Source organism: Primulina eburnea, chromosome 2 (assembly GCF_022965805.1).
Source record: "Primulina eburnea isolate SZY01 chromosome 2, ASM2296580v1, whole genome shotgun sequence".
Classification (NCBI taxonomy): Eukaryota; Viridiplantae; Streptophyta; class Magnoliopsida; order Lamiales; family Gesneriaceae; genus Primulina; species Primulina eburnea.
In genome coordinates, this window is record NC_133102.1 from 41042406 (window position 1) to 41186584 (window position 144179).

Genomic DNA, 144179 nt, shown 5'->3' on the forward strand with positions numbered 1-144179 from the left:
TGTATATGTCAAATGAAATGTATTTTGATGAAATAAGTAATGTTGTTGACATTCGAATGCACATGCAATAATTGTATGGTGTTCAAACTCGTACAGCGAGGTACACTAATTTCAAGGAGCTCATGACTACACGCATACAAGACACGACATCGGTCCATGAGCATGGTGTACATATGATTGAGCTTATTAAAAATGAGTGAGCATGGAATTGATGATTCTCAATGAGTTCCATGATGACATCATCTTTTTATCATTCATTTCTTGTTTGACAGTTTTTTGGTAAATTTCAATGTGACTAAGCTCAAGGCCAACCTTTAAGAGTTGGCCAATATGCTTACGACTTGTGAGACCACTATAAATAAAGTAAAGTCTATTTTTCTAGTGAGATTTTCATTTGGAACGAAAAATGCACCAAAAATTAATAGAAAAAAATCATTCTGGGCCAAAAGTGTTTTGACAATGATAAGTGAGTGTCCAAATGACTTCAAAAAGAACGAGATAGTCTTAAACAAGTACGATTATAGCACGCTAGGATATGTAATATTTCCCAAACAAGGATGCACAAATTAGTGAGAGATGACATATTTGATTCATCTGTGATACCTCATGGATGTGCCCATTACCCCTGGCTCATCCCTAACCCAAATGGAAGACAGGTCCGTTAAGAGCCCAGATATTCTCCTATAAATACCAGGTTTGAGTATTCAGTTGATTCATTCACTATATTATTTTTAGCAGCACCCTTAGCTGCTCCTCCCATATATCATCAGTCTCTGACTTGAGCGTCAGAGGGGCTACGCTAGGACACCCTCCTAACCCCCTTCTAAAGGTCTTATTGTGATTTTCAGGCCCAGGGTAATTTTGAAACCCGCATCTGCACTAGTGACACATGCTGGGATCAGACCCTAAATTTTCCGTGAGTATCAATCAGCATAAACTCTTTTTAGATTTGTGAGTCTTGACTGAAAGAAAAAATGATCGAAGCTCCTTTCTTAGGGAAAATGGAGCGTGTGCACGATCTATTGGATTTGATCCATACAGATGTGTGTCGACCACTAAGTGTTAGTATTGAACATGAGAAATTTTACTTCATTACTTTTACTGATAACTTATCTATGTATGAATATGTGTATTTGATGAAATACAAGTCTGAATCATTTGAAAAATTCAAAGAATTCAGAACTTAAGCAGAGAAAGAATTAGGAAAGAGTGTTAAAATACTTCAATCTGATCAAGATGAAGAATATTTAAGTACTGAATTTCAAACTATCTCAAAGAGAATGAGATTATCTTATGGTGGACCCCATCAACCACACCACAGTGGAATGATGTGTCAGAGCATCGTAATCGAATATTGATGGACATGTTTTTATCTATGATGAGTTTCACTGAACTGCCGCCATCTTTTTGAGAATTTGCACTAGAGAATACGATAATGTTGTTGAACGACGTCTATACAAAAGTAGTGGATAAAATACCATATGAGATATGGATGAGAAATCATCCCAAATATTATTCATAAGAATATATGGATGTCCTGTTTATGTAAAGTAGTTAGTGAGAGACAAATTGAATAGTATATCCAATTTGTGCTACTTTGCGGGATATCCAAAGAACTATATGAGATATTACTTCTATGATCCCAAAGATACAAAAGTATTTTTTTCAAGCAATGTCACATTCTTGGAGAAAAAGTTTCTATTAGATAGAAAATGTGAAATGATAGCTCGAGGAGATTTGAGAAAACACTCACTTTTAAAATAGTAGAACACATACCCCAACAGCCGGTTGAAGAGATACAAGCTCATATGAGATCTGAAAGTGTCTCAAGGCCACCTAAGAGGATGAGCCTACTTCTTGAAGTGGGCCAAGATGAGCTCATTCCTATATGTGATCCAATAAATTTCAAAGAAGTTTTATCAGATGTCGATTCACCCAAATGTCTTGAAGTCATACATTCTGAGATGAACTCCATGTATTCAAACCAAATATGATCGTTAGTAGATCTACCTAAGTGAATTGTTATCATAGGAAGCAAATTGATTTATAAAAAAAAGCTTGAGGCCGATTAGAATGTAATGATCTTCAAAGCTAGATTGGTAGCCAAAATATATATTCAAAGTCAAAGAATTGACTATGAAGAAACTCCTTCTCCAAAAACATTGTCTGAGTCTATTAGGACTATGAATATGACAGATAGATGTGAAGACATTGTCAGCCTAAATGATTCACATCAGTAAAAAGTTAGTATAAATTATGCAAACTTCAGATATCCATCTATGGGCTCAAATAGGCATCAATGATTTGGAACCTCGGATTTGACAATACTATAAAAAGTTTGATTTTTTTAAGAATCTTGAGGAACCTTGTGTATACAAGAATATTATTGGGAGTGCAATGACATTTTTAATATTTTATGTTAATGATACAATGCTAATTGAGATTGATGTATGTATGCTACAATAAATTAAAGTATGGTTAGTTAGTAAATTATCTACGAATGATATGAGTGAAACATCATATATATTAAGAATATAGATCTATATGTATAAATAAAAAAAGGATGCTAGGGCTCACTAAAGCCAATTATAGTGAAACCATACTGGTAAGCTTTTCTATGGAAGAGTTCAATAATTGATATCTAGAAATGTGTCACGATGTAACTGTATCTAAGTCATTGTGTCCTAAGACTAATGATGAGATATAAACCATGACTCATATTTCATATGCGTCTGTCATTGGTAGTATTATGTATGATTTGATATTTACTCAACCTGATATAACCTTTGTACTGAGTGTTGCAAGCAGATATTCTTGGTCTATTGCATTGGAAAACTGTAAAATATATTCTTAAACATTTGAGAAGGACTGTCAAATTAATTTATGGTCTTAAATATTTGAGAAGGACTTTATTTATGGTCTATGAGAGTGGATAATTAAAATTGGAATGTTACACTGATTCTAGATTCCAATCAGATGTGTATGATTCGAAATCAACATCTGGATTTGTATTCAAGCTCAATGATGATTATGTCTCTTGGAAGAGTTTCAAGCAAGACACCACAACAGATTCAACCATTGAAGCCGAATACATGGCTGCATCAGCTGTAACAACAAAGGATGTTTGGATGAGGAATTGTATCCAATAGCTGGGCATTATTCCTCAAGGAATTGATCCAGTCTCGATGTACTGCGACAACACCGGTGCCTTTGAACAAGCAAAGGAGCCGAGGTTTCATCAACATTCCAAACATATACTGAGGAAGTTCCACTTCATTCAGCAGATTGTGGAAAGATGAGACATATCAGTAGATAGAGTCGTCTCTGCAGATAACATCTTTGATCCACTAACGAAGCCCATGTCAGGACCATTGTTTGAGAAGTACCGTGAAGTAATGAGTTTAGAATCTATGGGTAGTGGCTATAAGATAAGTGAGAGATTGTTAGAGCAGATGACCAACAAGTCAACTTGTGGCTTGAGCTTTATCGACTCTTATGTAAAAACGATATTTATTTTAATGATAATTTAAGGTTTTATTTCAATGTGATGTTCATAGTCAATTCAGTCGCTTAAAATAAAAATATAGGTTGCTCGAGCTCGAGACTAGCATCTGTGATATAAACACTATGTTTCATTGATAAGGCCATGCTCATTTGATAAAGACTGAACTAACTCTCCCTCAGACTTTCCAAATTATTATCACTTAACGAGTGAATTATTCTGTGATTATGATTATACACTATTAGTTCTTTAAGCCTATACATATACTTGTTCAAAGCTTTTGTTTTTGCAAATTCAAATTAATTTCTTTTCACTAATTTTCTTCTACTATTATGTCACATATCATCATCGTTTTTTTTTGTAAACTTTCAAATGACAATTTCATTTTGCAGACTTTTTTAAAAAATTCATAAACAAATTTTTTCCCGAAAAACAAGTGAAGATAAATTTTTGGTTTGAAAATGATCATGTAGACATAGGATATTCAAAATCTGCGGTACTTTGTTTAATCTTCACCACTTGCAAAAAAATTTAAATGCTGACGAATTTAAAAAAATATATCAAATTTTTATTTAATTAAAAATATTGATATATATTATAAATTTATATGAGTAAATAAAAGAAAGCACTTAAAGCTTAGAATAATGATTAATATAAGTTCAAATGTGGATCTTTTTACAAAGCACAAAATGATTTAGTAAAAATATATCAAAGAAATTAAACAACAAATGATTTAACGAGGTCCAACTCAGAAAATAAACTCATAAAAAATCACCTACAAACGCCTAAAATGCCATTTCTCCATTATAAAGAGGTACAGATGATTCTGTAGTCTAAGATTCTTAATTTATAAACCATTTTATGTTCTATTTTAAGAACAATTCATTTATTTAACAAATCTAAATTTTCTGGTAATCATATTCTTCATTTAAACTGTTTTGAACAGTTTCTTTCGTTCCAAATATATTCATTGAGATGAAAAAGTGCTAAATCATAAACCAAAACTAATAATATGACTCTGATACTATTTGAGACTTGGAATATATATGAGTAAATAAAAGGAGACATAACATAATTGTAATTCTAATTGTATAAGCAGTAACATTACTCGTAATAAAAAAATAAAATATTTAATTTGAAAATAATAAATAAAATGCAAAAAAACTGCAAATAACATGTAATATTGTAATTATTAATTATTATTTTTTCTAAAACGCAACAAAATTGTCGAAAAAGAAACCGGGAAGACTCGTGTCATAAAATCTCGCAGCTCGTCAAATCAATTCCCTCCATTTTCAGTACAGCGGAAGCCATTGAATTCAACAAAGCTCAAAATCAGCGCCTTAAACTGGTGAGTGGGAAGTGATTACAAGTTTTCAGACTCGTAAATTTTCTCTACTGATTCCTTCCTGTTCCAGATTCCGTATAACCCAAAATTACTAGGGTTTTGTTGGCTCTATTTATCTTCACTGGAGTTAATCTGCACTTTTATCATCTCCCGACTGTTCAAGCTCTGTGGGTTGCTTGTCTAACCTCTATTTTGATTTATTTACTCACTTCTTTATGTAGCTTTTTTTTTTGAATTTATGATGCATCTTTTTTTGGCTATGTTTCTTCAGAGCATAATTGTTCATTTTCATTTGTGGATGAAGTGGTGTATGGATTTGAATTTTAATTAATTTAGTTTTTTTTAAATTTTTTATTTCGTTTCTTATATCGCAGACGTGTTGCAAACGTTTTGGATTCTCAAAATCACCATGTACATAAAGCAGGTAACTAAGCACCCCTCCATCCCAATCGATTACTTTTACTATCGTGTTATGCATTCTTGCTCACTTACGTGCATGCCATACTTACGTTCTAGGTTGTAATAGAAGGGTTTAAGAGTTACCGGGAGCAAGTTGCCACTGAAACATTCAGTCCCAAAGTCAACTGTGTTGGTATATCAGTTTAATTTCCACCAATTTTTGAATTTTCGGTTTATTTTCTTACCAATACACTTATCTGGATTGAGAACGTTGAGTACTAGAGAAGTAGTTGTTCACTGAATTGAATATTATGTTCTGCAGTTGGTGCTAACGGATCTGGCAAATCTAACTTTTTCCATGGTACTTTCATTTTGAAATATTATCTCCTGATATTTTCTTTTTAGTACTGAATCTAAGCCAAATGAACTTATATTTTCAGCAATACGCTTTGTGATAAGCGATTTATTTCATAACCTACGCAGCGAAGAAAGGCAAGCGTTGCTTCATGTAAGTTGTTCTCTGCAGTTTCCCTTATTATTCTACCTAGTTTCTGAGGCAATAAATGCTCCTACTTTTCTGGCTGTGCAGGAAGGTGCAGGCCACCAATTATTATCTGCGTTTGTGGAGATCGTGTTCGATAACTCTGACAACCGTATTCCAGTAATGATCATATGATTCATAGACATCTTACTAGAATTGCTCGCATGATGAAATTTGTTATGAGAATTGCATCTGTTTTAGTTAAACCCTCATGGGTAAATCTTCAGAAGTGTTTCTTTTTAGTTACGTAACCAAATAGACCTAAACCAACAAATTTACCGCAAAGAAAAATTGTCACTCGCGATCAAATGTGTGTAGTGCTGGTACTGAGAAGGTATATATCATCACTGCATTCCTTCAAATTTAGTTACACACGTCAATAATATTATTTTGGGGTCCCCTGGATTTTGGATATGTACTTGTGCTGCCCGTATATTCTATGAACTACTTGCGGAACTAATGGAGCTCTCTTGTTAGGGCTGAGGGCCAGATTTTTCAAATTTTATTTTAGGCTTTGATCGTACCCTGGAGTTTATTTATTTGTGGTTTGATGGTATTTGCATGCAAAACTACGAAGGCTGACTGTTTTTTAGGTGTACAGAGAAGCACTGTATGTTTTGTCAAGCACATGTGGCTTTTCAATATTTTCATCTGGTTTGGTTTGTCGGGCTGTTCTCAGATTCATAAAACAACTTGTTTAAGGTCATTTTTTTTTCCTTTTTCTTTTTTTTTTTTAAATTTTCTTTTACAGGTTGACAAGGAGGAAGTACGTCTGAGGAGAACTATTGGTGTTAAAAAAGATGAATATTTCTTGGATGGAAAACATATAACGTGTGTATCAATTTGATTCCCCACGTGGATATGTTTATATTGTGCCTGATCATTGTTCCCTTACTTCCAAATTCTTCCTCTATGATGATCGGATGTGTGATTGTTTGTGGCTTTCAGGAAGACAGAAGTCATGAATCTGCTGGAAAGTGCTGGATTCTCTCGTTCTAATCCGTATTATGTTGTGCAGCAGGGAAAGGTCTGGAAATTTTTTCTTCTTGTTTTCCTTTCTTTTGCTTGTTGCAGGTTTCACGAACTGTTATGCTTTTTTTGCAGATAGCGTCTCTAACATTGATGAAGGATTCAGAGAGACTGGATCTGCTGAAAGAAATTGGTGGAACTCGAGTTTACGAGGAGAGAAGACGTGAAAGTCTGAAAATCATGCAGGAGACAGGCAGGTGTTTCTTTATTTATTCTTGAATTATCTTTTTATTTCTGTCTAACAGTTTTTTGCTACAGGTAATAAGAAAAAGCAAATTATTCAGGTTGTCCAATACTTGGATGACAGACTCCGGGAACTTGATGAAGAAAAAGAGGAATTAAAAAAATACCAGCAACTTGATAAGCAGCGAAAATCTCTAGAATACACTATTTATGACAAGGAACTTCATGATGCCAAGCAGAAATTGGTGGAGGTTTGTTATTTTACATTCTTGCAGTCTTCTTTCCTTTTAAAGGGAATTGAGATTTATTTTTCCCAATAAGAAATCATTGCATTGTGATTGTGGTATGTTAAAGGGTATTTTTTATGTCCCACAACAGATATTCAGTGTCCAGAATTATTCTTCTTAGTTCTTACCACGCAAAATTAGTAACCTTGAGCTTCTCAATTACTTATTTGCCAGTCATTATCTGAAAAAATCTTGTAAATTCTATATATTTCTCCCTCCTTCCAAAAAGAAGACTTTTGATTTTCTGAACCATGGAAATTTGTTTGAGTAGAACCTGGCTATGGGACAACAGAATAAACTATTACTTTATAGCACACTCTACTTATGAATCCTTTTATTGTAAATTTACTATTTTACTTCATGAGTATTCCTACTTTCTTAAATGCACATTTTATCTTTTGTTTGTTTTTGGTCAAAGAAATTGGTTCTTATTGGAAGTGTAGAAGACTGGTGCATAAACAGAGTCTAGCCCTGACTTAAGCTTCAGTTTCTGAGTGATACAATTTATTAGCAAACAAGATTTTAAGTAAATAAGTACTATATCCTTTTGTGGTTGTACACCCGACTTAACTGACTGATACAATTTATTTACTCACTGATTTCATAAGGTGTAAAAGTGTGTTTGGTTCCAAATGTGTAAAAATTCTAATCACATCACCAATTGTCATGACCACATGACAAGACATCATTTACTACATGCTTGTCCTCTCTGTAAATCATTTAATCCGAGTAAAGTTTATTGTCGAAAGATGTATGTGAATTTTTTTTATAAGAAACGAATAAAGATGTATGTGAATTGCTATACTGTCAGCTCCCTTTGCCTTGTCTTGCCAGTTTATGTCATTTTGTCCCTTACTCGACTTTCAGATAGAAGAGGCTCGAAACATTGTTTCTGAAACATCTGCCAAGATGTTTAATAGTGTTTCAAATGCCCATGAAAGGTCAAAAGTGTTGGACAAGTCTCTGAAGGATCTGACTAAAGAAGCTCAGATTCTAAGCAGAGAAAAAGAAGCAATAGAGAAACAAAGGACAGAAGCTATTAAAAAGCGAGCAAAACTTGAGCTTGATGACAGAGACCTGCAAGAGAAGATCCAGGGGAATATTAAAGCCAAGGTGCTGTTGAAACTGGAGTCTCATTAATTTCTGATTTCTCGGAGGATGTATTTAGAATGAAGTTATAATTTAGTGAAATCTTTTAATATTTGTATTACAGGAGGATGCTGTGAAACAGCTTGTACTTTTGGATAAAGAAATTCAAGGATCTTACACCGAGCTCAAAACAATCAACGAGCTGTATGAGAACCAAGTTGGGCAGGAGGAGAAGTTGACTCGAGGGTTTGTTATTACTTTTCCATGTATTCATAAATGTTTAACTTGTTCCATCATCTATTTGATGTCTCTATAATCTGGATTTACAAAAGCAGCAAGCAAATTTTGATTTTTCATCCAAATGATATTATAGTGTCTGCCTGTCTGATTAGTTGAATTTTTAATTTTTGGTTGCTCCTGGAAGGAAAGGAAGTTTTTACATCAAAGTTTAAGGTTATCTATGTGGGCGTCCTTTGTGAGTTTATTCTCAAGTACAATTGTATTCTGAAACACCTCTTGCAACTTTCTGGTTATGTGGTGTAAATGAGTGGGGCTAGAAATAGTTGTTCCCAATCTTCTCGAAGTTAGTTGAGTTTAATCTGAATTTTGATACAGTTTTTTATCCTTGTACGGATGTATTTTCAAGATTATGTTAATAAACTATGGCAACAATACAGCTAGGATATTATGTTATGTTTCTTGTATGTATCTTTCTCCTTCCTCAGGTTGGCACTGACAGGCTGGGAAGGGGACAATTTGAATCTCACCCCTTTTCCATGGCTTGGACATGTTACTTTTCTATTCATTTTACTTTATACATTAAGGACACATTCAGATTTAAAATCAAATCAACACGCAAGAAATTTGCAACTTGTCCTCGTAAATCATATTTTACTCTTCCCATGCACTTTTTCTAAAAACATTTTCCCATCTATTCCGCATATTCTGAAGCGGCATTTAGAGGAAGAGGCTGCGTGATTGTTGTTTCGCTAGCTGTTTCATTCCTAGAGGATGTACAGTGGAAGGATAACCTTCTTTGTACTTCAACACTTTCTCATGACTTATTATTTAGTTTGTCCATATTATTGTACATAAGTGTATTTCTAGGTTGTTGTATAATTTCTATTTTAATATTTTTTTCGTTTTATGTAGTATTATGGAACGTGAAAAGAAGCTTAGCATTCTGTATCAGAAACAGGGCCGTGCTACCCAGTTTGCAAGTAAAACCGCTCGTGACCAGTGGCTTCAAAAAGAAATTAAGGACTATGAACAAGTGTTATCTTCTAACCGTGTACAGGTGCTTTCCTTACTGTTACTAAATTTGTCTTGAAATTTTTTCATGGAGACTTTTGGATGATTTGGTAAATTTTGAAGTACATTTCATCATGTCTTTTTGGTGGCTAATTTGAATTGCTGAGGTTTAATTTATTTCTCAAGTTTCCTTCTGAGATATGTTGTATGTGAGTTAATCAAATCTGTGTTTGCATTACAGCCAATTGCAGTTTTGTCCTTTGTTCAACCAAATTGTTATCTATATTTCATATTGGGAATCTTATATTCTAGACATAGTCCTTTTACTCTGTAGTGGAGTTATTTTGTTTCTTAAGAATGCGTATTCCACGGTATCGAGGGAAATTAACAAGATTTGAAATTTATATCCTTCAGGAGAGAAAACTTAGGGATGAAATTGATCTGCTTGAAAAAGATATCAGAGAGCAAGACGCCTACATTAAGGGCAGAAAAAGTGAAGCTGCTGAGTTTGAATCTCTCATTTCTGGATATAGACAAGGCTACAACCATTACAAAGTGGAGAGAGACAAGTTGCATGACGAGCGAAAGTATGATTATTTCTATCGTTGTTCTTTGCCAGATGTTCTACTTTTTCCTTGTGCGGTGAGTCTAATCTTATTAACAATATGAAGGTCATTGTGGGGAAGAGAGAGTGAGCTTTCTGCTGAAATTGAACAGCTCAAGTCAGAGGTTGTGAAAGCAGAGAAAAGCCTTGATCACGCGACTCCTGGTGTGAGTGCTTGATGTCAGAAGTTTATTTGACAATAAAACATAGATGTAGCTTATTGAACTTGGTATTCCTCTTACTATTATTGTATTTTTATGAGCATGTTGTTGATTAACTTCAGTCAGGTTGACAGCAGCGATTAAAATGTTGATCTACTGATGGAAATGTAGTGGATCCTCTTAGAGTCCGGGGTAGGGTGAGTGTATATGTAACAGACTCATGAGAAGAATGGAGATAGGGAAGTTTTGGCTATGGTGATAGAGCATTACAAAATTATGGCGATCATAATGTCCAGGGATCAACATAAAAGTAATTTTGAAGGAGTTGGGGATTTCTGTTGATGGTCACGTAAGATAAAGATTGTGGTTTTTTTTATGTTTGTCTCCAATATGGTCGTCTTTGTACTAAAAGAACAATTGAGTCGAAAGATTCTGAAAGATTTGTCTCATCACCTGAATTGTTTTCTTCGTATTTGTTCTGTCTATGAATAACAATCTTCCCTTTGTGTTGTCATACAGTACTTGGTGAAGTTTGCAGAATGATATTTCCTTTTCTTGTATTTCAATGCTTGAGAGACTGATGCCTACAGGCATTTTTAGTTCGGAATTTTACTCTTTGCTGTTGCTACTGTTTTGGTTTTATGTGACTTTATTTTGGATTCCTGGAGAAATTTGATTGTAAAATCTTCGCTGACATTTCTTGCAGGGGATAAATATTGTGTTATTGATACAATCTTTTATTAGTTTTTAGTTTTATGAGAAATTGTAGAGTGATGCTTAAAGTTTGAGGGGTGGTTATCCTACCCCATAAGAGTATCCAATTTGGTTTAGCTCTCATGTTGAGTCTGAGTCCTAATATTGGTCTAACAGTTATCTCTGTTTTCAGTCCCTTCTGCTATGCTCATCCTAAGTCTATTCCTTCGTTAATATTTCGTCTATCTAAATTTTATCTCCATTTGACCCGCTCAGGATATAAGAAGAGGACTGAATTCTGTGAGAAGAATATGCCGAGAGAATGAAATTGGTGGTGTGTTTGGCCCTCTTTTTGAGTTGCTGGATTGTGATGAAAAGTTTTTTACAGCAGTTGAAGTTACTGCTGGAAACAGGTAATAACAAATTTTGTTATACCTACACAGATACTTTAATTTAGTTTTGCAGTTCATAACTATTTATTCCTCCTGTTCCTCTTAATGGTACGCCAGAGGAACATCAATAGAGAAGAAACATGCAACACATTGTTACACATGACTTCTAAGTTTTTGGAAGCATGTTTTCCATTTGGCAAGCCTACAATTATATGTTCCTCTTTGTTCAGCTTATTTCACGTGGTGGTTGAAAATGATGAAATATCAACCAAGATAATTAGGCACCTTAACGCACAGAAAGGCGGTCGGGTCACATTCATCCCATTAAACAGAGTGCAAGCTCCACATGTTACTTATCCACAGAGTTCTGATGTGGTACCGCTTTTGAAGAAGTTAAGGTTCTCCCAGGATTATAACTCTGCGTTTGCTCAGGTTGGCCTCATACCAGAACTTTTTTGACTTTTTATTATCTTAAGTGCACTGGTACAAAGGTAGGTGGCGTGAGTTGAAATTGATCTTTGAATAAAGTTTCTTCGACTATCCAGCCACTATCTTTTGGTGAAAGACAACTGTGTTCGAGTGCACCGAAGTTCGAGTAAAAACTCATTTTCATTTATGAGTCACAACAGAATTACAGAGAATAGAATGGTTTATATACAGCCTAAGCTACTCAATCCTAACCGTAAGACTTAAAGGAACAAAAAAGTATTTTGCTAAACCCGTTTCTACTACTAATATAACAAATACCAAAATAATATATATATAAAACACACCCCTCAAGATTGGTGCAGATTTCGAACACCAAGCTTGGTCAATAAGAAAATATGTCGATCTTTCCTCAAGCTCTTAGTAAAGATGTCAGCAAGTTGAAGATTTGTCGAAATATGGGCTGTCCAAATCACACCAGTTTTAATCTGCACAAGAACCAAGCGGCATTCAAGTTCAATGTGCTTGGTTTGTTCATGGTACATGGGATTCGCGGCAGTGTGTAATGCGGCTTGGTTGTCGCAATACAAAGTGGCCAGCCCCATTAAATTAACTCTCATATCTGTTAAAAGACCAACAATCCAAGTAACTTAATGTGTGGCAGTAGCCGTTGCTCGATAAGGGTCGGCGGAATATCGTGACACAGTGCTCTGCTTCTCGGTTCTCCAGGACAACAGAGAAATTTAACACAGTATCCCATGAGCGAACGACGAGACATAGGACAAGCAGCCTAGTCAGAGAGACGGCAAGCAGCTGTTAGAACACAACCGCCCCAAAGTTTGAGAGCCAGTGAGGACTGAAATCCCAAAGATCTGGCTATGTTGAGGACATGCCGATGTTTCCGCTCGACCATCCCATTTTGTTGAGGTGTGTATGGGTAGGAACTTTGGTGAATAACACCAAGGGCAGACAAGAATGATCTGCACGCAGACTTAAAAAAGTCAGTTGCATTGTTTGTTCGAATGACTTTAATCTGTTGGGAAAATCGATTTTCTGTCATGACAAAGAATTGGGTAAGGATCTTAAGGACTTCTACCTTTGAGTGCAATGAGATAAACCCAAGTTCCTTTGGAAAAGTCATCAACAATTGTTAGAAATAGTGCTTCCCATTGTATGTGGGTGTACCAACCCCAAATATCTACATGTGTAAGCTGAAATGGAGATAAAGATTTAGATAAACTAGCTTTAAGAAAGCTCACACGAGTTTGTTTTGATTGAGGACATATTGAACAATGTGACAGATAGATCCTTTGATATAAAAGGCAATGAATGCATTCAAGGTGATCACACATGTCCTAAGTGTTGACGACAAACATTATTCTTAACAGAATTACAATTAATAACGGAATGCTGGAAATGTATAGTGCTACATCGAGACAAAGTGTGAGGCCAAGAATGTACAGCAGTAGAGCAATATTCTGGGTTAAATTTGTTCTGAGATGGTATAATCCATTCTTCTCCTCGCCAATCCCCACGAGCTTCCCACTCTTGAGGTTTTGAAAGAGGCAGAAGTGTGGATAGCAATCAACAAAACAATTTTGAGACTTTGTGAATTTTGAAATCGATACAAAGGTGGAAATGAAAGTTGGGAATATGTAAGACCTGAGAAAGATTGGTTGTATTGGACAGGGCTACGGATCCAATATGACTAGTGCAAAGTATGCTACCATTCGTAAATTGTACTGAACTAGAAAGATCAGCTAAAGATTTGGCACCTTGAAGCAATGATAAGTTGCCAGTCATGTGTTCATTAGCACCCATATTGATTATCCAATCTGTAGGACCAGATTCAGAGAAGTTACCTGCCATGTTTGCGACAACATCATTGGAAGAATGCAAGTGAGTTGATCATAACTGAGAAGGAGTGAAAAGAGGGGCAGAAAACTATGAGTCTCAGTTGGCAAATTGTTATCTTGCAGCCATCAGTCATTTGCACTGCAGCAAGTCCATTCTTGCTTTGTTCTTAGCAGCACCTCTGTTACATGATTAATGAAATCTATGGCCGGGTAGATAACCTATCAACTTGTAACAAGTAGCCTTAGTATGCCTTGTCCAGTTGCGGTGATCACATCGAACCACACCCTTCTTCAAGTTATCACCCTTATCTTTTACTGAGTAAAACACAGCTGCTGGCACATTCGTAGAGGACAAAGACCCATGCGACTCTTCTTGAGAGATAATGGAAAAGGCTTGACCAATAGTGGACAGAGGATTCATCATAAGTATTTGACTCCTGATATATGTAAAGCTATCATTTAGGCCCATTAAAAACTTTAGCAACTGCTGTTGTGCTCATGCTCCATATACTTACGGGCAGTTGCCCACTCACATGAAAGAAGAGTGACTAAAGAAGCATTCTCATCCAGAGTTGCTTAAGTTTGCAGTAGTGCACTGAAACAGTATTATTTCCTTGGTTCAACTGCCCTATATCTCGATGGATTGAAAATATTCTAGATCCATTGATCTTATCAAATCGGACCAAACCACCGAAGCATCGGTTGAACACACAATACCTCAAAAAACATCCTTAAGACACGGCATTAACTAACCAAGACAACACCAAGTCATTAGATCTCTCCCGTTGGTGTAACATGATATGGCCTATATCAGGACGCAGACAAGTTCCTTCGATAAAACCAAGCTTATTCTTTGCAAACAATGCTATTAACTTAACTCGACTTCAGATTCCATAATTCTCAATCCAATCAACTGTTCATGGACTAAGTTCATACCTGGGTTGTCGGAAGGGTGGGTGTACAGTGGATCATTGAATTTGGTTGCGAATTGACTTAAACAATAATGAATTCCAGCAAAATTACGGCTGAATCGCAGCTAACCGAAGCTCTAAGCAGCAAAAATTTCCAATGTTTCACGAGTATATACCAGAAGCACTCCCCAAGGCAACGGATTCCAGAATTGCACTTGGATGGGAAATTTTTGTGTGGAAGTAAAGCCTAGAACCTTAGATCTGGTACCACGTTCGAGTGTACCGAAGTTTGTGTAAATTTATGAATCAGAGAAGAATTATAGAGAATAGAATGGCTTATATACAACCTAAGCAACTAAATTCTAACCGTATAAAATCGTAAGATTTAAAGGAACAAAAACATATTTTGCTAAACCCTTTTGGCCGTTTCTACTACTAATATAACAAATACCAAAATACTATATGTTTCCAACAAACTGCTTTTGACTTTATTGAGAGAGATTCTTGTCACCTAAGTTGGCACTACCTACTTGTACTGGGGTTGGAAGTATGATCAGTTTCTCTTTGGCATCGCTAGCATTTTCCAAATTAAGAAAATATTCGTGCATGTTGATTTTATGTCTTATTGTCAACAAGCCTCGTGGTTTTTGTCAGGTTTACTAATTATGGCGTATCTTATTTAGTTTTGTTCTTCCTCTAATTTACAGGTTTTTGCAAAGACTGTAATTTGCCGTGATTTAGATGTTGCTACGAGGGTTGCCCGTACAGATGGCCTGGACTGCATCACTTTAGAAGGTTAGTGTGAATTTCACCCTCTTTGTTGTTTGGTTATTCTTGCCAGGATCTTCACAAAATCATTTGATGCAGGTGATCAAGTAAACAAAAAAGGTGGCATGACTGGGGGATTTTATGACTACAGGCGTTCAAAACTGAAATTCATGAAGACCATTAGAGAAAATACAAAGTCGATTAACATGAAGGAAGTTGAACTGGAGAAAGTTAAATTCAAACTTCAAGATATCCTTCTTAACTTTCACCTTCTAGCATATTACCAATTCATTCTTGTTATGCATCCATTGTTTGGCTCCCTTGTGTTTCTAGTTAGTCTTGTATATAAATGATACCTTGAAATATCGATTGATGACATTTTTGACCTGTTATAGTTTGTTTATGGGTGGGGTTGTATATCTCTGTATTTGTGGTTGCTATCATAAATAAAGATTTTTATTGTCTGGACGTTGTTATTCTCATGCATGTGTGGATATGCATAGAACATGCACGTGCTACATCCTGTCACCATGTTTTTTATGTAACAAATAAGGTACTAGCATACCACCACCGATTGAAAACCATGGGTGATTGTGAATTTGTATTGTGCATTTCTGTCCAGAAATATTTAATTGTGGCATTTCTTGGGAAAGTATCTGTGCATCTTTTAGTTATTGTTCCTTCTTTAGTTATTTATCAATGTTTGGTCCTACACGTTACTGTTTGTGCAATGTATGGCCCTTTTGTTTTCACTGAATGTGTCCCACAGATTGACCAGAAAATCAATGAACTGGTGGGAGAGCAGCAGAGAAATGATGCCAAGCTGGCTCATGAGAAATCTGTACTTGAACAGATTAGGCAGGATGCGATGAATGCTGAGAGGCAAAAGCAGTCCATTTCTAAGTCTCTTGAAAAGAAAGTGCGTCAACATCTATAAATGACTAGTGATAAGACAGTATGAATATTATAATACATTATGTTGGTTGAAATTTACAGGAAAAGTTACTCACCAGTATATCAGCTCAAATAGAGCAGAATAGAGCTAATATTTCAATGAAAGAAGATGAAATGGGAACAGAACTTGTTGATCACTTGACACCTGAAGATAAAGACTTGCTCTCTCGGTTGAATCCTGAAATAACTAAGCTTAAGGAGCAGCTAATCACTTGCAGGAGTTCTCGGATGGAGGTTAGCAAATGAATGCGTACATAAACAAACAGTTTGTGCTTGATTACGTTTTCTTTGGCATATAGTTGATTCTGTAACGTGTGTCCTTTGACAGACTGAAACAAGAAAAGATGAGCTTGAGATGAATCTATCTACGAATCTAGTTAGGCGGAAAGAAGAGTTGGAGGCTGTCAAATCATCGGGAGAGATCGATATGTTACAAGAAGAAGCTGAGTTAAAAAGTCAGGACTTGGCCTATGCAAAGTCATTAGTTGATCAACTGACTCAACAGCTGAAGAGTGAGGACATATTTCCTTTTTGAAAACTTTAATTTGAATTTAATCATGCTTCGCGAACTCAACGTGTAATATGTTATGCAGGAGCGTCTGATAGCATCGATGATAGGGATCGGAAATTGAAAGAGATTAAAGTTGAGAAAGAAAATCTAAAGGTAGTATTTTATCCAGGTGTAGTTTTCTGACAATTTTTTTAGGAGGGTTTCTCCACCTCTTAATTACCTGCTTTCCTCTATGTGTATGTGCCTGGGTTTCTCTCAGTTGAGATTTTAATACAGTGCTTCTGACTGTAGAATTTGGAAGATAGGTACCAATCCACTCTGCAGGATGAAGCAAAAGAACTGGAGCAACTACTTAGTAAGAAAAATATATATTTGGCCAAACAAGAGGAGTACTCAAAGAAGATTCGGGAACTGGGTCCTCTATCTTCCGATGCGTTTGAAATGTAATCCTCATCTTTGAAGTTTTACTACTTTCCTGTAAATGTGTTGGATTCCTCGGTTTATTTCGTAATTACTGTTAATGGATCTGCTTTTGAGTTCGATGTTTGAAATGTGAAGTTTCATGTAGATTTGATCAATTTTTTGAAATTTTTTGACAAGCGTATTATTTTCCCCTTTATTCTTCTACTTTATGTAGAAAAATATTCTTTTAGATATATTTATATAGAAAAAGGGGTAAATGAATAGCTTTTTTTTCCTGTGGTGACAAAAATACATGTAGATTTAATGGGGAAAATTGTAATTTGCAATTGTGCATAATTCTGTAGCCTCGATTGAAATGGAACATTGTTAAGGGGCTATGTTCTTGCTTTGACGTTACATTTGCTGGCATTATTGTAAAACTATTAGAGAAACGACCAACACTTCTTTGATCATGTCAGAGGATAAAACTTATGTGAAAAAGTTCTGGATTTCGGATAGACACTTTACTATAGTAGATCCTGAACTATGCATTCAATCATCTAAGGGAAATATCATGTATTTATCTTATAAAGTTACGAATCATCGTTTATTTGTGACAGAAGGGAATATGTCAACAATTATAGTTCTCTTGGAAACTATTGAATTCAAGATGAAAAGCTGAATTCTGTCTATCTGATTGGACTCTATTTGGCTATTCTTTTGCGGCTCAGCAAAAGATGAGATATCAGATCTCTGTCTGACTGCTCCCAATTTCTCTAACTTTGACTTCACCTGTTCCTCTAATCTTGGTTTATCATGGTGCAATGTGACCCAAGACAATTTTTTGGTACAAGTTAAAACACTTAACTTCATATTTCCATGGTCAAGTTGGGGGGAAATTTAGAAATAGTAGAAAATATGCTTAAATCTGAAATGATATAATGATTCCCTTTATCATTTATTTCCATCATATGTTCTTTTCTTCATAAAATGGTTTACTATAAGCATAATGACAGAAGCTTGTGATTCTCGTGTTATCTTTCTCTTGTCCCTTCTTCATGCTATGTCAAAAGCTAACCATTACATGTATTATTTCTCTCATTATGGACCAGTTTCATAATTTATCTTCGTCTGATGTGAATTTTAGTTACAAACGGAAAAACATTAAAGAGCTGTATAAGCTGCTTCACAAGTGTAATGAGCAACTGCAGCAGTTCAGCCATGTAAACAAAAAAGCACTTGATCAATATGTAAATTTTACCGAGCAACGAGAAGAGCTACAAAGAAGACAAGCTGAGTTGAATGCGGGTGACGAGGTACTGTTATTTCTTGTAGTTCTGATATTGTTTAGCATATGTACCTGGAGGTACTTATATGTTAATATCAAATCCCACTCCTTTGGTAGAAAATCAAAGAACTTATATCAGTTTTGGATATGAGAAAAGATGAATCAATTGAGCGTACATTTAAAGGTGTTGCTAAGCATTTTCGTGAAGTATTCTCGGAACTCGTGCAAGGAGGTCATGGATTTTTGGTTATGATGAAGAAAAAGGTTTGTGTCATAAGCTTTGGTGCATTTTTAGTGATCTTTTATTTGTTCCTTTTCATATTCTATCACAATATGGTTTACCTGATTCTCATGAGTCTTGAAGGACTATTTGATGAAATGTGTTGATGTAGATGATATCTTTGTGCTCTTTGATATAGGTCAATAATTTTTTGTTAGTGTGTAAACTTAAAACGTAAAACTGCCTCATTTTTATGGTCTTCTGACTTCATTGTATGATTGGAGGTAATTTAACTGCCAAGGACCAAGCTTTTACTTTGGTTTGCATATGTTCTTAGAAGTTAGAACTTAACGAACCAGTAATGATAATCTGAGTTATTTCTAAAGCAAACTAACTAGCAAACGCTTAACTACTGGGAGCCAATATATCTTTGGTTTTTGCATCAATATTGGGAAACTTAATGAGGTTCTGATTGGTGATGGAATCAACTGTAAGATGCAATTGCTCTTCTTTTCATTTTAAATTTCAATATTTCACTACCTTGATGAGAAACTTTTGATGGATTTACAGGACAGTGATGACATTGATAATGACCAAGATGATGATGATCCTCGTCCTGCAGATGCAGAGGGGAGGATCGAGAAATACATTGGTGTCAAAGTGAAGGCATGTTTTTATTTTCTTTGGCTTTCTAATATTTTGTTCTAAAGAAAAAACACATTTAACTTCACTTTCATCACCAGTGACTATCTTTTATTGTACTGGTTTTTAGCTCGCGCACTTATTTTTATGCAATTTTAATGAGAAGCTGAAAGTAAACTGGAGCATCTTTAAATGCCGAATGTGGTATCTCAGAGAACTTCACACAATACATGGTGCTTGGCTGTTTGCTAGTGTAGTTCTTATGTGATTTCTGATCTGATATTTTCCCACTTGCTCTCTCTATATGTGGTAGGTTTCTTTTACCGGGCAAGGGGAAACTCAGTCCATGAAACAATTATCTGGAGGTCAGAAGACTGTGGTGGCATTGGCTTTAATTTTTGCCATTCAGCGATGTGATCCAGCTCCATTTTATCTTTTTGATGAGATAGATGCTGCACTTGATCCTCAGTACAGAACTGCTGTTGGAAGTATCCTTCACTCTGAGCTGCTTTTTGAAGTTTCTTATCAATCTTTCGACTCATGAAGTAGTAGAGGTGCTGTGTTGGAATTTTCCATGAGCTGGTATGCAAGAAAAACTTGCTAACGGGATAGAAAATCCTCTGACTTCTAGTCAGTCGTTAGACGCCCAGTGCCAAAGAACTCCAAATAACAAATAATAAATTTAATGTGAATCATAAGTTTTGCCATCCCAAATATACATTCCATTGCCATCCAACTGAATTCTCGATTCTTGTTCTTTATTGTCCATGCCTTTACATATAGTGTTGAGTGCATAATTGTTTTTTTAACTTAACAATTGGTATTGTTATTTTTTTTCTCTGTGCTTCTTTAACTTCTTTGATTAGATATGGTACGTCGAATGGCAGACATGGCTGGCACTCAGTTCATAACCACGACCTTTCGTCCAGAGCTTGTGAAAGTCGCTGACAAGATTTATGGTGTGACACACAAAAACAGAGTCAGCCGTGTTAATGTTGTCTCCAAGGAAGACGCCTTAGATTTCGTTGAGCATGATCAATCACACGAGGTTGATTGAGGTTAGCATATCATTAACACTGTTTCGAACTTTCAATCGATTAAACTTTCTGCACTGTTTGACTAATCAATCATATATTTACTTGATATTTCATGATTTTTGCGGTAGCCAACTAGCATGAAATGTTCCATGAACTGGACGAATCTTCATAAATTATAGATGTCCCGGTCTTATTATGTAACTTGTTTTACATTGTTAATATTTGTAATCGGTGTTGATATTGAATCTGTGTTTACCTTTTCTTCTCTTGAAGTAAAGTTGTTACTTGTTATATAAAAGTTGCGGAATGTATGGCTGTTGTATGTAGCTATTGTCTCAGTAAACATCGGTTTTTGTTCTTAATTGGTCAAGTTCTTCCGTTCTTTTATCATTACTTGTGATAAACATTCATATGAAATGTTATGTTTCTCCCATTCCATTCCCATGCATATTCATTGTATTCCAAAGATAACTGATTCCATTGCTATGTTAGATTGTAACTGATTCCATTCCTATGTTAATTTATTACATCATACTAATCAAGGCCTTAAATTCTGTTGATTTATATATGTTTTGGTTGCTTCTTCGCAATTTCGAAATTTTAAGAAGCGTTTCTTGGTATGGATTGTATCACAATGTGAAACATAAAATACTGTAAGGATTTTTTTCCCCCAGATATTTGTGGTTCTTTAAGTTGTATTTATAATGAATCGCATTTTATTCGTATCTTGTCTATACATGGCATACCAACATTTGTTCCTTCGTTTTTTTTTTAATACAAAGCTATTTCTTATACAAATGAGATTTGAACCCAAATCACATGGATTTTGGAGTTTCACTCGTGCCACCATGCAAATTTGGTCTTTCTAGAATGGTAACTTGTCCAGTTTCAACTTTTCTTCAAGCTTTATACATTTTTAAGAAAAATTTAATTTTTAAAAAATAATTGTTATTTTTATCTAATGTTATATCATATGTTATTATTATATCTCACAAGTCAAGCGGTGCGTACGATTACTAGGCTCTTTTCAAATATGATTTTATGATAAAGTTTTATTTGATTTTCTTTTTAAAATTTTGTACATGAATTGGAGAATGTGCTAGTTTCGCTACTGTTCTTCGGCCAATAGACATTGTTTATTAAAGGTTAGGTTTCTTGTGAGATGTTTTCACAAATTTTTATGTGTCAGACGAGTCAGTCTTATCGATATTCACATTGAAAAGTAATACTCTTAGTATAAAAAATAATATTTTTTCATGATGACTCAAATAAAAAATCCGTCTCCCAAAATACGATTCGTAAAATCATTTCACATAATTTTTTTTGTTTTTATTAAATTGCTGATAATCAAAATGAATCTTTTATATTAATGTTATACTTTCCTCAATTCCGATGTGACTCATGTTATTCGCTGTACTTTATGTTAGATTAAATTTTCTTCCGCCGTTGAAAATCAGTATTGACTCGGAAACTTAAAATCAATAAGTAAATTGTTCCACCATTCATAGTGCGTGAACAATATAATTTATATGTTTGTATATAAATTACACTTAAAAAATATTTTATCCTTTCAGTACAGTTTCGGGAGGAAAATGTTGGGTACAATAATTGTCCTTACTTGATAGAACGATCGAACCGTGGTGTTTGAGCTGTTGTGCAGTTTAAAAGATTTGAGTTACATCATTAGTACTAGCTATAGCTTTTGGTAAAGCGGCAAGCACTCGGTCTTACAATTGATATCAGAGCCAAGATTACGGGTTCGATTCTCATTGATTGCAATGAGTGCAATTATTGGGAGGGAGATTGTTGGGTGCAATAATTGTCTTTGCTTGGTAGAGCGATCGAACCGTGGTGCTTGAACTGCTGTGCGGTTTAAAAGATTTGAGTTGCTCCATAACTACTAGCTATAGCTTTTGGTAAAACGGCAAGCGTTCGATCCTACAGAAAAGTTTTTAATGTTTGTTTATGTTATCGTGTTGCATATGGTAATCTTGTTGTCATAAATCTGCAATAATGTGTTTTGTGAGAAATAAAAATCGATTATTTAATTATTCCAATACAACTGCATATCATAAAGTCGTTATTTAGTTTCTTATGAACAAATATTGAACAAATATTCATATAAGTGATGTTAAAATTTGATTGTCACTAAATCAATAAATTGAACAAATATTCATATAAGTGATGTTAAAATTTAAATATAATGTAGAGATTTGTCTCTCAATCTTTAGGATTTGAATAATAAATCAATCCTTATTTTAGAGATACTAATAGGATAAAATTTACCTAAATTAGTTTGAGTAAAAAATAATAATATTAATACAAAACGATATATTTTTATGAGTCGTGTCAGATAGAAAGTTATTTTACAAATTGACTCACAAGACGATTTTATAAGAGTTTTTATGAATTAGTTTTAATATTTTCTGATATTTAATAAAAAAATTTATAAAAGTATTCCATGTTATATCAATATTTTAAAGAAATCTGATAGGATTAATTGGGGACAAACATCGAGCTATAATAACTCGGTTCTTAAATTGAACACCGAGAAATTAAATCGAGTTTGATTTTCAAATCAAGTTGAAGACACTGAAAATAATCCATCACAAAAATCGATTAAATATTTTGCAAAGTATTTGAAATAAATGCAAGTTGAATATGCACAAATGTTTTTGGTTGAATCATTTTATCAAACACTTGAATACAATATTTTGAGTATTTGAAGAACACATAAAATGATTCATTAATGTGTTGAGGATCGAAGTTGAGTTTAAAGGAGGGTGAATAAACTCTACTCGTTTTTCTTTCTTCTTCTGATGAGGTACTAAAATCATGTTAGAGATATTAGTTTATCTTGTACGTATACCTTCACCTAGATTACAATAAACTGTGCGGAAACAATCTGATGAAGTAATTGAAAGACAATAAAAACAGTAGGCAGCAGTTGTTTATGGAAGTTCGAAGATTAAATCTTCTACGTCTTCCCTTCTTCTGTTTCCAGAAGGTATAACTAAAAGACTTTGGAAATTACAGTACAACTCTTGTACACACCCACTTCATAAGGACTTACACCTCAGCCTACTGAAACTCTTAGTTACTCAACTCACAAATAATGTGATACGCAAAGTTCTGAAAAGACTCTTTTCAGATTACAAACTCTTCCTGATAAAGTATAAATGATGTAAAGATTGTGAAGAATGTAAGAATCAGTAGCACAAGATGATCTTTAAAAGATCAGATATTAGCTATGAAGCGTGTGCTACTTTTCTTTGTGTTGAACTTTAAGTACTCAAGAAATTTCGAGATTTGTCTGATAAGTGAAAATAGCTTTGATTCTTGATGTTATGCGAAAGTAGTTGTTGTCGTATAAGGATTTGTTCCATGTATATATAAGCGACTGAGTTCCACGTTCATAATCAGAGGATGTCTCCATATAACTGATACAATCAGCTTTATTACCAAAAGAAGCTCCTGCAGAAAACTATAAAACAATCAGTCTTGTTTTATACTTAATTGGGTAAGGTGCATTAAATGACTCCATATAGTATTTAATGCTGCAATTAATACTAGTACTAGGAACCCTTAATAGTAACAATTAAGGTAGTAACGTTAGGCAACGTCTTCTACTGGTTCTGTATTTCTATCCTTTCTACTGCTTTAGTTTTACTTAGACCAGTAGCTTCTGATAAATTAGTCTGCTGTTCTGGTCTGCTGGTTTTAGTTAACATCGCCATAACAAAATTCATGTATAACAATTTCCCCCTTTGTGGTGATGCCAAAACCTAAACAGTAGAAAAGCGATAAATAAAGCAGATAATCATTAAGCAAAAAATAATGTTAATAAAGTATCAACGTAAATAATCAATCAGTTTCAATATCCCTGTAGATGACTTCTTCATTATGAGGATCTTGAAATCTTCTGTCTGAAGGTTCAGCTTCAGCTTCTGATTGCCTAGTTTCTGCTGGATCTCTTCTATCTTCCCCCTTTTTGGCATCAGCGGCAACTACATGGGCCAAGAGATCATTCATTTTGCCAGATAGGTTCTGAATGCCATTGGTCATCATCTCTAGATACGGAGCTTGAGAAGAGACGCAATCATTCAGTGTAGTGAGAGATTGATTTTGAGAATCAATCTTGGCATCCATAAGTTCCAAGGAAGTGGAAAATGATCGGAAGAGATCATCATGCTCGGTGATTCGGTTGAGTATATCAGTTTGAGCAAATATGATGTTACTGTGATTTCTCGATATAGCCTGTCTGAAAACGATGGTTTGAGCATACATTTTGTCCATGGTTTCCGCCGTGTTATATATGTATTTGCCCATGCGTTCTCTGAACGATTGAGCACCAGTGAATTCTGAAAGGCTTTCACAGGACATTCGTTTGAATAAATCAGACACGTTGTTGAGTTCCCGTTGCAGAGTCTCAATCTGAAATTCCAAGTTGAATGCATCTGATTCTGGGGAAGGGGTTCGCGCAATCATGCGTTGCTTAATCTCATCAAGATGAGAGTTTGTCTGAGTTAGAACAGGATGAGAGATAGTCAACGCAGTAGAAACGAGATTAGTATCCATCAAAACAGTAGAAGGACCAGGGTCTGCTGAGCTTTCTTCTGGAAGAGTAGAGATAGAGGGTTCAGCAGCAACCAGGGGAGGAGCAATTTCATCAACGGGAATGGCCAAGTCAGAGGACAAGTTCTCTTCCGTTGGTGCAATGACAGCAGGAGAGTCTGATGGTTCTGCAGTTGAAGGTGCAGAAGGCTGATTCAGAAGAATATTCATTTCTGCTTGATGAGCAGCAGAAAATTTCTCTAAATTCGGCAAGAGAGATGTAGCATCTGGTTCTGCCATATGTTGCACTGGGGTCGGAGAAGAAGAATGTGGCAGTGAAGTAGCCGGTGCTGCTTCCTGAGTGGTAGAGACCGTTGGAACAATCGACTCAATGAATTCTTCAACTGAAGCCAGTTCATGTACAAATAACAGAGACGATGACGGAATGGGCCTAGTTGGAGAAGCAAGAGTACTGAGAGCAGAAGCCTTTGGTGAGGCTGTAGTCCTTTCCTCAACTGTCTGAATCTGATGAAAATCTGGAACAAGGCCGACGTGATATACAATAGGCTCGCCAAAGCCCTGTTCTTGAGCAAGAAGTTGCTCACGCATCTGTTTTAACTTGTCAGAAAGAATCAAAATAACGTTTTTATCTGAACAGCAGTAGGAACAGTAGGATCAAAATTCGATTCAAGAACTTTCAGAATCGATTCTAGCTTCTGACATTTCAGCTGATCGAGGATGAAACTACTTCTGCACAAGGCCTCGATGATATTTTCAGTTTTTGCAATCTGAAAAATTTTCTTCTCTGCGTTCATCATTTTTGCACAGGTTCCTTTTGTCTTGAAGTAAGCAAAAGAGTGGAAAAGTCGGACCGTGTGCCACTCATCAAAAAATTCATGTCATCATTTGCAGAGCTATCGATTTCTGCCAAATGAAGATCAACACCGGTTGTCAAAGATGTTTTGAGTCCAAAAACTGGTGGTTCTTCGATCATTTTTCCTTTGCCTTTATCTGATGATGAAATAGGCAAAATGGGTCGGAATGCAGAAGACTCGCTTGTAGGTTCTCGAATCACTATCCCTAGTCAACGGCTTGAAAGCAGAAGCAGTAGATGGTGCTGGAATAGATGCAGTAGCTAGTACAGAAGTAGCAGCAGTGGGTCGAACAGAAGGAATCACTTCTGGAAATATCTGTCTGATAGGTACTTTCTCAATCTCAGACAGTGCTGCTGTCTTCTTGATTTTAAGAACGGTGCGAGCTTTCTTCTTGATTGATGTTGGTACGGGTGGTTGAATAGCAGCAGCAGACTCTTCTGATGCTGTTTTGTCCGAATCAGTCGAAATGATCACTCTTTTCCTTTTAATTTTCCTTTGAGGTTTTTGAACCTCAGAAGCAGTTTCTCCGATCTCCTTTTTCAAGGTGACAAACTCAGCCATGGCTGGCTTAGGCCTTAAAGCGAGTACGTTCTCAGCATCAATCATGGATACTGAAGCAACATCTTGATCACTGGTAGAGGCGAACCAGCATCCTTGAGCATTGCGCTGATTTGAACAGCGAATCCTAGAACTTTTTCTGTCAACCATCTCTTTCATGATTCTGAAGAGGAAACGACTCCAGTCCACTTTGATTCCCTTAGTGATGGCAGTCATCACCTGAACTTTCTCCTTAGTCAACTTGTCGAAAGTGCCGGCTTTGATTAAAATGGCTTTTGCCACAATATCGGCCAGAATTTGATATTCCATTTTGAGTAATTTCTTGTGACAAGAAGGAGACAGCTCTTCTCCAGAGGCTGAGAAAGAACTGAGCGCAATAGACATATCTATCTTGGAGATATCAGATAGTTCAGAGTTACCTGAGAGTGGGAGGAGAAAGGTCGCTCCCAAAAGTGTGGCATCAATGGAGATGGATGCATCTCCTTGAGAATGAACAATCTTTCCTTCATGTACTGTCGCTTTAGCGTAAAAATCCAGGAGAGAATTTTTGTAAATCACCGCTGGTGTTTCTAGGAATTTTCTAAGTCCTGATTTCTCAATGTCTTGAAACATTGTCACAAGATTCTTATCCTTGACGTTGAGAACAGAAGCAAAATTTACTTGATATGCGTTGAGAAGGTATGCTCCGGTCATTTCTGTATGAAGGTAGAATCAGATACAGTTTGCAGTAGTTAGAGATGAAGGAGAGAAAGCAGTAGCTGAATAACAATAGTTATGAAACAGTAAAGATGAAAATGTGAAATTTAAGATATATATACAGCCGTCAAATAAACATAAAGACACGTGTCAGTATGTTTTTGGTTGAGTGTTTGAAAAGATTTGCAGAAATTGTCAAAGATACGAATGATTTCAAAAATTTGAAAAAGGCGGGCTGTCCAGACGGTTACTAAAAATCAGAAGAAGATTTGTTGTTTTATGATAACGTCTGCTGGAAGTTTCAGGGTGCTGAAATATTTGAGCACTTTGACAAAACCAGCAGACTCGTAGTTTTATCGAAAAGACAAACATTATTCTGTTTTCTGAAAAAGGTGTCAAAATCTTAGTCTGACTAAGATACTGTTCCCCCTCGGTAAATGCAACTAATAAGTGGTCATTAAAGCGACAAGTGACTCTTGGCAATCTCTCAATCTGAACCGTTGAAAATGAACAGTCGCAAGAGTCTTTGTTTCTTCTATAAATACCTGCATAACTTGAACGAAGTTAAAAAAACATAATCTACAATGAAAACTCAAGTTAAAAGAGAGTTAGAGTCTGATCCAGGAGCCAAAGAAATGTTCAGAAGGAAGTTTGGGGATATCATTCTTTACGAAATGATCCTTGAAACAAACTCCTGGAGTTGTAATATCCACAGTCAAACAGATCTGTTGCTTCCATTGATATTGAAATGTAGCATCGATTTCTTCCAGAAGTATGCTAATGCGATTAGAGAGTGCTAGTTGATTGATGATGTTGATATCATCTATGATGCCCTGTAAGGCATCTAATAATACATTAGTGCTGACAAGACCCAAGCTTGCTAGATTCTTTCTAGGCCTTAAGCTTGCTGGAATCTCTATTCCTGTTGAAGTACTTTGCAAACAAGCTGCAGAGAGTTCATATTACTGAAGACAAAAGCTAAATGTAACGCTTCTGGTTAAAGAGCATTTGTAGATCTACTGCTTTTATTTCTGCATCGTGTAATGTACTGAAATGGTTTCTAATAAAATTTCAGTTTTACGTACTTTACCTTCCCTTCTGCTTTTCTGCAAATGAATTACTGTTAGTTAAATACGATAAATAACCAAGCAATCATAAAAGCTAAACCAAGATAACAGAGAATAATCAAGTTAAATCTATCAAACCAAGAGAGTTACGAAAATAAGAAAACTTATTTTCTGGTAAAGGTTTTGTGAAGATATCTGTTGTTTGTTGATCAGTAGAAACGTATTCCAGACGAATGTTCTTCTTTTGCACATGATCTCTGATGAAATGATGTCTGATGTCTATGTGCTTCGTTCTGGAATGAAGTACTGGATTTTGTGTGATTGCAATTGCACTGGTATTGTCACAGAATATAGGTGATTCGGAGGCTTGAATCCCATAGTCTCTTAACTGTTGTTGAATCCACAATATCTGAGAGCAGCAGCTTCCAGCAGCCAGATATTCTGCTTCTGCAGTAGATGCGGCTATGGAAGTCTGCTTCTTGCTAAACCAGGATATCAGCCTATCACCAAGAAATTGACAAAAACCACTTGTGCTTTTTCGGTCTAGTTGCAACCTGCATAATTAGCATCTGAATATCCAATGAGATTTAACGATGAATCATTGGGATACCATAAGCCGACATTTTGAGTTCCTTTTAAGTACTTCAAAATACGTTTAGCAGCAATATAATGAGATTATTTGGGGTTAGATTGAAATCTAGCACAAATACAAACAGCAAACATGATATCTGGTCTACTGGTAGTCAGATATAATAATGAACCAATGAGACCGCGATACTGAGTTACCTCTACTGGAATTCCACTTTCGTCTTTATCAAGTTTAATAGATGAGCTCATTGGAGTAGAAGCAGCAGAGCATGCTTCCATTCCGAACTTTTTCAGAAGCTCCTTGGTGTACTTGGCTTGATTTATAAAAATTCCAGTCTCTAGTTGCTTAATCTGTAATCCTAAGAAGAATGTTAATTCTCCCATCATACTCATTTCGAATTTATCCTGCATCAATTTTCCAAACTTTGCACATAATTTGGGGTTAGTTGACCCAAAAATGATATCATCAACAAAGATCTGCACTAACAGAATATGCTTATTTTGACTAATGTAAACAGAGTTTTGTCTACTGCTCCAATGGTAAAGTAATGATCGATAAGAAACTATGATAAAGTGTCATACCATGCTCTAGGTGCCTGTTTTAAACCATATAATGCTTTGTGTAATTTAAATACGTGATGAGGTGAGAAATGATCGATAAAACCTGGAGGTTGTTCGACGTAGACTTCTTCTTGTAAAAGACCATTCAGAAAAGTACTTTTCACATCCATTTGATATACTTTGAAATTTTTGAAAGTAGCAAAGGCTAAGAATATTTTGATTGCTTCGAGCCTTGCTACTGGTGCGTAGGTCTCATCAAAGTCTATTCCTTCTTCTTGTTTGAAACCTTGAGCTACCAATCTTGCTTTATTTCTCACCACTGTGCCTTCTTCATTGAGTTTGTTTCTAAATACCCACCGAGTTCCAATGACAGCTTGGTGAGATGGTCTAGGCACTAGAAACCAAACTTCATTTCGTTTGAATTGATTCAGCTCTTCTTGCATGGCTTCAATCCAACTAGGATCCAGAAGAGCTTCTTCAATTTTCTTTGGTTCATCCTGCGATATAAAAGCAGCAAGCATGTATTCATTAAGCATTTGCCTTCTGGTTCTCAAAGGCGCTGCTGGATTACCAATAACCAGAGATGGAGGATGATATTTTCTCCAGATAAAAGGATTTAAAAGATATCTTCCTGATTTGATATGTTGAGATTGTTCTCGACGGAACCAGGTACTAGGTTCTTGAGTGTCTTCTGCTGGTATTGGTAGATCCAAAGTCTGTACTTCTGGTTCCACTATCGGAATGTCTGGTTCTGGATTTTGAAGATCCTTGATGTTTGCTTCTACATCATCTTCAATGTCTAGTTCCAAGTGAATCCTGTCTAGCCTGTTGCTTAAATCAGATATGTTAGATATTTCAGGAGCACTGCTGTCTTCATCGAAGACAACATGAATCGACTCTTCAACATTAAGAGTTCTATTGTTGAAAATTCTAAAGGCTTTGCTTACAGCAGAGTAACCAAGAAATAAACCAGCATCTGATTTTGAGTCAAATGCAGTTAAATGATTTTTGCCATTATTTAGTACAAAACATTTGCAACCAAATACATGAAAATAAGATACGTTAGGCTTCTTCCCTTTCCATATTTCATAAGGAGTCTGATTGTGCCTTTTGTTGACCATAGATCTGTTTTGCGTGTAACAAGCAGTATTGATAGCTTCAGCCCAGAAGCGCTGAGAGATGTCTGCATCTGCTAGCATTGTTCTAGCTGCTTCTTTTAGAGTTCTATTTCTCCTCTTAGCTACTCCGTTTTGTTGACGTGTTCTGGCAGCTGAATATTCATGATGAATCCCCCAAGTGAATCTAGAAAAATCACCAATAACAACAAGAGTATATTTCATTCCCCCTAAGCTCATGATAGGGATTGGACCAAATAGATCCATATGCAGTAGTTCCAGACATCTGAAGTTGATTTGCTATCTTTGTTCTTGAAACTGGCTCTTATCTGTTTCCCAAGCTTTTGAGTTGTCTTCAAAAGTTATCTTTGGTCCAGTGCAACTCACTATCTCGGAAAGTAGGTTTTTCTGTCCAGTCATGTGTCTGGAACATCCACAATCCAGATATCATGTAGAGTTATTGACTTCTGCTTTCTTCTGTTGTTCCTGCAAACACAAATTTTAGTATCTGGTACCCAAATCTATTTGGGTCCAAGCCTTATTAGTCCTTTGGGGACCCACATTTGTACAATTTTTGGTTACCTTGTACTTCGGATATCCAAAGATGTGTGTGCAACAGAAGGTCTGTTATTTCTAACAGTATGCATATTAAAGTGTTGTTCCTCCTTTCTGTTTCTGTTTTCCAGTCTGTATCTCTTCTGAACAGGTTTAGAGTTGTAGTACTGGTAATTTTTAACCTTCATAGGATGTTGTCTTCCAGAGTTGAATTATTTTCTGAATCTAGAACTCTGGTCAACTTTTTCCTTAGGTTTAACGTAACCCAGACCATAGTGCATTCTTCTGTTCATCTGATTTACATTCCTTTCAACTGAAGCAGTAGGTACTTCTGGTTTCTGTACCACGCTGGATTTCACAAAGTGAATATATTTCCCATTGCACATATCCAGTGTTGGCTTAGTATTCGTTTCAGAAGTGTCTTCATTATTACAAAAACCGAGACCACTCCTATCTCCTGACTGTTTTTGTAATTCTTGCATCTTTTCTAGTGAAACAGATGACTTGTTCCAAGCATTTACCAGTAGCGACAACTTCTGGTTTTCAGAAAGCACCTTCTGGTAATCTGCTTTGGCTATTTCATTCTCAGTTATTAATTTACTCATCTTAACTTGTAAATCATTACAGCTGTCTACTTGCAAGCAAGTTAACTTACTGTTCTGATTCTTTGAGTTCTGATTTTCGATCTTAACTTCTTCAAATGATTGAGAAAGTCTAGAATACTCTTCTACCATGTCATGTAGTGCATCAATCAAATCAGTTCGTGTAAATTCGTTAGAGTTAAAATCAAATACCTCTCTAAATGTCGAGGTTGAATCATTGTCTGCCATGAGACATTTGACTTCTTCTGCATCACTGTCACTGGAATGACTTTCTGAATCAGATGACTCAGAACTAGAGTCTGCCCATTTGGATTTGCTTTCTTCAGCAATCATTGCTTTTCGATCTCTTCTGGACTTTTTGTCATTCCTCTTGTGATCATTTCTCTTCTGGTCATCCTTCTTAGGTTTAGGACAATCAGCAATGAAGTGACCTATCTTTCCACAGTTAAAGCATCCCATATCACCAGATGGTGAATCTTTCTTGAAGTTGCGATTGGGACCCTGATAAGTTCGATGGTTCTTCTTCATGAACCTGGAGAATTTCTTTACAAATAAGGACATAGCAACACTACTGATTTGTTCAGCAGTCTTCTTCAATGTACTGTCAATGATCACAGTAGGTAGTGCTTGAGGTACAACTGTAGCAGCAGTAGAAGAGGTAGTGGCAGTAGCAGCAAGAGCCTTGGTAGGTAGGCTTGAAGGCTCTTCTCCACTTCTTACTTCCAATTCGAACTCGTAAGCTTTCAGATCTGCAAATAAGTCGTGCAGTTCCAACTTGTTCAAGTCTTTGGACACTCTCATAGCCATTGTTTTAATATCTCATTCTCTGGGTAAGGCTCTCATCACCTTGAGGGCCATTTCTCTGTTGCTATGCTCTTTACCCAGAGCTGTTAGCTCATTTACCACGCTACTGAATCTTTCATCGAACTCGTTTAGAGTTTCACCAGCTTTCATTTTTAGATTTTCGAACTTCTGCATTGCTACAGACAGTTTGTTTTCTTTCGTCTGCTCATTTCCTTCACATATCTGAATGAGCTTTTCCCAAATATCTTTTGCAGTAGAACACATTTTGATCTTGCTAAAGGTGTTCTTGTCGAGAGTTTTATACAATATATCCTTTGCCACGTTATCAAGGTTGGCCTTCTTCTCATCTTCACTGGTCCATTCACTTCTTGATTTTTCAACCATCTGCGGTGCACCCTCAGTAACAACAACAACTGTGTTAGGCTTTAATATTTTCAATGGACCATCTGTGATGACATACCACATGTCATCATCTTGTGCTGCAAGATGAGCTTGCATTCTGATCTTCCAATCATCGAAGTCTTCCTTAGAGAACATAGGGATCTTGCTGAAGTGTGCCATCTGTTGTAGTTTTTCAAGAACAAGAATGACCCGCTCTGATACCAATTGTTGAGGATCGAAGTTGAGTTTAGAGGGGGGGTGAATAAACTCTACTCGTTTTTCTTTCTTCTTCTGATGAGGTACTAAAATCCTGCTAGAGATATTAGTTTATCTTGTACGTATACCTTCACCTAGATTACAATAAACGTGCGGAAACAATCTGATGAAGTAATTGAAAGACAATAAAAACAGTAGGCAGCAGTTGTTTATGGAAGTTCGAAGATGAAATCTTCTACGTCTTCCCTTCTTCTGTTTCCAAAAGGTATAACTAAAAGACTTTGGAAATTACAGTACAACTCTTGTACACACCCACTTCAGAAAGACTTACACCTCAGCCTACTGAAACTCTTAGTTACTCAACTCACAAATAATGTGATACGCAAAGTTCTGAAAAGACTCTTTTCAGATTACAAACTCTTCCTGATAAAGTATAAGTGATGTAAAGATTGTGAAGAATGTAAGAATCAGTAGCACAAGATGATCTTTAAAAGATCAGATATTAACTATGAAGCGTGTGCTACTTTTCTTTGTGTTGAACTTTAAGTACTCAAGGAATTTCAAGATTTGTCTGATAAGTGAAAATAGCTTTGATCCTTGATGTTATGCGAAAGTAGTAGTTGTCGTATAAGGATTTGTTCCATGTATATATAAGCGACTGAGTTCAACGTTCATAATAAGAGGATGTCTCCAGATAACTGATACAATCAGCTTTATTACCAAAGAAGTTCCTGCAGAAAAGCTATAAAACAATCAGTCTTGTTTTATTCTTAATTGGGTAAGGTGCATTAAATGACTCCGTATAGTATTTAATGCTGCAATTAATACTAGTACTAGGAACCCTTAACGGTAACAATTAAGATAGTAACGTTAGGCAACGTCTTCTACTGGTTCTGTATTTCTATCCTTTCTACTGCTTTAGTTTTACTTAGACCAGTAGCTTCTGATAAGATAGTCTGTTGTTCTGGTCTGCTGGTTTTAGTTAACATCGCCACAAAAAAATTCATGTCTAACAATGTATCTTAAAAACTGTAGCAATAATTAAATTTAATAAATATATAGATAAAAATTTGTTTATGGATGCTCGGAAATTAACAGCTCCTATATCAGTCTTTTTCCACGTAGGAAGACTTCACTAGAAGAGTTTGATTTATACAACTTGGTGTACAAATCCATTTCAACTTAGGACTTATATGTTGTCTAATTGAAACTCTTGACACACTAGATTGTAGGTCGCAACCTCACAATATGCATAATATTTAAAGTCTTTTATGCCAAGACTACAAACACAATATTTAATGTCACTGTGTGAAGCTTCACTAATTTAAACTTTGAAATTCAACTCTCATGTATATGTATGAATAATTGTGGGGACCCAAACCTAATTCAATTCTTAATCTCTTTCTAGGAATAATTAATCAATTAAAATAAACATGGTCTAATATTTTTTTTAAAATAATAGAGTACGCAGCATATGAAATAAGTTTTATCTCATTTACAAGATCACTATCCAAATCTAGGTACAAGTCTTGTACAAATGTAAATCATAATATCTATTGTTTCTTCACTACAGCTTAACAGATATACTCTTAAGTCCGGATCTCGACGCTAACTGTCTTCTCTCATCCTCTTCTTGACCCTTATCCAGCCCCACCTGTTGTCATGCACACATACAAAACAAGACAACAGCCGGATAACTCCGGTGAGAATAAATCCCAGTATAAACAATGTAAACATGCAATCATATAAAAACATATATAAAAGCATAATACAATGTAAACATGCAATCATATAAAACATATATAAAAGCATAATGAAGCTATCATTAACATGTAGTAATTCAACAAACATGAAAGGTAATTCAACAAACATGAAAGATATAACCAATGTAAATCAACATGTCGTATCAGACTCAACTCAACCGACGCGTCGTCTTAGACTCGACTCAACTGACGCGTCGTCTCAGACTCGACTCAATTCTAATCTAGGGATCCTGGTGTCTGAATAATGATAAATATACCGAATCTCAGTCGATAGGAATGAATCAATCCCTAAACGATATCGATATAATTTATATATCCAATGTCTGGGCGAATCGGCCGCAGAATTGACGAATCAGTCAAGGACTTGGCGAATCAGCCAATAACCAGACGAATCAGCCGGTGACTAAGCGAATCAGCTATTAACCAGACGAATCAGCCGGTGACTAGGCGAATCAACCACTGACTAGGCGAATCAGCTTATAACCAGACGAATCAGCCGGTAACTAGGCGAATCAGCCAATGACTAAACGAATCAGTAGTCAACACATGTAGTGGATATAAATCAATAGACTACAAACATCAATACCATCAATTACAAATATCAATACAATAAACTAAGTATGTGATTTAGGGAGACTCGAGTTGTGCAATCCCAACTCAACATTAATTTATACATTTCTTTCTGATATTCTGACTTTATCGAAGTCTCGAACCCCAAGCCTGTCAATACTCAATCTGACAATAACGATATCGAGGGTACTGTATCAATACACAACTCAATCGATACTGGATATAATCAGAATTTAATCAAATTCTGTTTTAACAACATAACGTGATAATTTCAATATATCCAGCACTATCATATCAATCAGATATCAATCCCAACACCTCATACTCGATAATATTTCAATCCTGATATCAATTCTCAATCCGACCAACTCTAAAAATCATAACAATTTCATATGGTATCTGTTCCTCAATCCAGTTTCAATTATACGATGTCTAACATGTCAAGAACATCATATATAGATCATATCAGATTCTGACAATACCATAATTTCAAATCATATCAAAACGTAGTAAAACTTACGTCCAGTTGTAGCCTACGTCGATAGGAACTCAATACCGAAGTCGGATTCAAAATCAGATAGACGGATTTCTATCACTTCACGGAGACTTTTCTCGATTCTTCTGATTCTGAGGGATTAATTCGTTTTGTATATATATATAAATACCAACGTTGCATACTAAGCCAAATGTCAATTTTTCCGTTTGCATGCCTCGCACATATGCGCGTCTCAACTTCGCGCATTTGCGCGAGACCTACTGTAGCCACAAGTGATTTCCTCGGCAGCTCGCGCATATGCACGCCCCTTCACCGCGCATATGCGCGAGGTCCACTGGAATTGACATTGGCTTCTCGCACAGCTCGCGCATATGCGCGCCCTCCTGTCGCGCATATGCGCGAGACCTTCTGCCCAACTCGCGCATGTGCACGTCTCATGTCGTGCATGTGCGCCGATGGTACTGTCCTCGCACATACATTTTCACACGTTACCTCAATTCGTGTCTCGGTTATTCCCCCGTAATCATATCAATTATAAATCAATAATTACAAATTACTAGGATTAAATTTCCGGGCATTACAATAATTGTATGTGAGAAATTTTACAATGTATGTAGATATCACATGTATCTTCACACTTGATCTTACTCTCATTATATTTAATTTTTTTCATGTAGATTGATCATACTTTGAATTATTTTCAAAAGCTTTTATTTAATATTCAAAATATTGTATTTATGGCCTCCAAAAATGATATAGACGTTAGATACGAGAATATGAATGTTTGGAAATGTTGTGTAGGGATTCTCACATTGTAATGGTGAAATTCGTGTTACTGGCATATTTTCTGAAACTGAGCTGTTATCAGATCGGATTTTATCAAACTGCGCTTATCTGACGGTTTGATTTGATCTGTTATGAGATTGAGTTGTTGGCTTGATATGAGATGTTCCAAGTGAGCTATTTTATAGCTCTTGATTCATCGATTTTTGAACAAAGTGATACACATGAAAGTTGTTGTCCTTTCCTTATCGCAAGAATCACTTAATTTCAAGTTCTTATGAGAAATATATGCTTGACATATCATACTGTTAGCAATCTGGAACTTGTTCTTCATTTTGTGCAGAACCAGAAAATTCATCATGGTTTATCAGCTTCTTCTGATCCGGTTCAAATTTTGACTTATGAAAATGATTTATAGATTGTTCTCTTATCTTTGTAATACATATTGAATAGTTTTATTTGAATAACTGAGTTGAGAGATATGGCCAAAATATCATAACTGTTCCATTCAAGCTGATTGTTGTTTTCGTTTCTATTAGCTCAATTTTGTGACTAATATTTCACCTAGATAGCATTCGAACCAACCGAGCTGTTGTGAAATATGAGTTGTATAAATTGAGTTTACTATTCATTCGTTTTGTCAGCTTGTCATTTATATCACCGAGCTGTGTGTTATCATCGAAAAATTGCAGTTCGCCAGATTTTCAGTTTGGTTGATCTCGAGTTTCGGCTTCCAACTTGAGATAACAACTTCACACTTGAATAAACATATTAAAAACACAATAACAAATTTTTTATCATCAAAATAAAGATTGATTTTGTTTCTCAACCCAACAAATCATTCGAGGACATATTAGATATTCTAGAGTTAAAAAAGAAATATGAATTGTAATTTTTTTGAATGAAATCTAAATAATTCTTTTAAATATTTGCATTAATCGTATTATTTAATTTAATTTCGATTATGATTTTAGATTTTGTATTAATTTTATATATTGGGGTCTCCATAATTTTATAGTATTAAATAAATTATAAATATTAGAAATATATTCATGAATTTTTGGTATATTAATTATTCGTATATCGATATTATTTTTAATTAGAACTTTAGTATAATTTTTTAAAAAAATTAACAAAATAAATAAATGAAATTGTTAATAATATATGATTTTTTATTATAAAAAATAATATATAATTTTTAATATGATTTTTAAAATATTTTTTTGTTTTTAATTATTAACTATTCTACTCAATCTATATATAAAATAAAATGATAAATTATTCAATTTATGGTATGATTATTATTCTTATTTGTATATGTTTGTCAGGAAAATTTGCGGGCGTGCCAGGCACGTGTTCGTGCCAAAATTGTGAAATAATCTGACTTCTTTGTCAAACGTTGTAGGTCTCGATTCGGTCGTAAGTTCTAACTCCTTCGAAATGGCTTCAAAGCGAAAAAATTAAACTGAAGAATATAATGAAATTGTAGAGAAAATCCATTAACAACATCAAATTTAATTATGTTGTTATGAACATGAACGACATTTTAACAACAAAAGGTTGGAGGAATATGCAAAAATTCAAGAAACCTGACTGCTGGGAAATTGAAAATACACAGACTGCTAATAAGGAATTTGAAGAAGCTTTGATGTAGATTTTTGTGTTGATTTTGTCGGTGCCTTTTTTCTGATTCCTCTATCTGCTTTTGTCACACTCCACAGGGAAGTTTCCACCATATTCCACGATCACTCCACGTCTTCCATCTTGGGTAATGCATGTAACTGACCGCAACGTTCTTTCACTGGGCCAACTGCAACTCCTCTGGGCTTTATCTGTTGGGCTACTGCTCATGGGCTTCAAAGTGGGCTTCTTGGATTATATTTTAGGCACAACAATTGCCCCCCTAGCCAATTTGGGCCAATGACCAATTTGGCCCATTTTGGCTATTTGGTTAAGTTGACCAATTTGGTCCAGTGGGCCATTTGACTACTTTATTTGGTCTTCTAGCTATTCAACGTACAATCATATAGTTTAAAGGAAGTTCTGTAGATTTGAAGAAAATTGACAGCTAGAACTCATGTTCTTCCTCCAACAGGTTAGACCCTAGTGTGCTTTCCCTGAACTCATTCCTTATCTCTTTCTTTCTCATTTCATTCCCCCAAATCTCTAGCGGCGCCCACTGATATTCTCGAACAAACCACCGATTACATCGCCTTTGTAATGCCACTCAAGTTTATGAAAATTGTCATCATCAATCTCTCTTACATCAAGCCACACCTTCTCAAGATAGGTATGTTGCACCATTTTTCCCAATCCTCTATCACCAAAACATTGCAGAATTTGACACATTTCATGCTGCACCCAAGATGTTTGTGAATATGTCAGAATGAGTTTTGATAATTAACAATGGATGTTGCACTTCAACAAAGCGACTACCTTGCTGTGCATATTCAGAGCTTGGCCTATGGCTAGTGCACCTTCTGTAATCTTCATATGGAGAACACGACCACATGAGTTGCTTTTCTTTTGCCCAAATCATTAGCTAGCACTGTATTAATTGGTTCTGATTGAGATGACATAGTCTGATGGATTTCAGAAAATAGAAATGAGGTATGTATAAATCACCCAACTGTCATTCACTTGGCCATCTTCCATCATGCTTAGTAGATGCTCTTCTTCCTCGCTGTTATGTTGCACTATTATTTGAGCATTCTTAGTTTATTGATCAACACTCTGTTATTCATCACTTGGTCCCATTTATTTCGCAGGAACATAGTTGGAGAAATCGAGAGTTTATCTCAAAAGCCAATACAAGAAAATACCTTAAAGGCCAATAGAGATGAAAATTTCTCGTGGTAGTACCGCTGGCCTATCAAAAAGAAAATCACCAAGCTTTGATGAATATCCCTGCAAACAGCTGAGAATATACGTGTGGAGTGTCATGGACATTGAGAGGAATTAAAACATGCAGACTAGGGACAATAGCTGTAACTTTTTGCACTTGTTTGCCATTATTTGGCAAGTTTTTTTTTTATATGTAGAGTTGAAAAAGTGGCTTGAAAGCCAAACTTTGTTCTTGGAAACATGTTGTTTACCTTATATATGCTGCTTGGGATTTGTTTTCATGTATTTGTATTTCTGGGATGTCAAGTTTACATGGGAAACTCTGCCCGGATTTCTGTAAAATAAATTAAGAACAACGGCTAAATAGTCATGTTTTCTTTAATATTATCACAACATGTTATCACCATTGCTCATTATCACTCATACTTTCCAAACACCATCAAAGTATCGAAATATGTAATAAACGTACTCGACATGTCATCAATCCGGCTATCAATACAACACATTCTTCTCTTAAAAATACATCAGCTGCAAAGGATTCCATGAGCAAATTTTCTTTTTATTTATTCACAGATGGTCCATCACTATTTGCAAACAAGTTCAGCGGGGAATGGCTTAAATGCCTATTCCTCGCATATTACAGAAACTTTCTACGAGTCAATATCTCAAAATTAGGCAAAGTGGCTATCCCGCCTACTTTGTACAATACTTCTCATATATTCCATCTTCATGAACCATTTGTCTCCGGCTGTCGATCTTTCATATGAGCCGGAGCTAAGATTAAATCCTCCGTTTGTAACTCTTTTTCCTTGCTACCTCCATATTCCTCCTCAAATATTTTCTTTTCTTTGAATGATTCCTCCACCTTAGATCTGCGGTCAACGACTTTTTCTCTCAACAAACGTCGTTTTTGGGTCCGAGAAAGCGGTTTTGGGAACTTTGGATGCTCCACCCGTTTCCATACACCATTGGGGATTGCTCTGGGAGGAATAACAAAACGAGATTTTCTTTCATATCTATTATCGGTGTCTAGAGGTGGTGGCCTTTGTATTATCTTCTGGAATGACTTTGGGTCACTCATTCCCTCGCCATTCATTGACCCATGAAATGAAACTTTTCCGAGGTGCTGGTTCTCAGGCCTTTTGGCCATGGATCCCCTACTGTACCTCATATTCCTCCCACTATAATACATATCATCTCCACTGTGACAACGGCCTTTTCCATGAAAAGTTTCTGTCTTGTTCTCCTTTACCTCAAACATCATTTTCCGAGGCAGTGTAACATACCAAATAAAATCAGTACTAGTCAATGAATAGGGAAACAAACGTAACTCGTAGTTGGAAAAATTATCCAAATTTGCTAGTTCCCCACACTGTATGGTAAACCTCGCCACATGTTCCACGTTAGATTGACAGTCTTCCCCCAAGTACAAAGTAAAGTCTGGAATGTGATATCCTCGTGGGTAAGGATTTTCACGATCAACAACATCGGGGTATGGCTTATGAAAATCTGGTCGGTTGAATGGCCTCACTCCCGGGCCATACAACTCTTGAATAACATCATGTACAGTCTCGGAGTCCAAGACTGGAGTTTTTCGCAATGGGTGCGGGGAATAATTTGCCCCCCGAGTGTTATTCCCCGAACCTGGCACTGAATATCCACGCATTCCCTCATCACCATACATCTCTGGATGTAAGTTAGGAGACGTCACAGATAACATATTATCATCCATTTGTTTACTGTTACTGCAATTTTGGAATTTTAACCCCAATTCCTCATCTTTTTTGTGCGGAGGAGTGTACCTTCCTTCCCTGGCAGATTCAGGAATCAGTGCTTCTCCCAAGCGGCGATTTTCACCTGCTTGAGGAATTCCCGATCCTTGGCCTTGATCTTTAAATAGTTTAGTGTATGCTTCTTGAAGTTTATCATTTTCTGATGTAACAACCTCTCCTTTTGCAGACTTCCTCCATTCCTTCATCTCTACCACAAATTCCATCATAACAGTAGCGAAAACTTGGGTCATTTCTCTGAGATCACTGGGTATATTCTTTTCCATAGTCACCATGAAGTTTGTTGAAGGTCCATCACCACCAAAAACGACAACTCCTTCCTTCATAGTCTCCTCTTCGAACTGGTGAAAAAGTCTTTCAACAGTTCTTTCATCAACATCGTTCTCTTCCTCCTGTGAATGATGATCTTTCCCCTGTGATGGAGGAATTCCTTCATTCTTCTCAGTACGCTTTGCAGGCATTTGGTCCCACCAGGCGTGCCAACTTGTTTGTCAGGAAAATTTGCGGGCGTGCCAGGCACGTGTTCGTGCCAAAATTGTGAAATAATCTGACTTCTTTGTCAAACGTTGTAGGTCTCGATTCGGTCGTAAGTTCTAACTCCTTCGAAATGGCTTCAAAGCGAAAAAATTAAACTGAAGAATATAATGAAATTGTAGAGAAAATCCATTAACAACATCAAATTTAATTATGTTGTTATGAACATGAACGACATTTTAACAACAAAAGGTTGGAGGAATATGCAAAAATTCAAGAAACCTGACTGCTGGGAAATTGAAAATACACAGACTGCTAATAAGAGAATTTGAAGAAGCTTTGATGTAGATTTTTGTGTTGATTTTGTCGGTGCCTTTTTTCTGATTCCTCTATCTGCTTTTGTCACACTCCACAGGGAAGTTTCCACCATATTCCACGATCACTCCACGTCTTCCATCTTGGGTAATGCATGTAACTGACCGCAACGTTCTTTCACTGGGCCAACTGCAACTCCTCTGGACTTTATCTGTTGGGCTACTGCTCATGGGCTTCAAAGTGGGCTTCTTGGATTATATTTTAGGCACAACAGTATATGATCTCAAATAGTACAAATTTTTTATATAATAATTAAATATATTCATTATACCAACAATTTTAAGTAATTATTTAAACGCATGTATTTACTAATTTTAATACTTTGTGCATCGCACGGGTGACATACTAATTTTTACTAATATTAGATTTGATTCGTTTTTACTCCTATTTGAGACTCATTTTGCCTAACCAGGAGCCAACTCACCTGCCTAAAGACCTATCCCTATTTGTGAACCAAATGATTTTGCACCCGCCAAAATTATTTAATATTTGGATTTTATTCATTACACACAAAAAAAAATTTAAAACTAATATATCATTAAAATTATTTTACAAATTTGTATTAACAATAATTAAAACAAAAAAATATCACAAGTTAAATTCTATCCAATTAATCACAAAATAAAAAAATATAATTATATAATTGCTTATTAAACATTTCATAATAAAACAAAATTATTGCAATTCTAAAATATTATAAACTAAAGTCTTAAACTATGGATATAAATATTTATTATTCAATATAACAAAAAAAAACTAGATTATTATTAATATTTATACATATATATAATATATATGTATATAATGGTGGGACGAGTAAACTAGATCTCAGGACCTCTCTCGGAATCGTTTGATTGGGTCTAACCTGCACAGAAAGTGACGAGTTTAACACGGAACCGGGTTTAAACTCGATCTATTGTCATTCATAAAATTATGATACTAAGAAATCAATATAATATACATATCTTGACACATTGATTTTGTTATCTGTTCGCATAAAATTCAGTCCGAAGAAGAAAACCTGGATCCGCCCAGGATGTATTGATTTTGAAACGACCCTTACTTTTTAAATTTGCAATTCTACTGAATTTTTTTTTTACACTTAAAATCGAAAACCAATAGCTTAAATAACTTAACATTTCCATAAATCATAATAATTTAACAATTTAAATCTCAAGTGCATAAATTCTTAAATCGTCAATAACCAAAAATCCTAGTCAACCTTTAAAAAGATCAATTATCATCAACCGAAAGCATAAAAATGTCTAATAAATTCATTAACATAAATCCTTCGAATCTTTTATCTATCAAGCTAATGCGGAAAAAAAATGTCTCTCGGGAGTGTATTGCCGCACTCGATCCAGGCAAGTGTCAGCGCCTCCCTCAATATCCTCAAATCGTGCAACATTCAAACCTAGTGAGTCTAATAACTCAGTACATGGGTAGCAAATAATATATATACAATCACAAGCATTAAAAATCATACTTTTATTTAAAATAACTTTTGATCGTAAATAAATCGTAAATCGTAAAACTTTACATCTTTTATCATTTTGCGTGAAGTTTGATCATTGAAAGTTAATAAAATTTTATCCTCTAATCAACTTATCAATCTTCAGCTCCACATGGCTCATGGAGACGGGCACTAGGCACCGCCATGAAAATACGATTGTCGGGCTCCCTCTGAGGCTTTTTTTCCGTAAACAAGCTTCCTCTGGGGCCTTCTCCCTCATGACGTTCCTATAAAATGTAAGTTCACTGTTCCTTCTTAAAACGGATCCCCCACATATCCTCATTCCTTTGTCATATGTCAATTCTCATCTCTCAAAATATTTTTCTTTTTTTTAAGCATAAAATATCACGACTTTCAAAAATAGCATTTTAATAGTAAAAATTGAACAACTGTACCATAAATAATAAAATATCATATTTTCATCAATTTCACCATTTTATATCAATTAACATGCGTTATGACCCTTCGGGACGCTGCCAACCTTTTTCGTATTACATATGTGTAAAATGACTGTTTTGCCCCTAAACGTACAATTTTTTGATTTTGACTTTTTCTTACTTTCATTGACTCTAGATCATCTCATATAATTATTTCAGTTTAAATATAATTTTTCATAATTTTATTTAGCTTAAATTCAGGGTTTCAATTTAATTTCCTAATTAATTATTCGTAAAGCGTTTTTATCCTGATTTAATTCAAACTCGAATATTTTGATTCCTAAACTTTAAACATAGACTTTTTATCATCTAACATGCCCTTGTGAGCCATGAACCGTCCCCGTGGACCCATGGTTCAAACTTTATTCATTAATTTTGAAATTTTGACCATGGCATGAACCTAACGAGCCAACTCCCAATTTCATCGAGCCATGGCCCAGCCACCTCGAGCCACACCCTATCCAACCCACCTAAGGACCCTACTGACCAGCCCCGACCCCTGGAACCAGCCCATAACTCACGCAATTCACCCTGCGCACAGACCCTTAACCACGGCCCCTCTTGTTTGCCTTGATGGAGTCCTTGTTGAACTAGGACACTTCTATTTACTTAACCCTCGATCACACATCCTCCTGGACCACACTGGACCCTCTCCAACCTAGCCTAGACCAATACCGAGCCCTTAACCACACGCTGCGAGCCACTGCACAAGAGCTCAGCAGCCGCGCAAGCGCCCTTCAACGCCCAGAAGTCCTATCTCGGCTAGGACCCTTCATGTAATACCATTGTCCACATCTTAAAAATAAAAGATTTAAAATGAGTTTATAGTGGTTTACAATGAACTTCTATAGCAATTTGAGTTAATTATTTTCATAAAACAAGGACGAATACAAGGTAGTTTCTATAGGGGCCCATTGTGCAGTCACGCATCCGCGGGCCCGAGCTCGAGACGTGACAAAATAGTATCAGAGCCGATCATCAGCATGAAACATCGTGAAATAAATGCTATGCGGGGCAAAGTGATATGTGCATGGGATCTACTTCTTGAACCTGCGGGACAAAGTGCTACATGATAGGAGCCACCTCTTGAACCTGTAGGAGCCACCTATGGATTCTCGGTGCTGGTGGATCGAGAGGTCAGGCCGCGACGAGGACGTCACATTCTGAAGGAGGGGTGATTGTGATACCCTTGTCCCACATCTTAAAAATGAAATATTTAAAATGAGTTTATAATGGCTTACAATGGACTTCTATAGCAACTTGGGTTAATCATTTTCGTAAAGCGAGGACGAATACGAAGTAGTTACTATAAGGGCCCATTGTACAGTCACATGGTCGCGGGCCCGGGCTCAGGACGTGACATTTCCCTCGAGCCACCCTCAAGCCCTGACCCTCCTGACCCTCTCTGGACCACCCTGAGCCCTCTGGTCCATGTTGTCAGCCCTGCCTGGACAAAGCCGCGCGTGATTCTCTTGTGCGTGCATGGGAGAGGAGTCCCTCTTCGTGTGAACTCTTCTCGACCCCAAGGACTCGAGCCCTAGCCCTGCTAGGACTCTTCCACATCTTGACCACGTCCCTCCCAGCCACCTAGCCCAACCCCTGCCGAGCCACGCGATGTCAGCCCCCAAGCCGAGCCACCATCACGCGTGTATGGCTTGGAAACCTTAGGCGATTTTCCTCCCTTGCCTTCCCCTCGATTTCCAGCATGTATTCAACCCTTAGCGACTCTTTTCCCCGTCCCTTAAACATCTCCTATTGGCAACGTGTCCTTAGGAATCACAACGTTAGAGAAATAAGCATAAAAACGTCAAAACTTTGAAAGATAATCGTCATGCCGCTAAACCATCGAACATAAATATTTTTCATGCAAAAACAATTAAAAAATGTATATTAGGGTTTGAATGATGCGTCAAAGAGTTTAGAAAATGTGCTTTTGCGTTTAAAACGCTCGAATATGAGATCGTCAGCGAGGGGCACGAGAAAGGATGGACGGACGACGAAGAACCCTAGCTTCTCCTCTTTGAAGATTTTGAATTTAGTGTGTAAAGTGTGTGAAAATCGGCTGGTATGAGGTGCTCCGAAGCCTAGATATCTTATTTATAGAATTTAATTTGCATGTTAACGAGCTTGGGTTTTGGGCTTTGATGTTTAGGAGCAATTCTACATACTCTATTTAGTTAAATTAAGCCCAACCACCCTTATTTAATTGTAAAATAGTAAAATAAAAGTTTATAAAAATTAATTTCCAAAAATAATATTTTTGATCTTTTTAAAAACTCGTTTGCTCAAAACCGACTTCCCGGGTAAAATCAAGCTCGTCTCGTGAAATAATTCGAACTCTACTATTTTTAGAAAAAAATTAATCATTTTTAATAAAGCATTTAGTTAAAAACAATTATTCTCGTCTTAGTCGTCTACGATTTCCTTTTCCCTGTCTATTATCGAATATTGAGATAAAATATTTCAATTTCATGATATCATGTCATATACTCTTTTAATTATGCAATCATACCTTTAATCATTTAATATATATCACGCAAGCATTTAAAATAAAATAAAACAATTCAAATAATTTATATACATATAGTTTACATAAGTTGGTTTTTCGGACGTTATATATTTTCACTTGAAGAGGCAACTCTCCTACTTACAAGGAATTCAACAACATTTGCACTGCTAACTGTATAATTGAGTTTATTTCTTGAAAGGTTGAAATGATGCCTCGAATTTAGCCACGCGATCGCAAGTACTTGAGGTAAGTTTCCACTGTATCCAAGCCACAAAGTCTCTTGACAGTAGGCATGGTCGCGGGGACATCTAGCACGAAAGTTGTATCAATCCCCTCGACTGCTCCCCAAGATTTGAGTTGTTTCCGAGCTTCTTTAATGGCTGCCCTCGTAGCACAGTGAACTGATGCTGCTAGTAGCAGCGGGGGTTCACCAGAAGCTGCAAATAAATAACAAGATTTTATGACAAATGACAGATCTAAATCTCCATATTGTTTCCTAGCTTACATTTCCTAGAAGAATTGTCCCCGTAATTTTTTAGGATCATGCTTTCCCGCAATTCACAAAATCAAACAAACAGCGATATTTTCCGATCTCTCCACGTTAAGATTCTTCACATGTCGTATCAACAATAAAATATAGTCAAGCCTTGACGGCAGAACTTCGTCACCTCATTGATCGTCTCATGTGTAATTTCTTAAGAAAAGGTTTTGCCTTATCTCCGCTAGTGACAAATCATCGTTTTGACTTTAGCAAGAAACTTACAAGCAAGAAACTTACCCTTTGACGAGAGAACACGTTTTTGGTTATGTCCGGTGTTAAGCACCTCGACATTGAACTGTTTAGGTATGGTGTCGATTGTTGGAATCTTGTATGTCCATGTGCTGTCTGCGACCACCAATCCATTTTCATTGATAAGGTATTCTTCAAGCATGAAAAATCCAAGTCCTTGGACAAATGCACCTTCAATCTGTCGAGTACAGATACAAGAGGAGGACATGCATATGTGCATGCGTTAATTACATGTAAAGATCAAAAAAATGACGACGGACTATAGAATCCTGAACATTGCAACTGTAATAATATAAATTTATTGCAAGATTTTGAAGGTATAAACCTGTCCCAAATCCACAGCTGGGTTCATGCTCTGGCCACAATCGTACACAATATCTGACCTCAATATCGTTGTTCCTCCTGTCAAGATATTTATCTCTACCTGCAATATCAAGGGATTCTTACTTGTTATTCATTGGCTGTTGGTTGAAAGAGACGATTCTATGGTGGAACAAGATGGGTCCAAACGAGGCAAATTTACCTCACTCACAGCTGCACCGTGAGTCAAGTATTTTACAGAACTCGAATCAGGGACGAAGAATGAGTTTGCTGCTAAGTGTACAGATTGGTAATGTGCCTGCACACGGAAAGAAAAACAATCTAATCAAGAATATCCAATGGCTTAGTTTTATAAGCGTTTTACTGATCAAACTTACAAACCTGAAGAATAAGAGCATCCCATTTCACAGACCCCATTTGGTCTTGTAAAGTTTTCTTAAGTGGGGCGAGTCTCTCGACCAAGAGATCACAGCATAGTCTAACTGCTGCACAGCTCGATTCCGACGTAGTGCTACCAGCCGTAAAACCTCCTTGCACCAAGCTAAGAGTGTCAGATTGTACAACTCGTATTCTCTCGACTAAGTCTTCAGTTCCCTCACATTGTATGGAACTAAGTGCATAAGCAGTTACTTGTTTCACCTTTGTCCAAAGCCCCTGGCCTAGTTCTATGCCTCCAACTTCTACAACAATTGATCCGTCCCAAAGAATACTTACTTTCCCTGGAGCTCCTCTTACAAGAACTTCATTCACAACCGGTACACGAGAAATACCTCTTTTACGCCACATATTGCTGTGATTAAACAGTTCTATGTTCTGAATCCTTTCGAGAAATCTTGATGATGTTGCCACCTTATCCCATATAGAAGGTAAAGTATACTCCACCAAGTCCCCAGCTGCGTCCCCGTAAAATAACTTAAGGCTTTCGTATGTATGAAAATTTTTATTCCTGACTAAATCTGGTTCCATTGACAACGATGATGCTACATGCTCTATGATAGCTTCGGCAATATAAGATCCCTGCACCTCCCCAGGCGCCCGCATAGCAGATTTGCTAGAGTGGTTTGTCTTGCACACTTTAAAATTAAATGATAATGCTCCCCAATCATACTTTTTAAGCGCGCCCGTTATGTTGTTTGGCATTATAGGGCTTATATCAGTTTTTATCCCTGCATTTATCAGTATGTCAAGGTGCAGAGCTGTGATCTTTCCATCTGATTTATATCCTACATCGTATGTTATCTTTATAGGATGTCTTCCTCCTGCAATAATCATATCTGTCTTTCGATCTAGATATGTTTTGACTGGACGGCGCAATGTATAAGCAGCAAGTGCGCATGCCGTAGCAACCTGGAAAGCAACCCACCATGAAAAAGTGTGTTAACTAAAAGAAGAAATATTATAATGTTCATTAATCTTACGGGCATTGATTTTAGCGCCTTTCCCCCAAAACCTCCGCCTACTCGTCTTGTAATAACACGGACATTATGCTCTGGTATACCGAGACATTCTGCAATTACCATATGTGCAAACTCGGGGCACTGAGTTGAAGAATAAACCACCATGCAGTTGTCTTCATCAGGAATTGCTAACGCGGATTGCGTTTCCATATAAAAGTAGTATTGTGAATCAAGTTTGATCTAGACATCCCAAAAGGCAAATAAAGAAATTATGAGTTAAACTATCTTGCAGCCGTTTATAAATAATAAAATATTGGAACTAGAAGACAATTACTCCATAAAGTCATTACTCTGGTTCAAAAAAAAGATTTAATTGGGATTCGTGAAAGCACATGAAACAGCACAGACTATTTAAACAGAAATTTTTTGTGGTTAAAACATCTCGAAAAGATGGGAGTTTGGCCGGACACCTATCAGTTGATCTTTCAGACAAAGATTTATAAAAGGCAGATATGGTTGAGCCTGATGTCCAATTCAGACCAGGGTCCACAAAAGGTAATGGTAATATTCTTCAACAGTACCTCAGCAGCGAGGATCCTGTGATCAGCTTCAGCCATTCCTTTCGAAAAATCACCAACCTTTGCCGGGTATAAAAAAGAAGGAACGTCAAAAAAACTTGATCTTTCAACAGCCTCTTCAACAGTTAAAATGGGAGGATCCAAACCTTCCGTATCGTATTCAACAATAGCCATTTTGGCAGCCAGATTCGCATGCTTTTGGGTGTCTCCAATCTAGAAAAGATTTTGCAAGAGAGAAATTTCTTGTATAATTTCAGCAACTTCATGGAAACAAAATAAAACCGCGATAAAAGAAAAATGGAAATTACCACAAAAGCAATCAGGTCACCGGCGCACCTTGCAACATCCCCAGCAAACAAATATTCAGTACCAAAAATGGATCGAGTCCCTATATTCTCACCTTTGCTTGGTATATCTTTGACAGAGATGACCGCAGCAACCCCAGTTGGTAGTTTGTTGGACTTGAAAGAGACACCTTTAACTCGCACTAAAGGTTTATTGCTGTAAATAAATGCTCCATACAGGCAATCTGGGGGTGGTGGAATGTCATCCACAAACACGGCCTCACCTATAGATTGATGAACAAAATGCCAGGGTGACGATAAATTTCATCATCGTTCACAAATTGCAGACTAAATGGCTTTGAAAAAGACTAAATGTTGGACGAAATCTATAACCAATAATCTGTATAATCAATGGAACAAAAATAGACGGAAAGGACACAACATACCAGAAGCTTGGATGGCAGCACCAAATTTTTTAATTGGTTCACCCACAGGATAATTATCTTTACTAGATTCTACAACCTGTTTTGCAGATGACAACAATTCTGGGTGTTGTATACGACCATTATTGTGATCATTGTTACCATTTGCAGCTCCTCCCATCAACGATTTGCTCGAATCCTCAAATGATCCACAAGATTCAGAAGAACTAATAATATTTAAGCTATTCAGAAATTCAAAAAGAAAACCGACCGCTAGGCTCGACCTATAAGCAGCATGTGCAGTGCCCTCTCCAGATACCACAGCAGCTTTTACTGACTTGGCTGCTTCATCGAGAACAAATTCAGTAAGTGTTTGTCCAGCCAGATATTCTTCAACTTTCCTCGCCCTCATTGCGTGTCTTGTTCCATAAGCACCAAAAGATAACCGCACTTTATTTAAAAAAATGCCACTTTTATTTTGAGAAAAATCAGCAAAAAATGCAGCATTCAAGTAGGGCAACGCATTTCCAAGAGGCCGTGGTGCAGCTCGATACGTTTCAAAAGACAATTTTGAAGTAGTTTGAACTGAACCATTAACTCTTGTTGGTTCAAAAAATGGAATATGAACACTTATAAGAATTCCGTTCGTGCCCAGAGGTGGCCTATACAAGAATTCTTCCATTGTAATTCTTTCGTGTTTTTGACCTGTCAGAAGACTGACACTAGAATCCACTGCGAGAAGTAAAGTAGCTATATCTGAGGGAAAATACTTCCTTTGTGCCATTACCAAATTGCCTCCTAAACTAGCGGAGTTCCTAACGAATCCTGTGCCAATCTTTTCCATAAGATTGGCTATGTTCGTAAACACAAGGTCTCCATCTGAGATGGGGTAGCCGTGATTTTCTGGCTTCAAATAACTTATAACCTTGGAAATCGACAAAGCTGCTCCAAGTTCAATCCCCGAGTTATCCTTTCTAGTTGCTGAAAGCTCTGGGATATACCTCAGATCAATGTACCTGTCATATTCCACCATTTCCTTATAATAAGCGTTACCAGTGTTACCGACAACTAGCTTAGTCCTTCCACAATCTTTAACCAAATCAGAGTGCAACAAGTCTTGAAGCTCATTAATACTTACCGGACTAAACCAAGAATATCGTTTAGAATTCAAGAGCTTCAAGGACTTGTATCCATCTTTCAAATCTGAATATAAACATGTGTGATCCTTTGGATCATAAGGCGGTAATCTACTTACTTTAACTTCCTCCGACTCTCCCCTTTTCCAAAATGAATTAATACCCAAATCCTCCAAATCTACATCAGCAGCAAAACTTTTGCAGGCATCAGCAATGGGTCGATATCCGGTACATCGACAGAGGTTTCCTGTTATAGCCTTTTCCGCCTCAGAAACTGTCAGCTTGGAAAATCCATGGGGAGCTTGAGACTCTTTCTTCTTTTCAGCATTCACAAGTGCTGAAAAAAGTGACATGCACATTCCAGGGGTGCAAAAGCCACATTGTGATGCATGGAAGCCAGAAAATCTTTGATGGATCGGATGGAAACCATCTTTACTATTTCCAATGCCTTCACTTGTAGTAACTGAACAACCATTTACGCTGCAAAGAAGTGTAAGACATGAACTCACAGTAAAACTTTCGACCTGCTGAAGCATTGAATCATATTTCGACAGAATAACAACACAGGCTCCACAACCACCTGGAAAAAGGTCCAAATCGAAAGTCAAGATACAGCAAAAAACTTCAAAAGTGTGAAACATCATGTTGATTAGATTAACAAGCAAACTCCAACTGGCTGTTCCCAGATTCATCGCCTCAAACCTGCCAACAAGTGGCCTAAATTTGCAAATGAAAGATTAGAAAACAAAAATACCAGTAACCCAAAAATAGGTCTAACTCCCATACATTTGCACTAAAAGTAAAATATTTTGCAGAATTCTGATAAAGTTAATCGTGTCTAACTACTGATCGCAAAAAGGACCATTTAAAAGAATAAACCAGTTAACTCTAGCATTTTGTGTGAAAACAAGTCTTATATCTTATTCAGTTAAATTCAGACAAATCACCCAGATTTGAGAAAACAAAGATCAAAGAAGAATAGGCATGAAAACAGAATAATCATTCCTCCAAATAAGCTTAGAACTAAAGGTTGACAACGTTCTGAGAGTTGATAGACGACGCAGAAACATGATACAGGAGAGCTCTTGTCAAGAATGACACACTTACCGTGAAATATAGTCATAACGAAAAGAATCCAATTCAATAACCTGGCATTTCTAAATCTATAAATTCAAACGACATATGACGCCCACGGAACTGTAGCTCACATCAAGAAGTAGCACAGAAAGCATGTGAATCCATGAACGTGAGCAATGCACACAAATAGCAAACTTCGATAAGAACTCGTGTAAAGAATTAGCATTTAAAGGACCCTGAATGACGAATCTAACAACATAAATACACGCACATATAAAGTAATCGAAGAGACGAATTCGGTCGATTCCAAACAGCATTCAAAAGTATTGAATGCTATTATTATATTACACATTCATGAAGATACAAATCCATATGACACTATTGAAATGAACAGAGGAAGAACCCAAGTCAAGAATGAACAACTTTGCAAATAGTGGTGTCATTCAAAAATATTCCTTTTCGAATCAATTGGGTTTTGCTAAAGACACCAAAAACTTGAACTTCCTAATAAAAAAAACTAAGCGTTGACTAAAAATTACTAGCTGCATAAGAATAAGCGGTAAAAGCACCATGAATCCAAAAAAAAAACACAGACGTACGAGAGGAAGATGCACACCTTCACCGCAGCCAAGCTTGACACTTTTAAAACGGGTTCTTGAGCGCAAAAACTCGAGCAAAGTAGTTGAAGGATCGATTTCAGGGACCTCAAATCTCTCCCCGTTGACAGTGAAAACCAGAGAACCGTCTTCGGGTGATGCCATCGCGAGTGCAGCTTGCAAAGCCTCCAATTTTGTGGTGAGAAGACACTGGAAAAGTGCAGCGTGTCGCTTTGCTCGCGATCAGAATTCTTGTAAAGCCAGGGAGAATCTTTTGACCGATGGACAGATTATTCTTTGGGACCGAAATATTTTTGCGTGGCTCCCGTCCACTAGACATTTGTTTTTTTTTTTTTTAATAATATATTCATTCATCATAATTGTTTGAATATATATATATATATAATAAAATTAAGTTTCTTGTCAAAGAAGAATGACTTGATCTTACTCATAATTATCATGAAATTAATATTTTTTATATAGAATAATATTTTTTATGAGTTGAACCAGATCAAAAATTTATCTAATTAAATTAATTCATAAAACAATATCACAAGAAATTTATACATATATATGAGTTGGTCTCTCGTGGGACGACTATTATTTGATTTGATTCGTAATTACCATGAAATTAATATTTAATATAAAATAATATTTTTTTACGAGTTTAATTGGATCAGAAATTCATCTCACAATATATAAGAAGAATATTTTTTATATGCATGGAGGCGATAGTCCCAAAGTCATTTGAAGTTATCACCATGGCATCATAATCATTTTTTGACAAATGAACGATGTCGTATTGTGAGACGGATCCGATTGGATCACCAAAAAGTATTACTTTATGTAAGGTTATTTTTGTGTGAAATTAGGCTAACAGTCTCACATTTATGTGAACGTTCACATGAAACACTCTATTTTTATATGTTTACTTGCTTATATACCACACTCAGATATTTTTTAGTCAATATATTTCACTTGTAACAAATAAAAATTATATATATAATATATATAATATAAATTATATAGAGTTTTGTTGCTCCAACTGGGCTGGGCTTTTCAATTGCTAACGAACTTATTTATTATAACAAGGTACCTAACTTCAATCCAACTTAAGCCCAACCGAACTTGCAGAACCGTGTAAGGAATCCAAAAGCATTTCTCCTCTCTCTCCCTCTCTTTTAATACCACAGGTTCTTTCTATTTTCTTTCTTTTTTTTTCCTTCCCCAAATAGGGTTATTACTAACTTAGTATTTATGTGGCTTAGAAAAGGTACATTATCGCACCACTTATCATATAATTCAGATGGGTTTGAAAATTTGTATGAGATTATTGTACATATTCGATTATCGAATCGATTATGTAAGTACCGATATTTGGTAGTTCGCAAAAGTTGAGCACAAAACCTACAAATACTTTGTATCATAGTATTTTGTTTTTTAATGTCAATTAACATATAAGTTGGCCATGTCAAGTAAATCTTGTAAGTCTCATAGATATTTGTTCGTGATACGAGTCAACCATGTCATATTTACAATAAAAAGTATTACTTTTGACATAAAAAACAATATTTTTTCATTGGTAACCAAATAGAACATTCGTCTGCGAAAATGACTTGTGAAATCGTCTAACACCAGTTTTTATGTTATTACCAGAAATATCAGATCAATTATTTTGGGAAGAAACTTTTTGAGTTGAATTATGAGGCAGAAGATAAGGCATGATGCTTGATAGACAACCCATGTACAATGCTAACCTTTTTATGTGTTTAGGTAGAGTGAAACTATCAACTTGTAAACCTACTTTGTCCATATCCAAAAAACCCATTAATGGCATTATTACAAGCAATTTGCATTCCACCATAATTGCTTCTAAAACATCATAGCTCCACCATCCACTTATTTCCCTTTTCAATTCTTTTTTTTTTTTTCTCTTCTACTTAATATGTATGTCCCATGTCTTAATTTTTAATTCCATGGGGCCCGTTGCACTATATACTTGCTAAGTGGTGATAAATGTGTGTATAGTTTGTAGGGTCAATTTCATGTTTCCTCCATAATCAAATTTCGATTTGTGAATTGTATAGGGGTTAGTTAATTTTATGATCAGGAGTTTTCGTTTTAACGTTGATTTGATTTCACGTCACCGTGTCATGACCGTGTTATATATATTCAAAAGAGCCATATGACTTTTTTGTTTTATGTGAATTAATGAGATTAATCTGATGAATTGTTATGCTGACGGTCAAGATTAGTAATGCATATCTCTACATTGGTACATGAATATTAGTTGGTGTTAATAATTACCCATTAATGCAACAATGCGAGTGTTCTAAGAGAAATTTATGTCACATCACTGTGTCATGACCGTGTTATGAGAGTGTTGATCCAATTATGATGACTATTCTCGTGACATCTTATTGTTTTTAATTTTAGATAGTTTTTTTAAGATCTAATTTTTTAAAAAAGATTTGTTTGTACTAAATTGATATTAATTTTTATAATCACTTTCTTGTTAGAGTCACGTCTACAATATGATAATAGTTATAGATTTATGCTTCAATGTTAAATACTACATTTAAATTAATATTTTTTTATGGGAAAAAAATTTCATTTTTGCCACCTCTTAAACCCATTTTTTTAACATAAAAAACCCATTGGAGAAGTGGTTTTATTATAGGCAAAAACTTGTGTGAGACGGTCTCACGAGTCATATTTTGTGAGTCAGATATCTTATTTGAGTCTTCCATGAAAAATTATTACTTTTTTATTGCGAATATTGGTAGGATTGACCGATATTACAGATAAAGATACGTGACACCGTCTCACAAAAAACCTATTTTTTATTATATTTGAGTCCCGAATTCGAGATCCCGCTCTAAATTTGAGAGTTTGAGGTCATATAAGCTATAGATACAAGTCGTCTGCTGTCAAATCCAATTTCGTGGCTCCGATTTGTTAACATGTTACAAGAAACTGAAAATATGAAGCTATTTGTCATGCAAGACGCATCGCACAACTTTCCAAAAGCGTTACCAATATCAATTCATTCCTAAATTTACTACATTCTCCCAAGAATCAAAATAGTTAATTAAAAATTACACAAATAAATATATAATAGGAAAAAGGCAGAATTACGGGATATGTATTATCTTGTCAATTTATTTACTAAATTAAAAATTCTCAAATTAAATTTCCACCATTCAAAAACAATATTTTTTTTTTTATCTTTCAATAAAATCTACATTAATGCAATTTTTTGTATAAGTCCGTTCATTTTGAAATATATTATTATATATATAAACAAACAAAAAAAGAAGATTCATCAAGAAAATCACACACACACACATATATATATATATATATATGTGTGTGTCTTTCAATCGTATGTTTTCCAACCATCTTATCAAATAGATGATTGACGACTCATTGATAGACATTGTGCATGATCGGCGTATCAAATTTTGTATATATATATTTGTGCGTGTGTAATAACATTAAAATAAAATGCTCACGCAGAGTAGAGTGTCCTGATTAAATGAATTGCTTATTACCAAATATTTTTACATTCACTCAAATTGATAAATAAGCACAGTAATTAATATTTTTAATCTTTGATTTCTTACCAAGTGCCGACATTTCCACCTCCCAATACAGAATTCCAACCACTGATGCTGTTGCTTTATTATTTTATTGAGGAAAAAATAAAAAATAGTATACATTTCAAATCTCTCCCGAGTCCCATCATTTTCCTTCTCCGGTTGCCACCCTCTTTCTTTCTCCTACTATCACTATTTGTATAAAGGGCCAATTATTATTTTTGTGCAAGAAAGGAGTTGAGTTGGGATTGAAATTCACATGAAAAGCCTGTGAGGTAGAAGCCAAAAAAGAAAATGAATTATTTGATAATTTTAAGGATCTTATATTTTTTTTTATTGCTACTTTGGTTGTGTGTTTTTGTTGTTTATTGCTTTGCGTGGTTTAGTTTATGATTTATTGTTCTTTTTGGATTAAAGTTCAAATCTTTGACGGTTTTGGGGTTTCTTTGATCCATGGTTTCCTTTTTTCTTGGAGGGTTGTTCTTCAGGTTTTGGTGTGAGTTCTCTTCTTGGTTATTTGTGGTGCTTATTTAGTTTTGGGTATATGATGAAGATTTTGGATTTAGTTCACGCGATGAAACTTCTAATCTTTGAAAAAGAACTCTTCCGTGATTGGTTTTGAGCTGTTGAATAATGAATATTCTGGTGTTTTTGGTTTCAAATGATGTTTGTCTGAACCCTCGACACTAATTGAGATGTTTTTTTAGTTCTTGAGCATAGTTTTCCCAGTTATCTTTTGGGATCTGTGGTTTCTTTGTTTCATGGAGTTCATGTGCTTTACGTGTCATGCTATTTTGAGTTTGTTTCAGCTGTGATGCGGATGTTTATTATGATGTAAAATAGAAATCTGGCCAGATTATAAACTATTTTGATTCTTTATTTTTTTCCATGGGTTTTGTATTTTGGAGTTTGCATTTTGCATTGATATACGGGACACTTGTTTTTGATCCAGGTGGGAATACCATGGCATTTAGTTGAATCCATCTTCATATATATTACTGAATCTCGCGTTTGGTTCAAAAAAGAAGAAATAGTTCGATATTTGCGATGATGATGTTCGAGGACATGGGGTTTAGCGGCGATCTTGATTTTTTCTCCTCTGCTACGATCAAGGAAGCAGATGTGTGTGATCCGGAGTCTGAGATACCCGAGCAAGTTATGGAGGAGGACTATACCGATGAGGAGATGGACGTTGATGAACTTGAGAGGAGGATGTGGAGAGACAAAATGAGACTTAAAAGGCTCAAAGAAATGAATAAGGGGAAAGAAGGTGTTGATGCTGTGAAACAACGGCAATCCCAGGAACAGGCGAGGAGGAAGAAGATGTCGAGGGCGCAGGATGGGATCTTGAAGTATATGTTGAAGATGATGGAGGTTTGCAAAGCTCAAGGTTTTGTTTATGGAATAATACCCGAGAAAGGCAAGCCGGTGAGCGGGGCCTCTGATAATCTCAGGGAGTGGTGGAAGGATAAGGTCAGATTTGATCGAAATGGACCGGCTGCTATAGCAAAATACCAAGCAGATAATTCAATCCCAGGAAAGAACGAGAACTCGAATCCGATCGGCCCAACTCCACACACGTTGCAGGAGCTCCAAGACACAACCCTTGGCTCGCTTTTGTCTGCTCTGATGCAGCACTGTGATCCTCCTCAGAGACGTTTTCCACTGGAAAGAGGCGCCCCACCTCCATGGTGGCCGAGTGGGAAGGAAGAGTGGTGGCATCAGCTCGGTTTACGGATGGATCAAGGCCCTCCACCATACAAGAAGCCTCATGATCTGAAGAAGGCATGGAAGGTGGGGGTTTTAACGTCTGTTATAAAGCACATGTCACCTGATATTTCCAAGATCCGGAAGCTGGTTAGGCAGTCAAAATGTTTGCAGGATAAGATGACAGCCAAAGAAAGTGCAACTTGGCTGGCCATAATCAATCAGGAAGAAGCCTTGGCCCGAGAGCTTTACCCTGATCGTTGCCCGCCTCAGTCCTCTTCTGGTGGAAGTGGAACGTTCACTTTGAATGATGATAGCGAGTATGATGTTGACGGAGCCACAGATGAGCCAAACTTCGAACTGCAAGAGCAAAAACCAATCCCTATTGATTTGCTCAATATCGGATTGGACAGATTCCAAGGCAGGCTACCGGTTCAGAACAACTTGGACTTTTCTAAGAAGAGAAAGCTGGGCAATGAACTGAATGTTTTGATGGATCACAAGATATACACTTGCGATTTTCTTTCGTGTCCTCACAGCGAACTTTGTCGCGGTTTTCAGGACAGAACTTCGAGGGACAATCATCAACTCTCTTGCCCTTACAGACATTCATCTGAGTTTGGTGTTTCAAACTTTAGCATAAATGAAGTCAAGCCAGTCATCTTCCCACAATCTTTTGTCCAGCCAAAATCAGCCGCTCTACCTGTAAATCCTACTCCGCCATCCTTCGATTTATCAGGACTTGGTGTTCCAGAAGACGGGCAAAGGACAATAAACGCTCTTATGTCGTTCTACGACAATAATCTTACTAAGAACATAGATACAGAAAATGCTACTGCGACAAATGAGCATTCTGTTCAGCAAACTATCGTCCAATGCCAACAAGATGGCTACCTTCACAGTCAAGGGATAGCAATTGACGGCAGAATTTTTGACAATTCCAACGTCCCAACTAATCCTTCCGTGTTTCATACAGTGGACAGGTTCGACCGCAGCAAGGTTATAAATCAACCTTTCAACTCCAATATGAATGAAAATTTCCAAATAATGTTCAGTTCTCCGTTCAATATACCATCCACGAATTACACCGGAGGTTTCTCCGGATCAGCAAGGGATAACATGCCAAAACAGGGTGCTACAATATGGTACTAAAGGATTGCAGAGCTTGTATCACCAACTATAATTCTAGTTTATTATGGTTCTTTCTTCACAATGAACTCGTAAAAGTTGAGGGACTTGGGCATATTTGCAATCAATACATGAAGTTGAATGGTCCCCTCAAAACATTTTAGACAAGACTTATAGATGTTACATAAATAAGCTTAGCTTAATTTTCATTTTCTTTCATTTTTGAGATTTTCTTGTACTACCACAAGCTAAGGGTTGATGTGTTTATTATGGAATCCAGTTGGCAACTATTTCTTTTTTTGGTTTGGGTATCCAGTTCATTTTCATGCTGGCTGTATTTTGTTGACTAAAGAGGCTATTTTGTCTATTTCTTTTGCCCATGACTCTCTTTATGACTGTGGAGCCACAACATTGCACGTTTGATCAATTTCTGTATGTTGGGATTCGGATGGAGAGTGAATACTGAACTAAATATCTTTGGGGATCCACTGTAAATTCTGTGAAATAGCAGTAATCAACTCTGCTGTCCTGTCCCGTGTTTCTTTTCAACGCTCGTTTAAAATATTTGAGTTGTACAATAATCACAATCTACGTGTTTTAGTATGTTAGCATACACTCGATCATAAAAATGCCATCGAACCAGCAAGAGAACTGGTATGCATCGTTGTAACCAAGGTTTTTGTAATCTGATATGTTGAGTATCTGGATGCTCAAGAAGATTCATGTCTAATAATTGAGGTTTGGTGGTGGCTGGTACATATTCTTTGAGTGCCATTTATGAAAGAAACAGTACTGCATGTGAATATAGTGGAAGAGTTGGAAAAAATTTATTTATACTATTAAATTATGCATACACAATTATAATCATAATTTATATAAGATTTTTTTTTAATTTTCTTAAATGCTTAACTTCATATTTAATTTAATAATAACCGATATAAATCAGCGAGCGGTTATAGTGTAATTTGAGACGGGTAATATTGAAAATAAGTTGCGACAATTTTGAGAAAAAAATGTTGGTATAAAGACAATTTTGGAAATAAAAAATGGTGTCTTCTAAGTAACATATACTTTAGATAATAGTATATATTTTGATTATTTATTTTATTTAATTAAAGACGATTATAATATACTACCCTCGCTCTCTTTTAGGGTGGGTCGACTTTGTTGAGTCAATGAATGATTTTTTTTTTATTTGAAAATTTAAAAAATTCATGAATCAACGAGAACTCACATGATTAGTACAATAGCACAAATAAAAATGTCTAAATTCAAAGTTCGTATATGGTTAGATGGGCTAAATTGCATATTATAATAAGTACTTCATGTGAATCATGTTCTTAGAATTATACCTATTTCATGTTATCCAATAATAGAGTTGACCAACGTATAATCAAAATTTCAAATTTGTGATAAAGATATTCAGTTCGAGATTCAGTTATAACATATCTCCAAACAAAAAAAACAGAGTCGACGTCACTTCACTCGTGATGTACTAGTAGCATATAAATTTTTTCTAATATGAGATAAATATTATGAGTCACAACCAATGAAAAAATTATATAATGGAGTTGACATCTTTGGTACAATGCCACTTACTTTAAAAGTTGTCCTCCAATCAATCAAAGACAAATTATAAATGATGACACATTAACAAATTATTTGACTTTAGAGAGATTCCCACCATTTTGGATCTTGTAAATGTAAGGTAATAATATGATTAAATAGTGACAATTAATAATACTTATTGTTATAGTATAACTCCAATGCACAAAAACATGCCCTTATTTTATCTTTTATTCTTTTAACAATAACAAAGTGCGATGATGCACGTCAACATAATTTGACAAGGTAAAATGTCATTTTTAGTCTTATCTATGTTAAGAATGATATTTTAGTCGTATATTTTTGTTGAATCAATTACATCTATGAAACTATATTTTGACGATCAATTTCAGGGCAAAAATTTGTGTGAGACGATCTCACAGGGTCGTATTTGTGAGACGGATATTTTATTTGGGTCACCCATAAAAAAGTATTACTTTTTATGCTAAGAATATTATTTTTTATTGTGAATATGGGTCGGATTGACCCGTCTCACGGATTATGACCCGTGAGACGGTCTCACATGAGACTCACTCCAATTTCAGTCATTCTCATTATCACTCTCGTCAAAATCATGTAGTTAATTAACTAATGTCATTGTTATTTTTAATACTTACTTTGCTAAACATAACTGCATGTTAGGAGATTATTTTTAACCACGTAATCATAAAAATTTAACATGATATTAGTTAATTAATCACACGATTTAGATGAGGACTGAATTGATTTTGAAATATAGTTTCAATATAAAATACACTTCTAAAAATATCAAAACATCAATATATACATGACTAAAATTGACATTTTGTTTTTAATTAAATCATAATATAATTTATTATATTGAATGTTTGTCAAACCAATAAATTTCATTAGTGTATTACGGGAGTTATATCTAAAAATCAATATTTTAATATGGTTATAAATTATTATTATTATTATAAATAAAATAGACGAGATTTGACAACTCTTTAAGTTTCGATTTATAAAATTATTATTATTAGTTATTTTGTGAGACCCTTATCCAATTCCTAAATTTCTTGCATGATTTATTAATCAAAATAATTTTAATTTACCATAAACAAAAATCCACAATAAATCCATGAATACAATCACAATCATTTCTATATTAGTATAATTTATAAATTATAGTATTTTGAAAATCTTATAAATATTTATTAGATATTATCGAACTCATCATTTTTCTTTGATAATAGTTTTCATATACCTCTAATCCAATATTTTTTTAATATAAAATTTACAATTTCAATTATCAAATAGTTTTATTTTTTAACCCAATCCAAAATTTGTGGCCATTAAACAGCAACATGAGCTTGAATACGTCCAGAAGTATTAAGAACACGAATCGTGGGAACCATTTGATACGTGACATAAAAATTCAAACATAATAAAATCTACTCAAGCATTTAAAAATTCTAAAATATCAATAATCAAACTACGAGAAAAAATTGTTTGAGACAGCTTATTTAGATCATTCATGAAAAAGTATTACTTTTTATACTAAAAGTATATATTACTTTTTACTGTGAATATCGATAAAATTGACCCATAAATAAAGAATCGTGAGACCGTCTCACGAGAAACGTAGTCTCAAATTATTAATCTTTATTCATTGTTTGAACTTTATTTTGTTGGCATCCGTTGCATTCTTATCGCACCCCCAGATTTGAAGTGACATGTTAGGCCAAAGACACATGCAAGGTTTCTTGTTTGCTTCTTTAAGCATCTAAATGTTCATGAACCTGGACACTCACTCTATTTGCTTTGATTCCATTGAACCCAATTATTTTAATTTTCTCTAAACTACTACTTTCTCAGATCCAATTCACCAAAATTTATACTATGAGCTTTAAAAAATTCGAAATCTTTCAGTAACAGAGCATGAAAAACACGAAAAACTTGGTTTCCGCAAACCCATCTTTAAAACAGGATGAGAAAACCACCACCTTCTCTTCTATTTTCTACAAAATTGGTAACAATGATATACAGGATTTCATCTGATAATCTTATAACGTGGAGCTTCTGTAAAATTGGAGATGAGATAACCGGCCTGTTGAGTCCTATTGACACTAGCATTCAAAAACTTAACAGACCTAATAGGAAAATCTACCTTTGTTAAGGTTGAGAGGATGATTCCGAGATAATTTACTCGGTGTTGATTATAGTGGATCCAACCTGCGTCTCAGCTTCGGTGTGAATGAAAAAAAGAGGTGTCGATCTATTTTCGCTGCCTTTTTGCAGCATTATCTTGCTTGGGCTCAACCTGTCATTGCAAGAACATCCAGGGGCTACAAATCTCTCTAAAAAGTTAAAATAATGAATCAGAAAATTCGAGAGCATAAGCTTGCCATGATGCTGCAGAATAGAGAAAGTAACAAACAAATTCCTCTAGAATAAATCACATGAAACAGTTCCGGTTTGTATAGATTTTTGGAGCCTGTGATAACAGCTTCTGTCCCAATCCAAAAATAGGTACCCCAGAAAAAACATATTAGTAAGTAGTAACATTTTGAGAACCGTATTTGGTTAATTAAATTATTGAGCGATCCACAACCAAACATCATGCCAACAAATACCAAAACAGTACGATAAATCAGGTGAAAGGGGAATGCAAAAATGGATCATCGAGGACAAATTTCTTTATTATCAAGTACAATCACATATGATCTTATTTTGATGTTCCTTGGAACTTGGAAAAGAAAAAATAACAGAAAGAAAAAAAACCCAAGAATGCAATACTGAAAAGTGAAGTGGATGAATGAACAAGAAACCAATAGCCTATACACCATAACTCCTCGCTTATTATTGATCATCTGGTTTCTTTAAGGAGCAAACAAAAGCATGTTGAAAACATTGTGGTTAAATTCCAGGTGTGACTAAAAAATCATAACTTTTAAATGAAATGAATAGTTAAAGTTAACCATAAATTCAGCAAAAAGCAGGATATTATTGCCATCAGGAAAAAAATGCTTACTGTATTACACAACTGCTCACGTATGTACGCCATTGATCTCAACATGGCACCTAATGTATCCCTGGATACCTGAAATTTCACCTCTGATTCACCTGAAATCATCGCCGCATCTTGAAGCTGCAGATAAAGGAGGCAATATCAACAAATATTCTGTCACAATAAACAAATCTGATTGTGGTATGACTCCAAATTTCCAGCCCCTACATGATATATGACTGTAACGCATGAATTTGTCCATCTTTCAAAAATGTCCAAAGTAGGATATATCTACTCCCATGTCTCAGATATACAGAGTTTCTATGAAAATTCAACTACAAACCAAAAGAAACACCCAAATTTGGTGGTAAGATAAATGTTGTGTCGCAATGTGGATGAGTAAAATGAGAAACACAATAAATAGTTGAAAAGGTCAGCGAATTCTAGTATAGTATAAATGCTAGGTTTTTGAGTTCGGGTCTGTTTATGGGGTCAAGGAAGCCTTTGTGTTGAGAGTAAATTAACCATTAGCAAATGTTCTCATCCCTCTGGAGTCTGGGGTTATGCAAGGTACACCTAGCCGAAGCTGGCAATCGTCCATCCGAGAATACCATTACTCATATGCAACCAATGCAACAGAAAATTTTCTGTTAGCTAATCAAGTATAGAATTTAGATACCATCCCTTACATTGAGGCTACGTTTGGTTTGAAGGATAAAATAAAATGATTTGGTTTGAAGGATAAAATAAAATGATTAAGAGAGAAATGATAAATAGAATGATTGAAGTAGATAATGATAAAATAATATTATGTTTGGTATGATTGTTAAGAATGAGATAATTAATAATCTTTTGATGAATTGACAAGATTGCCATTCTAATATTATGTTTTGTAAACATATTTTTATTATTATATTAAATATTAAAAATATAATATACGACTACTGTAGACAAAACTCAAAAGCGATTTTCTTAAAAAAAAATTAAATTATTATCAAGCAAAGGAAATGGGTAATAAATATATAAAAACATTGTTTTAAAAAATTTATGGAAGGAAAACGCAAAGGGTATTTTAGGAATAATATGAGTATTTAAAATAAGGATTCTTAGTCCTTAGGTTGTAGGTGGGTTTAATTGTCCACATTTAGTACAACTTAGTCCTTTGTATACATGATAAAATGAGTTTAGTAAAAAATGAACCAAACATGGGCTTAGACTCAAAACCAACTCTTTATCCTACCTTAACCCTCGTACCAAACGTTGCCTTATTACTGACTAAACTCAACATGCATTTCAGTGGACGGAGGCACAAACACTAGTCTAATCAGGGTTTATTTGCCCAATTTACAGGTTACTTTCAAGTTTCAACACAGGAACCTGAGCCATGCAATGCAAAAAAATATAATTTTTAAACGTTAAACACTCATAAAAGAAAAACACAGACCTTCAAATTAATGACAGCAACTTTATTGGCAGGGGTAGAGAGCTGTTCACTGATGTAAGCCATGGATCTTAACATGGGCTCTAATGTGATCTTTGACAACGAAAATTTGACCGCTGATTCTCCTGTAGGACTTGTGCTATAATCTTGCAACTGCGAGTAGCAATCGAAAAGTAAAATAGGAGAGTTCATTCAATTTCAATATAAATTTTGAGAGCATTGGCCCTAGGATTAAACATACATTGTGACAATGAAAATCTGTGACAGTTAAGATGACGTCAGAATGACATCAACACAAAATTTATACATAATCCTGACAAATAAAAACTGTCAGAGATTTGCGATTTAGAAATTGGATCAATGTAGTATCTTAAAATAAGTGCACTAGCAAAAGCAAATAGAAAATAGCAATCATGAGTTGTGAAAACAAGAAACCAAACAATTTAGCTCATTAGTTAGTTTGGAGCACATGATCAATATTGGGAGGAATAGTACCTTCAGATTAATGACAGCTACCCTATCTTCTGATGTTGAGCTTTTATTTTCCATCACCCAAGTCATCGACTTAAGACAAGGAAGAACCTGAAGAGAAAAAGGAATGTAAAAGAGCTTCAGATTTGTTACAGCAAGTAGAAGTTATTTACAATAAAATCACCTTAACATTTGAAGTACCATGTTATCATTGTAACTTTCCTCACGGTTAAGAGATATCGGGGTCATGTGTGAGACATTTTTCTGAATGATGGGTTGACCAGCAGCGCCAGCATCATTAAGATTAAAGTGGTGTATTATTTCGTCCTGTTGCGGCCACAGTAATGGTGTCATATCTCCACTCAATTTGGATGCCCTCCACTCATCATTGTTAACTCTGCTAACCTGTGAACTTGGACGGACAACTTTTGCGACGTTTTTTTTAACACAAGCAACCTTCTGCCCTCCTTCTCTGAGACTAGCAAGTGCTACGCTATATGTTTCTGATGCTATTGCCCCTGCCTCAGCATATCTGATTGCTTCCTTGCACAGATTATTGTACCTCTTTGTCAGTGGCTCCTGACCCTGTAGTTCGACGTGTTCATCAAAAGAAGCACCATCTTTAGCATTTCTAGTCCACCGCTTTAAGATGTAATGAGATGGAAAGGTGAGTATATTTGTTACAGTAAACACTGTCAGAATATGCCTACAAAGGATGCCAGAATAGTCAAACATATGACAGCTGCAGGATGCTTTCTTTCCGGAAATATTTAATGATACAAAATAGGCTTTATAGTCATCCTCAAATTTTGTAACCCTGTAGGTGTCGTTTTCTCCATCACCATCAATCCTACTAGCAGTATATGCAAACGTCTCAACTAGTTCCTCCTGAAATTTTAAGAATATTCTCTTTGTGTACAAATTTGCTGCATGTTTTTCCATTGGTGAAGGTGTCTTCAGCTCTGGTGCGGTGCATAGTGTATCAAAATCAGCTTCAAGTTCGCTCTCAAACGAATTCTCTAAAGCACTTTCATATTGCCTGAAGAACAATGGCAACGTAGTTTGTTGATTTACATAGCCATCAAAAAAAGAGCTCTGAAATTGCTGACGAGGAAAGATGGCAGCAAAGAAAAAGTCTCGGCAATAAGCAGGCACCCATTGCCTGCGAGAACTATATATTGACTGAAGCCAATCATTTCTCTTCAAGTCATATTTGTCAAGGATAGAAGCCCAAGTTGATTCAAATTCCTCAATGGTCTCAGTCAAGTTCAGGCAATCATAGAGGTCCACTTGAAAATTAGGATGAACAACACACACATGAGCCATTTTATCTTGGCCTTCTCTTAACACATGCCACCTGTTAACACAATGTCGTGCTTCTGGAAATACCCGAGCAACTGCTGCCTGTATGATTCTGCCCTTAGCTGTGGTCACAGAGACAGGCGCACGTTCATTCATCGCAGCAAGAAAAGTCTTAAATAGCCAGACATATGCAGCTTCCGATTCATCAAACAGTAGGGCACAACCGAACAAAATTGTCTGACCATGATGGTTAACCCCTGTAAAAGGGGCAATGGGTACTTTGTATTGATTTATTATGCAAATCGTATCGACAACAACAGCATCACCAAAATGACTGTAAGCTGTTCTTGACCTAGCATCTGCCCAAAATACATTAGCAACACGATTCTCTTCATCAAGTTGGATTGCATAGTAAAATCCTGGGTTCTCAGCCTGCATCTTCTTAAAATAATCTAGGAGATTCTGAGAATCCTTGCCTAATGATCTTCTTTGACTAGGATGCCTGGCAGCGCAAACAGATAAGCCGAAGTTTTTGTTTGTATGATTTGATTCTGGAGGCATATTCTTACCTCCACGGTTCATTTCAGGGGGAACATGGTTTCCATCAACAGAAACACGCGTCATGCCACTGGGAATTACATCCCCGCTTTGGTCAGTTTCCACAACATCTTTTGCCGTGGCGTTAAAATGTTTCTGGGGCCTAAAGGAATGCACCTTATCACCTGTAACTGAGTGACTATGCCCCTTGACAAATTTTGTTACAACCCATTTGTCTTGGCCCCTTTCCTCTATTCTGAGCATAGCCTCGCATTTCTCACTAGCCCTTTTTCTGAACTGAATCAACTGATCTCTGGAACATAAAAACTCTAGCGAGGTAGATCTACCATCACCCTTAGATCGATTGCCGTGGATGACATGGGTTCTAAAACCTAAACGTCTTGCATACTCTTCATAAAAAATCCTGGCCTCATTTTCTGAATAAAATTCCATGCCCACATGTGGCTCAGGAGCCACCCCAACCTCATCCTGAACCAGAGAATGTCCATAAGCATTATTTTCTCCACCTTCATTAGAACAATCATCCCCATCATCCATGATGCCCCTGTGTTGACCCACATTGATCAAGTCTATGTCCATACCACAATCACTATTGCATGATCACAACATTCATCACAAATGAAAAAGGACCCTGCAAGCATGTCTATACCGACAGGATCGTGCACTCCTCAATCTGCATAAGAATCAATCATCATGTTCACCATAGTAATTTCGAAGGCAGAAACGAAAACAACTACGACCTCCACAGTTTCATATACCGAACCGACTCTACGAGACATGTCATTCTAAAACCCTCTTCATATCTGGTAGCATAATGAAATATTCTTTTTTTTTTGGTTTAACACAAACAAGCAACTTATGTGACTCTCTCCTATTGGTTTGTAGAGATCCCTTCTTGATGGGAACCATCACAGACCCGATAATTGAGAAGCCTAATGCACTAGTGCGCTAACTGGTTGTCCGCAGCGGTGTAGTGAAAAGTTGCCGCCATAAGTTTTGAACACATCAACTTCAAAACCCACAGTTGAATTCCCTAGAAAATACATAATTCTCCGCCTATCATATCAATCTAACTAGAAAAACAATCAAATTACCCATGATTCACAGTATTGATATATTTAATAAGAACCCACCCTCCACGCACTTCCGGACTAAGTTCTACAAACTATGAAACTGATTAACACCGCGATATAAGCAAAGGAAAAAAAATTCAGAACACGCACATGCCCATTCAAACATCACTGCATAAAATCCATTAAAAACATTAGTGAGGAAAAGGAGACAGACCTCGATCCGAGCTTAATCAGAGAGGTAAAAGATTGGACAGAATCTAATCATAAATGGTGTGAATTTTTGAATTCTAGGGTTTTAGCATTACTACGACGGAGTTGCTGAACCTTTTTTTACCGGCGACGAGGCTGATACATCCATGGATGCCACGAGAGCCTATCTGCCGTCAATTTGTAGTCCACCGTTGAGATTGGTTTGGTTCTTTTCGAAGTTAGATATGCCAATGCAGCCATCCTCGTTTATTGTTCATGAGATTTATTCGAGGCATCAAATCAAATAGTTACTATGACGTCGTCTTTGCGTCAGAAAAATAACAACAAACATATATATACATCAGAAAAAACACATAGATGACTAACTTGTGAAAATATATATGTATGAAAGTCGGATACTATTTGCAAGATGAACAAATTGTTATAATATCCATCTTCACTTTTTCGGTGTAATAATCAAGTCTCTATTTGGAAAAACATTTTAAAAGCACGAGAAGTTTGCCAAACTGATGGAAGAGAAGTTTGACATAAGCAAGATAAACAAATTGACATTTTTCCTAGGATTACAAGTAAAGCAACTAGATTCGATGATTTTTATCAATCAAGCCAAATATGCGAAAGAGTTGTTGGAAAAATTCAGAATAGAGACCTGATTTACAGCAGCTACCTCCGTGAGCTTATCATTCAAGATAGACAAAAATGAAAAGAGAATCTATGTTGAGGTAATCATGTATCGAGATCTTATAGGTTCTTTGTTATACATAACTTTTAGTCGATCTGATATCATGTTTGTCGTAACATTTGTGCTCGTGTTCAATATGATCCTAGACAATCATATTTTTATTTTCTAAAAAAATACTTGTATATTTAAAATGTAACGTCTATTACTTAAAAATGCTACATTTTTTTTTTGACAAACTCAAATTTTTCGAAATTCTTAAAATTATGCATACATGCAATATTGTTGACAATACACTTTTTAAAAATAATTGTAATCAAATAACATATAAAATATTACAGTTAAAAATTGCCAACTCGGCCATCATAAATGTACGTAGAAATAAATCAAGTAAAAATCCTAATAATTAACATGTCAAAACGAAGTGTAATGAAATGTTCATATCCTCTTTAAACTCATAAAACGTGATGTACGGAAAATATGGTCATCGGGTCATGTGCGCACATTCAGCCCTGTTTACTCAGAATTCGACACCTCCAGCCTCCTCAAAAACATGCTCACCACCATCATTCACACTTAGTGATTCTAAAGACTCAACACACCTATAACGTTATAACAAATATATATACATAACATCCAACCGTGAAAAATACCGTAATCAAAATATAATTCATGATCTTAAAAAGTCGTACGCAAAATCGTAACCTGTCAAGGCATAATCATATTCATAACATATATCATCATATCAGCATATACGTGTTCATTTTTTTAAATTTGAATTATGTTCATCAGCTATGACTTTCGTATCATCGTATTAGGTGATGGATCCATCTACATATAACCGCGGTACCCGGCGGTGGGGACATCAACTACAATATTACCCATCCACTGAGCATTGGCCTTACATATCATCATATTAACATGTCATCATATTAGTCACAACCAACTCTCATCCTTCAAAACATCATCATTTTCATCACTTAACAAAATCATACATATACAAAGTTTTTCCTTAAAACCAAACATGCAACGTATTTTCATAATTATGTAACAGGAGTAAAAACTCGGCGCGCGTGCAAAATGACCATTTTGCACCAAAATGACCATTTTGCACCTGGAAACCCAAAATGACCATTTTATCTCTGGACCTCAAAATTTAGATCCGAAACTTACCAAACTCCTTAAAACACCTCAAAATATATGAAAAATTATTTCTTAGACGTAAGCTCGAGCCAGTTTCAAAACTTATACGATTCGCTTTAAAACTGGATTGAGGTCCCGATTTTAACCCGAATCAACCCGAAACCTAACCAAATTTTTCCCAACTTAAAACATGACTCTACTTGTCCAACCTCTAACCAAGTATTCCAGACCACTTATGACCCCCCCAAGCCATAACCGAAAGCTGCTGGAAAATTTCTGCTCAACCTAATCGATAACTAACCGTGGCCCTAGCACTAAACCATCGAGCCTTCACCTAACCATCTGGGACCAGCCACAAAACAGCCCCTCCTAGCCCACCTTAGGACCTTTCTGGACCGACCTAAGCCCAGACCTCAGCCCCAAGCAAGTGCACCACTCGAACCACCACGGGAAGCGCACACTCGAGCCTCCCTTGAAGCGCATCGGCTTCTAACCTAGGGAACCCTCTTGTACTCGAGACCAGCTGAGTTTGGACCTCGGTTGGACCCTCCTGGACCTCACCTTAGTCTGGTTCAGCCCCTTTTCAGCCGAGTCATCCCTAATCTTTCACCAAAACACCCAAAAGCCTAGCCGCCTATGCACCACCTTTCGGCCTTCACCTAACCCTTGCACACCCTCGACTCCAGCATCATGTCTCCTTAGTTTATAGCCTACACGCCCCTTAGAAACCATAAAAATCGGCAATCCCTTGCAACAATACATAAAACATGAGCATGAGTCATAAAAATACAAAGTTTCATGTCAAACTTATTCTAAAACGTGAACACAAGGTAGATCAAAGGATTGTCATGCATTTACATAAATTTCAGCATAATATTGGCATGAATGAGGAGAAACAAAGATACATGCGTGTCTTAACGTGAATATGCTCGCAAACTCGAAGATACGTGCGTTGGACAAGCACCGGAGGAGCGGGAAGGAGCTTGCTTGAAAGCTATGGAGGAAAACCGATGGGGCTGCTGTTTTTTTTTTGTTTTTGTAAAATTCGAAGAGGAGGGCTGCTGGAAATGGGGTGGGCAGCTGCTGAAGGTTAAGGGGTGTTTAGGGTTAATAAATCTAGGTTTATGTTAATATAATAACCTACTAATGAGCCATTGATAATATTTTAAAAGGAATAAATGGTTTTGAGCCTATTAAACATTAAAACAAACTCAACAAGCCCAATAACACTCTCGAAAAATATTCCGTTTAGGTACGTTTTAAAAAATATTGTCGAAGCCCTCAAAAATTCATCTGATTCGATAAAATTTGCGTACAGATTAAAAATATGATATGACGAGTAAAAATATCCACCAAAGCCCAATCACCCTTAAAAACACTTCAAACTAATTAATTAAAAGTAATCATTCAAAAAAAATTCCTGATAGTCTCCGTTACTCGTTCGAGCGCAAAATGCAATTTAAAACTCTAATGCATGAAACTTTAAAATGATCATGAAATGAACTCTAACCACGCAATAATCGTGCATAAAATGTATAAAATTAAAACACGTATTTTAGACAAAACACTAGATTGCATGCATTCAAGTTACGTAGTTCGAATTTCCTAGACTTTACAACTATCCCCCCCTTATAGCAAAATTTTGTCCTCGAAATTTAAAACATATCAAATAACTCCGGGTAGCGACTACTTCTTGGCTTCTGTCTCCCAATTAGCCTCCTCATCGGAATGATTCATCCACTTGACTTTGACCATGCAGATTACCTTGTTCCAGAGCCTTCTCTACTACTTGTCCAAGATCTGAGTGGGTCTCTCCTCGAAATACATGTTTGGTGTCAGCTGTAGTGGCTCATAGTTCAATACATGTGAAGGATTCGACATATACTTCCGCAGCATAGAGACGTGAAACACATTATGAACTCCCGCCAAATTTGGCGGTAATGCAACTCTGTACGCGAGTGTATCAACTCTCTCTAGGATCTCGAACAGTCCTATAAATCTAGGACTGAACTTGCCCTTCTTCCCCGAACCACATCACACCCTTCATCGGTGCGACCTTCACAAATACATGATCCCCCAATGCAAACTCCAGATCCTTGAGCCGCTGATATGCATAACTCTTCTGACGGCTCTGAGCGGTCCTCATCCTGTCCCGAATTCTGACTACCAACTCTGCGGTCTACCTGACAATATCTGGACCCAATTTTGCCATCTCTATTACCTCGTCCCAATACACTGGCGACCTACACTTTTTCTCGTACAATGCCTCATATGTAGCCATACCGATCGATGCCTAGTAGTTATTGTTGTACATGAATTCCACAAGAGGTAACTTCGGCTCCCAGCTGCCCTAGAAGTCGATCATGTAAGCTCTGAGTAGGTCATCCAGAATCTGAAACACCCTCTCTGACTGCCCGTAGGTCTGAGTATGGAAGGCATTACTGAATAGCAGCTTAATGCAAACTCTTCTAGAACGCAGACGTGAACCTCAGATCCCTGTCTGACACGATGGACATTGGAAAATCTCATGCAGTCTGACTATCTCTCTGGTGTACAGCTCTGTGTATTGAGTCATGGTGAAAATTGATCGGTAGAAAATGAGCTGATTTAGTGCGCCTATCAACTATCACCCAAATGACATTATATTCACAAGTCGTGATCGGGAGCTCTGTCACAAAGTCCATGGTAATATTCTTCCATTTCCCCCGTAATCAAGCAAGCATTTTTAGATCTTATAGAGGACATCACAAGAGATAATCAGTTTACCAGAAGTTTTAACATGAGTTTTTTTGTATTTCTTCGATCTCTTTTGATTATTATATGACTTCAATTTTTCAGACATATCGTGCATATTTTGTCAATCACCAAAAAAAGAAGAAATTGTTGGATCCATTAAGTTTTGGCGATTTAATAAAAAAGACTGCTGACTTACATGAACATTTAATAAGAGTCTAGCCAGACTGAATTCATAAGGAAAAACTGAATCTTCCAGTGTAAATGTTTTTCACACCTAACTGATATTAAAGCTTAACTGATCTTCAAAGCATAGCTAAATATCATAAAGAAGCCACTGATTCACAAGAAATATTGAATGACATTTCAGATTGAATTAGTCAAGCAATTCAACGGACATACTCTGAAGTTTTACATAACATTCTCTTGCAGAATCAGAGCCTAGTTGGCAAGATCAGAATTAATATCTTTCGTACCATGACAATTTTTCAATCCGTTAAAATGTCAGATTACATACACACTATTTGTAATGCCCGAAATTTAATCATTATAATCAGACGTTGATTATTGACATGATTGAGGTTATAAGAACTCAAATGACGAGGCCGGGCGTCGTGGCATGGTTAGCCAAGAATTTGGTACAGAACTGTTGGCGCCCGAGCGGTAGTTTTTGACCGCCCGAGCGCCAAGGGATGGTGAGATGAGTACCCGGGCAGAAGGTTCGGCGCCCGGGCGGTAATTTTTAACCGCTCGAGCGCCGCTTGTAAACATGGAAAATTAGCCACGTTTCAATTTCATGCAAGTTGATATATATAAACATTTTGTTTCCTTCAGAAGCTATTAGCAAGAGCCGAGGATTTCCTCCAAGAAATCCTTACGCCTTTTCATTTGTAGATTTGTGGTTTCTGCAAAATCCATCTGTCCGAATTAGAATCCGACTTCAGTACTGTGTTTCTATCAACGCAGGCTAAAACTGGACGTAAGTTTTGTTACGTTTAGACAAGATTTGAATTTATGATGTTGCTAGAATTGCATGTGATTCAGATATAGCATTTCTGCTACCATGGACAGTATAAAATTGAAGTCAGATTAAAGAACAGATTGTTTCTGTAACTGTTATGATTTTCGAAAGATATTGACTGAGATTTTGATATCAGAATTGTATATTATTGATTTTGAATATACCGATATTGAGATTATGAGTTCTGGTATTATATTTGTGATGCTCAGATTGACGGGGTTATTCAGATTGTGTTGTTATGCCGTCAAAACATCAGTTGATTTAGATTGATCAGATTCAGATACGATTTCGATTAGATTGTGATATTATTGATATGACTCAGATTGTATCTTGTTCAGACATTGATCAGATTGTATACTGAATTGAGTATTGATCAGAACAGATTGTATATTGAGTTATTCATTGATTCGATATTGTCATTTCAGATTTGATATGGACAGAGTTGAATACAGGTCATCGTCTTCGTCAGACAGGGAAGAAAAAGGTATAATTCATGTGATATTCGGGAAGACACAACTCAAATAAGATCCTATTTGAGTTTCCCAGCAAAAAATCACATACTAGCTTTATTGTTTATATTATGTTTTGTTTACAGATTGTTATGCATTGCATTTTAAGATATTTATGCTTTGTTTACAGATGGTTATGCATTGCATTTGAGATAGGAAAGTTTGACAGAAACAGTCAGACTTCTAGACGTTCGGAGTATCGTTACATAGGGACAGACACCGTCCTATTGTAGATTATTCGATACAGATATGACCGAAGTCTAGGAATAAGACGTACGTCACCCCGATTGGGAGGGTAGGTGACAGACAGTGACGTCTTATTCACCCCGAGATCCCTAGACTGATAGTTGAGTCGAGTCTAGACATGATTTGACTAGAACTGCATGCGTTTATGGATGTGGTTTCATAGACTATGAAACCCATGTTTATTGCTTTCAGTTATGACAGCATGTTTATGTGATTTGATTTAAATTGCATGTTTATCTGAATTGAGTTGCCTGCTTATTTTGATTTGATTTCATAGATTATGAAATCTAGTATTTTTGAATATGATCATGATAGCATGCTTGAGGAGTTAGATTGTTTCTATACATGCTTACCATGTTTTATACTGGGATTTATTCTCACCGGAGTTATCCGGCTGTTGTCTTGTTTTGTATGTGTGCATGACAACAGGTGGGGCTGGATCAGGGTCAAGAAGATGATGAGATAAGACGAGTTAGCGTGGTGATTCCGGACTTACTGTAGATTTGGTTTAGTACTTGAAATTAGTAACTGAAACCTAGATTAGTGGAAAGACTGTTGTACAGTATTGTCCTTTTATACTGAAATGTATTTTATACTGAGATGTATATTATTTAGATTCCATTACCTTCCGCATTTATATTTTAAAAAGAAAAATTTTTAGACCCTGTTTATCAGAACTGATAATTAAATCCCAAAAGAAGATTAAGAAGATGATTAGCGTCCGGGTCCCCACACTATTAGAGTGTATATTTTTTTCAAAAAAGACGATGACGTGGAATAACGATTATTATATATGGAATATATATGGAATGCCTATCCGATTCAAAAATCATTGGATGTATATCTATAAATAGATCAACCGTGTTAACTTTTCACTCTTTTTCTCGAACATTAACATTGATCTAAATCTTATTGCGTAATTTAAGCTTTCAGAGCTCAACTAATCAAGCATACTTTGAAACATGTTCTTAAGTGATTATCAGATCATTGAAGATTAATTATGCTAAATATATTTCGTTCCAAAAATCATGTAACTGATAGTGAAAGTTTTAATGATCATATTGTTTAAATTGTGAGAATAACCAAGAGTTTCAGTAGGCCACAGACAAGTCTTGCTGAAGTGGATCGTTGTAAATTATCTGTAATCGCCAAAGTTTTTTAATTAAATTCTTTTTGAAAAGAAAGAAGAGGACAGTATGAATGTTTAATATTCGAATATCTATAAACATTTGTTTTGTGCATATTACTTCAGTTTTATTAGCCTAAATATTCTTTGAGCCTTACCGATTTTATTGCTAAAAAAAAAATCAATGAGCGTATTTCCGCACAAGTTCTTTGTTGTTGGTTGACTGAAACCTACTAAAAAAAGTTACAATTCAGCGTTGTTAACCAAAACAGATTAAATTTGAGAATTTACTGTAGTTGTTTATTTATATCCTCTAATTAATCTCCTGATCTAACAAAAAATTTAGTTGCTTTATTTAAATTAGTAAATATAAATATTTAATTTATTTTAATATGATATTTTTTTACACATAGATATAGATATTTGTATTTATATGTACATAGATATAAATAAATATAAACAAATAAAATACTCGGAGGAGACAAAAGTATTAATGTAAAATCGCAATTCAACTAGTATTTATATGTATGTATATAGAACATATAGTAGGTCTTTTGTGAGACGGTTTTCACGAATCTTTATATGTGAGACAAGTCAACCCTACCGATATTCACAATAAAAAATAATACTCTTAGCATAAAAAGTAATATTTTTTCATGGATAACTCAAATAAAAGATCCGACTCATACAAGTTTTTGCCTAGAATATAAATATATAAATGTATATAGATATAGATATATAAATATACGTGATGTTTGAGTTGTTGTACAATTTAAAAGATTTTATTTAAATCGTTACTATTAACTATATTGTAAAACACATTGACACCTTCAGTCGTACAATTTATTAAAAATATGTCAATAAAACATTTTTTTTCCAAAATATAGGACCCATAAATATAAAAAAGTTGACATAAAAGTCAGTTGGCATCATTAGATTACTGGCTGCAGAAAATGAAAAAAAAATGGCATTTGCACATTCTATATCAATCGCCTATTTTCATTGTATCTCGTTAGCAAACCTAGAAACAATAAACTAAAAATGCCTCATTAATGTTCATACACTGCAGGATAATATTTACGTGATCAAGTTATTAACATACATGCATGCTATTGCGTTAGTTCGACAATTTACTTAGCACATACCAAAGCGTAACGATTACGGATTTTCATATCATAAAAAAAGTTATTAACATACGAGTTGATATATTATAATATTTACCGAAAATCGAAAAATAATTTTCTTTTACTTACCAGGAACCATTTATATAATTTGCCAAATCTAAATTTCATATGCATGTCATTACTTTCTTGGATCTCTATTGTTTCATAAGTGGCTATTACATTTTGATATAAAAAATTCACATGATGTTAAGAGAAAATATATATAAAATATTTTAAATTTCTAAAACCCATTTTTTTCAAAAAAAAAAAAAAAAAGAAGAAGAAGAAGAAGAAGAAGAAGAAGAAGAAGAAGAAGAAGAAAAAGAAAGGAAAATGAAATAAAATATTTCCTCATTCATTATTTATTGTAATGCAGATATATTATTTCCCCACATTTGATTATCTTAAAAGGACCTTTAACCAACTCAATAAATAGGTTGAACAAAGTAGATGTAGTGCCTCGAGCATACTTATATGCAATAAAATATTCATAATAATTAATTTAACAATATTTAGCAATAGTTGCAATATATATTTAATTAATTTTTTTTACTTTTATTTATAAAAAAATCGTTTTTTAAAATTAAAATTCTGACCTATTCTGACGTTGAAAATTATAAAATGCACACTATAATCCGATATATGATAGTGGTTGTGTTTATCGGTCGGTTCGGTCTTCGATTTTTTAATTCGATTTTTCCGGTTTTCGGTTTTACAAATATATAATCCGATATCCGAACCATTTTTCTTCGGTTCGGTTTTCTACCGAAATGGTTCGGTTATTTCGGTCGGTTATTTCGGTTTTGATACAATTATTTAAATTAATAAAATAAATATAATATAAAATATAATATGTTATCTTTTTAAATGATTTCTTAGTAAAATATTTAAATATAAAGTACAAATGAATTACATAAACAACAATCAACTAAGTATTATTCAAAATAATTCTTTATTCACTAATATCATCTCAATATTTAATATAAAATAAAAATAACATTATTAATTTAATTAAATTTCGGTTTTTTCGGTCGGTTCGGTTTTGACATTTATAATCCGAAACCGAACCAAAATAATTTCGGTTTTAACATTTATATTCGAATTATAAAATTCGGTTTTCAGTTCGGTTTAGTGTTCGGTTTTTTCGGTTTTATCCGAAGTTTGAACACCCTTTTACATGCGCGAAAGAAGGAAATTTCACCAAAATAAGTCACTGATTAAAATATCGTTTCGTAGAGAGCTAGGGTGGCGTAAACAAATTCAATTCCCACCTAAACAAGTTTTGCCCAATTATGTACAAATAAATTATTATTTTTTTACAATTTTATAATGTCAACTGTTGCTTGAATTTAAATTCGCCTACAAATTTTATCAACTTGCAAATTCTCCTTTCTAATGGAGGTTATAACCCCGAAAAGAAAAATGCCAAATGGAGAACATTTATTACAAATGAATAAATTCAAACTTGAAAATTGAAATGTACATTTTTGATTCGCGAAAGATTGATCGAAAAAATATGTTGTACTTATTGTATGATAGAAACTCGGATGCTATATATCACTTTTTCCAAACAAGGAGCTTCTTCAATTTGGTATACTAGCTAGGGTAACTTTTTTTCAAGCTTCTTGGAATCGATACACGCGATAACTATTCATCGATAATAAATCTTGACAAAAACTTGTATTAGACGGTCTTACGGGTCGTATTTTGTGAGGCGGATCTCTTATTTGGATCATACATGAAAAAATATTACTTTTTATGCTTAGAGTTTACTTTTTATTCGCAAGAGATCTATTCATAAATCTTTACGAGCCATATACATATGCAATATTTGAAATAAATTTTTGTTTCTCTTGTGTTCATATATTATATCATATCCTAACTAAGGCTACACAAATGACACCCTTTAGGAAATTTTTCGGTGACACTTCGCAAATTCAATTAATATGCTACAAGAAGAGGCTGCTACTTGCTACTACTTAGCATCGAGAAAAATCCAATATTTTCTCAAACTAAAACACGGCCCTCCCCCAACTTTTCAAAGTCGTCCAAGAATGATGCCAACACGAAGCATGCACAAGGCCAAAACCACCACCTATCCACTAGTAATCGCCGCCCTGTTCTTGGCGGCAGCACGGCTACTTCCATGCATAAATGCCCAATCCTCGGCCCCTGCACCAGTGATAATGGCTCCTTCTCCATCTTTGGATTGCTTCTCATATATAGTCAACATGTCTGATTGTCTCTCTTATGTCACCCCGGGTAGCGGTGTGACCGAGCCAGATTCTGGCTGCTGCCCCGAGCTATCACATCTGGTGGATACTCGACCAATTTGTCTGTGTGAGTTGCTTTCGAACCCCGATAAACTGGGAATCTCGATCGACAAAAATAAGGCCATTATGCTGCCTTCTGTTTGTCGTGTTAACACCCCACCACTCAGTGCTTGTGCAGGTACATTTTCACATCTATCTTCTTCTTTTTTTTGAAGAAACAAATGTTTCGAGAATTCCATTTAGATCATACAAAATTTCTTCCTGATTTGCTTAAGTAACATACTATTATTTTGCGAAAGGCCCTTCGCCACCAGCAAGCTCAACTCCTGGAAATCAGAATAACGGAGGTCCAAAACTAGATTTCCTGGTCGGACTAGCAATACTTTTATTAACACCTTTCTTCTAAAATTTGATCACAAAATGTATCCACGGCGACCGATTTCTTCACCTATCATTTATCTACTTTCTCTTCATATTCTATCCACTGCTACTGTACAACATTTATGCTTTGATTCTATGCCTCATTCAAGGCTTCAATAAAGTTCTCAAAAGGCAATTACGTAATGATTATCTATCTTCAACTTGTCGAACGAATTAGCACATTTCTACTCACACTAGTTTTTGCAAATAAAAAAGGAATACAATCAAGTACAAAGTTTTATAGGTTTTTCACTGTTTGAGACGAGTTCTTGGACTGTAATGGGGCGGCTAATGGCAGATAATGGATGGCCAGACCAGGCTGAATCAGCTATCAACGAGTTGATGGTGGTTGTAGGGTTGTATAAGTCCCACCAGACATGAGTTGAAGCCCGTTGGCAGGCCATGTCTGTGGAGATGCATCCACTCATGCCACCGTATTTGCCTAATCCGCAGCACGCATTGTTCACATCCTCAATCCCTGCAAAAGTTTCACCAATCAGAAATACATGAAGGAACAATTAATCATCTGCCATTGTACCAAATGATATAACAATGTAAATCAAATCTTTTTAAGCTTTATTATTGCTGGCATACAAGATAGTACACGAACAATTAAATGTAACTGAATATGAAAACATCGATCATGTGTAGGCAAGACGATTCTGAACTAAGAAGTCCCAAAATGTGTGATTGTTCCGAGAATTGAAGAAGAAAGTTTGATTGTACCATAAGGCTTAGGATTGTCAATGAACTCCATCATTGCTCGGTAAACATCACAGAAGATAATATGTGCATCAGGCAACTCTGCATTAATGGCTACGATTTCTTCCTCCAGCTTTCTGTTATATTCCAAGATCATCAAGTTAACCTCATCGATACAACCCCTTACCTTGCTACTCGAGGAATTAGAATTATCATGTTTCAGTAGTATACGCGGTGCACACCCCAAAGGTAGAATTCCAGAGCAGATCATCTTCCTTACATTACTGGCATAAAGATTTCTCACAGCATTTGTCATCTGACGAACTAAAATCCGACTAAATTCTGTCCCATTGTATTTGATATTAAAACTAGACTTGTTATCAACGAAGTATTCGATGAAATCATCTTTTCCGAATGATAGATAGAACAAGGAAGACTCGACAAAATGTTTGGCCGGTTCCTCACCAAGGTGAAGCTGTAAAAGCTGAATTGTTTCGAATGCTTGGCGTAGCTGCTGGTTAAGGGATTGGTAGCTTCGGCTACGTGGGGAAAGAATAGTTGCTTGCGCTGATCCAAAGTTCACTCCACCTAAAAGCCCATAAATCGTGCCATTCTGACTGTAGAATGGTTTGGCACTTTGCAATCCCATCTTATTAGCTGCACTAAGGAACGATTTTGATACAAACATGAGAAAGATGCGTAAAATGGTAATACTCGATTAGTAGATTCGACATTCTTGGATCTCATGTTACTATATTTGGTAAAAATGAAGAGCCGCAGATGATTAGTCACCAGTCTCACTCATTTCATCGACTACACCTAAAAGGTGACCAGATTATTCGAATTTACATGTACAATGCAGCTATCCGTGAAATCATAACCGAACCAACCAAGATCAAGAAAACCCATTACAATTCAGTGGAATCATAGAGCAATATAACTAAGAAAATTCGTATCTTTTCACAAATTTCTTGAACCCATTGTGTGTAAATGCATAAGAAAAGGATCAGATTTACCAAGAAGCTGAGGAACAAGACTTGAATCAGAGCCATTGCACGGATACATGGACAAGTTCTGGTGTAAAATACTGTAAAACGGGGTATTTTCTCCGCAATCAACTGAGGAGTCTCCCAGCAAATACATTGCAGTAACCGTCGATGAAATGGAACGATTTGGAACCCTTAATTCCATGGCAGAAACATGCCTTTTATCCCAAAATATGGTCGAAAACAGGAGAAAACTCAGAGCAAGAACCCGCATTAGTGTGGCCATTTCTCTCGATTTTTTAGCAACTCCCAAGTGTTGATGAAAAACAAAAACCCCCCAAAAAAACTTCAGATTTCTCCAGCTTCTGTTTCAAGATTTTACTGAATCTGTTTGTTCTCGGATTTTCTCGATTTAACTTCTACGTGTGTGATGATTCTTGGATTCTGCAGATTTCGAAAGGAACAAAAACCAGAATTCAGAGACGTGAATCGTGCATGGGAGTTGAAGGTTATGAACCTATTTTCTTGGGCAAAAACTTGTGTGAGACGGTCTCCCGGGTCTTATTTGTGAGACGGATCTTTTATTTGGGTTATCCATGAAAAAGTATTATTTTTTATGCTAAGAGTATTACTTTTTATTGTGAATATGGGTAGGGTTGACCCGTCTCACAGATTAAGATCCGTGAGACGGTCTCACATGAGACTCACTCATTTTCTTGTATGGTGAATCATGCACGACTCATGTGCTTGACAATTTTGGAATTGGTTACTTCAAAATATTGCAAATTGTCAACTATGGAAATACATATTTGGTTTTTATTTTATTTTTAAAAAAATGATTATTGATAGTTTTAAAAAATTTATAATGAAAATGTGATTATTTTATATAGAATGATTATCAATAAATAAAAAAAAAACTAATGGAGGAAAAAATTTCTCGTTAACAAAAATGAAAAGATTTTATTAGATTATAGTTATATGAACAAAATAACGCTTTTCAAAACTAATTAAAATGTCATTTTATAAATAAAAAACAATATATTTAATTCACGCACAATTTAACGGATCAGGATCCCCTACTGTGGCATCCCCACAGTAGGGGATCCTGTGCACACATTTTTTTAAAAAAAGCTTTTATATTTTTTTTAAAAAAAATTTTGGATTTTTTGTTTTATTTTTTTTTACTCTCATTCAAATTTTTTATTTTTAAATATTTTTTGCTCCTTTTAAAATATATTATTATTTTTTCCTTCTTTCTTATTGGTAGAACCAAGTGTTTACCACATTAATGAAAATTCGATGTTTTTTGGTAGAATTGTTTGATGATGAAAACAAATCACAAATTTTTAATCTTGTTCGAGTATCGATGAAAATGAACGAATCAAGCATGCGAAAAGAACTAAAATTTAAATGTCAAAAAAAGAATCAAAAATAGAAAAAAAGAATTATAATATATTTTAAAAGGAGCAAAAAAATATTTAAAAATAAAAAATTTGAATGAGAGTAAAAAAAATTAAAACAAAAAATCCAAAAAACTTTTTTAAAAAAATATATAAGCTTTTTTAAAAAAAATGTGTGCAAAGCATCCCCTACTGTGGGGATGCCACAGTAGGGGATCCTGATCCCAATTTAACATACAATTGAAAAAATTATTTTGAAATCATTTAAAATATTTATGTAAATTATTTATTTTTCTTATGATTATCGAATTTTTTTAATTTTAAAAACTTAATTTATTTCGGTGACTTTATTTCAGTTTTCTTCTATGAATGTTTTTTTTTAATTATTAAAATACTTATTTAATAAAAAAATATATATTTTCCTTATATTTATAAATCATTTTTCGTATATATAACAATATGTGAGTATAAAATATTATTGATAAGAGAGAGATTTATAAAAAAATAAAATAAAAAAAAACAATTTTTTAAATACCAATAATAGGAATCTACACTTCTATACTTCTATACTATATTATTAAGTACGAGATTCTTAGAGTATCTAACTTAGAAGACATCAAAATATTTAATTTCATAATTACCCTTCTTACTCTACTAAAAATCTCCTCAAGTCCTCCATATTTTACATAGAAAAAAACCTAAACAAAATTTCTCTTTTAAACCAAACCACTTTTCTAAATTAAAAATAATTTCGTGTTAATTGTTTAGTATTATTTGATCAAATTAAAAATAATAATAATATGAGAAAGAGTGAACCCCACCCCCGAGGGCTCCACACAGAGCCGGCCGCCCCAAGCCTCGGTGTGAAAGGAGGTAGATCAGGGTTATGCACTGACAGCAGGTACCCAGAGGATGGTTTTTGTAAAGAAGTGTTAGCTTTGCTTTCCACCAAAATTCGAGCACGAATAAAAGAAATGAAAGCGAACAGATTCACTAGAAAAGTTTGTTAATGTTGTGAAAAAGGCAAATATCAGGATTTAATAATTAGCATAGCATCTCTATATTGATATTGCAATCAGGAAATAAATTTTATAAACCAACTTTGGTCAGACAAATTTTTTATGATTTTTTTTTCATTTTCTAGTCAAATTAATATTTTATTGTCTACTTTTATATCATTTTGGAAAATTATTTTGTCCAGATTAAATAAATGAAATTATTTTGCACAGATTAATTTTTTTTCTTGTTTGTAATTAATATTTTGTTTAGGTTAATTTGTTGCTATTTTTACTATGATTTTCAAAAACTATGGTGATTTGCCCACGATTTTACAAAAAACATGGAAAAAACAAAACCGTCGTTAAATTGGATTCGTGGACAAATCACCACTGTTTTTTAAAATCGTGGTAAAAATAACGACGAACTAACCTAAAAAAATATTAATTAGCTACAATTAAATAATAGTTTTTTTTTGTAGTGTAACTTAAATGTGTTTCATTTTTGACAAAAACTTATGTGAGACGATCTCACGGGTCGTATTTGTGAGACGGATCTCTTATTTGGGTCATCCATGAAAAAGTATTACTTTTTATGCTAAGAGTATTACTTTTTATTTTGAATATGAGTAGGGTTGACCCGTCTCACGGATTAAGATCCGTGAGACGGTCTCACATGAGATCTAATCTTCATTTTTTGTCATGTTATTGCTCAACTCATATTCTTAGTTCACTAATTTTTGTTCTTGTCATTTTTAGTCATTTTCAACAGAATACTGACATGATATTAGACACATCAGCAATTTTTGTGACACAACATCATTTTTCAGTGTCATGTCATCATTTTTTAGCGCTACGTCATCGCTCTGATAAACAACAAGAAAATATAAATTAATGGAACTAAAATCATAAATTGAGAAACAAGTAACAACAAGATCAAAAATGAAAAATATACAAGTTTAATATATGTGGAGGCATTCATGCCATGCAAGATGACCAAATTTATAATAATTGATTGGAAATTAATCACACATAAAAATGTGTTTTTGTAAATATTTAAATCTTGAATAGTTTTTTTTTTCTATGTTTTATAACATATAATGTAAAATTAACTTTAGTATGACACTTCCCATATTCCCAAGTCTAAAGTCGTGAAATTCGAATCTTATAATAGATAAGAAACGCAGCTTTAAATGAAACAACTTTTAAGTTATGAATAATATAATTACAAATAAAGAAATGATACGAGGGTTTGATAAATTCTTAATAAGAAAGATAAAGGAAAATTGTATTTTGGTTATATAAATTTGTTTATTCGTGTTTTTGTAATCTATGTTATCATATTTCAGATTTAATCATGTATCTTTTAATTTTAATTTGATAATTTTAGTCTTTTTTCGTTGATAGTATTGATAGACAATATACATGTTAGTGTCACATTAACGTCGTGCTAGTGTCAAGATAATATACACGTTAGTGTCACATTAACGTCGTGCTAGTGTCATATCAGTGTCACGTTAGAAAAAAAAAATTATGACTAAATTTTCTCAAAAAAAAAAACCAAAGATAGCGAGTAGGGTTGAAAAATATTATGATGTTGATATTTATTAATTATTATCCTCGTATTAATAATATATGGTCCGTTAGGTTTGTGGTCCGGTTCCTGGTTTGAGACTCAACAACTCTTTAAATCTGCAACATGCATATTCAGGCAAGCAAATGCAGAGCACCATAGCTCCACCAGCTTCAGATCCTCCTCCTTCCGGCAGAAATAAACAAACCTGTGGCGTCGGAGTAAGGTCTATCGGGCCGGCGTAAACCGGTCTCCCCCATCCGAAATCACCAGATTCATATATGCAAAATCTAGTCCACTGAGTTATACTCAATTTCCCACCAAATTCCAGCCTCTTAGGCCTGTTCAGTTCCACATAATCAATAGTCGATCTCACATATCTCTCAGAGATGCCTAGTCTCACTGAGTTAACCAACCGGGCTGTCTCGTTTAGGCTCCCGTGGATCAGTCTCTCCACAGTGCTCGTAGCACACGCCACGCATAGTGCATTGCCGTAAAACCCATCTTTCAAAGGTGGGTTCTTGATCTTGTGGCGGGTGTTGATGGAAAACGTGAGGCGGAGCTCGTAGTCTAGGGGCGTGACGTCCAGAGCTTTTACCCAAGATTTCCACACATGAGCTGCCATTGCATCAAAGGTGGAACATGAGAAATCTGCTCCATATAGTTGCGCTGATCTCTTTAAACGGGCCTGGTATTCGTGAGTTATTCGGTAGCATTTTTGAACAGGCTTCACTTCCCAGAGACTTCTTGTTAAGCTTGATCCATCTTCTAGTTTCTTGAATTCGGCATGCGGGAATTCGATGGCTGGTGGATCGCGAGGCCGGAAGGTTTCTCGGCCCCAAGTTGGCTTCGGATTAACAACCAAACAGCCGGCTTTTACGGTCTCAGCCCATGCTTTCATAAACTGCATTGCTCCGAGGCCATCACAGAGGCAATGGCAGATTCTCAGGCCGAGACTGAAGCCACCACAAGTGAATTTAGTGACTTGAGCTATTAGCAACGGCATGTCGATAACTTTGTATTGTTCTTCATTTGGGAACTTGTAAATCAACTTTATCCAAGCTGGATTTGGCACTGTCAAATCTCCAAGATCTTCTAAGGCCACATCAGAATGCGCCTCGACCAGAAGCGCACCTTGATTGGGTCCGAAAAACACCTCGAGCTTCCCATTCTCTGTCTCTCTTAATCTACCCGAGAAAGGGTAATAAGGCACCAGCACGCGACTAAGAGAATCTTTGAGCACCTGCATGACAGACTCTTGATGATGTTTCGACCCGGTCGCTCGATAAAAGTACACTGTTGGAGTGAAAACTCGGACTCCGATCATGTCATCAAGATTTGAGAGGTAAAGTGTGGTGTTTGGGTTAGATTCTGTGATAGGCGAGACCGAATCGATACTGTCTATGGTTATAGGGATACTTAGATGAGGAAAACGAAGTTCTTGAATCCAAGAATCCATTAGAAAATAAACAGCAACCTTTACAAAGAAGAAATAATCATTAGATATGTAGAAGATGATGCAGCAAAAAATTGTGGTATTTGACATGAAAATAATGCCAAATTTAATTAGTTGGTATAAAGTTGATGAATTCAAGAATGCCCAAATCCATGTGGGTTTCTTGATTTGTTGGTGAAGCTTGGTTTGTTTTTAGATTATAAAGTTAGCAGAAGCATGCCAAGAGTATGTGGATTGTGGGTGTGGGTAAAAAACTAAAAATGGCTTGATTTCGGTTTTCGTGGAAGATGAGAGAGACGACCAAAGCAAAGTGTTTATTTCTTCGATCTATATCAATGAGATGAGTCGACAGGTCTATATTTAATATTAAAAATGATATTTTTGAAATAAAAAATAATATTTTTTCACAGATAAGATTGGATAAGAAATCTGTATCACACATGAGACGAATTTTGTATGAGAAATCTGTATATAATGGGAGTGTTGTGCCCAACGTGTCTCTTTGATTTGTTTCTTTCATCATGTGTAATTATCGAATTTTCTTGTTTCAGTCTAATTCTCAAAGATTGGAGTTATTATTTTGGTTTTATTTATTATCCATGATTAACGTTTATAATTAGGGGTGTTCATATGGTTAAGTTAACCGCTCGAACCGAAACTGAAATTTCAATTTGAATTGATAATTGAACTATTAATTCGGTTCGATTTTTAGTTTTTTGGGATTTTCCATTTTCGATTTGGTTCGGTTTTTAGATCGGTTAACCGAGCCAAATTTTCTTTTTTAATTTTTAAAATAATTTTTTATTAATAATAAATAAATAAATAATAATCGAAAAATAGAAATTAGGAGAAATTCAGTTAAATCGAAGTAATTTTGGTTTTAACTGAACCGTGTAATTAGTTCCGGTTTTCGGTATAGTTCGACGGTTTTAACCGATGCCGGTTTTTTTTTTAAGGATTTTATTTAATGGCATTTTTTTTGTAACTTTTTTCCTTCAGTTTTTTCAAAAATGGGTGTACATGAAGTTTTGCAGACAGAACAGATCATTTTTAAACACTGATTTTTGTGCATTCATAAAAATGTTCTGTGGCAGTGAAAACATTTAATAGAAACATAAAGCCTCCGTAAATACAACTTACAAACTATTAAATCTTGTTAAATAATTTATTTTGTATACAACTTATGAGCAGTAAAAATAAGTCGTTTGAGAGCTTATAAGTTGTTTTTTTAAAAAGTTTTTGTCTTGGTTTTTTTCGAAAAATATCTTCTTTTAAATTTTACTTATCCAAGATATATTTGCATATTTTCTTAAACTGTCACTATATTATCCACAAATTTTGATAAATTCTTAAATTTTAACAAACTCTTTTTTATTACATTTAATTGAACAAATATAATATCAAAACATTTATTATTTAAAATTGATCTAAAGAACATCAGTTTCTTCTAAATTATAAAAATAAAATAATAGTATATTGTTTTAATAATTTTGACAATAAAAATATCTTACAATATCAACCACATTAATAACTTAAAGTTATTTAAAATAAGTTTATTCAAACACATTAACGATTTATTTTTAGATAAGATTATACAACTTATAGAATCGTATAATTACGTATAAATTGTTTTTAATAAATTTAACCAAACACCCTCTAAAATAAAATTTTAAAAATATATAGTTGCAGAAATGAGAAAACTAACACTTCATCAACTTTACCGAAAAATATAAGGCGAGGACTACATAGTAAATATGAAACTTTTGAGGTTTGGAAAAGAAAGAACAGAAAGAAAAATCTTGCTAGAATTTAGAGGTATTTACTTTTCAATCCCATTAGTTCAGAGTACTTCATGAGCCATTGAATTAAAACTTGACTCCATTTTGATTTGATCGAGCTTTAAGTCGAGTTTGATTTTTAATTGTTTTCAATCGAATAAATAATGATTTGTTCGAGTAATTATATATTATTATTTTTTGGTTAAAATGTATAATTTAAGGAGTAGGTTTCTTGTGAGACGATGTCACGAATCTCTATCTGTTAGACCGGTCAACCCAACGATATTCACAGTAGAAAGTAATACTCTTAGACTACGTTTGATTGGAGGATAAAATAATGAAATGATTAAGAGAGAAATGATAAAAAAAAATGATTGAAGTAGAAACATAACATATAATGATAAAATAATATTATGTTTGGTATGATGGTTAAAAATGAAATAATTAATAATCTTTTGATGAATTGACAAAATTGTCCTTCCACTTCTGCGGTGTTCGGCCGGCGTGTGGTTGCCCGCGGTGGTGGCGGTCGACATGAGGAGGGGGTGGTTGGCTGCGGTGGCAGGTAGTCGCGACGGTGGCAGGCGGTTGGCGGCGGCGATTGTCGGAGGCTACCGACGGTGGCAGATGGGCGGCGGCGGTCGAGGCCACCGTTAGTCGCCGACGAAGGGCGGGGGTTGCTGTCCGGCGGTCGGTGGAAGGAAGTGGTTGTGGGTTTGGATTTAGGAGAATAGTAAAATTGGAAAAATAAGATGGATTAAGAATGAAATAAATAATCCTAGGGGGTAAGGAATGATTATTTTAACCCACCTAATATAATTTAATCATTCATATGGAGGATTGACTTAGTTAAATAAAAAAACGTACCAAACATGAGATTAGGTGGGTTAAAAAAAATAAAACACCTAATCAAGGCAACCAAACACAGTCTTAGCATTAAAAGTAATATTTTTTCGCGGATGATATACATAAGAGATCTGTCTCATAACATACGATCTGTGATATCGTCTCACACAATTTTTTGTCTAATTTAAGGATATTTTTGTCCATATAAATATAAAATTTAAACTTTAATTTTGATTTTGGATTGATGTATTTTGGATTCATGATATTTGAAATACAATTGATTTGAAATGAATAGGTTGACGAATGAATTTGAAATCAAAGCAAAAAAAACATACATATCATTCTAATTTTAAAGCAAATTGATACAATAGATTTGGGGTCCGAATTCACTCAAACATCCAAATACAACCTAAAATTATGATACTAATATTTTCATGTTCAAACGAACTCGAACTCGAACTCGAACTCGAGCTTGAAATTTATTATTCGAGAGTTCGAATCGAGCTCAAGCCTGCAAAATTAACATCGACCGAGCTCGACTCGGTGCACCCTATTAATAAGAACCGGCAAAAATAGAATCCCACACATCTGAACACGTTTTCATTCCCCATCGTCGACAGAACATTCTGGGAAACAAAATTGATTTCTGAAGCAAAGCTATGTCAGGAAAGATGATCGTGACCAACACGCCGGGGAAAGATCTCGCCTATAGCAATCTCGCCTATTGTTCTCCCTCCGATCTACGCAATTTCATCGTGCCTGGATCCAGGCTCGCCTTTGCTTTGATCGGCGATGTTGTCGTCCTCACTGTAGCATATCCTTTGTACCGCTTCATGTCAAGATTGACGATTTTTTTTTTAATTTTTTGATGATGTTATTGAGTAGTGATGTTGGGGTAAGAATTTTAGCCCATCTGTGTTTAGCTTTTGTGTCAAAGCTTCAGGTTTATCCGATGTGATGTTGATGAAACAGATAACTGCTGAGTGTGTAGTACCACCAGTAAAATTATGTTATCTTCAATTGGCCGTCTTTTTTAAAAAAAATCTCGAGTTTTTGGATCCTTAAAAAGTGAGTTTCACTTTCCTGCTCTGTCTCCTGTAAGGTATGCATCCCTTATGTCAATTTTTAACGAGGATTCAATGAGGTTGGATGACTTGGCCCTGATGTTTGTTACTTCACTTTTTCGTCATTCTAAAGTTTACATTTTTTTTATTTGCGGTTACTCATGAGGACCGTTTATCAAATTATTGAATAGTGTATTGGATTTGATAGTAGCCTCGTCATTTAGCTGTTTTTATTTGGTGTGTGAGAGAAGTGCTCGTTAAACCTAAATGTTGAAACACTTTTTAAAAATGTCCCACATTTTGGTTGTATTTGCTGTATGGCTGTGTGTGAAATTGAGGATTGCTGTTAAATAGCTGTGGGTGGTTATTAGCGATGTCCCTTCTTTTTGTAGGAATTTCTACTACTCATCCCATTATTACCATTCCTTTTGCTGTTTGCTGCTACTATTCCTTCTTGTAGAATGATTCATCACCAACACTACAATTACTATGCTGTTAATTTGCTAGAACTGCTATCTTTACTTCTATTGCTTTTATTATATCTGAGGGACTCGGGGTTCAATAACATGCATTTGGGTTACCTTAACTACGATATACTGGCCATGATTCCATACCTAGCGGCCATATTGCTCTCAATGCCATTCAGCGGAGACATGCAAAAGTTTCCACTGGGGATTCAATATCTATATGCAGGTATAATGTTTTTAGATTCTGTGATGCCACTTTAATCATTGCATCTGTTTCTCTTTGAACCTTAGGTTTTTCCTGACCATGTGGTTTAAAATGTATAGATATATACCTCCTGAAAATTTCAATCTTGCATTGCTTACACTGGAACTGGAGTTTGTGAAGAAAGGGGCTAAAGATGAACAGGTTTGTTCTCTTGTTCTTATCTCATTTATTGATTTCCATCCTTCTATTATGAAGTACATTTATCATGAATTTGTTTCCTATAAAGGTTTATGTGCGTAAGCAAGTATGCTTCTGATTAACGTATTAACTAATTATATAACCTTGCAGGTGGATGCTGTTCTTATGTCACAGCAGATTCGGAAGAGATTTATCAACCAAGTAAGATCTATATATCTTGTCTTCGGTTCTATATGTTGTCATGCTACTTTTGATAGTCCTGATGTTTTTCAAGGTATTTTATTTGATCCCGTTGAGTTGAAAGAATCTTATACTACCCAAAACAATGAACTAAAATGGATGTACAATATCGAAGCTATTAAATTTGTTACGGAATTGATCATGGATATTTTCCTTTCACCGAGTGGACAATCTCATGACATAATTACGGAGGGTTTGCATATTTTTTATTTGGAGAGGAAAGGGAGAACTGTTGATTTTATATAAATACTTTAAATATGCATAGATCTTACTCCATTGGTCTAGAAATCAAATGGGTTTATTATATGGCTCTTACTTGTTAGTAATAGGGAAAACTATTCCCCTTTTTTGCAGATTATGACAACTGGGCAACGAGTAACATTTGAATACCATGGCATTGGATATATTTTCACTGTCAATCAAGCTGCTGTGGAGGGGCTAGAGAAGTCTAATAGTATTGAAAGAGGAATTATATCAGCTGATACATACATTATCTTTGAAGCACCAAATTCCAGTGGGATAAAGGTTACATTTTTAGCTTTTGAGAAAAATATGGTTATATGTGTGTGTGTGATATATTTCAAATGATGTATACTGGAATTGTTGGCATCGAGGTAGAATGGCCAATAAGTTAACATATTTTCTTATGCATTGCAGATTGTCAATCAGCGTGAAGCTGCAAGCAGCAACATCTTTAAGCATAAGGAGTTCAATCTTCAATCATTAGGTATCGGTGGCTTGAGTGCAGAGTTTGCTGATATATTCAGAAGAGCTTTTGCCTCAAGGGTTTTCCCTTCGCACGTGACTTCTAAGTATGCTTGTCTTCTATATTGTTTTGATTTTTCGACTACCTGGCATTAGAAGATTCTGTTTATGTCGATATAACCATTAATAATACTCTTTCTTTTAGACTGGGTATCAAGCACGTCAAGGGAATGCTGCTCTATGGGCCTCCTGGTACTGGGAAGACTTTAATGGCTCGACAGATTGGAAAGGTTTTGAATGGGAAAGAACCAAAGGTATACACATGAAGTATTTCTAGACATGTTATGATGGAAAGAAACTTGCAAATGAATGGTGTTTTTGCTATATTGTTTTGACAAAATAAATTCTAAATATTTGTGAGAGATACAAAGGACGAGAAGAAAGTAAAATGTTTTTACTTTCTTGAATGGAAACATGGGAACATGATTCCATATCTCTCAAATTTTTGTTATCTTCGTGTGGCTCAAACTATATAATGGAATGAACTTGACATTTGAACATGTGTCCATGCATGACTTCTGTATGTGTGTGTCTATGTGATGATGCTCAAAATTTACTCGTTCTGTCCAGTTAAGCTTTCATAGATATATCATATATTACAGAACTTTTACATCCTTGCTTTCTATCATCTACTTACATTCTTTTTTGAAGAGTGATTTAAGATGTAGTGAGCCCTTTGGTTCTTCTGGTTTTCTATCACGATGTATTCAGTTTGCTGAGAATTTTGTATTCCATGTGACGAGTCATTTCTACCTCTGGTTTGTTATTATGATTTTGTGGCTGTCTATTTATAGCACATTATAGGAACTGATAAGACATCCTCGAATTACTCTGTGCGGGCGGATGTTAGATCTGTGCTGCTGCTACATAATCTATTAGCTGGCCACTAACAAGTGTTCTGATATTTCTAAATTTAATTGATGATTTGGAAATCATAGATTGTGAATGGACCTGAAGTGTTGAGCAAATTTGTCGGTGAAACTGAGAAGAATGTGAGAGATCTATTTGCTGATGCCGAACAAGATCAAAGAACCAAAGGTATTGTGCTTTTAAGGGCCAAAGTCGGTAATTCTCACTTGTTCCTCTGGTCACAGTCGCTTTCTTTTCATATTTTCAGGTGATCAGAGCGATTTACATGTCATAATTTTTGATGAAATTGATGCTATTTGTAAGGTAAGTGACTTGAAAAGTTTTAGACAGCTTTTCTTTGCTGCTGCCCATGTCTGAAATTTCTGATTATTTTTTCTTTTTGTGGCATTTGGAGAATGACAAGAGTTTATGATATACTTCAGTTATTATCATTCATTTGTACTGCTTTGTGGAAGTTCAGTATGTCTTTCGTTCGATTGGCCATGTTACTGGATAGGTGTTTTATGTGGGTACAAAGTCAACTTGTCTTCCCTACCAAGATCCAGGCCCCACGAAACCAAAATAAAGTTAAGGACAACCATAATGAGATCTTTCTTTATTGGCATTAGGGTTGTTCAGCGGAACCCTTATTCAACATCCCAAACTGAGATACGATAATTTTTATTTATTTACTTCTTTTCTTCTTCGATTTTCATGTTTTCCCGCTTTGCTTCTATCAGCTGCATCTCTCCTCCATGTAGCCATCATTGTAAGGTGTGTTTGCATGACTATACAGGGGAAGAGTCGGTGAGTTGTGAATAGCACTAAAATGGTCTGACTACCTATTAAAAAAAGTCCGAGTACATACATTTTTTTAATCATAATTTAATATAATGATGTGAAGGGGATTTGGTAATAGACTTTTCAAGCTGAGATAGAGTCTATAGCTACTTCCTTTTCTTATATGAATTGTTTATTGAAAATCTTAATTGTTCCATTGACATTCAGTGTTGGATATAATTAACAGACATATTAGAGATATTGGTGGTGTGTGCATGTTTCTATGTAATGTCAAACCATGTGGGAGCTGATCGTGAATACTTGTGCTGGTTCAAGCTTAATCTCGTTTCAGTTATGACTCTTGGTTTTGAATTTTCAGTCTAGAGGTTCAACAAGAGATGGTACTGGAGTTCATGATAGTATTGTTAACCAACTCTTGACCAAGGTATTTTGTGGTTTTGGTTAATGGTGAATTGGAAATTTTTACAAAGTTAAAAGTAGTCGGAATTGATTCATTCATGGTTACGTATTGTGTAGATAGATGGTGTCGAATCCCTGAATAATGTGTTACTCATTGGAATGACAAACAGGAAAGATTTACTCGATGAAGCTCTTTTGAGGTGAATTATGTTGTCTATTTTGTTTTGTTTCTGCAGGTTTTAACCATATAAAATCCTCTTTATGCGTAACTTTATTATTTGATTAAGTCTTGCCAGATTGTGACAACATGTTCATGCTTTATACTATGATACCTATTCTTTTTCGTGTTTTTTATTTTCTGGGTATCAGGCCAGGGCGTTTGGAAGTCCAAGTGGAGATTAGCCTTCCTGATGAAAATGGTCGTCTACAAATCCTTCAGATTCACACAAACAAGATGAAAGAAAGTTCATTTCTTAGTTCAGATGTGAACTTGCAAGAACTTGGTATATCATTTGTTCATTTCCCTTTTACAGCGTCCGTTGTCTTACTTTTGGTTTCCATTTTATGAAGTCAGCAACTCAAATTTGAAAAGTTTATGCTCTACGTTCTTGCAAGTTTGTTTCTCCCTCTTGAGTTCAGAATTGTATTCTTAGATGGCTATTTATTTGCTAAGATTGCTGCTGCTGCTGCTCTCTGTCTCTGTCTCATGAGATATATTTTTAGAGTTTTCTGGGCGAGTCAAGTTGCTTACTGAACTCTTTCCTTTGGAAATGGTATGCCGTATGCTATTATTGAAATAAGAAAGCACACAGTACTTGTGAACCTTGCGCAGTTGAACTTAAAAAGAGTTTTGTTCTATAAGGTGAAGTGTATGATCTATAAGGAGAGAATCTTTCTGTCAGATATGGCATACTTTGGGATGTTTAATTTTATGTTTGATTCATGCATTTAATTGACCTGTTCTTTGATATTGATCACACCTCTTTGTCTAAGTTTTAGATTTCAATGCACATAATTAATTGGCACGGTGGTGAGTTTTTTTTTTTTTGGGGGTGGGGGGCTTCATTAAAAGAAAGAAGAATATGTGAAGATATAATTTCACTTAATGCATGACTTTAATGTTTGAAAGGAATAGATAGCATCCCAGGTTTATAGAATTTTAACGATAAATTTTCTCCTCTTATATGCAGCCGCTAGGACAAAAAATTATAGTGGAGCAGAGCTTGAGGGTGTTGTAAAAAGTGCTGTATCATATGCTCTGAATAGGCAACTAAGTATGGACGATCTTACCAAACCAGTGGACGAAGAAAGTATAAGAGTCACCATGGATGATTTTTTGAATGCCCTTCGAGAAGTCATTCCAGCATTTGGAGCTTCCACTGATGATCTTGAACGCTGCAGGTATGAATATTCACCTACAGAAGGATTTTTATGAGAAACTGTACTTTGAACTGATTAGGATCTCAAACATGGGGTGTTAAATGTGATCAAATATGAGTTTGTCTTGGGTTTGGTGGAACTTCGATTAATGTTTTTATCAAGTTTATGAGTTTTAATCTTCATGAAAGCTTTAGGTTGGCATTTTCAAGCAGAGTATGATATAACAATTTGGTTGTGCTATGGAAGGAAGGGCCATGCATGATCCTGTTTTAATTGGGTGGGATGACTGGCTTGGTGTTTCTGTCGTGTTTTCTTTGCACTTTCAGTTGTCCGGCATTTGCTCTTATTTAGTATGGACTCTGCTTTAGCCTGTGGGCTGCTATGAATGTTTTAGTGGCTATTGACATTTGTTATCTAGCCAGTAGCTTAAAGCTAGAGCTCTTGAGAACTTTCATTTTTGGTTGGAGTTTTCCACTGTTCTGAACTTGTGTTGGGACTTTAAATTATAACCATCATTTATCCCAAATTGGTTTATCCTAAAATAGATCCAAAGTTTCATGCTAAAAGATATGTGCATCTTTTCTATTATCTGCCAATGACATGTCATTTGTAGTTTTATGGTATCAATTTATGTCCAATGGTAATTGGTATAGTACAAATGAAAAAGATTACTCAGAAGTGGGGATAGATAATCTGAAAAAGGAAAGAAGTAATTATCTTTTACAAACACGGTTTAGAAAAGGCAGAGGATCAAAATCTCTTCTCTGCATGTAATCTGCTTGAGCCACATATGATGTAGGATATGTTTTTTATTGATATAGGTAAAGATTTGTTCATTTGCTCTCCTCCCCTTAAATCAATGAACTCTTCCTTTTCCTTCTCTGTCAAACAAAATTTCCATAACTTATTTGCTCAGTTTCCTGCTTTGCCAAGTGCGTTCTTATCACATTGCACATATTAATTTATTCCCATAATTATTGAAACAAAAATATACCATGTACAACATTCTAATAGTTACTCCTACATAAAGCAAGCACACACACAAACACTGTCAGTTTCTGACCTACACTGACTAGGTGCCTTTTATCTTTAGTCAACCATGGATGATCACAACTGTTTATTTCTGAAATTCAATAATCAACCTATGCTTCTTTCAGACTCAATGGCATAATTGAATGTGGCGACCGTCACGATCACATTTATCGAAGAACTATGCTATTAGCAGAACAAGTTAAAGTTAGTCAAGGAAGCCCGCTTGTTACTTGCCTTCTTGAAGGTCCCAGTGGCAGGTAATCGAGTGTCATATTAAAATTATTCTAAATGATCACTCCACTAAATCTCCCTCGTCTTTGACAGTGGTAAGACTGCAATGGCATCAACAATTGGCATTGAAAGTGATTTCCCCTATGTCAAAATTGTAAGGGATTTATTTTTCCCTGTATGTATGAGAAATCAATTTAATTATCTAATCCTCTCATTAAGCATTTTCTCCATCTCTATAAATTGTTAGATATCTGCTGAAACGATGATTGGACTCAGTGAACCCACAAAATGTGCTCAGATTGTTAAGGTCCGATGCCATAACCTAACTTTTGATCTCCAACTTGTAGTTGTACATTGGAAAGCACTGGAAGTCTACCACATCATTTAGTTCAAACCTATCCCTCTTTCTTAATCTTCAGGGAGAAATTTTTACTCTTTTACTCTGCAGAAGCTTAAGGAGTTTCTTGTCTATCTTTTTTTTATAGGTTTTTGAAGATGCTTATAAGTCACCATTAAGCATTATAATCCTTGATGATATTGAAAGGTAGCACTGCTGATTTGGAGATGAATTATGTTGGTTAATTTAGCATCATCCATGAATTCATCTAATATATATTTGTTTTTCTAGGCTTTTGGAGTATGTTCCAATTGGGCCCCGATTTTCAAATCTAATATCTCAGACATTGTTGGTACTCCTGAAGCGGCTTCCACCAAAGGTATTTTGATGATGTTTGCGAAAGTAATAAATGAGGTTCATCGAATTTGATCTTAGTTATTTAACATGTTTGAGAATGTTGTGATAGTTGTCATGCATCTTTAGTGGGATTGCAAACCAGATGAGCGAAAATCTAGCCGTTAATATTTTTGAAGGCGGGATCTCGTTAATTTTTTAATTTAGGCGCGGTTGAGTTTTTAATCGAGGTGTCAATCGTCATATATAGTTCTTCGACCCTTCAAACATCGAGTCTCTTTGGCCTAGAACTCGACTAGATTAATCTTTGAAAATATTTAATCTATTTATTTTGTATATTTTTTTTCAAGAAATATATTCTGTAATTTGTTGATGTATGTAGAATGTTAAGTTTAGTGAAAAACTAGTTTTTGTAACATTTAGATAGTTTATGTTTAGAGGATCCAAGCAAGCTGAAAATAGCTCTACTTGGTGCCAAGCTGGTCATGCTCACAAGTCATCTCTGTTCATTGGCTAAAGCTTCGTACTATCAGCAACAATATGATAAAACAATATGAGAAATGTCAAGGCATTCGAGGTTTAACTCATTTCCACACCAATTCAAACCTGTGCAAGATTGTTTAATTCCGATGTTAACACTGACCTCGAATATAGATTCTCATATATTTTCTTGATAATAAAGCGAAGCTTGTACAATGTTGTATTGGGTTTGACTAAATTTTTTGACATCCTAGGACAAGTGACAATTATAGAAACTTTTAAAAATCTCAGCAACTTCTAGAGCTACAACACTTTAAATGTAGAACAATATGTTTCAAATTTTGGTCTAAATCACAGCCATTAATATTTTCAAATCAACCTGTTCTTCTAGAGTATTTTTTGGCATTAAATTCCTCTTGTCGTTCCTCTTGGAAATTTTAGTTAATTTGTGCTTCTCTCTACTATTATAATACGTAGTGTTCTGGAACTCTGCTTATGCTGTTGTTTCAGACATGATTTTATCCTACTGCTTAATTTCTTAGGGGAAAAAAATCCTGGTCATTGGGACCACAAGTGAAGTCAATTTCTTGGAATTGGTTGGTATTCGAGATGCATTCTCTGTCACCTTCAATGTTCCAACTCTCAAGTCAGAAGATGCCAAAAAGGTATATTTATCAGCAGGAGCCTCTCTCAGTTTTTATGTTATTTTTAATAAAGTTTGATTTGGAGAGTTGGGAAATGCTCGACATTTAATTTTAAATTTTGTTTCAACACTCAGTTTTGTGTTGATGACTTAATGTACACTTATTTTTCTTGGAAAGAATGGTTTATTGATTGTAGATTAGCTTGCAGGTATCACAGCGAGCATGAGAACTGTTTATTAATCTTTTACTTCCTTACAGGTGTTACAGCAACTTAACGTTTTTTCAAGCGATGATATTGATTCTGCTGCAGAAGCATTGAATGATGTAAGTATTTATCCATGTATTTACTGCTATATTTTGTAAGAAACACTTGGGATAACTATTTCATCATTCCAAATCTCTCTTTTTAGTAAACTAGATTTTATTCTCTATAAATTGAACGGATTGAGAGTCCATAAAAATGTAAATTCATCGTATAATCTTGAACTCACGTTAATAACTGCCTCCATTCTCTCACAAATTTCATCGCACGAGGAGATGGTTGTAACACACTTAGCCAGTCTAAATTTATGGTATGTGTTGAGAAAGACTGCAGATTAAAGAAGAAAACTGATAACACGTATAATTAATTTTATTTCATTGTGTTCTAGATGCCTCTCAAGAAGCTCTTTATGCTCGTCGAAATGGCTGCTCAGGGTGAACATGGTGGAGGTGCTGAAAGCATTTATTCTGGGAAAGAAAAAATCAACATTTCACATTTCTATGATTGCCTCCAGGACATCGTGCGGTATTAGTACACGCACCACACTGCTTCGACTACTATATGCACTTATGCTGAGATCTCCTTTTTGTCCCATTATGCATCAGATTTTCTACTACATATAGAAACTGAGTTTTTTCATTCTTTTCTCTAGCGTGATTTAGTGAAAAGATTATGATGCCATTGAGTCGATACCATTTTCGTGTTGTTAATGTTAATTTTGTACCATGCTCAATGCTGTAGTTTCTATCTGATCATCATCTGGTTTTGATTTCTTTGACGTGAACCATATTCTACGAAGCCTCGAATTTGTTACACTTATCATATTTCCCATGTGGAATGTGGTGCTTCCTTCGCCCTTTGTCCACAGTACTCCCACTGCCGATTCGCCAGTTACCTTTTCTCTGGGTAGATTGCTCAATTTTTTCGTCAAGTGGTGAGTATAAAGATGGGGGCAATTACTTGCAATTGCAATTAAGAAATTTGGTTTACTTGTTATTTTCCAACTTCGGAAACTGTTTTTCATTTGCAACAAATCATAAAAGGGTGTCTTCCTTAAACTGTCTCCGTCTGTCAGCTACCAAGTTTAATTTCTTCAATGATATTTTGACTAAATGAAGGACAGCACTGAATGTTGTATCCTACCATTGTCCATAAAAAGAAGTTTGTAAGCATTCATTTCAAGCAAACTGACAATATTGCAGTGGAGGACAAAATCATTCTCAGTTCATCACGTTTTTGGGAAAGTTTGGTATTAATTTAAACTCAATCTTGTTAAAATGATAACCATCATGTTCTAATAAAACAGAAATCAGGAAGTTTATCTAAGAGTTCTCTAACATATGCAATTAAAAAGAATGTAAATGAGCGTGATTCACAGATAATCGTGTTAGTTTGAGATTATACTCGGTGTATTTCGAAAAATAACAACTATGAGTTTTCATCCAATAAAGTAAAATGGCTTTCCTACCTTAACACATCTTATACTATAGGTTATGTTTGGTTGGAGGATAAAATAATAAAATGATTAAGAGAGAAATGATAAAAAGAATGATTGAAGTAGAAATATAATAAATAATGATAAAATAATATTATGTTTGGTATGATGAATAAAAATGTGATAATTAATAATATTTTGATGAATTCACAAAACTGTCGTTCCACTTTTGCGACGGTCTGCGGCGGCGGCGGTCGGCCGGCGGTGTGATTGCCGGCGGCGACTGTGGTCCAGCAATCGGCCGGTGGTCGGCCGACAGGAGGAGGGGGCGGTCGGCGGCAACCGTTGGCAGCGGTCGGCCGACTAACGGCCGGCGGTTGGCCGAAAGGAAGATGGTGGTCGGCGGCGGCGGGGTGAGTAGTGATTATTTTAATATAAACTAATCATTCATAGGAGGGATCGACTTGATTAAATAAAAAAAGTATCAAACATGAGATTAGATGGGCTAAAAAACCATAAACCCACCTAATCCCTCCAACCAAACATTATAGTGTCTAGAATTAAAATGTCATTCATCTTATCAAATTAACTATATGATTTTATTATATTATAATAACTTAGCACTTAATTATAAAAACCATTTGAGGTCATGATATAGTTTTGGATTTGGTTAAAATACCCTTTGGTACAATGTATTCAGTTAATTTTTTAAATTAATACTGCAATTTCATTAATTAAATTAATAATTTGATTATGTACTATCACACAATTTGTGGTAAAAGTATAATATTTTGGTATCTCCTATTTAATTTTAAACATCATTTATATTGAAGTACTTTAAAATTATAAATATATTACTTACATGTCATACATAATATTTGTATAATATTTCGATCATATTATAATGTTAATATTAATAATTTAACAAGAAATTAACTAGTTAAAATCTCGTATTTTGTTATAGAAAAGATATTATAGATGATTATTGATATTGTTACATATTCAAGTTCTGTAAATCTACTCTATAAATAGAGGTCTCCAATGATGAATAAAGTACACAAAAATCATTCTCTCTTCTCTATATTCTCTACTATTCACAACACGTTATCAGCACGAGTGCTCTTCAAAGTAAAATTTATAAATAATTTATTCTTATTCTTGTATGAATGCTCTTGAAGAAGCACAATATTTAGATTTAATATTGATGCTCCTGAAGAAGCACAACTTTTAATTTTATGTTGATGCTCCTGAAGTAGCACAACACGACTTTATGTTGAAGATATTGATAGATCTATGAATAAAATATTAATGAATAAGATTTATCAATATTCCCGAAGAATCTTGATCTAAAATCATAAAGATCTATCAATATCTATGAATAATATTGATATAAAATATAATGTTAACGTATTCCTGAAGAATTTAGATAACTATCATATGTTTCGACAATATTCTTGAAGAATATTGATTATAAATGTATTGTTGTTTAAGATTTATATTATTTGGATTTTGATGATTTAACTAGTCGCTAAAATTTTGTGTGAATACTAGTATTTACTAGTTTTATGATAATTTTTTAGTCAATCACAATACTATATTTGATATCAATTAGACCAAAAAAAAAAAAAATTATTTAATTGGCTTTAATTTATGGTACAAAATTTTAATGTTTCAACTTAGATAAAGGATCAACATTTTAGAAGCATTTTGAAATGATAAATTAATTGACATTATAGAATAAAAAAAAAAAGAGTTTTAGATTTTCGATTGAGGATCCAAAAATATTTTTTTATTGTGTTTGAATGGATAAATTTGATTTTGATTAACGATTTTTGAATTGATGATTTTATCTTAGAACGATTTAATAGATTGATTTCAAGTTATCTCATGTTCTATGTATTTTAAATCCATCCCCGATGCTATTGAAATTATTTAAATTTGTATAAAGTTCATTTGAAATTTACTTGGATTTTGTATATCTAAACAAATTATTGGTATTTGAAATCCTTGAACTGTGAAATTCTAGGTGTGGGAGTAATTTTTTTTTTAAGACATAAATTTTCTTATAATTTCTTTAAGTCCAAAGTGTTGGATTTTTTTTTCCTTTTCAAGAAATATTTGGCTTGTTTACGAAGTTGGGCAGGATTCTGTGATATTTGTTTTACGTATTTAGAATAATTGTGCGTAAAAGAGTTTTACTTTCTTTAGTTTATAATGCTACAATTTGTAATTAGTGCAATTTGTAATAGATACATAAATTATTAATTGAGCACATCTCAATGTACACCTGCATCGATGTTAGTTTAACAAATAGAATAACAAAATTTCAAAATTGCATAGTAAAAGTAGTAATATGCATAATTTGTTATAATATTTATTTTCAATAATAGTAATGCAATTTTACTCTATTTATGTCATGATTCTAATTATATAATTTTTTCTTTTTTTTAAGTTGCAATGGCGAACATCACCAAACTTGAATTTGAAGAACTTGACTTGACTGGAAAAAATTATTTATCATGGATTTTGGATGCCGAGGTCCACCTTATCTCTATGAATTTAGGAGATACAATAAAATAAGGAAATGAAATGTCCCAGCAGGACAATGCAAAGGCACTTATTTTTCTCCGTCATCACCTCAATGATGGGTTGAAAGTCGAATATCTCACTGTGAAAGAGCCACGAGAGCTTTGGAAAAATCTAAAAGAAAGATTTGACCATCAACGAACTGTAATTCTCCCAAGAGCCCGATATGAATGGATGAACCTACGGTTACAAGATTTTAAGTCCGTAAGTGACTATAACTCTGCATTATTCAAGACTAGTTCCACACTGATACTTTGTGGAGAGAAAGTCACTGATCAAGACATGTTAGAAAAAACATTCTCCACTTTTCATGCATCAAACGTGCTCCTGCAGCAGCAATATCGTGAACGTGGATTTCAAAGGTACTCTGAACTCATCTCATGCTTACTAGTTGCTGAACAAAACAATGAGCTGCTCGTGAAAAACCACCAAATGCGCCCAACTGGATCCACACCATTTCCTGAAGCAAATGGAACAACATTTCCTGAAGAATATGAAATTGCATTTCCTGAAGTGAATGCTAATTCCACTAAAAATCATAACAATGAAAGTGAACGTGGACGTGGACGTGGGCGTGGGCGTGGCCAAAGAAGATACTATCAGCAACAAAATGGAAAGAAACATAAAACAAGCCACCAGCAGTGGAATTCCAATAATGAAGAAGCAAAGGAGAAGAGTTCCAAAGTAAATGAAGAAAAATGTTATAGATGTGGAATGGAAGGGCATTGGTCTCGTACCTGTCGTACGGCAAAACATCTTGTGGATCTATACCAAAAATCAATCAAGGAAAATGGAAAAATGGAGATAAATTTTGTGGACAATGATGATCCAATTGATATAACTCACTTGGACGTCTCTGATTTCTTTGCTGATCCAGATGGAAATATAGATAATTTGATTGGTGGTGGTGTGTTAGAAAATAATAAGTAATTACTTTCATTGGTCTTGTTCCTACTTTGAATTTCTATTGTTTATTAGGTTATCGTGGTCTCGTTTTTATTTTGATGTTCAGTTCATGTTTAGGATTTGTCATGGAGGTTTATTTTGTTATTCAATAAATGTTTTCATTATTCAATAAAATATTTCATTTGAAAGCTTTACACATTATTTATTGAATTTAGCTTATTGAATTATATTTTTATTTTAGATTAACGATGGAATGTCAGGATGAATGCTTAGTGGATAGTGGTACAACATATACCATTCTTCAAAATAAAAGGTATTTTTTGGAGTTAACATTAGCTGAAAATAATGTTACAACAATATCGGGTGCATCAAAAATTATTGAAGGTTATGGAAAGGCAAAAATTATTTTACCAAATAATACAAGCCTATATATTAAAAATGCCCTATATGCAAGCAAATCCAGTAGAAATTTGCTTAGCTTTAAAGACATCCGCCGAAATGGATACCATATTGAAACATTAAATGAAAATAATTTCGAATACCTTTGCATAACATCTATTATATCTGGCCAGAAGCAGATAAAAGAAAAATTATGTGCATTCCCTTCTGGAATGTATTTTACAACAATAAAAACAGTCGAAGCAAACATTGTCACAAACCAGAAGTTTGTTGACCAACAGAGCTTCAAATTATGGCATGATCGACTTGGTCACCCTGGGGCAACAATGATGCGCAGAATAATAATTAACTCACATGGACACCCTCTAAAGAACCAGACGATTCTTTTACACAATGATTATCCATGTGTAGCTTGTTCACAAGGCAAACTAATTATAAGATCTTCCCCTACAAAGATTGATGTTGAAATCCCAACCTTCTTGGAGAGAATTCATGGGGATATTTGTGGGCCTATACACCCACCATGTGGACCATTTCGATACTTCATGGTATTGATTGATGCGTCTACTAGATGGTCACATGTTAGTTTACTTTCAACTCGAAATATAGCTTTTGCTAGATTACTTGCGCAAATTATTAAATTACGAGCTCAATTCCCAGATCACTCAATCAAGACAATTCTTCTTGATAATGCTGCTGAATTTAAATCGCAGACATTTAATGACTATTATATGTCAATAGGGATTTCAGTTGAGCATTCGGTTGCTCATGTCCATACACAAAATGGCTTAGCAGAGTCATTCATTAAGCGTTTGCAATTAATTGCTAGACCATTATTGATGAGAACCAAACTTCCATCATATGTGTCGGGACATGCCATATTACATGCTGCATCATTGATTCGTATAAGGCCAACTAATTATCACCAATACTCACCCTTACAACTTGCTTATGGTCGAGAGCCTGATGTTTCTCACCTTCGAGTATTTGGTTGTGCAGTACAAGTCCCTCTCCCACCTACACAGCGAACCAAAATGGGCCCACAACGTAGACTTGGGATTTATGTGGGATATGATTCACCATCTATTATTAGATTTTTGGAACCTTTAACAGGAGATTTGTTTACTGCGAGATTTGCAGATTGCCACTTCGATGAATTGGAATTTCCAAATCTAGGGGAAATAAAGTTATGTCCCGAAGAACAACAAAAGATTTGTTGGAATGAGAAAACACTATCTCATTATGATCCTCGAAATAATCAATGTGAGCAAGAAGTTGAAAGAATCATTCACCTGCAAAGAATTGCAAATCAATTGCCCGATGCTTTTGTTAATAAAGAATGTGACAAAGTCACATATACATGCAGAGAATACCCCTGTCAAAATTGATGTCCCCGTAGGACCAGCTATTATTCAACCTGCAAATGAATCTAAAATACGCCAGAAGCGTGGTCGACCAATTGGTTCAAAGGATATTGTACCTCGAAAAAGAAAGGTACAAGAGAAAGAAAATTCAGAAGCTCCCGAAGAAGAAATCTTGGATGATATAGTAAGAGAGATCAATGAACCAAACTTGGATAATATTATTCCTGAAGAATCAAATTCTCATGAAAAAAATGAGATTTCAATAAATTATATATCATCTCGAAAATTGTGGGATCGAAATAACACGATTGTTGACAATTCATGTAAAAATAAGTTATCAATAATTAATCGATGACAATTCATAATTCAGAGTACCCATTTACTGTCTAATAAAGCTCAACTGTTTTTGAAAGTATTATTATTGTCTATTAATATCCAATTTTTTTTGTAAAATAGTGCTAAGATATTGTTCAAATTATCCAATTATCATATCTTAGTAATCTCTAGTCGTAATTTAGAGTACTCAATCACTATCTTATAAAACTCAATTATTATTTAATGTTAACCAATTATTGTCTATTATTTGTGCTATTACCACAATAATAACCAAAACATTACTTATATTCATCAATGATTTGATCAAAACATGTTTAGTAATCTTTGAAAGTTCATCGCGATTTCAACGAAAAATTTCTAGTAAGCATGAGTCATCCTTTCGCGTTGACTACGTTCCTGTCCTTTGTACACATTGTATGTGTTTTTGTTATTGGATCAATAAGAGAATTACATAGTTTGATTAATCTTCAATACCAATACTCTTATTAATCATGATTAGCTCAAAAAACTAATTGAATTGAGGTTCCATTATCACCTAATAATTGTTTACTAGATTTGTCAACTATTTATCACCAATTAGCATTATAGGACATATATTAGTATTCTCAAATTAAGTAATAGGTGTACTTTGGCTAGTGAATCTAGTCACTTTGATTGATCTTTATTACGTTGATTGATTTTCATATAAAGTTTGTTCACCAATATTAATGCTCTTATTAATCAATTATCTACCAAGACCATTTATGGTGGTAATTACTGTTTTGGTCCTTGATGTTTAGACAATTCTCAATTTAGTCATTTTTTTAATGTCTTAATTTAGTTCATTTTGTTTAGAAATTTTTCTCTATTCAGTCTTTATTCCTATTTTACCCATGTTTTATATTTTTATTTACTTTTACCTTTTTTTTAAGATCTAAGTACATGACATTGTTACAACTATCAAGCCTAATGCTACGCAAGATTTCTAGCTTATATATCATTGATCTTTTTATGGTTCATCATGCTTTCGTATAATAAATTAAATATTTTATCTTTTTGACTGGAATGGCGTCGTGTCATATCCAGCGGGTTTTATAGACTGCTTCTCACAGCTTAAACACGCAGTCGCAACAGATGGCTCCTAAAATAGATACCTTCAACAACATTTAGTACAATTATAAATCATTTCTTACCTCACGGTGTACAAAAAATAAGTTTAATTTTGAAAAATAATACAAGAGAGAGGCATAACCATTGGTTCTTTTATTCAAATATACATAATATTGTTACATAGTAACCTCCTGTGGAAGAATAACTTATTTATTTACTTATCGTAGCTGAAAATACAATACACAACTAGAAAGGGAAATATTATAAATTTATTTAAAGAAAATTGAAGAAATGATCGATGTCTTCAACTTCTTTATATCTTGTATTTATACAAGACTCTGAATCTGAAACTCGGACTCCAAAACTTGTAGAAAAATTTTGAATTATTCTTTGTCAGTTGGTGCTGACATTGTCTTGTAGTGGATGGTTGAGCGGTTTATTCTTCCACTAGTTAATGGTCAAATATTCCACTAATTAGTGGACATGCCTTTTTGTGGTGGTTCACATCGCACCTGCTTTCTTTAATTCTTTCCGTGAGTCTTTTGCTTTTGAGATCTCCGAGAAAATTGTTTTTGTGTGGTCTCTCAATACTTGGTCACGTCTCTCCAAGATACTTTTGGTCAGTTCTATCACATTACTGAATTTGGCTCCTTTTGGTTCAGGTACTAGGCAGATGTTTTTTGACCATCTTTCCACATGAGCCATGTTACAGAATTTTCGGTGAGTTTCTTTGCTCCCTGACAGCTTTTTGTTCCACATAAGATTTTTTAATTTTCAAATATATCTTTTTAAAAAACTTATATTTTTTCTTGTCATAATATTTAACAAAAAAATCTATTTACACAATTTTTATAAAAAATTAAATGAAAAGTTGACTATGTCCATCTCTGTGAGACATGACTATAATCCCCATGATGTCCAGTGGAGTTGTCATCTTTATTAAGTGATGAAATGAGACGTGTTTCATTTTTTGACGGATCCTTTTATGAACTTCAAAATGTTCATGTTTGGTTTCTCTAGCTTGAAAAAGTATAGTTTCAGAATATCTTCCACGGACAAATAATCATTGTTTGCCTATGCTTTGTGAGTACAACTTCCTGAATTCATTTTGGTAGTGCTGAAATATTTGGGAAATGGGTTACACAGTATAAATTGAGGCAAGAGCTACATTCATATCATGTTTTGACTTTCTTAAGATAGGAATTTGGTTTCATCTATATCCTATGATACTTTCCTGTTATATTAATTCGGATTCTGGCTAAATTGATACCTATTTTTTTATAATTTCTTTAAGTTTTTTTTATATACTTGAAATGGAGAAGCTATAAGCTCGTTAGTATCAACATTAGTTTTATTTTTCTGTTTGAGGTTTAAGATTGATCTCTCACTCTTCTATACATGAGGTGAATGGTTGATTTGAAGGCACGAGATAATGATTTGAAGATTAAATTTTGGCTTGGGCCGACCTATCTAAGGATGATCCCGACTTAGCACTTGGCCTAGAGGTACTTGAATTCTTGGTACAAGTATCAAGTCATATATTTGAAAAATCTCCTTTTTAGAAGCCAATGGTTTCTCAATAGCTTAGATGATAGAATTTTGTATTATAGACCATAACCGAGTATAAATCGATAAGAAACTTGTAACTCAATCACATACAATGTTGTTGTTAACTTGTTATACATATCCGTAATTTCTGCATTAAGGACAAGCATGTTGAACACATTTTGAAGTATTTCATGTTGTTCCCTCAAATGTCTCTGTATTTTCACGATGATATCAACATCAATTTTATTTATATCTTGTTAAGAAATTTGGAACAATATTTTCATGAGATTTAATACTAACAATATTAAAAATATATTATTTTGACATAAAACTTGTCATTTTAATAATCTTATCTTTTCGGGTTTAGATTCAAGTAATATTTTTCAAGAAAATTTTTACTTGTGTGTTATCAAATTTCAAAGTGAATTTCTTAGCAAGTAAAAATAGCTGCAATTTCTCAAAAGCCCTTTTATTGCATAGAATTTATTTTCTTTGATATATCATCTTATGGCTTCTGCATCTAAGAATAATCCTCTGCAATATTTGATGGTAGTTCTCTCTTTGGTGTGAGCTTGTAAACAACCCCGCCCACCAATGACAATTGGAATCGTATATAATACTGGATAATCTTCATTTTGTGGAATAGCCATTTTTGGGAGGTTTTTGCAAATCTCTTTTAGTTAGCTAAGTTTTTTAGTATGTTTTTCTGTCCATATGAATCTTGCATCTTTTTTTAATAATGGATTGAACATTTTCCTTTGTTTTGCTAGGTCCTTATTCAACATTATAGCAAATTTAATTACTCGTAAAAAACTTTGTAGTTGTTTCTTGTTTTCGAGTTTTTTTGAAAAATTCTCCATTTTTTCACGGTGTCTTCTTGTAGAATTATTTCTGACTCATTGATTTCTATTCCAAGGAATTCAATATTCATTGTTGCAATGCTTTCTTCTCAAATAAGACTAGCACTTATCTTTTACACTTTAAAGAAAATATATAAATGTTTAATATGTTCATCTATATTTTTAGTTGCTATTAAAATATCATCAATGTAAAAAAATATTTGAAATAATATTTAAATATATTATCCATACTTCTTTAGAATATTTGTGGTGAATTAGCTTATCTTATTGATAATACTTCCCAAATGCAGTGACCTTGTGGTATGGAGAAAGCTATGAATTTCTTGTTTTCTTCTTTCATCCGAATCTGATAGAATCTGGACTTACAAATAAATTTAGAGAACATATTGGCATTGTGTATACATCCAATCAGATGATCTCTGCTAGGTAAATATATATCAAACTCCAAAATTTTATTAATCTCTTAATAATCAATAACTAATATGGGTTTGTTGGTTTTGATTTCACCATGTTTTCTTATTAGAAAGTCTGGACTGATATGCATATGTTTTTATCATATATATTCATCGGGATAAACTTACATCTGACGAACTCATATTCCTTATCTTTTTTTTTAATTTTAAGTCTTGCTTTGAGTTGGTTCATTTCCCAACATGTCAAAGGATTTTCATTGTAGTTCTCTTTAATCATTTTCTTGATATATTCTAATGGACACTTTTGATTCAAACTCTACATCATATTGGAGTATAGCTATTTTGAGGAATTCTATTTTTTCAGGTAAGAGGTTTTGATCTCCTTTTAATTGGAACATTATTTCTCCAAACCGTCTAGAATATTTCATTTTTAAGTTACGGAGTTTTCTTTCATCATCACTTTTGTTGTGAAACTGGATTGAAATTTCCTGTAAAAATGCATTTCTTAGTCTATGGACTATGACTTTGTGATCACATGGTGTTTTGAACACTAATCTTCTAATCTATTTTCTTATGTATAGGATTTTAACATTTGTAAGAAATGGTTTCCTAACAATATGTCAGCTTCTGTATCATGACAATAAATTTTTGGTATTTTTACTTTGTACTAAGGTGTTTGTCTGCACCTCCAATTAGGATTTTTGTTTTCTTAATCTCTTCCCATAAGATTAAGATTTGCTTTGAGAAATCTCGTCCAGCTATCTGAGATAATTCTTCCTCCAATTCTTTGGAAAAGATTCCTCGTTTTGTTGTACTGATTCCAGCTCTTGAATCAATATAGGCAGCAAAGTACCATGTCTTATATTGTTTGTATAGCATCCTACTAGGATATATATTGATAATAACTTTTGGTCATTGGATTTTCCGCAACCGATCCTCTCTCATAAATTCTATTTCATTTTCTATTTGTGGTTTGTGTTTTTTGAGAAATTCTAGTCCAGGAAATAATCGATCTGGTTCTTTTCATGAAATTCCTTTATTAAAAACTTCCAATTCACCGATATTTATCATTTCTTTGTAAGTGCATATCATAGGTTGTTCCAAATAGTATATGATGTTACAAGAAAATTGATTTTTTTGTCTTGTAATATCGAATACTATTTCGACTCCCCTCCATCCTTCTAGACATTTAAACTTTCCTATTTTAAGTTTTTATTACCAGTTGAGTTTCTTATACATGTGTTTTTCCCCACCTGTGACTTGTCATCTCATCTATCAGAATAGATAGTCTCTTTGGTTCTAGTCTATGACTTTGATTTCTACGTAGAATCAATTTGTCTTGGATATGGATATTTGTTTCTTGTATTAAGAGAAATTCAACTCTTTCTAAATAAATTGCTTGAGCAAATTTTCTGAATATCTATGGAATTTATATAAACTCATTTCAAATAAATAATTATAGAATTATATATATTAGAGAGATCATATGAAATTTGATAGGTAATATAATATGATATATTACCTTCTTTCATTATCCTTTGAAATTTTGATACAACGTAAAAACTCGGCTAAAATCTGGATCTGCAAGGTTGTAGGTAATTCTTGGATAAATTTCTCCCACAATTTTTTTTTTGCATAGAGATTCACTGATAGAGATTCGAGTATTGAATCTTGAAGATTACCCATTCGTTTATCATATATAGCAATGTCAATGGGTGAATATATATCTTCTTTAAAAATATTTTTTATGATAACCTGGATTGCACCGATGTGAATCCATGACATAGTTCGTACTACTTATATCTTGAGATTTTGTAATTCCTCTTTTATTTCTTCAAAATGAATTAATTTCATCTCCATTTTGTTTTTCATAAGTTCCAATGAGATTAGTTCTCTGTTAGGAACCTTATATATTAGATTATGCTTTCTGTTTCTTAGAAAAAAATTCCTAAGAACTTTTCTATATATTCTGCCGAGAATCCTTGATATCTCTGAAGAATATGATTTTCTCTCAATATTTTTTGGAGCATGTTATGAGATGTAGTTGTCTAGCTAAAGAAATCAGACAAATCTTCATATGTTTTGTATCAAAACACTACGTCTTCAGTCAGATTCTGATTCTGTTTTATCATATTTTTCTTGACTCAAAACTTTTTCTTCCTCATATATACTTTTGTCTGAGACAATATCCTCAAATTGGTATACTTGAACAAGATTTTGGCAATAGACCATTTCTTCAATATCCAGAGTTGGTTCGAAGCATTTGATTCCATCCTATCATTTTCTGGAAAGTTGCTTGACATGTGACATCTTGCTCCACATGTGGGGCCCTTAACTCTTAATCGTTATTACAATGCAATCTGATTAGGGTTTAATTAATCACAGCGGAAAACGGGTTTAAAATTTCTTTACAATGAGCCCAAAATATCTCTTCTGATATTTAAATACTAAAAATAGTATCTAAATTCAAATCATAAACACGCCCACACGTAATCAATCACATACAAACATCTCATATCCTCGAGACATGCCCCGGTATATAGATACATATACATATATACTGGGAATCAGACATAAACATAAAACCTCAGCCCAAGCTGTGGCTCCCACCAGAAGTACCCTCTCCGGTCTCCTGATATCCTGGAGTACCTGCCATTGTCCACACACAAAGACAACAACAGCCCCCCTTGGGGGTGAGCAAAGCTCCGTATGGAACAACCACAATATATACCACAAGTATCTAAACAATGATATATGGTATGTAATGCATGTATGTCGTGGAGATATCAGGTCAAATGCCCATCCACTGAGCACATGTCAGAATCAATCGAATCGCTATCAAATCAAATCAATGCTCGAGCTGGCACACCGGCCGATATGGGAATACACATATGATAGCGTCGACGAAGCGCCATCAATCCCACATCTCATATCCAATCATATGGGGCCACAATTGTCTATGCTTTACGGGTCATATAATACCGGCATAGCGATTGTGTTCACAAACCCCGAAATCCAATCAAATCATATCAGGGTATCCAAAGATCATAGCTCAACGTGCATGTCATGTATCGATGTATGCATAAAATGATGTGTGTTAACAAAACATTTATTTTGTACATCGATACTCAAATCTCAATGTCATGTATGCCACATAAATCAACAAATAGGGCATATAGACACATAATCTCAATCCAATCAATCCAATCAATCCGACATATAACATATAATACAGATATCTGTCGTATGTTACCCGGTCGCAACATACCTCAATTTCTTCGCTTCCAGTTGATGTATCCTGAAGATATTGATATAACACTTTATCTACATCAATTGCATACTCATTTCAATCAATAACATACTCCAAAATCATTAATATGAGTTTCAAATATCATTTGAAACTTCAAAAATTCATATCAAATCAAAATCATATCATAATTTAATTCCTACTTCGAATACAAGTTTTTTGTCGGTTATTCTACTACATATCAGAAATTCAACTTCAAATACATGCTATTCCAGCACTATGATATTTAAAGCTGGTGGAACTCGAAGAAAATTACCTCAGTCTGAAGCCCTCAACGCGCAGATTACAAATATATAATTTGTTTTGCGTTTAGACGGCGTTTCAAAGTCGAATCGGAAGAAAGAAAATCAAATTCCCGAACTTTCTCTCGAATTCTACGATAACTATTGACGGAAGAAGGAAAGAAGGAATTTATTCTCCTCCCACCGCCTCTCGCGCTCGGGCGGTAGAATTCTCGCGCCCGAGCGCGAGACATTCTGCCCCCGGATTTTATTTACGCCGCGCTCGAGCGGCCAAAAGTTACCGCTCGGGCGCGGAGTGTTCTGCCCGAACACTACCTTTTCATACTTCGGCGCTCGGGCGGTCATTTTCTACCGCCCGGGCGCCACCTCTTCTGTACAAATGTTTGTATTTGTACTGTTTTGGCGTCCGGCCTCTCCACTCGAGCTCTTACAACGTCAATTCATATTCAATATTCATTTCCCAATTTCATTGTCATAATATACATCAATTACATAATCATATGACAATTCCATAAATTATCGATAATCACGTAGGATTTACGATAATACGATACACGGTCCTTATATTTCTCCCCCTCTTAAAAGATTTCGTCCTCGAAATCTCAAACATCTCTATATACATAACATCGGTAAACATACATATGTCACCGGTTATAGTACATATCAAAACTAAAATCAGAATAAGGATCAGAATACATCGAATACAATGGAATAGATGTCGTAGAATCAAACAAATGCGGATACGAATCTCGCATCTTGCTCTCCAATTCCCATGTCGATTCTTCAACACCATGTTGTGTCCATTGCACTCGTACCAGAGGAATCGATTTGTTTCTCAATATCTTTTCCTTTCGATCCATAATGCGAACAGGTTGTTCAACATAGGAAAGAGAAGGATCAAGTTCAACCTCATCAGGTGCAAGTACATGTGATGGATCAGGTTCATATTTCCTCAACATAGAAACATGAAACACATCATGAATAGCAGATAAAGCTGGTGGCAATGCCAATCGATACGCAAGATCACCAACTCGATCGAGAATCTCGTATGGACCAACATATCGAGGAGATAACTTCCCTCGCATGCCGAATCGAACAGTGCCTCTAAAGGGAGATATCTTCAAAAACATTCTGTCACCTTTCTGGAATTCCAAGGGTCGTCTTCGTTTATTCGCATAACTCGTTTGACGATCCTGAGCAGCTTTCATCCGCTGGCGAATTAACTGAACCTTATCGTTCATTTCCTGTATCATTTCAGGTCCAGTCAATTGTTTCTCACCAATCTCATCCCAGAATAACGGTGATCTACATCGTCTCCCATATAGAGCTTCAAACGGTGCCATACCGATACTCGTCTGAAAGCTATTATTATAAGAAAATTCAACCAATGGTAAGGCATCTTGCCATCCCATTCGGAAGTCCATCACCACAGCACGCAACATATCTTCTAACGTTTGAATCGTACGCTCAGTCTGGCCATCAGTTTGGGGATGATAAGTAGTACTCATAGCCAAACGCGTACCCATCGCTTCCTGGAAACTACCCCAGAATTTAGAAGCAAATCTGGGATCAGGATCAGATACAATTGAGACTGGAACACCGTGCAGTCTCACAACATTCTCAATGTATAAAAGGGCCATTCTCTTATAGGGATAAGTCCGCTCATACGGAGTAAAATGTGCAGATTTCGAAAGCCGATCAATAATCACTCAAATAGCATCACAGCCTTGGGCGAACGAGGTAAATGAGTCACAAAATCCATAGCGATATGTTCCCAATTCCATTTCGGGATTTCAAGACTATGGAGTAATCCTCCAGGTTTCATTCTCTCGGCTTTCACTTGCTGGCAGACAAGACATTTAGAAATAAATTCAGCAATGTCCTTCTTCATACGTCTCCACCAGAATTGAGGTCTCAATGTCAAATACATCTTCCGACCTCCAGGGTGAATACTGTATTTGCTACAATGTGCTTCTCGAAGAAGGGCAGATCTCAAATCAGAGTCGTTAGGAACTACCAGCCGACCATTAAGTCGTAAAGAACCATCAGAAGAAATCTGAAATCCAAACTGATGTCCTGCAGATACAAGTTCTTTCGACTTTTGAATCTGAGCATCGCTTCGTTGGGCCTTTCGTATCTTCGATATCAAACTCGGCTCAATTTGCAATGCTGAGACAGTGACAGAATTCCAATTCGAGTGAAAAGTCCAACCAGAAGTACATATATCATCATGTACCTTGGCGACACTAACAGAAGCTAGAACAGAATCATGAACTTTACGGCTCAGGGCATCCGCAGTAACATTCACCGATCCCGGGTGATATTGAATCTCACAATCAAAATCTTTCAGGAGATCCATCCATCTGCGTTGCCTCATATTCAAATCAGATTGAGAAAAGAGATATTTCAGACTTTTATGGTCCGAATAGATAACAAACTTTTCTCCGTACAAATAATGGCGCCAAATCTTCAAAGCAAACACAATGGCAGCCAATTCAAGATCATGAACAGGATAACTTGTTTCATGAGATTTCAATTGACGAGACGCATAAGCAACCACTTTGCCATGTTGCATCAGAACACAGCCCAACTAGAGCTGTCAATCGGGCCGGCCCGTGTCGGGTTGGGTAGGCCCGACTCGGGTTGAGAAGTGGTCAGCCCGTGGCGGGCCGGCCCATTGGGTTGGTGGGTCGGGAAATCCCAGCCCAGCCCACCAAAAATGGGCCGCGGGTTGGGTTAAGGCAACCCACGGGTCTAAAAAAATCTAAACAATTTCAATACATTTGCTTAGTTTTGCATACTGTAGTTCACCCAAAACAATTGACAAAAAACGCTGTGCTGTAATCTGAATAAAAAAGGGTTGTTGGCGGTCAAAGAATCCAAAGATTAAATGTTAAAACATGAAATGCCACAATTGACAGTGAAATAAACGAACAAAGTGCTAAAAAGTTAGTTCAAAGAAATTAAAGTTCATCAAATTAGACAAAAAAAAACAATACAATTTTTTAAATTTCATTAATCATGAAATCATTCATATCAAATTCTTCTCCTCCATCTTCATCCTCTCCCCCTTTATCAATATCAGCATTTGATCCCTGATTAGACAATGCTGTTTTAACACTTGTGTCGTCTTCATTACCTTGATCAACATTAAAATACAAAAATACGAATGTGGTTAAAATTAAAATAATAATAAACTAATTTATCAACTAAGTCAACAACAAACTACAAATTTGCAAACAAAATTACCAACGTAACCATGCAACCAATTGCGAGTGCAAATAAGAGCTTGAATTTTTTCAGGAAGTGTACAACTTCTATACTTGGTAAGCACACGAGCACCGATGGAAAAAGCTGATTCTGATGCAACAGTAGTAATTGGAATAGCCAAAACATCACATGCCATCATTGCTATGGTGGGGTACCGATGTTTTTTATCCTTCCAGTACTCCAAAACATTCAAATCTTGATGATATGCAAATTCAAGTTTTGGCTCCTCCAAATAAAGATCAATTTGAGATTTTCCAACATTTGTAATTGTCTGGCTCTCATATGCCATCATTTCCTATATTAATTGCAATAATTATGATATGAAAATATAAATCAGTTAAATAATACAAGAAAAAAAGTATTAGAATACTTACATAAAAAATGCTTTTGCTCTTTCCTTTACCTTCTCCTGCACTTTGGGGAGCAATTTGTGTGCTAGAAGAAGATTGTGGTCGTGAAGAACTTGCATTGTCAGTCTTAGAATATTCATCAAAAAGCTTATAGAAATTTGCTTTCACAAGTTCTATCTTCTCTAGACATTTAACAAAATCACTCTCAACCTTAGAATAAAAAAACTCCAACATCGAAAGCTTTATCCGTGGGTCAAGAATGGCTCCAAATGCAAGCACCATGCTATATTGTGTCCAATACTTTTCAAACTTTCCCAACATTCTTTTACACATATCACTTATCACCTCATCTTCATGCATTAAGTTTTCCTTTAACAAAACTTCAATCTTCCAGACTTGCATAAAATATAAATTTGATGTAGGATAAGAAGAACCGGAGATCAAATTGGTAGTGTCATAAAATGGCTCAAGGAACTCACATATTTTTTCTCCTCTTTTCCACTCTTCACTTGAAGGACAAAATTTATAATTCTTGTCATTGAATTGAAGGAAAACAAAAGCTTTCTTATACTTGATGGCACTATCAAGCATTAAATATGTCGAGTTCCAACGAGTAGACACATCCAATCGCAAGCCAATATTAGTATCAATGCTACCGACTGCTTGTACACATTCTTGAAACTACTTCATCCTAGTCTCCGAACCTTTAACATACTTGACTGACTCTCTAATTTTATTCAAAGCAACAACAGCGACTTTCAAACCTTCTTGGACAATTAGATTCAATATATGAGCAGAACAACGAACATGAAAATACTCACCGTCACACAATAAGCTATCATGCAAAGAGAGTTGCTCTTTCAAATTAACTTGCATGTTGTCATTACTAGATGCATTATCCAATGTCAAAGAAAAAACTTTTTTCTCAATTCCCCACTCCTTCAAAAATTCAAATAATTTTGCTGCTAATTCAACTCCTGAGTGTGGTGGAGGCATATGAAAAAAGCTAAGAATTTTACTATTCAACTTCCAATCATTATCAACAAAATGAGCAGTCAAGCAAATATAACCCTCACTAGTGCACGACGTCCACAAATCTGAAGTTAAACAAACTCTATTCTGAATAGTAGCCAAAACATGCTTAAGTTTCTCTTTTTCCCTCAAATAGATTCTTTTAATATCACAAACAAGAGTGTTTCTAGAAATACAAGGAACATCGGGATTTATGTATTTCATCCAAGCTCTAATACCATCATACTCAACAAACGAAAATGATAAATCATGTCTAATGATTGCACAAGCCAATAATTCACGTGCAATTTTTTGGTCTATTTTCTTAGACCTCATCTTCCCATCTTGATCAAGAATCATTTGTCCTACATCATGGAACTTCAATTTGCTACAAGTTTTCTGATGACGCCACAACGTAGAAGTTCCATGTTGTTTAGTCCCACATTGATACTGTTTTTTACATCCATTACATTCAGCTTTACCTAAACCATCAATCCCTTTGATTTTCTTAAAATACATCCAAATATCAGAAGTTTCTATACGTCTTTTTGGTTTAGTTGAACCCTCATCATTCTTAGGATTTTTCAGTTCATCAACATCCACATCGGCAGTTTGAGTTTGAGAAGAAACGTCCATTTCAACAGTGAGTGAGTTCATATGGGGAAGTGCAAGTAACTGCCAAAACAGAAATTTTATTAAGTCAATTTCGTTTTTGTAAATATTCTAAAATTTGAAACTTCAACTCTATAGGAACAGTCGAACAGGAAACATGCTTAGAACAAAATTTGAATCAAACAAAGATACACCTCAAATACATTTATTTTAGGTCCATTCATCATCAGGAAATGCTTTACCAGACCAACAACAGTAAGATTTATCACTTGGAATATAAATTTTATTAAATAAGGAATGTGGCATTTAAATCCAAAAAGAAAAAAAAAACGAATTGTAAAAAGAAATAAAAAGCTGCCAGTAGGCTACCAAACTCTACCTTCCACATTAATTTTAAAATTACTTATTTTTTATATTAATAATAAAAACCCAAAAAACTTGTATTCCCTGTCTGAAATATAAGTGTTAATTTTTTATTAAATATTGTGAGTAATTCCATTTGTTAGCTTAAGGCTTATTACCGGTGCCATGGCTTTGTTCATTTCTTAACATGATGTACATTTATTCTAATCACAGATCAATCCAATTTTATTAAAACCTGCATCCTTATTAAAACATGATGATCCAAAAATTATAAATATCAATAGTAAAAGCGGGGAGAAAATACCGAAACAGAAGTACAGAACACATCCCAATTTTTATTTCTTAAAACCTTAAATGTCTCCTGTTATTTCAGTTTTTTGTACATCATTTATAAGCTAAAATTAGTTGATATTATAATTAACAAATAATAAATCGATCAACAAATATCCTCTGTAAGGCATCTCAATCTTTTAAAAACTCTTCGAAATGTTTCGATGATTCACAAAATCTTTATTCCACCACAATTCCTTTCACCCTGCGTAGCCCAAAACTAAATAATAAAACATCATTTCATGGAATACCTTTAGATGGATCAAGAGTCTTTAGTAAATAATTTTGGTGCAGTAGGCCGCCGGCGAGGAGTGAGGGCCCTCTGGAACAGCCGAACAGGAAGAAGCTTTGGAGAAAATTAGGTTTCTCGGTAGAATAGGAAGTTTCCCCATAATGTAGGATAAATTTAATCATGGGCCATGGGCTAACCCGAGCCCATCGGGTTAGGCCCAATTCAACCCACAGCCCGAGCGGCTGGGCCCGTTTAGGCCCGAATTAAAATGGGCCAACAAAATAAAAACCCAACCCATTAAATTTTATTGTCGGGCTGGGCCAACCCAGCGGGCCCAGCCCATATTGACAGCTCTAAGCCCAACCCTTTACCAGACGCATCTGTACAAACCACAAATCCTCCGGTACCTGAGGGAATAGTAAGCACAGGTGCAGTGGTCAATCTCGTCTTCAATTCAAGAAAACTAGCTTCACATTCATCTGACCAAATGAATCGTTGATTCTTCTGTGTCAATTGAGTAATAGGTTTAGCTATCTTCGAAAATCCTTCAATAAAACGACGATAATATCCAGCTAAACCCATGAAGCTACGGACCTCAGGAACATTCGTAGGTCTTGGCCAATTCAATACAGCTTCGACCTTCGCAGGATCAACAGATATGCCATGTCTCGAAATGACGTGGCCCAAAAATACCACTTTGTCCATCCAGAATTCGCATTTGGACAATTTGGCATACAAATGACTAGTACGAAGAGTTTGAAGTACCAGTCTCAGATGTTCAGCATGCTCCTTCTTCGATTTCGAATACACAAGAATATCATCAATAAACACAATAACGAATCGGTCTAGATAATCTCGAAAGACCCGATTCATTAAATCCATAAAAATAGCAGGAGCATTCGTAAGACCAAAAGGCATAACCAGGAATTCATAGTGGCCATACCTCGTACGAAAAGCAGTTTTGGGCACATCTTCGTCTCGAACTCGTACTTGATGATACCCAGAACGAAGATCAATCTTCGAGTAAACAGAAGTACCCTGAAGCTGATCAAACAAATCATCAATACGCGGAAGTGGGTACTTGTTTTTCACAGTAACCCGATTCAGTTGCCTATAGTCGATACACATTCGCATCGTACCATCTTTCTTTCGAGCAAATAAAACTGGAGCTCCCCAAGGTGATACACTCGGTCGAATATATCCCTTATCGAGAAGATCCTGTAATTGTTCTTTCAATTCTTTCAATTCCATTGGTGCCATACGATAGGGAGCTTTAGAAATAGGCACAGTCCCCGGCACAAGATCAATACTAAACTCAACTTCTCGATGAGGAGGAAAATCAGGAATCTCATCGGGAAATACATCCGGAAACTCTTTCGCAACAGGAATCTCAGATAAGGAAGATTCCTTCTTCGAAATATCAATAGCGTAGATAAGATAACCCTCATCTCCGCTAGTCAACAATCGAGACATCTCCAAGGAAGATACCAATGGAATTTTGGCTTGGGAACCCTTGCCATAAAAATTCCACTTGGGTCCATCAATCGGTCGAAATCGAACCACTCCATGACAACAATCAACAGTAGCTCGATTCGTCATCAAGATATACATGCCAACAATACAATCAAAGTCGTGCATAGGGAGGACAATCAAATTCAGAAATACCACATTATCCTCGTATATCAATACACAATTATGCACAACTTTCTCAGACAATATAATCTTCCCTGCTGGCGTGGCTATCGACAAAGTATCATACAACGGGTTACACTCAATATCGTGAGATGCAACAAATGCATGAGATATGAATGAATGAGATGCTCCTGTATCAAATAAAAAACGTGCAGGATAATCGCAAAGCGTGCAAGTACCTGCAATCACACCACCAGGAGCTTCTCTCGTCTGATCTTCAGTCATGGCGTACACTCTCACTTGAGGAGGAACTTGGGCACTCTGACCACCCGGTCTTCGATATCGTGGGACACTCGACTGCTGAAAAGATGGAACAGGAACAGCAGGTCTCATCATACTAGGGCCACCTCTAAATCCTGGCTGGGGTTGAGCAGAAGTCGTACCCCTATTTGGACATACTCGAGAGAAATGGCCTTCCTGCCCACATTGATAACAAGTACCAAACATACCTCGACACTGCTCGATAGTATGTTTACCCCCACAATGGCTACAATAGGGAGCCATCACAGGACTCCCTCTCTGTGATCCACTAGAGCTCGAAGAAGACGAAGAAACAGAGCCAGTCTTCTTGAACTTCTTACCCCTCGGTCGCAAAGTAGGCTGCTGAGCTGACACCGGTGGTGGAGGAGTATACTGTGGACCTCCCCGCCTAAGTCCAGCCTCGGCTGCCTTAGCTCGTTCAACTGCCTCTGCGTAGCTGGTAGGCAATCCAGAAACAACATAGGTATACAAAGCAGGATGTAAACCATTTACAAACCTGTTATATTTTGCCCTCGCATTCCCAGCCACGTGAGGTGCATACTTCAACAAAGTAGAAAATTTAGAAGCATACTCTGCAACAGTCATCGTTCCCTGCTGCAGATTATTAAATTCATTCTCCTGAGCAGTATAATAAGAAGGAGGAGAATACTGCTCCAGAAATTGGGCCTTGAAGACATCCCAGGTTACTTCAGTCCCGGCCTCTTTCAATCCAATCTCAGCGGCTTCCCACCAAGATTTAGCTCGGTCTTTCAGCTGATACAAAGCAAGTTTCAGTCTCCGAGCCTTGGAATACTCAACAATATTAAACAAGTGCTCGATATCCTTCAGCCAGGCCTCGGCTCTTTCAGCACTCTCAGTGCCAAAGAACTTCGGTGGTTTCAGATCCTGAAATCGAGCCATCACAACATCCATGGACAATCCTTCAAATTGCCCAACAATCCTCTCAGTACTGCTACTCGCAGTTTCATTTGTGTGATCCATCTACAAATCAAAAGATGAATATCACAGTTTTCATATCAATTTCATAATCTCATCATCTCATATCATCATCTCATATCATCAATCTCATCAGATACTTACTCAAATCAAATCACATAAGAGCAAGTAATACAAATAAGGCAAACACATACGCACAATTCATTTGTGCCTATTCAAGTGTACACAAGACTCAATAGAGAATTCTCAGCTATGCTCTGATACCACTCTGTGTGGGGCCCTTAACTCCTAATCGTTATTACAATGCAATCTGATTAGGGTTTAATTAATCACAGCGGAAAACGGGTTTAAAATTTCTTTACAATGAGCCCAAAATATCTCTTCTGATATTTAAATACTAAAAATAGTATCTAAATTCAAATCATAAACACGCCCACACGTAATCAATCACATACAAACATCTCATATCCTCGAGACATGCCCCGGTATATTGATACATAAACATATATACTGGGAATCAGACATAAACATAAAACCTCAGCCCAAGCTGTGGCTCCCACCAGAAGTACCCTCTCCGGTCTCCTGATATCCTGGAGTACCTGCCATTGTCCACACACAAAGACAACAACAGCCTCCCTTGGGGGTGAGCAAAGCTCCGTATGGAACAACCACAATATATACCACAAGTATCTAAACAATGATATATGGTATGCAATGCATGTATGTCGTGGAGGTATCAGGTCAAATGCCCATCCACTGAGCACATGTCAGAATCAATCGAATCGCTATCAAATCAAATCAATGTTCGAGCTGGCACACCGGCCGATATGGGAATACACATATGATAGCGTCGACGAAGCGCCATCAATCCCACATCTCATATCCAATCATATGGGGCCACAATTGTCTATGCTTTACGGGTCATATAATACCGGCATAGCGATTGTGTTCACAAACCCCGAAATCCAATCAAATCATATCAGGGTATCCAAGGATCATAGCTCAACGTGCATGTCATGTATCGATGTATGCATAAAATGATGTGTGTTAACAAAACATTTATTTTGTACATCGATACTCAAATCTCAATGTCATGTATGCCACATAAATCAACAAATAGGGCATATAGACACATAATCTCAATCCAATCAATCCAATCAATCCGACATATATCATATAATACAGATACCTGTCGTATGTTACCCGGTTGCAACATACCTCAATTTCTTCGCTTCCAGTTGATGTAGCCTGAAGATATTGATATAACACTTTATCTACATTAATTACATACTCATTTCAATCAATAACATACTCCAAAATCATTAATATGAGTTTCAAATATCATTTGAAACTTCAAAAATTCATATCAAATCAAAATCATATCATAATTTAATTCCGACTTCGAATACAAGTTTCTTGTCGGTTATTCTACTACATATCAGAAATTCAACTTCAAATACATGCTATTCCAGCACTATGATATTTAAAGCTGCTGGAACTCGAAGAAAATTACCTCAGTCTGAAGCCCTCAACGCGCAGATTACAAATATATAATTTGTTTTGCGTTTAGACGGCGTTTCAAAGTCGAATCGGAAGAAAGAAAATCAAATTCCCGAACTTTCTCTCGAATTCTACGATAACTATTGACGGAAGAAGGAAAGAAGGAATTTATTCTCCTCCCACCGCCTCTCGCGCTCGGGCGGTAGAATTCTCGCGCCCGAGCGCGAGACATTCTGCCCCCGGATTTTATTTACGCCGCGCTCGAGCGGTCAAAAGTTACCGCTCGGGCGCGGAGTGTTCTGCCCGAACACTACCTTTTCATACTTTGGCGCTCGGGCGGTCATTTTCTACCGCCCGGGCGCCACCTCTTCTGTACAAATGTTTGTATTTGTACTGTTTTGGCGTCCGGCCTCTCCACTCGAGCTCTTACAACGTCAATTCATATTCAATATTCATTTCCCAATTTCATTGTCATAATATACATCAATTACATAATCATATGACAATTCCATAAATTATCGATAATCACGTAGGATTTACGATAATACGATACACGGTCCTTACACCACATGTCCACCAGTCACAATTTTTAAAACTTTCATTATTTCAGGTGTTGGATCTTTTGAATGTTTTCTTTGTAAGTGTATGTCGTGATTTGAGATGAGTTCGATGCTTAGGTTGACATCCTACTTCTCGATGGTCAACTATTTTCCTAGATTTGTAAGATCTAGTCTTTGTCTAGACCATAATGGTCTTGGTTACCACGAAATAATTCTACTTCTGGCATAAAGATGAGATCTAAAGTTCCTTTTTTTTTTACATTTATGGCTTGCTTCCAATTATCATTGGAAGATCATTTTTTTACAACATAAATTAGTACGTTTATTAATACCCTTTAAAGGTTTGTAATTTTTTTCTAATCCTGCCATATGGCACCTTTATGTCAATTTTTCTTTAAGAAAAGATGCTCGTCTAGAAAGAGTATCTGGATTGTCAGGGATATATTATCTTATTAGCATTTTTCTCCAGAGAATTGACATTTTAGCGAAAAAAAAGCTGCATTTTTATATTTTCTTTTATCCCTGAGTATCATCTATACTTATTAATGTATGCATCTAGTGAATAAATGTCATGTAATTCAAGCCTATACAGAACTTGAGTATATTTATTTTCCTTATTTGTATCTTGATTGTTGAAATAAATATACCCCTATAAATTATGCTTTAAATAGGACAGTCATTCTCCCGGCTATCTTGCTTAGATATTTTTCGTCTAGGACTGATTCTTTGGTTTATACCGAATTCATGTCCAAAGTAATTTTAACTGATCCCATAAGACTCATTTTTAAAATTTTAATGAATATTTCTCTGTTGAGATCAAGTATTTCTGATGCGATTCTCATAGTCAATGTCCAACCATCTATAAGATCTTCTCTGTTTTTGAAGTGCAGTACACTAAGGTTATGCATAATCACATGAATATGTTTGATTCTATAACTGATTTTCATAGGATGTCTGGTGCAAGAGAATTTGATTTTTCCTTAACCTTATTCTCGATGGGTGTGCTTCTCCACCAACTTAGAAATCATTTCGAGGTCCTCCCATGTTTTTATTATAAGATACACTCTTTCCCTCGATGATTCTTATATTCTACTAACTAAAGGATGTTCAACCCATTTGTATTCATTTTCAAATGTACGACATTGATATTTGAAAAAGATTCAGCAAGATCTTGTAGATTATCTAAATCAATCATTCTATAGTTTTCATCAGATTATTTTATTTTTTGAACTAGTTTTAATAAGATTGATCATTTTCTCTTTGTCGGTTAAAGGTTTTTGTACACTTTGACCTTCCCTAGTCTCAAAAGATAGTGACAATCTTCCTTACGAGATCCTCTTACTGGAATTGGGTTGTTCTTCTAGAGTTTGGGTTCTTGTTTGAATATCATTTAATGTTTAAAGAATTTCTTATTGTTTTTCAAATATTGCTTCAATTTTTCGTGGTATATAACAGAGTTGATTGTCATAATTTTGTATCGTCTTTTGGATCTTCATAAGATCTCTGAGAGTTCAGAGGAATCTGACACTGTTTCTAAGAACCTATTACTCCGAATCATAAGTTTACTTTAGGATTCTGATATGTTGTCTAACATTGGTTAGATCTTCTTGTAATTATTCTAAACATTGGAATAAGTCTTGAAAATATTTAATCTCGAACATTGGTTTGTATATATAATTTTTAAGGCAATATTATCCTCAAACATTTAAATAAACAATAATAATAATTTTGTATGTTTGAAATATTTACTTAAACTCTGATACTATTTTCATGTTGCAATATAATAATTTCTTAATAAAATAGAATAAATGGTAGTTTGGGCATTTTTTGGAAATATATATAGTTTAGGACCAATTTGGGCAAATTCCTTGAAACGCAAAGGTATAATTTGGGATACTTGAGATTGAATTAGGATTTTGTTAAACATTAGGGATCGAATTAGAATTTTCTATAATATATAACTATTGTCCGTTAATGCTTAATTTATGTGTAATAATACACAATTACGATAAGAATGACCAATTTATTATCATAACATAAATGTTTTACTTGATTTAGAGTACTCAAATTTTGTATATTAAAACTCAATTATTGTTAAATAATATTTATTTATTATTTATCGATTATTGATTGTTATATGAAGGTGATAATATTACCAACTAATACTCAAACATCATTCTCACTTTAATCTAGTCAAAAACACATAATTGAATCCCAAATCAAATAGTTTTTGGATCCAATCATTGTTGCGTAAAATAATTGATGTTGAATATCAATTGTTCTATTTGGATTTTTGTTTTCATATGACATTTGATCATGTTCATTAACATTAATTAATTATTAAGATACAAATAGTAAATAACAAAGAAACTAAATTTAATAATTTAATTGATATGAAGATTATATGAATTTAGTATGAAAATGTAGTATATTGTTTGAGTAGATCTCTTGTGGGACGGTCTCACGAATTTTTATCTGTGAGACGGATCAACCTTACCGATTTTAACAATAAAAAGTAATACTCTTAGAATAAAAAATAATATTTTTTCATGGATGACCCAAATAAGATATTCATGCTAGATGTCAAAATTTGAAGAAATACTAGCAATTTTGATTTTGGAGATGACGAAATTTTCTATTGTATTTCTAAATATTTACTCAAGTGTGTAGTTGATAGATGTCAATTTGGAAAATTTGAGGAACTTAAATTCAGTTAAACTTAAGCTGCAAATCTGACGAGATGCAGTATTTTGATCATATATCACAAACTGTTTATCCAAATGACAATTCGCCAAAACGGTTAGAAAACCAACTCAATTATCTAAAAGTCGTATTTCAGACTAGTCAACTTAGTTTGGAGGTTATTCATGCTAACTGGAAGCTGCAAGATCAAGTTGGAGGTCATGAATATAACAAACGACTAGACTTGAGCAATTATAATATTTTGATCATATTTCTCAGCTCGATTATCATAATGTGAAAATTTAGTATTCGTTAGAAAGCTAATAAAGTTATCTACAAATCATCTTCCAAAGACAAGGTCTGAATAAGAGCTTACATATCTTATAAATCCCGAGAAAACTGCTAGTTATGACTGGTTTTTCACTGAATGAAGAACAAGTTTTATATTATGTATGTCAGATATTTCTAACATATCTCTCTCATACGAACTTGAAATCGAGTGATTATTGATTCTTTGTAAAGCTAATAGAAAGGGCTATAATTTTCACGTTCATCGCTTTGCGCAAAAATCGATTAATCAAGAGACATAATCAAAAGAGGAGACCGACTAGATTTGGACCAAAGTCTGGCCTTCCAACTCCAGAAGCTAATCAAACTCCAGCCGCACCGCTCAAAATCCAGGCGCTCCAAAATTTGATCGGACTGCTCTTGAAGTCCAGCCACCAAACTCCTACCAAACTACTCTGAAGACCAGCCGCCAACCCGATATTAAAAAGTAATCATGAAGTCAAATATGATTGTTTTAATATAAGAAACATTACAGAACTTTTGCAAACGGTTAAATTCTTGTGTCTAAGGTCTATATCATTTTTAGAGGTTATAAATACAACACATTTAAGATCAAACAACAAGCTTTTATGGATACTCAAAGCATGTGCAACTTAGTTGAAGAAAAACAAGTTAGAGTAATAGCAAGCCCAAGAAAGAAAGTCTAAATATATTGACTAGCTTAATGAGAGTTATCTCATGTGTGTGAGAATATATTTGAGAGATTAATACACTATAAATGATTAAATCTCCATCATACAATTACTCGCACAAAAGATAGATGAGCTTCAATATATAGTTGAGTGATAGTTTTTACGCAAAGACGTTAAAGATTGTATTTATAGTCTTGAAATAAAAGACATTAGATATTATGCAGATTGTGAGATTGTTATGTACAATTGAGAGTGTGTTAAGAGTTTCAATTAGGCAATGGATAAGTCTTAAGTCGAAGAGTATGTCTCTTGTGAGATGATTTCACGAATCTTTATCTGTGAAAAGGGTCAACCCTACCGATATTCACAATAAAAAGTAATACTATTAACATAAAAAGAAATACTTTTTCATGGATGACTAAAATAAGAGATCTGTATCACAAAATACGACCCGTGTGACCGTCTCACACAAGTTTTTGCCTAAGTCAAAATAGGTTTGTACACTAAGTTATATAAATCAAACTTTTCTAATGGATCTTTTTTAAGTAGAATTAGAAGTGACGTAAAAGTTGTTATTCTGTAAACATCTATAAGCAAATTTGTGTCTCTTTACTTTGTGTCATTTAATCATTGTTGTTGGTTAGATAACATTGTTGAAGGATTTTTTGTGTTATTTCAAACAGCAAAATATTATATACAAAATATTTGATAAAATACTTCAACTAAAAATATTTTTACACTTTCAACTTTAATAAATTTTAAATATTTTACAATTTTAATCGATTTTAAGAATAATTATTTTAAATTTCTTCCGTTTGGTTTGAAAATTAAATTCAATTTAATTTCTCGGTGATCGATATTTTTTTAAAGTGTGAGTCTCATGTGAGACCGTCTCACGGATCATAATCTGTGAGACGGGTCAACCCTACTCATATTCACAATAAAAAGTAATACATTTTCATTGGTGACCCAAATAAGAGATCCGTCTCACAAATATTACCCGTGAAACCGTCTTATACAAGTTTTTGCCTTTTTTAAAATATTTCAAAAACAAACTAATCTAACTCAATTTTTATCATCCAATTGATCCTATCACCGAATTTTCATTCAGTGATTAAAAAAAGTTAAATTTGAGGAAGATAAACATGTAAGAAAAGTATATTATTAATAATAAGATTAATAAAAAAAATCAATAGTAAGAAGAAAAATAACATTATTGATCCAATTATTCTAATTTTTATTAAGTTATTCCTTACTATCAAAATTAATCATATTAAGAAATAAGTAATAAGGAAAATAATGTACCGAATAAAATTAATAATAAATTATTTATAAAAAAATAAATGTATAGAAGTAGTAAAATTTAAGAATAATAAATGAAAATCATTAATAATACCTGATATGGATAATAATATTAAAAATGAATATGGAAAAAAGATAAATGAAAATAAATAAAGTTTGGGAATTTTTTTGGAGTTTTCGAATAATTAAATATAAATTGATTTGAAATAATTAAATTATTAATCTAACGAAACCCATATTTATCGAATAGACAGCAACGCAGATTGAACATCATCAATCGCATGTCATCGTCATCCGAAACCTGCAGTTCCCGACACTTCTCATGGCTGGTAAAATCTTGCTTCCCCGATCCCCTTCGGCACCCCTCCCCCCTTTCCACCGCCACCGGCACCACCACCATCTCCTCCCTCCCGGATGACCTGCTCCTCGAATGTCTATCTAGAGTGCCGCACTCTTCCCTCCCTTCTATCCCTTTCGTCTGCCGCCGATGGGGATATCTTCTCAACTCTCCCACTTTTCATGTTCTCCGCGTCCGCCACCACCTCGTTTTCAGCACACTGTTTTGCGTTTCGATCTCCAGTTCTGCCCTTTTCACGGCGACGCTTCGCTTGGATGCTGGGGATTGTCCTTTGTGGAAAGTGTCGTCTTTTGTTCTTTCGAACGATGGAAATGGATTTGATTTGGGGAGTGGCTCTAATTTTTCTCTGTTCTCGCATTTCAGATTGGTGTCTATTGGCCGGAAGATTTATGTCATCGGTCGGACGGCGATGCTCCGGTGCGATACTTGGACTGGGACTTTGGTCACGAAGTCGGGGATGAGTTTGCAGAGGAAGAAATTTGCCGCCGCAGCGGTGGAAGGGAAGATATACGTATCCGGTGGTTCTGCGAGATTGTCGACGGTTGAGGAATATGACCCGGATGAGAATGCGTGGCGTGTGGTGTCTGACGCGCCGAGGAAAAGGTATGGATGCATCGGAGCTTCGGTGGATGGGGTGTTTTACGTCATTGGAGGGCTGAAGATCGGCGGCGCGTCCGTGAACGACGGTGGTTCACTTGGGGCGGAAATGACGCATGTCTACGCCAGCTCGATGGATTTATACGACGTAGCTGCGCGTGGATGGCTGAGAAGCCGAGCAGTCCCAAGCGGTGGCTGCGTGGTGGCGGCGTGCTCTGCGAACGAACACATCTACATCCTCTCGAGCCACGCGGTGGAACTCTCGTTCTGGAAATTCAACGGGTCTAGGAAAAGTAAAAGCTTCGGAGAATGGTGTAGGTTGAAATGTCCGCCGGTGCCACCGCAGGTTCGTGTGGACAGCACGGTGAGGTTCAGCTGCGTCGGGGTGGCGGAGAAGGTGGTCTTGATACAGGTGGTCGGCTGCATCGATGACTTGCTGCGACGGAGCGGGAGACTTGAGAGGGGGTTCAGGGAGAGATTGGTGCTGTTGTATGATATTGCCGCCGGGGAGTGGAGTAGGGTGGCGGATCTGCCGGAGGTGATCCGACGCGCCGCCTGTGTTTGCGTTGAATGTTGAGTTAGTACTCTTTCTACTACGTTCACGGGTGCGTGAAGCTGAAGCATTTGACTGTTTACAGTCTCGAGACAAAAAAAAAAAATTGAAAGATTGGTGTAATTAAGGATTTGCCTTAATCCAAGTTTAATTGTTAAATAATTTTTAGGGTCAAAGAATTGGAATTTGTATTGTATTTGATAGTATTTTCCAAAGCTTCTGAGTCATACATTAATATTTCTTCACATTTCTATCAAATTTATGATAGAATAAAATTTTAATTTTCTCATAGTAAAATTAGATTTTAAGGATGCACCTAACAAAACCCGTTACAGTTAGAGTAGGTTTGATGTGAGACCGTCTTACGGATCTTAATCTGTGAGACTGATCAACTCTACTCATATTCACAATAAAAAATAATACTCTTAGAATAAATAATAATAATTTTTCATGGATGACCCAAATAAGAGATCTGTCTCACAAATACGATCCGTGAAACCGTGTCACACAAGTTTTTGTCTTATACTTAACGTAAGAAGTCCGATGAATATTAAATATGTTCTTTCGGCTCCATTTTTTCACCGTAAACATGAGTGTGGTTGATCCGTCTAACGAGTAAAGATTGGTGACACCGTTTCTCAAAAAATCTATTAATAAAAATTACTTTTCTTTTTTAAATATAAATTAAAAGACCAAAAAAACATTTAAAAAAGAAATAGAAGCCTTAATCGTCGCCTAGGTTTACCGACTCAACCTTTTTCTAGGCGGCCAGTCGCTTGTCTTTCCCCACCAAAAAGAGTTTATCATGGGCTCTAATTCCTCGCACAATTACAAAGGTAAAGCAAAAAACACTCATAACTTACGAATGAAGAGGTTGAACAACCAACTTTAATAATGTTACATAACAATTTATATTTCCATCGCTTTTTCTTTAAATTAATTTCGTGATACATATTAATAACTCGACTCGATTCATAAAAATAATCATTTTTCTATTTCTAAAATAATACTTATAAGTGCGTGTATGGATCAAGTCCACAAATCTCCATAAACACGAGAAAGCTATAAAACAATTCTCTAAGAGTGATATAGACGCCAAAAAGCAATAAATCAATTTCCCAAAATTTTCCAATGTATCCAGGGTTTTTTATTATTAATTTTAAAAAATTGTATCTTAAAAATAGTATGTATGGACTATGGTGGCGTTTTGCACTAACGCGAGTCCGCTGCAGGCTGCAACTAGCCCAACAGCTTTTTCAGCGTCCTGTTTCGAGACAAAAAATTTTCTTATTATAAATAAAAGGGAGGAAGCGTAAAATAATCAAACGAAAAAAATATAAAAAAATATTTATCTATACAAAAATAAATATTTATTTATATGAAATGTGATGATTGATTTTTTATTTTGTACATATATTAATTTTTTTTTTTAATTTATGCTTATTTACTTTTTAAATTAAATTTTATATGTGTTATTTTATTTCTTATTATAATATTTTGTATTAGCTTATTGTTTCGACAACTTATTTCAGAATGACGGAAAATCAAGGTTCAGAAGATCGCATTGTTCTTTTATGTCATCAACAATTTTTTCTGAAACTGTTGATGATATTGTAAGAGTTAAGCGATGAGACAATCTAGTTTGGATGTTATTTGTTGGAAATTATTTACACAATCGTGTCCTTGTTTACTTAAATCATATGTGATTTTATGGGGTTTTACAATGTGTTTTTCGGTGGTTTGACAATCATTTGATTACTGCTTTTGTTGAACGATGGTGACACAATACACACAAATTTTATTTTAGATGTGGTGAACCGATTGTGACGTTACAAGATGTTTCGATAATTTGGGGTCTAACAATTGATGGTGACCCGATGACTGGAATAGATGTTTCATATACAGTTGACCAATGACAACATACATGTCTTGACTTGTTGGATTTGTGTCATCATCATCGCATTTTAAAGGTTGTCATTTGTCTAAAACTGTACTACACGATTATTGAATTTCTACCCTTATTGATAATAATAATTCGGAAATAGATGTGTAATATACCTGTTGTGTAGCGTTGGTGATTGTTGGAGGAATATTGTTCCCGGATTATCAAGAAGGTTCGGCTAGACTCATAGTTTTGCAACTACTACATGATATTGACACTATGAAATCTTATAGTTGAGGAAACACAGTTTTAGCATTCCTATTGTAATGCCTGAGAATTATAGAAGTGATCAACCAAGATTATCAATCTTCATTAACGTGAGACTCGGAAGATATGAGAATGTATGACATGCAATGATGGAAGAAAAGACATGAGAATATTGGGTTTTGCAAGACCGCACCCGCGCCCAGAACATGAGTGCACCCGCGGTCATTAAAAATGGAATTTTGAAGGTGAGGCCGAAGCATCACCGCACCCGCGGTGCAATCAAGACTGCACCCGCGGTGCATGGACAGTAAGTTGTCAAATTTTATTCGAGGCGACACCGCACCCGCGGTAAGAACAAGACTGCACCCGCGGTCTAAGATGTACCGCACCCGCGGCGCTGAATTTCAGAAAATGAAAGATAATGTCGAAGCATGAGCGCACCCGCGGTGCATGACACGACCGCACCCGCGGTCATGCGTGTTGCTGAAAAATGAGGCCACGTTTCAGATTTTGCATGCAGTATATATAGGGATGATTGACACGTAAATCCTTCAGAATTTCAGAAAGGGGCGAAATCTTGGAAATAAAATCCTTACGCCTTTTAGATTTGCGATTGTGGAAGATCCGTCTATCAGAATTCGAATCCGAACGCAGTATCGTGTTCCTCTCGACACGAGCTACACAAGGACGTAAGTTTTGTTACGTTTTGAGATGTTTTGAAAATATGATGTTGTTAGAATTGAATGTGATTCAGATATGGTGTTTCTGCTACCGTAGATATTATAGAATTGAAGTCAGATTAAAGAACAGACTATTTCTGTAATTGTTATGATTTTTGAAAGATATTGACTGAGATTCTATATCAGAATTGTGTTAGTATTCAGATTATGAATTGTATTGGCACAGATTATGTAGTATCCCGATGCCTAATTTGAGTTAATTATTGGATTAATTATATTTCGGTGAGATCGGAAGGACCGAACCGGGTTCGGATCGTCCGAATAGGGTTCGGATCGTCCGAAGACAGGTGGCTGGACACGTGGAAGACATGCAGAGTTCGGATCGTCCGATCAGGGTTCGGATCGTCCGAAGACAGGTGTCTGGACACGTGGAAGACATGCAGGGTTCGGATCGTCCGATAAGGGTTCGGAAGGTCCGAAGGGTACAGGGTTCGGATCGTCCGAAGTGGATCGGATCGTCCGATCGTTGTCTATAAATAGAGGCGCGAGGCTTCACTTTTTACTCGCCAATTCCGAGTGTTCCAGAGCGTTTTAGTCGTTTTTGATGGGTTTCTAGTCTTTTCCCGAGGTTTAGGCACTAGCGGGGAGCTACTGGTTCTGTAGCGGAGCTGTGCTCTAGTTGGGAGCTAGCGGCATCAGTGGGCTGACTACGGACGCAGGCTTGATTCTAGGGCTGATTGCTAGGATCTACTGATTTGAGGTACGAAAGTACTATCCGAGATAGCAGGATTGAGTATGCTTTACTATGTGTTGCATGTTTATATGTTGCATTATTATCTGTCATATGATGCATGGTTTATTATGCGGCATTTGCATAATCATGTTGAGCCTGACTATTTTTGAGATAGCCTGTTGAGAGGGTGCTCAGCTGTAGTAGCCCGAATTCCAAATTGGGTAATTAACGGATTAATGGTGATTAAGAAGGTTTAATGTGTAATTTTGACCGTGGTCATGATCGGACGGACCGAAGATGGTTCGGTAGCACCGAAGAGTTCGGACGATCCGAAGTGGGTTCGGTGGATCCGATCATGAGGTGTCAAGAGTTGATCGACACGTCAGTTTGCATGCAAGTTCGGATGATCCGAAGTGTAGGTTCGGTGGATCCGATCATGAGGTGTCAAGAGCCGATGGACACGTGGGAGTTCGGACGTTCCGAAGTGGGTTCGGTGGATCCGAACATAGCCTATAAATAGTGCTCGGATTTCCTCATTTTGTATTGACAATCCTTGAGTTGTGTCTCCTAGTTGAGAGGTTTGGAAGGTTTCTAGGGTTAGTTGCCGGTCGAGCGATAACCAAGAGCTGCCAGGATTGGTAGTGTAGCGACGCCTGAGTTACGAGGCAATCGACATCAAAGGGCTGTCGACGGACGAAGGTAAACCCTAAACCTTTGGTAGTACTGGTTTTGCTAGTATAGCATGGTAGTATTGTTCATTGGGTGCTTTTGATGCATAGGCTTGTTCTAGACCTGATTAGCGGTGTTGCGTAAGGCTAGGCTTGCTGTGATAGAGGTACGAAAGTACTATCCGAAATATCCTGGTTGAGTATACATTCTTATATGTGTTGCATGATTATGTGGTGCATTGATATATGTCATATGATGCATGCTATTATGTCACGTTTATTACTGCACGTTGCATTTCATGTTGAGCCGTATCTCCTTCGAGATAGCCTTTACTGTTGAGCTGTATCTCTTTCGAGATAAGCTATATCTTGTGGGGCCGCTCAGCCCTGTCTTGTCTTGTGGACGCATGGACACCGAGAGTACACAGTGGCCGACGGGTCCGGAGGGCTTCGGTGATCCGGGACATTTTAGGTCCACGTCTGTTCTTGCAGTGGATGCAGTGACCCAGAGGTAGGACCGCGCGGCACTATCCACTTGGCGCCTCTAGACTGAGCATTTTGAGATCTTTTGTGATTCCTGTTTCTTGACTACCCTGGTATCATATCATAGCATGTGCATTTCATATAGGTTTGTATACTCATGCTTTTGTACTGGGCGTTCTTATCGCTCACGTCCTCGGTTTTGTTTATCTTGGACACCCCATTCCCACGGGGCAGGCCTCAGGTTGGACAGCTCGGGAAGAGCAGGAGGAGGACAGTGAGTATCTGGTTGGTTTAGTTTTCAGTACTATTCTATTTCGAAATGGTTGTACCGAATATATTTTGAGTTGTTCTGATTTCGATTGGGTTGTATAACTATCATTTGTTGGTATTTTCCGCTGTTATCTCTGATTATTATTAATTAAGTTAGTTGCATGCTTAGTTCTCAACTAGTAGGTGATTCTGGAACGGGTCACTACATCAGCCCTCGTTTGTTGTGGATGGTTGGACCCCGTTGGCCGACGGTGGTCAGGTCACCGGTATATCCACAGGTTTATTTTGGTATGGGAGCCACCTCCTGGTGCGACGGCGCAGAGTGCTACATACCTTGACGTCATTTACCTGAGCAGTATTTCGATATACCCAGATCCTGGTATCCAGTACATTTTGCATACATGCATGTCATAGTCTTGTATACTCATGCTTTCGGTGCTGAGCGTTTTATGCTCACGTCCTCGGTTTATCTCTGTTTTGGACACCCTATTTGATGGGGCAGGTCTCAGGTTGGACGGTCCAGGAGGGAGTGGACAGGGAGCTGGCAGAGGTTGACTTGTAGTTATTGGTATTTGTTATTGGAATTTAGTTCGATCTGGTTGTTTAAGTATTTTGTACTTACAGATTCGATTGGGTTGTACTACTGTTTTTCCGCTGTTTTACCTGATTCAGTTTTAATGTTAATTTTGCATGCTTAAGTTCTGTTTAATAGGTGATTCTGGAACGGGTCACTACAGATTATGAGTTCCAGTATTATAATTGTGATATTCAGATTGACGGGGTTATTCAGATTGTATTGTCATGTCGATGACATGAATTAGATTGTATCTTGTTCAGATATTGATCAGATTGTATACTGAGTTGAGTATTGATCAGAACAGATTGTGTATTGAGTGATCCACTGATACAGTATATTCGATATTGTCATTTCAGATTGGATATGGACATAATTGAATACAGATCATCGTCTTCGTCAGACCGGGACGACAAAGGTATAATTCATGTTATATACGGGAAGACATAACTCAAATAGATCCCATTTGAGTTTCCCAATAAAATCACATACTAGAATTATTGTTGTTTATTTTATGATATGATTATGCTGTGTTTACAGATTTTTATTCATTGCAATTAAGATAGGGAGTCTGACAGAAACAGTCAAACTTCTAGATGTTCGGTGATATCACAGCTTAGGGGAAGATCATTCTCCTATTGTAGATGTGGATACAGATCAGACCGAAGTCTAGGAATAAGACGTACCGTCACCCCGATTGGGAGGGTAGGTGATAGATCGTCTTATTCACACCGGGATCCCTAGAGTTATAGTGAGTCGGGTCTAGACATGATTTGATTAGAACTACATGTGTTTATAGAAGTGGTTTCATAGACTATGAAACCCATGTTTATTGCTTTCAGTTATGATAGCATGTTTATATGATTTGATTTGAATAACATGTTTAGCTGATTTGAGTTGCATGCTTATTTTGATTTAATTTCATAGACTATGGAATCTATTGCTTTAGTTTCATGCATGATAGAATATTTCATGATTTGATTATGTATATGCATGTTACCATGTTTTATACTGGGATTTATTCTCACCGGAGTTATCCGGCTGTTGTCTTGTTTTGTATGTGTGCATGACAACAGGTGGGGCAGGATCGGGGTCGAGAAGATGACGAGAGAAGACGAGTTAGCGTGGTGATTCCGGACTTATTGTATACTTGGTTTTATTACTTGAACTTTAGTAGTTGAACCTTAGAATAGTTGAAAGACTGTTGTACTATTATACTGAAATGTAGTTTTATACAGATATGTATATTATGTAGATGCCATTACCTTCCGCACTGTTATTTAAAAAAAAAAAAAATTTAGACCCTGTTTTATCTGAATGGATAATTAAATCCCAAAGATGATTAAGAAGAAAGATCAGCGTCCGGGTCCCCACAACAGGTGGTATCAGAGCGATAGATCCTTTAGATTGAGATAGTCAGAACTGATAGATCCTTTAGACTGAGTTAGACTGGGATAGAAGAGAATGAGCGGGGTAGATTGAGTCTTCTTTCCTTGCATGTGATTGCTAGCATGAGATTTATTGCAATGTTGAATTACATTATGTGTGCTAGCATGATTTACTGCTTTCCCTATTACATGTTGTTTGTATCTGAGTTGATTGCAGCATGTAATTGTTAAGCCTGAATCAGAACCGAGTCTGGATCAGAGGTATATGATCAGAGGAGGGCTAAGACAGATTGTATAGATTATGTACTAATCTGTTTGATTATCAGATATACCGCCTCGAAGAATTTCAGAAAAAGGCAGTACTTCATCTGAACAGATAGATGCATCAGAAATTCAGCTAGAAGAAAAGATGAAAGAATTTCAGTTATTGCAGCCGCCGATTCTGAATGGTATCGAGACGTCCGAAGATTGTCAGAACTGGTTTGATGACATAGAAATATTGTTCGATTTACTTGATTGTACAGATGAACAGAGAGTTAAAATGGTGTCTTATCAGTTACGAGAAGCCGCCAGGAATTGGTGGATTACCAGTAGAAGAATGTGGGAACAGAGAGGTACAGTGATTTCGTGGGAAATATTCAGAACTGAATTTTATCGAAGATTTTTCTCAGTCTCGTACCGAGAGGACAAGAAAGCAGAGTTTGAGAATTTGAGCCAATGTAAATTGAATATTGATGAATATATTGCTAGATTCTCTACTCTAATGCGTTTTGCTCCTCGTTTAGCTGGAAATGATAAAGCTGTAGTGAATCAGTTCATCAGAGGGTTGAATTCGGAGGTAGTTGCATTTATGAATCTGCAGCGACCTTACCATTTTGCGGATATTTTGAGTAGAGCGAAGAGAGCTGAGGCAAGTCTGATTAGAAAATTGACACGACTGTGTGTGAAGCAACCCCAGACACAGCAATCCCCTCTTCGATATGAGCGCGGCAGTACGAGTGGGAAGCAAGATTTGCTGAAAACTCGTAAGAAACCATTCAAGAAGTTGGGAAGTGGTTCCTCTAGTTCAAGTGGTTCCAGCCCAAGCCATACTGATGTCTATTGTAGGACTTGCGGAGGGAGACATTCTTCAGAGCAATGCCAAGGAGTGCTTGGTAGATGCAATATTTGTAAACAGCTGGGGCATTTTGCTAAAGTTTGTCCCCAGAGATGGTCCCGAAGATCTTAGGGAACAGCGTTTAATTGAGAAACAGACCCAGAATCCACAACAGGTACTATTCTTTATGATTAGATTGCATATGTATTGATATATACTAATGCCTTCCCTACGATTATCTTAGACTGAATTGCATTGATATATGATGTATATGTGGGGTTTGTTTGTACTGTGGTAGTGATTCCTATCTGTTGGGAAAAAAAGAGTGATATCAGAAATTTTTGTAGAATACGGTATACTACAGTAAGATGAGAATAAGATTGAGTTAGATTATAATGTACTTGTGTATTCTGATTCGACCGCATTATTGATGTTAATATGCTAAACAAGTACAGAACTATTATAGATTCCAGTTAGAAAAGTATGAGATTCAGACCAGATATGGCTGATGAGTAGAGATTTCACGGTAAGGATTCTAGATTTAGAATTCCTTTGATATCTGTGTTGTCTATGACTCGATTAATACAGAAAGGAGCAGATTGCATCCCTATGTATTCAGTAGATCTACTGGAATCGAGCATAGCATTGGCAGATTTGTCAATGATAGACGAATTAACTGATATTGCCCAGATAAGATTTTAGAATTGCTTTATATCAGAAAGATAGATTTCAGAATTGAATTCAGATCAGATATTGATTGTTGTTTTAGAATTCAGCATAGAATAACATTGAATGTACAGAATGAATTGAAAGATCAGTAAAAGAGTACCGACCAGGAGTACATCTGATTTAGTGATACTCTTGGGCATGTTCAGTATCTTCAGGGATGTTCTGATGATTTTATGCTCATTGTCTCTATGAGATTTTATATAATTGCAGCATCTGATTAATGGAATAGAATATCTGAAAATTGTATTGAATATTCTGAGAACTGTGATGATTGTATACAGAAATTGTTCAGATAAGAATCTTGTTTGAAAAAGGATTGTATTCAGAATATGCGATATCTGAAGTTAGTAAACAGACTGATTTTGTTACAGTTGAGATTGTAATCAGTGACCGATAAATACCGATATCAGAAAGACCAGAAATTTCAGAAATATCAGAATTGTCAGAGATATATTTTGTCTGATTTGGCAGATTACTTTATTCGACTGTTACTTTATATCTGCTGAGTATTGTTATTATTCTAAATCAGTATTGGAGACATCTTATATTGTTTTGGAGAGCATATTGTATTTGCAGATGAGATATACCAGTTGATCAGAATGACATGAAGATAATTCCCAGGAATCCTTATTTTATGAGTTCCTTGAACTCACTAGATCTGTATAGGATATTGATATTTTGTATCTGATTTGATATTACTGTGTTTGAATCCGTATATGCTACAGATTAGGGTGAACTAGAGGGAGTATATACCGTTTAAACCGAATCAGAGTTGATTTCGAGAGTTACAACAGTTCGGAATATGATCAGAATGTTCAGAACTTGATTGTAATAATCAGAACAGAGTAACAAATATGTGATTTTGTGTTTTGTATGAGATTAATTAGTTTGTGATATCAGAATGTTTCCAAATTATATAACAGAATTGATATCGACAGTCAGAGCCGAATACCAGGTAGGTATTTCTTCTTTACTTTATGTTATTAACTGATTTGTTGGTATCAAATAGTTCGGATTGGAAATCACAGATAGGGTCAGAAATGCACCGTAGTGGATTCAGTTTCCAGTTTGAAAATTGAGAATGGATTATATTCGAACAGATAGTTTTGATATAGACAGATTAAATCAGCTATGACATAGTTTGTATCGAAATATTGGCAGAAATTGTACTGATATGTCTGTAGTGCTAACAGAAAAGACAGAAAGATAGAGATCAGAAGATTTATTACAGAAATTGTATAGGTCTGACAAGAAATGAGGAGTATAATTCGATGAATTTCATAATGAGATTACTTCAATACTTTCCAGATATGATATGATATGATTATGATTGACAGATTGTTCAATCTATATTTTATTAGTTTGTACAAGATCATGTACAAATAGGACCAAATAACACAGATCGGTGTCAGAAGTCAGAAAGATCAGAATGCCATAGTAGATTATGTCAGATTGTGATTTTGCTTGAGTTTGTATTCGTGACAGAATATATCATGAACTCTCTTTAGATTGTTTCACAGATTGACAGGCAGTCAGAATGGGTTATCCAGATATTAGAAGACTTCGGTACAGCCTTAGTGCTGGATGTTAGCACTATACAGCTTTAGTGTTGGAGGTTAGCACTCGTTCTTATGAATTATTGTCACGGTATGAATTACTGTATGACAATAGCTATCAAGATAGTTCAGAATGGACAGACTGAAGCAACCAACGTCGGATGATAACGATTGGTATTTGAAGCTAAAGATTGTATATGACTTTGCTTGAGATAAACAGATTTGATAACAGCTGATGATACGGATATGTGATGAGCTGTAAATTGGTTTATACGGACGTTGTATAGCCAGTAATGCGAGATTGATTTTGTCAAAAGGATTGGAGGAGTATTAGGACATTATACTTAGTGAATTCTTATTCCAGATTGGAATCAGGTATGTGAGTTTTGGTTTAAACTCTGTTATACATTTCTTCTGATATATCTGAATTGAGTGGTTGTGAGTTCGAGGACGAACTCAGATCTAAGAGGGGGAGAAATGTAATGCCCGAGAATTATAGAAGTGATCAACCAAGATTATCAATCTTCATTAACGTGAGACTCGGAAGATATGAGAATGTATGACATGCAATGATGGAAGAAAAGACATGAGAATATTGGGTTTTGTAAGACCGCACCCGCGCCCAGAACATGAGTGCACCCGCGGTCATTAAAAATGGAATTTTGAAGGTGAGGCCGAAGCATCACCGCACCCGCGGTGCAATCAAGACTGCACCCGCGGTGCATGGACAGTAAGTTGTCAAATTTTATTCGAGGCGACACCGCACCCGCGGTAAGAACAAGACTGCACCCGCGGTGGTGGTACCGCACCCGCGTTCTAAGATGTACCGCACCCGCGGCGCTGAATTTCAGAAAATGAAAGATAATGTCGAAGCATGAGCGCACCCGCGGTGCATGACACGACCGCACCCGCGGTCATGCGTGTTGCTGAAAAATGAGGCCACGTTTCAGATTTTGCATGCAGTATATATAGGGATGATTGACACGTAAATCCTTTAGAATTTCAGAAAGGGGCGAAATCTTGGAAATAAAATCCTTACGCCTTTTAGATTTGCGATTGTGGAAGATCCGTCTATCAGAATTCGAATCCGAACGCAGTATCGTGTTCCTCTCGACACGAACTACACAAGGACGTAAGTTTTGTTACGTTTTGAGATGTTTTGAAAATATGATGTTGTTAGAATTGAATATGATTCAGATATGGTGTTTCTGCTACCGTAGATATTATAGAATTGAAGTCAGATTAAAGAACAGACTATTTCTGTAATTGTTATGATTTTTGAAAGATATTGACTGAGATTCTATATCAGAATTGTGTTAGTATTCAGATTATGAAGTGTATTGGCACAGATTATGAGTTCCAGTATTATAATTGTGATATTCAGATTGACGGGGTTATTCAGATTGTATTGTCATGTCGATGACATGAATTAGATTGTATCTTGTTCAGATATTGATCAGATTGTATACTGATTTGAGTATTGATCAGAACAGATTGTGTATTGAGTGATCCACTGATACAGTGTATTCGATATTGTCATTTCAGATTGGATATGGACAGAGTTGAATACAGATCATCATCTTCGTCAGACCGGGACGACAAAGGTATAATTCATGTGATATACGGGAAGACATAACTCAAATAGATCCCATTTGAGTTTCCCAATAAAATCACATACTCGAATTATTGTTTTTTATTTTATGATATGATTATGCTGTATTTACAGATTTTATTCATTG

The 144179-nt window shown here is 35.5% G+C and overlaps 11 protein-coding genes across 14 annotated transcripts; 6 read left to right on the forward strand and 5 right to left on the reverse strand.

Annotated features, from left to right (window-relative positions):
* Nucleotides 1-4716: 4716 nt before the first annotated feature.
* On the forward strand, nucleotides 4717-20856 carry LOC140823211 (structural maintenance of chromosomes protein 3). The gene is made up of 30 exons (XM_073184418.1): nucleotides 4717-4853; nucleotides 5225-5274; nucleotides 5367-5442; nucleotides 5572-5610; nucleotides 5690-5757; nucleotides 5839-5910; nucleotides 6542-6621; nucleotides 6739-6817; nucleotides 6895-7012; nucleotides 7078-7253; nucleotides 8157-8402; nucleotides 8503-8624; nucleotides 9531-9675; nucleotides 10044-10216; nucleotides 10301-10400; nucleotides 11364-11500; nucleotides 11710-11911; nucleotides 15380-15467; nucleotides 15540-15736; nucleotides 16219-16359; nucleotides 16437-16628; nucleotides 16723-16906; nucleotides 16988-17058; nucleotides 17197-17348; nucleotides 18455-18623; nucleotides 18713-18859; nucleotides 19386-19481; nucleotides 19771-19945; nucleotides 20324-20514; nucleotides 20619-20856. The coding sequence occupies exons 2-29, from the start codon at nucleotides 5260-5262 to the stop codon at nucleotides 20512-20514; spliced, it is 3651 nt and encodes a 1216-aa protein (XP_073040519.1). The 5' UTR covers nucleotides 4717-4853; nucleotides 5225-5259; the 3' UTR covers nucleotides 20619-20856.
* A 25810-nt stretch (nucleotides 20857-46666) lies between these two features.
* LOC140823212 (abscisic-aldehyde oxidase) lies at nucleotides 46667-53545 on the reverse strand. Its single transcript, XM_073184419.1, has 10 exons — nucleotides 53242-53545; nucleotides 50437-52128; nucleotides 50015-50274; nucleotides 49710-49919; nucleotides 49150-49368; nucleotides 48113-49078; nucleotides 47934-48029; nucleotides 47736-47834; nucleotides 47399-47588; nucleotides 46667-47057 (listed from the first exon to the last, which is right to left on the reverse strand). The coding sequence occupies exons 1-10, from the start codon at nucleotides 53384-53386 to the stop codon at nucleotides 46840-46842; spliced, it is 4095 nt and encodes a 1364-aa protein (XP_073040520.1). The 5' UTR covers nucleotides 53387-53545; the 3' UTR covers nucleotides 46667-46839.
* Nucleotides 53546-56923: 3378 nt separating this feature from the next.
* LOC140823213 (protein ETHYLENE INSENSITIVE 3-like) lies at nucleotides 56924-59945 on the forward strand. 2 transcript variants are annotated; one of them, XM_073184420.1, is made up of 2 exons: nucleotides 56924-57095; nucleotides 57773-59945. In XM_073184420.1, exon 2 carries the CDS (start codon nucleotides 57868-57870, stop codon nucleotides 59677-59679), a length of 1812 nt encoding a protein of 603 aa, XP_073040521.1. In that variant the 5' UTR covers nucleotides 56924-57095; nucleotides 57773-57867; the 3' UTR covers nucleotides 59680-59945. The 2 variants fall into 2 exon arrangements, with proteins under 2 accessions (XP_073040521.1, XP_073040523.1); XM_073184422.1 differs by lacking the exon at nucleotides 56924-57095 and adding an exon at nucleotides 57118-57316.
* Nucleotides 59946-63103: 3158 nt separating this feature from the next.
* LOC140823214 (protein FAR1-RELATED SEQUENCE 3) lies at nucleotides 63104-69549 on the reverse strand. Of its 3 annotated transcripts, none has more exons than XM_073184424.1 (6): nucleotides 69398-69549; nucleotides 66342-68673; nucleotides 66165-66251; nucleotides 65673-65822; nucleotides 64253-64369; nucleotides 63104-63541 (listed from the first exon to the last, which is right to left on the reverse strand). In XM_073184424.1, the coding sequence occupies exons 2-6, from the start codon at nucleotides 68577-68579 to the stop codon at nucleotides 63497-63499; spliced, it is 2637 nt and encodes an 878-aa protein (XP_073040525.1). In that variant the 5' UTR covers nucleotides 68580-68673; nucleotides 69398-69549; the 3' UTR covers nucleotides 63104-63496. The 3 variants fall into 3 exon arrangements, 2 of the variants coding, with proteins under 2 accessions (XP_073040525.1, XP_073040524.1); XM_073184423.1 differs by having other exon boundaries at nucleotides 69288-69542; XR_012116165.1 differs by lacking the exon at nucleotides 63104-63541 and having other exon boundaries at nucleotides 64328-64369; nucleotides 66325-68673; nucleotides 69288-69545.
* Nucleotides 69550-80089: 10540 nt separating this feature from the next.
* On the forward strand, nucleotides 80090-80582 carry LOC140824321 (non-specific lipid transfer protein GPI-anchored 11-like). The gene is made up of 2 exons (XM_073185922.1): nucleotides 80090-80354; nucleotides 80476-80582. Exons 1-2 carry the CDS (start codon nucleotides 80090-80092, stop codon nucleotides 80580-80582), a joined length of 372 nt encoding a protein of 123 aa, XP_073042023.1.
* Nucleotides 80583-80820: 238 nt separating this feature from the next.
* On the reverse strand, nucleotides 80821-83044 carry LOC140824322 (GDSL esterase/lipase At1g71250-like). The gene is made up of 4 exons (XM_073185923.1): nucleotides 82993-83044; nucleotides 82315-82801; nucleotides 81323-81955; nucleotides 80821-81074 (listed from the first exon to the last, which is right to left on the reverse strand). Exons 2-4 carry the CDS (start codon nucleotides 82568-82570, stop codon nucleotides 80821-80823), a joined length of 1143 nt encoding a protein of 380 aa, XP_073042024.1. The 5' UTR covers nucleotides 82571-82801; nucleotides 82993-83044.
* A 3254-nt stretch (nucleotides 83045-86298) lies between these two features.
* On the reverse strand, nucleotides 86299-87932 carry LOC140824713 (fatty alcohol:caffeoyl-CoA acyltransferase). Its single transcript, XM_073186258.1, has one exon. The coding sequence runs from the start codon at nucleotides 87796-87798 to the stop codon at nucleotides 86323-86325; it is 1476 nt and encodes a 491-aa protein (XP_073042359.1). The 5' UTR covers nucleotides 87799-87932; the 3' UTR covers nucleotides 86299-86322.
* Nucleotides 87933-90906: 2974 nt separating this feature from the next.
* Nucleotides 90907-100773, forward strand: LOC140823215 (vesicle-fusing ATPase). Its single transcript, XM_073184425.1, has 21 exons — nucleotides 90907-91145; nucleotides 91993-92089; nucleotides 92188-92269; nucleotides 92417-92467; nucleotides 92861-93031; nucleotides 93164-93318; nucleotides 93417-93525; nucleotides 94210-94309; nucleotides 94389-94444; nucleotides 95280-95345; nucleotides 95438-95520; nucleotides 95690-95823; nucleotides 96511-96721; nucleotides 97858-97989; nucleotides 98057-98117; nucleotides 98211-98270; nucleotides 98449-98507; nucleotides 98592-98679; nucleotides 99677-99799; nucleotides 100037-100102; nucleotides 100429-100773. The coding sequence occupies exons 1-21, from the start codon at nucleotides 90992-90994 to the stop codon at nucleotides 100570-100572; spliced, it is 2202 nt and encodes a 733-aa protein (XP_073040526.1). The 5' UTR covers nucleotides 90907-90991; the 3' UTR covers nucleotides 100573-100773.
* Nucleotides 100774-104064: 3291 nt separating this feature from the next.
* LOC140824323 (uncharacterized) lies at nucleotides 104065-104991 on the forward strand. The gene has a single exon (XM_073185924.1). The coding sequence runs from the start codon at nucleotides 104065-104067 to the stop codon at nucleotides 104989-104991; it is 927 nt and encodes a 308-aa protein (XP_073042025.1).
* A 12539-nt stretch (nucleotides 104992-117530) lies between these two features.
* On the reverse strand, nucleotides 117531-120824 carry LOC140824324 (zinc finger BED domain-containing protein RICESLEEPER 1-like). The gene is made up of 4 exons (XM_073185926.1): nucleotides 120713-120824; nucleotides 118170-119831; nucleotides 117775-118090; nucleotides 117531-117664 (listed from the first exon to the last, which is right to left on the reverse strand). Exons 2-4 carry the CDS (start codon nucleotides 118734-118736, stop codon nucleotides 117531-117533), a joined length of 1017 nt encoding a protein of 338 aa, XP_073042027.1. The 5' UTR covers nucleotides 118737-119831; nucleotides 120713-120824.
* Nucleotides 120825-130841: 10017 nt separating this feature from the next.
* LOC140823216 (F-box/kelch-repeat protein At5g26960) lies at nucleotides 130842-132359 on the forward strand. The gene has a single exon (XM_073184426.1). It carries the CDS (start codon nucleotides 130888-130890, stop codon nucleotides 132136-132138), a length of 1251 nt encoding a protein of 416 aa, XP_073040527.1. The 5' UTR covers nucleotides 130842-130887; the 3' UTR covers nucleotides 132139-132359.
* The last annotated feature ends 11820 nt before the right edge of the window (nucleotides 132360-144179 follow it).

Bases quoted from the DNA above. Each gene is read 5' to 3' on its own strand.
- LOC140823211 (XM_073184418.1), top strand. The intron at 7,254-8,156 runs GTTTGTTATTTT...CTCGACTTTCAG, and splicing joins CCAAGCAGAAATTGGTGGAG to ATAGAAGAGGCTCGAAACAT. The intron at 15,737-16,218 runs GTTATGCATCCA...CAGATTGACCAG, and splicing joins CATATTACCAATTCATTCTT to AAAATCAATGAACTGGTGGG.
- LOC140823212 (XM_073184419.1), bottom strand. From the start codon at position 53,386: ATGGCATCACCCGAAGACGGTTCTCTGGTTTTCACTGTCAACGGGGAG. The intron at 48,030-48,112 runs GTTTGTAAGTTT...TTCCGTGTGCAG, and splicing joins GGGATGCTCTTATTCTTCAG to GCACATTACCAATCTGTACA. The intron at 47,058-47,398 runs GTAAGTTTCTTG...ATTTATTTGCAG, and splicing joins ACGTGTTCTCTCGTCAAAGG to CTTCTGGTGAACCCCCGCTG.
- LOC140823213 (XM_073184420.1), top strand. From the start codon at position 57,868: ATGATGATGTTCGAGGACATGGGGTTTAGCGGCGATCTTGATTTTTTC.
- LOC140823214 (XM_073184424.1), bottom strand. From the start codon at position 68,579: ATGGACATAGACTTGATCAATGTGGGTCAACACAGGGGCATCATGGAT. The intron at 66,252-66,341 runs GTACTTCAAATG...TTTTCTCTTCAG, and splicing joins AAAGTTACAATGATAACATG to GTTCTTCCTTGTCTTAAGTC. The intron at 63,542-64,252 runs GTAAGCATTTTT...TTGCAATGACAG, and splicing joins GTGAGCAGTTGTGTAATACA to GTTGAGCCCAAGCAAGATAA.
- LOC140824321 (XM_073185922.1), top strand. From the start codon at position 80,090: ATGGCTCCTTCTCCATCTTTGGATTGCTTCTCATATATAGTCAACATG. The intron at 80,355-80,475 runs GTACATTTTCAC...ATTTTGCGAAAG, and splicing joins ACCACTCAGTGCTTGTGCAG to GCCCTTCGCCACCAGCAAGC.
- LOC140824322 (XM_073185923.1), bottom strand. From the start codon at position 82,570: ATGGCCACACTAATGCGGGTTCTTGCTCTGAGTTTTCTCCTGTTTTCG. The intron at 81,956-82,314 runs GTAAATCTGATC...TCCTTAGTGCAG, and splicing joins TCTTGTTCCTCAGCTTCTTG to CTAATAAGATGGGATTGCAA. The intron at 81,075-81,322 runs GTACAATCAAAC...AAACTTTTGCAG, and splicing joins TGACAATCCTAAGCCTTATG to GGATTGAGGATGTGAACAAT.
- LOC140824713 (XM_073186258.1), bottom strand. From the start codon at position 87,798: ATGTCAAATACCACAATTTTTTGCTGCATCATCTTCTACATATCTAAT.
- LOC140823215 (XM_073184425.1), top strand. From the start codon at position 90,992: ATGTCAGGAAAGATGATCGTGACCAACACGCCGGGGAAAGATCTCGCC. The intron at 92,090-92,187 runs GTATAATGTTTT...TAAAATGTATAG, and splicing joins GATTCAATATCTATATGCAG to ATATATACCTCCTGAAAATT. The intron at 92,468-92,860 runs GTAAGATCTATA...CCTTTTTTGCAG, and splicing joins GGAAGAGATTTATCAACCAA to ATTATGACAACTGGGCAACG.
- LOC140824323 (XM_073185924.1), top strand. From the start codon at position 104,065: ATGTCCCAGCAGGACAATGCAAAGGCACTTATTTTTCTCCGTCATCAC.
- LOC140824324 (XM_073185926.1), bottom strand. From the start codon at position 118,736: ATGCTTGATAGTGCCATCAAGTATAAGAAAGCTTTTGTTTTCCTTCAA. The intron at 118,091-118,169 runs GTAAGTATTCTA...CAATTAATATAG, and splicing joins AGAGCAAAAGCATTTTTTAT to GAAATGATGGCATATGAGAG. The intron at 117,665-117,774 runs GTAATTTTGTTT...ATGTTGATCAAG, and splicing joins TTGGTTGCATGGTTACGTTG to GTAATGAAGACGACACAAGT.
- LOC140823216 (XM_073184426.1), top strand. From the start codon at position 130,888: ATGTCATCGTCATCCGAAACCTGCAGTTCCCGACACTTCTCATGGCTG.